Here is a 144,179-nt window from a genome sequence, read left to right on the forward strand (position 1 = left end):
TATAAGCAAGCATTTTTACTGAATGAAACTGATTCATTCAGTAGTTTTTGTGGTGATCAGCTGTGATTGGCCATAGCTGATCACATGCTACAGATGGGCTGTGATTGGCGCAGTCTGTACATGTGGTCTCTGTGATCAATCACAGCTCGCATCACAGTTGTAAGCAAGGAATGGAATGAAAGGAAACCATCATCTTCATAGACACTGATATTGGCATAAATCAAAAGAAAAATGAATAGATAGCAAAATGTGTTGATCAAAGATGCAAAAAAAAATTTTAAATGTAATGCCTGTGAAATGATAGCATCTATGATGGATTTTCTTTTTAAAAAAGTGCTCCTGTTCCCCTATGATGTCCTTCTTGAGATGAAACACTGCGAACTGGACCTAATTGGTGACATCTGTACTCCCACCGAATGTGAAAAGTGAGGTTATACATGCTGTTTTCTCATTTTACATTGTATGTAGCTGCTTTTTTAGCCTCTTTGCACTGAGAGTATGGAAATATGTGGCTTCTCGGCAGGTGGACCTTGCCGCAGAGAGGCTGCATATTTGCGCATCCAAATACAGTGAAGGAAATAAGTATTTGATCCCCTATCATTCAGCAGGATTTCTAGCTACCATGTGTCTTTCAACAAGGTAACAAGCTGAGATTAGAAGATGTCCCTTAAAGGGAGTGCTGCTAATCTCATTTTGTTACCTGTATAAAAGACACCTGTCCACAGGAGCAATCAATCAGACTCCAAACTCTCCACCATGGCAAAGACCAAAGAGCTGTCCAAGGATGTCAGGGACAAGATTGTAGACCTACACAAGGCTGGACTGGGCTACTAAACTATCGCCAAGCAGCTTGGTGAGAAGGTGACAACAGTTGGTGCAATAATTTTGAAATGTAAGAAACACAAAACAACTGTCATTCTCCCTAGGTCTGGTGCACCATGCAAGATCTCACCTCGTGGAGTGTCAATGATCATGAGAACAGTGAGGAATCATCCTAGAACTACACGTGAGGATCTTGTCAATGATCTGCAGGTAGCTTGGAACACAGTCACCAAGAAAACAATTGGTAACACACTATACCGACAAGGATTGAAATCCTGCAGTGCCCGCAAGACCCCTCTGCTCAAGAAAGCACATGTCCAGGCCCATCTGAAGATTGCCATTCAACATTTGAATGATGCAGAGGAGGACTGGTTGAAAGTGTTGTGGTCAGATGACACCAAAATCGAGCTCTTTGACATCAACTCAACTCGCCGTGTTTGGAGGAGGAGGAATGCTGCCTATGACTCCAAAAACACCATTCCAACTGTCATACATGGTGTTGGAAACATTCTGCTTTGGGGGTGTTTTTCTGCTAAGGGGACAGGACAACTGCACTGCATCAAAGGGACGATGGATGGGGCAATGTACCATCAAATCTTGGGTGAGAATCTTTTTCCCTCAGGCAGGGCATTGCAAATGGGTGGTGGATGGGTGTTCCAGCATGACAATGACCCAAAACACACGGCCATGGCAACAAAGGAGTGGCTCAAGAAGTGGCCTAACCAGTCTCCAGACCTTAATCCGATTGAAAATCTGTGGCGGGAGCTGAAAGTTGTAGTTGTCAAATGTCAGCCACAAAACCTTAATGACTTGGAGTGGGCCAAAATCCCTCCTGAGATGTGTGTAAACCTGGTGGCCAACTACAAGAAACGTCTGACCTCTGTGATTGTCAACAAGAGATTTGTCACCAAGTACTAAGTCATGTTTTGTGAAGGGGATCAAATACTTATTTCTCTCATGAACATGAAAATCAGTGCAAAATTGGTTAGACATGCATTTCTTTTGAATTTTTTGTTGCTATTCTGTCTCTCAGCGTGGAAAAACATTGAAAATCAGCAGGTGACCAAATACTTATTTCCTTCACTGTATAAATAAACCTGTGTCGAGTTACCCATGCCTAACGAAAAACTCCCAATCATGTGATCGCTGTGACAGCCAATCATGGCAGTCATATGATCATAAACCCTGCCCCGCCTCCCACAATCAGAAACCTATTACTCTATGTGATATGTCTTTGATCTTTCATGTGATCCCTGAGAATCATTGGAGGTGGACTAAAGTGTGATGACTGGCTTTCACATTCTGCTGGTCTGGTGCTGACACAATTGGTATTGGTGTTCTATGTGATCCGGGTAAATGCTGAATTAGCTGGAACAGCAGCCTGCCTATTTATCCATTACACAAGCTTCATGCAAAAATTCTCTCAATTTTACCTCTAATGGGGAATTTGAAGGCAACCAAACAACTGCTTTATTAAATATTCATAAAATCTTTTTCATTTAAAAGTTTTTACAGATACATTTCACAACACAAACATAACACAAAAGGAAGAGCATAAAATTAAAAAATAGATCCAATGATGTTGGCATAACCAATAAAGATTGGTACAGTAACTCATTTTAAACCGCACAACCATATGTATATCTTGATTGCCAGCTTTATCCATGCACTGGGACATCCAATGCATTTCAAATTTTTCAACTTTTTAATTCTTTCTACAGTATGGCACCACTCTGAAAGTACTCATATCTTTGCAAACTCTTTTCTAGTCTTTCTAGTATTACATTTTCAATCAATTAATATGCCTTAAAAAAAACAATCCTTAGCATTACACTTACAGTAAACATCATAAGACCAGGCATGCTTACATATCAAAATGAGCAGATGGCTATCCCTGGGGATGGAAGCACTAACAAACAAGGACCTGAAATTTCTTACTGCCACCTTATAAAAAAACTAAAAAATAATAATATAGGATTGAGCCAAAATATTATACAGTCTACAATAACATCCGTAAGTCGAACTGGAGCTTTATCAGACCCTCTCTTTAGAGATAATCATGTGCCTCATGTCTATAAAATATGTGGCATAGTTTGAAATATAAATCACTTTAGAAGGAAAAAAAAACTCCCTTACCCAAAAGTATGTAAGTTAAGGCTATCAAAAAGATCAAAGCCCCTCTTATTTCAAGGTTATTCCCTTTCAATATCCAATTTCTAACGCATAGATACAATTCACCCAATTTGACAAGATGGGGAAAAAAGGGAGGGCAACAAAAAAACAGATTCATACTCACAGTTTGTTTTTCCAACAAGTAAGAGAAAAAAAATGGAGACCTCAATCAAAAATCATCTCTACTATAGCCAGAACCTATCTTCCTTGGTTTGAACTGGTACATACTTTGCACCCCCCACTAGCGGGGACTATTTGCCCCATGTACCACAAAGTGCCTAAAATAGTTTGAATGGGCAGTTTGAAATATTCCTCCCTCCCCCTTTGGGGGGAGGAAGATGGTGCCCATCCACATCCTAAGGGGATTTTGCATGTGTGCCAAGATGTCGTATGCCACCACGTCACTTCCAGTCCTGGTTGACATCACTTCCAGGACCAGGGTGATGCCACTTTCGGGGCTGCTGTCAACACAGAAACACACATCCCCTACATCCTTCCACAAAGGGTGAAGGAGGAGTTCACTTTAAAGCAACAGGACCATACAGTTCTACCACAGTGGCACCCCTATGATGCGGACACAAAAATCCCCCCACCCTGCCAAACAGGATGGGGGGATTTCCATGCCAGGCATGTCACATGTGAAATTCCACTTGCCCCATCAAACCCCAGACATGCTAATATGCTTGTGACCCAAAAAAACATATAAGGTGCCTTTCAGGTAGGGTGAAGTGCAAACTAGACTGCTGTGAGTGCTGGCAGAAATAGGGAGCTCGTCTTCACTCCAAGCTGCAGCAAAGTCAGAAGGAAAGATCCATAAACCACACATAAGCGTGTGCAGACCCATGTGCAGATGAGATAAATGGCAGCTTCAGCCCAGACTCCAGCCAGGCCATGTTTGATGTTATTATTATTATATAGGATTTATATAGCGCCAACGGTTTGCTCCGTGCTTTACATTATAGTGGGAGACAATACAGTAACAATGCAGTTCAATACAAGAGGGAATTGAGGGCCCTGCTCCTTGGAGCTTACAATCTAGGAGGGAAGGGTGAGTGGTACAATAGGTAAAACTGTGGGGCATGGAGTGGTTGGAAGAGTAGAGGATCCCAGTATTAGCAGAGGGCGGGATAGGCTTCCCTGAAGAGATAGGTTTTCAATGATCGCCTAAAGGTAAGTAGAGTAGGTGATAGTCGCATAGATTGGGGTAGGGAGTCTTGCGAGGAGCGGAATGTACGGTTTGGGTGATATTTAGAGATAAGATTGGATATGTAAATTGGGGCAGTGTTGTGGATGGCTTTGTATGTCATAGTTAGTGTTTTGAATTTTATCCGTTGGGCAACTGGGAGCCAGTGGAGGGATTGGCAGATAGGGGTGGCAGATACAGAGCAGTTAGTGAGGTGGATGAGTCTGGCAGCAGCGTTCATGATAGACTGAAGGGGGTATAGCCTGCGATGAGGTAGGCCAATGAGGAGGGAGTTACAGTAGTCGAGGCATGATATGACAAGGGAGTGAATAAGTTGTGGGGCTTATGGATCTATGCAAAGACGCCTGTTTACAAAAATAAAACTTCAAAGATTAAGCAAACAATAACAAAAAAAACAAACATATCCAAACCAGCATTACATGCTAATTTGTATAAAAAATATACAGAACCCTAGATGACGGAAACATAGAAAAGGGTGGTATGGATCTCTGATCTCATCTACTGAAATGTTAAACATAACTTGGTAAAGCTGTTAAATATGTTAGGTAGATGTTATTAAAGTGTTACTAAACCCACAACAGTAAAATCAGTCTGTATTTGCAGTAAAGCATGCTTCTTATACTCACCATGGAACCTAAGGAGCTAACCCTCTGCATTGTGTAAAACGACTGTTTGATCCTGTCTTCTCTGATCCTCCCCTGCTTCTACTGTCCCCAATTCATCTGCTGATAGTACAGAGCCCTAGGAGTCTCTCTGCACATGCTCAGTTTAGTGTGTATTGCTAGAGAGGTTTTCTTTAGGGGGGGGTGCCTGTGATCAGCACAGGGCCAATCAGCACTATCGAGAAAGAGGGTCAGGGGTTATTCAGCCTCATAGGACAGTCAGAGGTAAATTAAAACTCCTCCTACAAGATTAACCAGTGCTCAGCTGGACACTGATAGAAGACTGCTATATACTGCTGATGAGAAAAGGTATTTAGCAGTTTATATTTACTACAGTAATTGCAATTCCATGTAGTGTGCACTGTGGGAGACCAGATATAGTGATTGCAGGGATCATGGATTTAATAGTACTTTAAAGAATTTTGATGCACACAAACATAATATAATACCCACATGTTTGGTAAAATTGAAAATAGGGTGTTGCACCGAGTAAATAGATATGAAACATATCACGCTTTAAAACTGCGCACGCTTATGGAATGGTGCCAAACTACGGTATTTAAAAATCTCCATAGGCGACACTTTATAAGCCTCTACAGGTTACCAGGTTAGAGTAACAGAGGGGGTCTGGTGCTAGAGTTATTGCTCTCATTCTGACGTTCGCGGCGATACCTCACGTGTGCGGTGTGATTGCTGTATACGTATGCATATGAGACCAATGCGTGCGTTTGCCTTTGCACGTTGACAATGGGGGACAGGGGTACTTTAAGTTTTTTTTAATATTATTTATTTGTTTTTATGTACTGGTACACTGTGACAGATGTTTTCCTGCACTGTACACTGTGACAGATGTTTTCCTGCACTGTACACTGTGACAGATGTTTTCCTGCACTGTACACTGTGACAGATGTTGACAGATATTAGTGGGACACCGACAGGTGTTGACATGTGGACAGGGACAAATGGGGCTTGGTGCACTGGTGTGGGATGGCTGCAGATCTGTGTTACTGATGAATAAAATCATCAGCTACACAGATCAACTGTCACAGTTTGCATCAGCTTCGCCCCCCCCCCCCCCCCACACACACCTCTCACTGAGCTCTCACAGAGCTCAGGGAGGGAAAACACTACAGAGACATGTGTCTCTGTTGTCTGTTGACATTCTGAGACAGCTGTGATTGGACACAACCATCACGTTGTGGGGGTTTATGTAATAATTTATTCTAAATACGTAGGGCGGTGTCCAATCCCTTAAGCAATATTTTGCAGTGCCTCCAGCCGTTAAAATACGGCAAATATTTAATAAACCAATCATTTGAACACCTTAATAATTTGATCACCACTTAATAATATTCCTTGAGTTCTTTTCACCAATGTGATTTCGTTACCATATACACAAAATTTGCCTTTTTGATAAATAAATAAATGTATTTATGTACAAATATTTATATATATATTAATACAAACGCAAATTACTGGTGATGAATATATTCATACACACAATCAAAGATATATTACGCTAATTTCTATGGTATAACACAATGTATGTTTATCAAATGATGGAAAACAATTTTTTTGAGGGGTTAGTTGTGACTTAGAGTGCGTCAGATATTATTTCCAATTACCGTAGGGAAATAAGAAAGTATCTCTGACAATTAGCACCACAAAAACACTACCAATCAGTTAGTATACAGTATATGATCTCCGTATCAATACTCAAACAATTACATTAATATTTATTCAGATAACATTAGTACACTCCTAACCACACAATAAAATGTTATAAATCTTAATAAGTTTTAAATATAAAAGAAAATTACAGTATCTTGGCACAGTCTCACCACTCCCAGAATTTCAATTTTTGTGGTCTCCTAGTGGGATGCAATTGGGAAAAGAAAATGTCTCTGGTCAGTCAGGCACCAGAATTTAAATCAGCAGCAGAGTCTCTGGCGAAAGTCTTTTCCTTCAAAATGGCCTTCAAAATAAAATGGCAGCTGAACGTTTTCAGCAAAATGGCCACAGGTAGCAGGAAGCAGCGAGTATAGTCAAATGAAAAATATAGTATATAGTATGAAGTAGTTAAGAAGTTCAGTAGTATAGTCAAGTAGCTCAGAAGTAGAGTGATGAAGTTTAGTTTAGTAGTAGTTCAGAAGTTGTTTAAGAAGTAGTCCTTAATTTGGGATGTGTGGCATTTTTATACCATACAAGTCCTTTGTTCCGCAGGACCTTCCAACGGGCTTGTTGATTGGACGGTTAAGAAATTTGTGTGACTTAGAAGTTCCTTACCTGTCCACCGGGGACAGTCATGTATCACAATTGAACTGGTGGTCTTAATGATGATGCTCCCTTTCATATAAACAGTATATCTTCATGAATAAAATATATGGGTCCTATTCAAGTATAATTGACTTCCCCACTAACTCTTGAATAAGGACCATAGAAATATGTGAATATATTTGGTGTCTCATCTTCCTGATATGAGCTGTATTGGGATTGCTGATTTTTGTCATGAAATGGTGCATCTCTGTATAATGATGTCATAATTTGTTCTGGTAATCTTGTGTGCTTAATTCCCGTTCATCAGATGATTTATACTATCTCTCTCTCTCTGTTTTGATATAGACGCATGTATTGTTATAACTTTCTTTGGAGATATGTAATTTACCCAACTCACAAACCATCTTATATTTTATGACTTCATGATCTTCAGTTGAGCGATATGCAGTACCCAACTTTGTTAAATAGATCTTGGTGTGTGGGTATATACCTTTGATAATATTTCAGTTCAGATATATGCCACACTTTTTTTTTGTAATATCTTAAATGAACCAAGTTTTTTCTTATGAGCTGAGTGCAAAGTTCAAGGAGAGATGGCATCTAGTTACTAGCACTATTGTGTGATAATTAGAGTACACATCCAGTTGGAGTTTAGTGAGATGTTTGACTCACTATAATTGAGTTTCCTTGAGATCTGCAATTGAGGTATCTCCTGGCTTTCCATAGACAATGGTGCTTGTTTAGATAACACACATCTGCAAGGTCTTGGGAGAACCAGAGTCAATAAGGTTTTAGTCCCACCATTGTCAAATTATGGAACTTTGTTTGAGCATCTGCAAACCTCAAATAGTGTATTTGGTCTCCATTGTATGTCAAACAGGTCTCTTCCACTCATTGTTTATGGTAGCTTCCTGGAAGGTCACTTGCAGTTGATCAACTATTTTACCCCATGACAGTTTGCTTATAATTTCTTTTGGGTAATATCATTTTCCTTAATAAATAGTCCAAAATTATCTACAATGTGATCAGGAGAGCAAAGCAGAGAGCCCATATCCTGATCTGAGATGGACTGTGTCTGAGGGACACAGCCATCACAGAATCGTGCTGCTTCGCGGCCTCAGGACCACACGCAGGCACGTGTTCTAAGGGACGTACAGGAACGTCCACCCAGAACAGGGAAGCTCCCACCTGTCCGTTTATGTACTTTGGCCAGATGGGAGGGGGTTACAGTGTCCTTTCCACACTGTTTGCTTCCACTTTACAGTATTCATAGACTTTAGATTATTTTAATCTGTTTTATCAGAGCTGAAGTCTTCCAAGAGGGATCTGTAGCCTAGTCTCATTTAGGCCTGGGGATGTAGCTGCATTTAAATGCCTAATCCAGCACAATTCCCATTGGAGTAGGACTGTATTCCAATCCTCCCCTCCAAGGTAGATGATTATCTTTAATGAGGGGGTAAGATAAAAGCTCTAATGTAACTCATGCACGTTTTTGCAGAGTGTATAATCTTTTGTCTCTATCCTTTATTATTTTTTTTATTGTTCAATTGTGTGTGTGTGTGTGTATATATATATATATATATATATATATATTATAAAATATGTGTATATACACATACATACAGTACATTCTTGGACAGGCCAGAGACAAATCCATTTTACACATCAAAATGGCAGGATAATGACTCCTATTTATGTTAATTTTAAGCAAGAGGCAAATGCCCCACCTTGGCACTTGGGAGCCAACCTGTCTGTGAATGGCTATGTAATTAAACATTTCAGAGGAGGTTATCTACAAGGGGTTGTAAAATGCAGATTGGCTACTTAGATATTTAAGGGGATAAAGAATGTGATTTGGTCATAAGCAAAACAAGAAGTATCTAATGACCGTAATAAGGCTTGAGGGATCTTCATGGGAAATGGCATTCAAAGGGTAACTTATTTACCTGGTAAACACTATAGTGACCTTAATTGTAATTTCCAGTAAACTACAAGTGAAGTATTTTTATAGTAAGAGTGTTTGGTCAGCCAATCAGAAAACCCTTCAACTTTAGTTACTGGCAGCAATCTGTATATGAAGGAAAGTTTGAGCTTATAAAATTATGATTATGGAAGCACAGGTCTGGATTATACCACACATTATTGCATGCATGAAAGATACCTAGGTACATAATATAGATGGATATATATGCTGAATGGGTGGAATGCCTCTATGCTTGATAGAAATGGACTAAGTAAATTGAATTGGACTTTGAAGGTTGCTGTTCATTATAGTATTTACATGCACTCTGTGGATTCTGCCACCTGTTTTGGAATCCAACAAATGCTAATCTCTCTGGTAAGGAGCTTTGTTGCTGCATATATATATATATATATATATATATATATATATATATATATATATATATAAATGTTTTTGGGGTTTTTTTTTTTTACAACAGCAGAAAGAAATGGGGATCCTTGTATGTCAGTGGTCCTGACCCTGGGGATAGCCATGTGCCTATTTTGTTACGTATGGATGCCTGGTCTTATTATGTCTACAGTGTGATGCTAAGGATTGTTTTTTTTAATGTTTATTAATTGATTGAAAATGTAACACTAGAAAGATATCTCATTGGAGATGAGTTCTCAAAGATATTTGTACTCAGAGTGGTACTACATCCCTGGGGTAGATATCAAAAGTTGAGAAATTAGTAATGCATTGGATGTCCTGGTCCATGAATAAAGCTGTCAGTCAAGGTATACAGTATATGGTTGTGTGGTTTAAAACTGGCTATTGATTATGCCAACATCATTGGATCTGTCTTTTTATTTTCTGTCTATGCGCTTTCTTTTGTGTTATGTTTGTGTTGGAAAACATCTCTGTAAACACTTCTAAATGAAACAGATTTTATGAATATTTAATAAAGCAGTTTTTTTATAAATATACTTTTGGTTGCCTTCAAAATCCCCATTAGAGGTACAATAGAAATGTTTTGTGTAGGTAGTAGGGATCGTGGCAACGACATGCATAGCCACAATGAGTAATAAGTTACAATGAGTAGTAAGTTACATAAGTAATATTTGATCTATGTAGGTATAGAGATCATGGAGTTCTGGTAAGAGGCTTCAATGCTTGGTATGTAGAGCAAGGGAAGAAATCCCCTATCTGCATCTGGGTTTGGTCACAGTGAAAGAGAGCACTTCACAGACTTTCACATATTAAGCTTTCACATTCTTGACATGTGCACTGCTAATTTTCTTTATGTGTGTTTATTTTGGGTGCTATTCTCATTTATTTGTTGGCACTATTGAGTTATATATGTATGGTTTTGGACGTGCACCTAGTTTTGCTAATTTTTAATTTTTATCTTGTATTCAAGTAGTATGTGTTGCAAAATCCACAGTTATTATTTGTATTCACTAAGCACAAAATTATTTTCCATCTTTTAGATACATTGTGTGGTGGCGATATCATACAGTATCTAAATCCAATATTTTTAAACTTTTGTAATAAATAGTGATTTTATTCTATATGTAGTTATGACCTCTATTTGGTCCCATTGTTTTTAGTATCCTCTTTCCACCCTTATTTCTGGTGGTTAGAGGGGAGTTGCTATACTAGTGCTGTCACACATAAACGTTCCTATCATAAGATGGCATTGGGCAACCAGCAGTGCAACAGAATCTCTGCCCCAGGGAACCTCCTGTCTCTAAGGTATACCAGCTGAAGCACTGCATGACACCATTTTGCATTTTGAGCGATTGCATGGCCTCTGAAATGCTGTTGGGGGACTGTTGGTTCAGAAGATGACTCACCAAAAGAGGGAATTGAGAAAGAGGAGATGGAAACACCTGTGCTGTCACCAACATCAGCTGTAAGAACATGGGGTGCTCCATCTTGCATTTAACCCAGCTGCCATTGGAGTTACCTAGTGGGCCATGAAAGATGTATAATGCTCATATTTCCTGGACCATGTGACTGTGGTCATGTGGACCATGCCCCATGGTTCAGTGACATGGAAAGACTGTTCACCCAAAAAATATAACCCTAAGACAGGGCTCACTCCAATCCCCAGAAAATGTTTCTACTGCAGAGAACAAAACAGACTTGACATCATCTTTGCACATAAAATAGATCTGTCAGCATAAAAGATAGTGTTGTGAGTCTACTTTCTTAGACCTTAGATTTTTTATTATAACATTGGTTTACAGCCCTCCACACTGAGCAACCCCAGTCCATTCTGAAAGTCTGCTTAGTCTTTATATGCAGGTAAAGCCAAGCTCATGTTGCCATTAAACTATTTGTGAGTCAGTTCATAAAGATAACAGTTTAGCACTCCTTAAAAACCACTAACTCCTGCTTGGTGAAAATTTCAAGGATGCTAAAATACTGCATGCAAATAACAAAAGGTAATATTTTTTTGTAAATTAGCTGTTGTGATATTTTTGCCCTGTTCTTAACTATATCCCATGGTAAAACAAATAACAGAAGTATTGTGAACTGACCCCGATCTCCAAGGGCAGACAATCAGCCTATGTGCTAGAGGACTGTACATTTTGTGCTATTCATAAAGAATAACCACACATTCATGTGATATTCTCTGACCATACCCCCCCCCCCCTTACACACACACACACACACATTCTGTAAACATTTAATGCACTTTCACAATTTTCATGACATCATATACACCAAATTATATCTATGGTGAATCTTTTCAATAAGCCTGTGTTGAATGTACAGTGAATGCTAGTGCATCCTTATGATGAATTTGATTGGATCACCCTAGGCATGGTGCAAATGAAAGTACCACAAGCTGGTTGTGTACCTCAAACTTGCCACCTCCTTAGAAGTGTATTCCCCCAAGGAATACCTAGGTGGATTTGCTTACAAACATGCTGACTGATTAGAGGTGACTTGTGAAAAATTACTATCTAAGGAAAATTGGACAAAAGTCTCCCTCTGATTGGATGAACATGGGATTAAAGCTTCCTAGACTTATTGTCACACAGTCAAGCAAAAGAGGACTGCTTTGAGTGTCAGAGATTATAACAGGTGGGAAGAGATCTTCAGGCATCTGAAGGTGATGAACCAATGCTACTAGAGACTAAAAATTTAAGTATCTGCTAGAGGAGGTCCAAGGCTGTGTGTTCTCCTGTCTTCAGTGAAGGGGGTGGATATAATAATTTACTATGCCACAAATATGAATACTAATTTTAACTTTAACCACTTAAGCTCCTGAGGATTTACCCCCCTTAATGACCAGGCCTCTTTTTGCTACTCGTCACTGCACTAATTCAACTGATAATTGCGCTGTCATGCAATGCTGCACCTAAACTAAATTTACGTCCTTTTTTTCACACAAATAGAGCTTTCTTTCGGTGGTATTTGATCACCTGCGCGCTTTTTCACGCTATAAACAAAAAAAGACCAAATATTTTGAAGAAAAACTATATTTTTTACTTTCAGCTGTAAAAAATATATAGTAAACTCAAAGTTAGTTATAAATTTAGGCCAAATGTATTCTGCTACATGTTTTTGGTAAAAAAAAATCCCAATAAGTGTATATTGATTGCTTTGTGTGAAAGTTATAGCGTCTACAAACCATGGTATAGATACTGCAATTTACGCCATTTTTTTGCTATACAGCGCTGCGCTAGTTTAACGGACAATTGCGCGGTCATGCAATACGATACATAAATGAAATTTATGTCCTTTTTTAACAGAAATAGAGCATTCTTTTGGTGATATTTGATCATCTGTGCACTTTTTATTTTTGGCGCTATAACCAGAAAAAGTTTTGAAGGAAAAAAAATGTTTTGAAAAAAACAATATTTTCTCATTTTGGTCATAAAAAATATCTAAAAAAACTAAAATTTCATCATAAATTTAGACCAAAATGTATTCTGCTACATGTTTTTGGTTAACAAAATCCTAATAAGTATATATTGATTGCTTTTTGTGAAAGTTATAGCATCTACAAACTATGGTATAGATCAGCAATGGGCAAACTGCGGCCCGCGGGCCGTATACGGCCCGGCGGACCTTTTAATCCGGCCCGCGGAGCTAGGCTCCTCTCACAGTCCGCCCTGAAGACCGGTGTAGCATGAAAATCTGTCTCCTATGAGGATCTGTCCCCCTCGACGTATCTGCGCATGTGCCGGAGATCGCCGATCGGCTGTTAATGCCTGAAACTGGCACATGCGCAGATACGTCGAGGGGGACAGATCCTCATAGGAGACAGATTTTCATGCTACACCGGAACGGCGCGGGAACACGGCGAGAGGAACGCGCGGAGCAAAGGTAAGTGAATTGATACAGGGGGGACTTGGGGACTTAATATGGGGGGTGAATTAATATGGGGAATGAATTACTATATGGGGGATGAATTACTATATGGGGGATGAATTACTATGGGGGATGAATTACTATGGGGGATGAATTACTATATGGGGGATGTATTACTATATGGGGGATTAATTACTATATGGGGGATGAATTACTATATGGGGGATGAATTACTATGGGGGATGAATTACTATATGGGGGATGAATTACTATGGGGGATGAATTACTATATGGGGGATGAATTACTATATGGGGGATGAATTACTATATGGGGGATGAATTACTATGGGGGATTAATTACTATAGGGGGGGTGAATTACTATATGGGGGTGAATTAATATGGGGAATGAATTACTATATGGGGGATGAATTACTATGGGGGATGAATTACTATAGGGGGGATGAATTACTATGGGGGATGAATTACTATAGGGGGGATGAATTACTATAGGGGGGATGAATTACTATGGGGGATGAATTACTATATGGGGGATGAATTACTATATGGGGGATGAATTACTATGGGGGATGAATTACTATATGGGGGATGAATTACTATGGGGGATGAATTACTATATGGGGGATGAATTACTATATGGGGGATGAATTACTATGGGGGATGAATTACTATGTGGGATGAATTACTATATGGGGGATGAATTACTATAGGGGGGGATGAATTACTATGGGGGATGAATTACTATATGGGGGATGAATTACTATGGGGGATGAATTACTATATGGGGGATGAATTACTATGGGGGGGATGAATTACTATGGGGGATGAATTACTATAGGGGGGATGAATTACTATATGGGGGATGAATTACTATGGGGGATGAATTACTATGGGGGATGAATTACTATATGGGGGATGAATTACTATATGGGGGATTAATTACTATGGGGGATGAATTACTATATGGGGGATGAATTACTATGGGGGATGAATTACTATAGGGGGGATGAATTACTATATGGGGGATGAATTACTATAGGGGGGATGAATTACTATATGGGGGATGAATTACTATGGGGGATGAATTACTATATGGGGGATGAATTACTATATGGGGGATTAATTACTATGCTTACTATGGGGGAATATTACTATACTTACTATGGATGACACATACACATCATTCATCTACTCTTGGTCTGGCCCCCGGGTCCAATATATGAACCCATTGCGGCCCTCAAGTCAAAAAGTTTGCCACCCCTGGTATAGATAATGGAATTTACACAGCTTTTACTTTCTGACTGCCCATCACATTTCTTGAGGTGCTAAAATACCAGGATAGTACAAACACCCTCAAATTACCCCTTTTCAGAAATTAGACACTCTAAGTTACCTGCTGAGAGGCATATTGAGTCCATGGAAGATTTATTTTTTTCCACAAGTTTCTGGAAAATGACAAAAACTTTTTTTTTTTTACACGAAGTTGTCATTTAAATGATTTATTTCTCGCACAAGCCATGGGTATATGTGGAATTACACCCCAAAATACATTCTGCTGCTTCTACTGAGTATGAGGATACCACATGTGTGAGACTTTTTGGGAGCCTAGCCACATACAGGAGCCTGAAATCCAATGACCACTTTGAAAGCCTGAAGGTGCGTAACTTCCTCATTACACTTCCTCACTACCTATCACAGTTTCGAAGGCCCTGACATGCCAGGATAGCCCCAAACCCCCCCCCCCCCGATGACCCCTTTCTGGAAAGTAGACACCCCAAGGAATTTAAAAAGAGGCATGGTGAGTATTTTGCAGATCTCATTTTTTCTCACAAGGTTTTGAAATATAAAAAAAAATGTTTTTGTTTTTTTTCTTAATTTTCCAAAAACTTGTGGCAACAAATTAGATCTGCAAAATACTTACTGTGCTTTTTATCAAATTCCTTGGGGCGTCTACTTTCCAAAAAGGGGTAATTTGGGGTGGTTAGGTGCTATCCTGGCATTTCAGGGCCTCCGAAACTGTGATAGGTAGTCTGGAAGTGTAATGAGGAAATAAAGCCCTTTAAAAGCCTGAAGGTGCTTATTGGATTTTGGGGTCCTGTACTTGGCTAGACTGCCAAAAAGTCTCTCACATGTAGTACCCCCATACTCGGCAGAAGTAGAAAAATTTATTTTGGGGAGTAATTCCACATATACCCATGGCATGTGTGAGCAGTAAATCATTTAAGTGACAATTTTGTGTAAAAAAATTTTTTTGTCATTTTCCAAAAACGTGTGGTAAAAAAATAAATTCTTCTAGTGATTCAACATTCCTCTCAGCAAATAGTTTGGGGTGACTACTTTCCAAAAAGGGGTCGTTTTGGGGGGTGGGGGCGTTTTATGCCCAGCATTAGAAGTTTATGTTACACATCATTCACTCTTCTAACCACCTGAAGACCAAGCCTTTTTGTTCACATGAAAAAATCAGTATTTTTTGCTAGGAAATTAATTTAAACCCCCAAACATTATATATTTTTTTAAAGCAGACACCCTAGTAAATAAAATGGTGGGTACTACAAATTTGTATGGCACATAGTACTCGCGCAGTGATTTTTCAAAAGCAAATGTTTTTTTAAAAATACACTTTTTTTACTTTTAATGCACAAAAACACAATATATTGGCCAATTGTTTGGTAAAATATAAAAGATAATGATATGCCGAGTAAATAGATACCAAACATGACATGCTTTAAAACTGCACATGCCCCGTGCAATGGCGACAAACTGCAAACATTTTTAATATCCATAGGCAGCGCTTTAAAAGCCTTTAAAAGCTACCATTTTAGATTTACAGAGGAGGTCTAGTGTTAGAATTACTGCCCTTGATCTGACATTCACAGCAATACCTCACATGCATGGTGCAACCGCTGTTTACATAACGGCACAGGGTCAAGGCTTGTGCACACAGGTGTGCATGCATGGGAGGGGCAATTTTTTTTTTTAGTTATTTTGATTTTTTTTTTATTATTTTTACATTGTACCTTTCATTTTTTTTTTTATCACTTTTAATGTTATAACAGGGAATGCAAATAACCCCTATAACTTCAATGGGCATTGTCATATATTCTTTTTTGAGAAATCTGTGGTCTATCAAACTCTAGATATCTCCTCTGCCCTTACACTATCTAATCAAACCAAAATCGGTGTGATCAGATGCTTTCCCAATTTACAAATGGCGCTGTTTATATCCTGCGAAACTGAAGTGATGAAATGCTTGTAGCTTCCGAATTCTTAGGCTATAGAGATGATTGGCACCATTCTGGTCTCCAATCAGCTCTATGGTCAGCTGGCAGAAACACTGGCTGCATTCTCAGGTTCCCCTGATGGCACGGGACTGCCCAAGAAGGCCGTGGAAGGCAGTGGGGGAGGGGGGACATCATCTCCCACTGCTTGTAAAAGCAATCTTGCAGCTAATTAGCCACTAGGATTGCTTTTAAATGAAAGCCGATCGTCAGCTGAAAAAAATGATACCAAGATGATGCCTGCAGCTGTAGGCATCATCCTGGTATAACCATTCAAATCCAGTGATGTACCAGTACATCGCTGGTCCTTGTTGGTTATATACTGTATGCTATGTTCTTTTTTTTTTGTATGCAGCCTGTGGAATGAATGAAAAAATGAGAAGAAATCTCTGCCAGAAAAAGTGTGTGGTATGCCCACCATTAGAATATACAGCCCTGCATCCACCCACTTCTAATGGTGGGCACACATTAGGTCACACTTTGCCACAAGTGCCAGTTCCAAAATTGAGTAAATGTCTAAATAGTGGCACGCTTGAATAAAAAATGTCCACGTATAAGTGGTACCCCATATGGAGAAATGATGACACCAAGTTCCAAACTATCTTGTCACTGCTCCCCATGTAGTCTGGGCATCCGGGGGGCTCCACGTGACTATCTTTTCCCTCGTAAATCCAAAACTGATAAGTATAGTCTGTTGTCCTCTCACAGGTCTTCTACATCTTGACCCCATATCTGGCACGCTTGCAGGGGAGAAATTGTTTGAATGCAAGGCGGCCAGAAAAATTAATGAGGGACTCATCAACGCAGATGTTTTGCTGAAGAGTATAGACATCTGCAAATTTTAGGTTAAGGTGATTTGCAAGGGGCTGAATTTTGTGGAGCCAGTCAAATTCATTGTTACCCCAAGGATGACAGTGTATTGTCGCTGAAATGCATAAAACACATTATATCTCATATCTATGCCTGGCCATGGCAGCAGAGAACACGGCATATGATGAATCGGGTCTGCGGACCAACACAACTGCAATTCATTTCTTTTAGTAATGCCCATGTTGAGGGTTAGGCCCCAAAAAAATGTAAATTTGAAAACCGTAATGAGTTTCCATGCAAATGGTCTGGCAAGGTTTGAATTTGGGTTGGTTTGAAATTGTTGTGCATATAAATTGCTTTGAACCACAATCAACGCATACAGATATTCCGTGAAAAACAGCTCCAAAAATCAAGGAAGTATGTGAAAGACCAGGATGTACTAGACCGCTGGTACTCGCCAGTTCACCAAAAGGTAGAGCAGCACTAGTACTGGCACTCTGCTGCATATGAGAGTCATCAAAATTTACCGGCAAATGCTAACAGAGATCAGGCCTGATCCTGCGAACACTGCGGTTTTGTGTGCAATGTATCAAGTGACAGTGACCTACTGACACTGCACTTGCTGGGGGAGAAGGGGGGGAGTAAGCGTAGGGGCTAAACGCAGGTGCTGGCAGGTGCCGGGGCTGATCCCGCTAACGCTGCATTTTTGGGGACGCTATATTAATGTGAACACTGGTATAATGCTGACCTGATCAAAGATATTGACCAGTTCAGACGCTATACTAGCAATGGAGGATCATTGTACATGAGCGTGTTCCTGGAAATCAAGGGGTTAAATGTGATGACTGGTGTACTGACGGGCAATCTGACACTATCTGGGAGGGGTGTGAAAACCATGGGAGCGCGAATCACGTATATATATATATATATATATATATATATATATGTGTGATTTTGTGTACCTTTGCCGCCCTGTAGCAGTATTTCTGCTGTAGGGTGGTCAGGAAGCGGTTACAGAAGAGGTTTGTGTTACGGCGCTGCGTTACTTTAACTGACAATTGCGCGGTCATGCAACACTGCACCCAAATTAAATTTACATCCTTTTTTTCCCACAAATTGAGCTTTCTTTCGGTGGTATTTGATCGCCTGTGCATTTTAAATTTTTTGCGCTATAAAAAAAAAAGGCTGACAATTTTGAAAAAAAAAACAATATTTTGGACTTTTTGCTATAAAACATGTCCAGTAAAAAAATTAAAAAATCTAATTTTGTCACAAATTTCATCCAAAATGCATGTATTTACTAAAAGAAATCCCAATACGTGTAAATTAATTGGTTTACATGAAAGTTATAGCATTTACAAATGGCGGGAAAGATACTGGGATTTTTAATTTTTTTTTTATACTAATAATGGCGGCGATCAGCGACATATGGCAGTGATCAGCGACTTATGGCAGGACTGCAGGACTGCGGGACTGTGGCAGACATTTTGACACTGGGGGGGAACTGACTTGGGGTCACTGACATCCCGAGGGACACCAATACAGTGATCAGTGAAAAAAAAAACACTGACACTGTACTAATGGCACTGGGGAGGAAGGAGTTAACATTCACTGAAAGGGTTAACTGTGTGAGGGGAGTGTTTTACTAGGGGGCGGGAGTGTGTGCTGGACGGGGACAGGCAGATCCGGAGAGATAAACTCTTCTCTCAGGTTCAGCTTGTCAGGAGCTGACAGGCAACTGACAGAGAGCAGGGCTGTGTGTAAACAATGCAGCCCTGCTCTCTGTCAGCGATTGCCGCTAATCGCCGGAAAACGCCCAGTAATGACCTGCTGAGACCCGCTGCTGACACCCGCGGGACAGGTAGGGCGGGCCCCCTACCTGTTTTGCAAAACCACGTTTTAAAATGTGGTTTTGTGCAGCCGTGCCGCCCTGCAAACGTTTTAATGCAGTGGCTGGGGCTCAAGTGGTTAATGTTCTCCTTTAACTTCATGGATTTTCTGCTTAAAACCAGTAGTGAACCTGCTGCTGATTAAAGAACACTACATTTTATCTTATCTATCTTACTTACTTAGGTACATATCTTATTGTATAAGGAAAACAAGAAAAGGAAAAGAGCCTCTAAGTGTAGACTGTAATCTTACTTTAATGAAACCAAGAAAATGGCCACTCACATATATACATAAAAGTCTTATCTGTGAGAGCCGAGTTATATAGCCTGACCACCATGGGACTACAAAGCCCAGTGGTGAACCAAAGATGAATAAATAGTATGAAAGATAAACTATTCATCATCAAACCTTACTAAATAAAAAACAATGACTAAAAAAATTAATCACAATGATACATACAATAATGTTACATAAAACATAAAATAGTGAAGCAAAAATATATATGGTAATATGTTAATTAAAATTAAAAGAGCACATATAGTATATGAATCAGTTCACCCAATAAATACAAAAATCATGAGGATAATCCTAATAATGATATTAGTAATAGTTCTACCTACATTTATTTAATATATTGTATATTGTGCACTTATTATGGATGTGCTAGTGATGTCAACCTGCAATTATTTAGCTTAAAGAGACGTGCCTGCAAGTAATTTTATAAAACATTTTAATCATAGATTCAGTACAGTAATAAAAGTATAGGATATTTATGATGAATCTACTTGTATATATGATAGCATAAATTAGAGGGTATATATATCTCCCATAGATAAAACAGGATGTGACCAATAAAGCTCTCTCTAAACAGTAGAACAGAATGGTGGCAACCTCCAACTCTTCGAACCACCCAAGGAGAGGGTATCAAGGTTGTAAACCCAGAAGGTCTCCTGTTGGCAGAGCCTATAAAAAACGCTCCACCTCAAGGAGACTTCAGGACATACCTTCAATTACGCAGACTCTCAACCCAAGAGTGGATTTGTTGTGGAATTCCAGGAAATGGCCAGGCACACTATGTTTGTCCTTACCCTCTTCAATAAAATGATGAAGCTCACCAAACCTTTTTCTTAAACATCTTATTGTGTGACCCACATATACTGTAACAGCGTACACAGACAACTGAGGCAACAGTGAGGAGAAGTTCTGGTACATTTTGCTGGCTAGAAGCTAAAAAGAGTGGGAAATTTGAGTGGAGAGTGAAACACAGTTTTGCTTTTGACTGCTGGTGCTTGTAGTTGTTTTATTTTCTTCTTTGGGGTCTTCCTAGCAGCTTTTACTTTTTTAAATCACCTTTTCTGTCACTTTTTAAACATCATTTTTTCCCCTACCCTTCTTTCAGTCTGCTAATTAAGTGAAGGGGTTAATTGGTCACAGGTGCTACAGGTACTATATAACTTTCTGTAGAGCTCACATTCAGCTTGCTCATTCTTGATCTTGCCTGTATTTTGCTTGCTCGATTTTTGATCAAGTGGACACTTGATTAAGTTAAGTTAAAAAATCGGAGATGAAAACAGGAGTCTTCTAAACTGTAAGGGACTACTGATATTTTCTGTTAGTAATAATAATATTGTAACTGGGATAGTGAGTGCTAGCAGGGTTGAAGGTTTTGTGCAGTGCACAGTGTGCCACATGTATGCAACAATGGAGCAACAGCTCCAGGATGGATACCACTGTGACAGATGTGATCAGGTTGCCCTTCTGGAAGCTTGCGTTAGAGATCTGGAGGAGCCTTTTGCAACACTGGGCAGAACCGACAACCTTGAAAGGGGTCTTCTGCTCTCTGAGGAGGTAGCTAATGGGATTGATGTGGAAAGTAGAGGGGGTAATCAGGATTATCAGGTAGGAAGATGGGTTACTGTAGTGACAGGGAGTGGTAGGGGCTCACAGAAAAGGAAGGCCATCCCTGGGTTTGAGCACCCAAACAGATTTGACAAATTGGGTGACGATGTAGTGGTGGCAAGCTCAGCGGTGGCAGCCCTGGATGTCACTGCTATCCCTAACAGCCAGGAGGGCAGACCCTCTGGGAGGGGTGGTGAGGGTAGTGCAGAAAGGCCTAGACAGTTGTTGTTAATAGGGGATTCTATAATCAGAAGGACTGATAGAATAATTTGTCGTCAGGATCACTTCAACTGAATGGTTTGCTGTCTCCCTGGTGCCTGGGTTTGATAAATTACTAGGAGGGGCTGGGCATGACTCAGCTGTCTTGGTCCATGTTGGAACCAATGACAGAATACATGGAAGGTGGAGGCTCCTTAAAAATCAATTTAAAGAACTAGGCTGCAAGTTGAAGGGAAGGACCTCAAAGGTGATATTTTCTGAAATATTACCTGTGCCATTCACAACACAGGAAATACTGGGGGAGAATAGAGAAATGAATACATGGCTAAAGGCCTGGTGTAAGAGGGAAGGATTTGGTTTTCTAGAGCACTGGGCTGACTTTTCATTGGGGTGTAACCTATATGCTAGAGATGGTTTGCACCTAAATGGAAGGGGGTCTGCTGTGCTGGGGGAGAGGTTTCTGGGATGGCTGGAAGAGTATTTAAACTAGGATTGAGGGGGGAGAGAGAAGTAGATTATAATGGGGCAGACAGATCAGACAGAAGTCAGTCCTTATTGATGGGTGGAATGGGGAAAGATGGGGGGAGGGCTATGGTAGGTGACAAGAAGGTTCCATGTTGCAAAGAACCATTAGAATTGGTACCATTTGTATGAAAATAATGCATTAAAGTGTCTGCAAAGCAAAATAGGTGAGTTGGAAGTGTTGTTGCATGAGGAGAACTATGATTTAATTGGTATTGCTGAATCTTGGCTTCATTCTTCACATGACTGGGCGATTAATATTCCTGGCTACGTTCTCTTTTGGAGAAATAGGGTTAAAGGAAAGGTGGTGGTGTGTGAGAAGTGATCTCAAAGCGAGTGTGAGAGATAACCTAGTTGATGGAGAGCGTGTGTCAGGAATGGACTTGCCAATAGTGGTGGGACTCACCTGCCTTGTGGGCTGAAGTACCAGGGCTGGCCAGCGGGTGCTCTCAACAACCAGAGGTTCACTTCGGCAATTAGCCATCACCTGGGGCTGATTGCAGGTGGTGTATTTAAGGGATGGCCAAACCTGCAGTCTGTGCCTTGGTGTGTGTTTTTCCATGGGCCCCTGTACCTTGTAACCTGTGTTCCTGTTCCTGTTCCTGCCTGACTTGTTGCTGACCCTGCCTGATCCTGACCTCTGCTGACTTATCCTGTTTGATCCCTGGCTTGTGACCCTGAGCATTCTCTCCGCCTGCTCCTCCTGTACCTACCTGCCCGATAGTTATCGACCCGGCCTGCCTGACTACGTTGTGCTCTATATGTGTATGTACCTGTGTATCTTTATCAGTTTAGGTTTGGGTTTGTTTCACCTTGTTGTATGTATTTGTGTTAGCTTGGGGTTTGGTGCACTGCGTTTATGTTTGTATTGTTAGTCTTAATAAATTGTCTTATTTATACCATATCTGAAGCTTGCGTTTCCCTGTGTCAGTCCACACACTTCTGGTCACACCCGCATCCCTGACAGTGTGATGAGGCTGAAGCATTATGGGTAGAACTGCACATGGGAGTGCGTACTACAAAGGCAATCAATGGAGTTTGTTATAGGCCATCCAGTGTTAATGAGGAGATGGAGACTCAGCTCCTTGCACAGTTCAAAAGGGCTGCAAGGGCTGGGACAGTGATAATAATGGGTGATTTTAACTACCCTGAAATTGACTGGAGTAATGGCACTGCAAGAACAGTTAAAGAGCAACAATGTATAAACCTACTAAAGGACCATTTTATGGTACAGTTCATAGAGGCCCCAACTAGGAATGATGCTCTTCTGGACCTGGTAATCTCAAACAATGCAGATCTTATTACTAGAGATGAGCGAATTATTCAAAAATTCGGTTCGGCTGATTCGCCGCATTCGCGGAATAAATTCGCTGCGAATTTAACTTATAAAAAGGGTGTTTCTAGGCTTCAGAGAGCCTTTATATTAGTGCAGAACACTGTACCTTTAATTTAAATGCCCTTGGAGTCTGCTGGGGAAGAGAAATAATACTGTCAGTCAGTATGACATGCAGATGAGTGCCGTCGATCTTAGAATCACCGCACACTTCACTCATTTGGGCAGTCACGGGGCCAAAACCAGAGTGTGGAGCCACAGTGTGGCGGTGGAGGCAGCAGCAATGGGAGGCCATACAGCACCCTATGACAAAATGGAACCCACCAGCAGTGTGAGGAGACATTGTGGGCCATTTGTGCCAAGGAATGCGAGGGACTCCCTGCCTCCATCTCCACAGCATACTGCCACGGTGCATCTGGGTCCTCTGTCTCCTCCTCCTCCTCTACCAGATGCTCCTGCTCCTCCACTCCTGTCCGCTGAGTGGAAAAACCACCCATTTCACTCAATAATTCCTGAGCACCAATGTCCTCCTCTACCTCCTCCTCTTCTTCCTGTCCTGCCCCCACAGGGGTCATGTGGCGTTGAGATCTGTGCGCCACGTCTACCGCACCCTGACCAGCCATTGTTAACAGCATTTGTTCCAGGACATGCAACAGAGGAATGACGTCGTTCATCCCATAGTCCTGCCGACTCACGAATAGCGTGGCCTCCTCAAAGGGCCTGAGCAAGCGGCAGGTGTCACGCATGAGCTGCCAATGGCTGACATCTAAGTTACACAGGGGAGTACCTTTATCCGCTTGTAACATCAGGAAATCGGTGATGGCCTTTCGCTGCTCGTAAAGGCGGTCTAACATATGTAGGGTTGAATTCCACCTTGTTGCAACGTCGCAGATCAGGCGATGCTGTGGAATTCCGTTCTGCCGCTGCAGCTCAAGGAGGGTGTGCTTTGCGGTGTAGGAATGGCTGAAATGCATGCAAAGTTTACGTGACATTTTAAGGATGTCTTGCAGTGGGATGGTGGATTTTAGGAACCGCTTGACAACCAGATTGAACACGTGAGCCATGCATGGCGCATGGCACAACCTTCCTTGATGCAGAGCAGACACCATGTTCTTTCCGTTGTCGGTCAACATGGTTCCGATTTTCAGTTTGCGTGGAGACAGCCATCTGTCGATTTCTCTGTTCATTACACTCAGAAGTTCCTCCCCTGTGTGACTACGTTCGCCAAGGCATACCAGGTGCAGCACAGCGTGACACCGTTGCGCCCTGCACATGTGACATGCCGGTCGGGTAATGGGACTTGGCACGGGGGTGGCGGCTGAGGACACGGCGGAAGAAGAGGTGGTAGAGGCGGACATCTTTGCTGGACCAAGGACGTGCAAACGTGGAGGCAAAAGCGGCGTGACCTGTCCAAGTTGCTGGTGCGGCTGTGCCGGCACCACGTTCACCCAGTGGGCCGTAAATGACATGTACTGTCCCTGACCGTAGTTACAGCTCCACACGTCGGCGCTGCCGTGCACTTTGGCAGAGACCGACATGCTCAAAGACTGGCCCACCATCTCTTCTACATGTGAATGCAGGGCTGGCACTGCCTTTTTGGCAAAGAAATGACGGCTTGGCACTCTCCACCGCGGCTCGGCACAAGCCATCATTTCTCGGAAAGGTGCTGAGTCCACCACTTGGAAAGGGAGGGACTGCAGCACCAGCAACTTGGACAGGAGGACGTTCAGCTTCTGCAACGTCGGGTGCGTGCTCGCAAACTGTTGTCTCTTGTAAACGGATTCCAAGAAAGACTGCTGACGGAATCCGTGAAGAGGAGTAGCAGGAGAAGGAGCATCCGAACGAGCGGAAGATGCCAACGAGCGACAACTCCCCTCAGCAGAGGTGTTGGAGCCTTGACTGGCTGATAGAGGGCGATTGACGTCGGGTGACGGAGCAAGTAACGGAGCGGGTGATGGAGCGGGGGCTGGGGCAGGCAGAACCGCTGTATCTTTATCACAGTTTTCCCAGGCCACCGAATGGCGACGCTGCATATGCTGACGCAACGCTGTAGTCCCAACATTGGCCCCCTGGCCACGCTTGACTTTCTGGCCACATAGTCGACATACGGCTACGTTTACTTCCTCGGGCGGCTTGACGAAAAATTGCCACACCGCCGAGTAGGAAACTTTGCCCCCGCTACTCCTCACTGGCTGACTGCTACTTCCTCCGTGCACACCGGCACCACTACTGGCCATGGTGGTAGGCTGCAGTGGAGCTGGTGCCTGATGACGACAATAGCCTGATGACGACGAGGCTGCCAAGTGCGATCAGCCTCATCATCATCAATTAGAGTCTCCGCGTCACTACTAGCCCCCTCGGCTGCGTGTGGGTCAGGAGACAGACCTGTCTCTAGACCGGCTACCGAGCCACTCTCCTCGCCAGTACTTCTTCGCCTGGCTGCTGAAGAGGCGGATGTCTCCCCCGGTTCCTGACCGCCCTCTGTTAGCTCTTCCTCACTGTACAGTGGGGCTGAGCCCACAGCATGCGATACTTCGCTTGGTGAGGGAACACCAAAGGACAGGGGCAGGTCGAGGACACGTGATTTCAGTGGGCTTGCTCCCGGGCCATGCCAACTAACGGTTGTGTCTGACGTACCCACCGATCGTTGGCTGTAGGTGTCAGAGGTGACCTGGGAAGAGGAAGACGACCGAGTCAACCAATCGATGACGGCAGGGTTGTCGGTGGAGACACGACCGCTGGATGACACCGGGAGCACTGGCCTCTGGCTGCGACTAGTGCTGCCTCGACCCCTTCCTCTGCTGCCACGTCTGCTCGCTCCTGAAACATTGCCTCCTCTGCCACTCCTCTGCGTGTTGTCTGACATACTCTTTAATTCAATAAGCACCCCAAAAATAAAACCGGATTTAACTCTTTGAACGTACAATAGTGGTTGTGAAGCAGAAAGTCAGTTTATTTAGCACAATCGGTCAATTGCAGCTTGCCGTTGGCTGGAAACTGTACGTTTAGGTCACTGGAATGCACTAATCACCCAAAAAATATTACCGCCAGCCGGCGTGTACATGGTTTTAACTCTTTGAACGTACAATAGTGGTTGTGAAGCAGAAAGTCAGTTTATTGTACACAATCGGTCAATTGCAGCTTGCCGTTGGCTGGAAACTGTACGTTTCTGTCACTGGAATGCACTAATCACCCAAAAAATATTACCGTCAGCCGGCGTGTAAATGGATTTAACTCTTTGAACGTACAATAGTGGTTGTGAAGCAGAAAGTCAGTTTATTTAGCACAATCGGTCAATTGAAGCTTGCCGTTGGCTGGAAACTGTACGTTTATGTCACTGGAATGCACTAATCACCCAAAAAATATTACCGCCACCCGGCGTGTAAATGGATCTAACTCTTTGAACGTACAATAGTGGTTGTGAAGCAGAAAGTCAGTTTATTTAGCACAATCGGTCAATTGCAGCTTGCCGTTGGCTGGAAACTGTACGTTTATGTCACTGGAATGCACTAATCACCCAAAAAATATTACCGCCACCCGGCGTGTATATGGATTTAACTCTTTGAACGTACAATAGTGGTTGTGAAGCAGAAAGTCAGTTTATTTAGCACAATCGGTCAATTGCAGCTTGCCGTTGGCTGGAAACTGTACGTTTATGTCACTGGAATGCACTAATCACCCAAAAAATATTACCGCCACCCGGCGTGTAAATGGATCTAACTCTTTGAACGTACAATAGTGGTTGTGAAGCAGAAATCAGTTTATTTAGCACAATCGGTCAATTGCAGCTTGCCGTTGGCTGGAAACTGTACGTTTCTGTCACTGGAATGCACTAATCACCCAAAAAATATTACCGCCAGCCGGCGTGTAAATGGATTTAACTCTTTGAACGTACAATAGTGGTTGTGATGCAGAAAGTTAGTTTATTTAGCACAATCGGTCAATTGCAGCTTGCCGTTGGCTGGAAACTGTACGTTTATGTCACTGGAATGCACTAATCACCCAAAAAATATTACCGCCACCCGGCGTGTAAATGGATCTAACTCTTTGAATGTACAATAGTGGTTGTGAAGCAGAAAGTCAGTTTATTGTACACAATCGGTCAATTGCAGCTTGCCGTTGGCTGGAAACTGTACGTTTCTGTCACTGGAATGCACTAATCACCCAAAAAATATTACCGCCAGCCGGCGTGTAAATGGATTTAACTCTTTGAACGTACAATAGTGGTTGTGAAGCAGAAAGTCAGTTTATTTTGCACAATCGGCAAACTGCAGCACCAACTGTGCACGACAGCCACCAAAAAAAAAAAGGGTGTATGTCACTTTAAATTTTCGATTCTTTGATAGCTGTGGCCCTAAGTAACGATTCTGTGTCCCTGAGTAACGATTCTGTGTCCCTGAGTAACGATTCTGTGGCCCTAAAGTCTCTGTGGCCCTAACTCTGTCCCTTAATACACACAGGTCTGTCTCTCTTGAATGACCGGAGGCCAATGGAGAATTCTAAGATGGCCGCGATTTATAGCTCCACCATTACACAGTGCTGGCTGGCTGCTGATTGGCTAATGCGATCACATGTGATGAATGCATTATGGGTCAGCGCGCCTTGTCTGCGCGCCTTCCCAGAGATCCCCGCCCCATCTTCTCTGTCCATTTTCTCCGTCGCCACACATGTCGCCGCCATTTTTGGGAAAATTCGATTCGTGCATCCGAAGTTTGCTAATCTTCGGATTCGTCGCGAATAGAATTTTTCCAAATCTTCGGAACGAATTCCACTTCGTCATGTTCGATTCGCTCATCTCTACTTATTACTAATGTCCATATAAAAGAACATCTGGGTACCATAACATGATTTCATTTATTGTTAGCTGTAAACAACAAGCACATATGGGAAAAATAAAAACACTCAACTTAAAGAGAGCTAATTTTCAAAGGCTGAGAGTTGCTCTCCAAGAATTAGACTGGGAGGGAATATAGACATCAATGAACACCACACAGAAATGTGAGTTTTTCAAAAAGACTGTATGTGAACACACTGCAAAATATATGTCTATGAGCAACAAGTTTAAAAGGTTAAAAATCAAACCTATGTGGCTTACAGCCAAAGTTAAAAAAGCTATAAACAATAAGAAAAAAAGCTTTTATAAGCTATAAAAATGAAGGAACGCTATCATCGTTTAAACATTGCAAGGAATATAACAGAATATGTAAAAAGGAAATCAAATGAACAACAGATTGCAAAAGATAGCAGGACAAACCCCCACAAATTCTTCAAATATATTAATAGTAAAAAGGTCAGGTCCGAGCATGTAGGCCCTTTACAAATCTAGAGTGGGTGACAGGGGATAAAGAGAAGGCAAATTTATTAAATACCTTCTTCAACTCTGTGTATAAAAAGGAGCATGGGGAGCTCTTGCCCATATTGGGCATGGTATTGACACAGCCCCAGATGATACACATTGGCTCACAGTTGATATGATCTAGAAATATTTAGACAGAATTAAGGTGAAAAAAACTCTTAGACTGGATGGCATACACCCACAGGTCCTTAATGAATTGAAATGTGTCATTTCAAAGCCATTGTTTCTAATTTTTAGGGACTCTTTAATGACTGGCATAGTACCACTGGATTGGCATAAGGCAAATGTAGTGTCTGTATTTAAAAAGGGATTAATATCTTTACCAAGTAATTATAGACCTGTTCGTTTAACTTCTATAGTTGGGAAGATACTGGATACTAAGCAACAGACAGCATGGATTCATAAAAGACAGAAGTTGTCAAACAAATATGATTTCTTCTTATGAGGAGGTGAGCATAACCTTGGACAGAGGGGTGGCGGCGGATATGGTATACTTGGATTTTGCAAATGTGTTTGGCACAGATCCCCACACATGGGTAATGTGCAAGGTAAAGTCTACAGGTTTGTAAAATTCAGTATGTAAATGGATTGAAAACTGGCTAAAAGATCACATTCAGAGATTAGTGGTTAATGATTCATACTCTGAATGGTCTAGGGTTGTTAGTGGTGTACCCCAAGCTTCAGTGTTGGGACCCTTACTTTCTAATATATTTATAAACGATATAGGGTCTGGGATTAAAAGTACCATTTCAGTCTTTGTAGATGACACCAAGCTTTGCAGTGGAATAACATCCTTGCAGGATGTCTCCAACTTACAAGCCGACCTCAATGCACTGTTTAATTGGGCAACTAGGTGGCAAATTAGGTTTAATGTTGATAAATGTAAAGTTATGCACTAAGGAACTAAGAATATGCATGCATCATACACACTAGGGGGAGTACAACTGGGGGAATCAATGGTGGAGAAGGATCCGGGAGTTCTGGTAGATCATAAGCTTAATAATGGCATGCAATACCAAGCTGCAGATTCTAAAGCAAGCAAAATCCTCTCTTGTATTAAAAGAGGTATAGACTTCAAGAGAGGGATATCATTTTACCCTTGTACAAGTCATTAGTAACACCTCATCTGGAATATGCAGTTCAGTTTTGGGCACCAATTCACAAAAGCAATATTGGGGAACTGGAGAAAATGCAGAGAAGGGCAACCAAACTGGTAAGAGGTATGGAAGGGCTCAGCTATGAGGAAAGATTAAAGAAATTTAATTTATTCTCTCCTGAGAAGAGGAGATTAAGCGGGGATATGATCAACATGTATAAATACATTAGTGGTTCGTATCGTGACCTCGGTGTAGAGTTATTCACCCTGAGGTCATCATAGAGGACAAGGGGGTATTCTTTACGTCTGGAGGAAAAGAGATTTAATCTCCAAATAGTTTCTTCACTGTAAGAGCTTTGAAAATGTGGAATAGACTCCCTCAAGAGTTGTTTCTGGCTAGCTCAGTGGATTGCTTTAAAAAAAGACTTGGATTCTTTCCTAGATACACATAATATAACTGGATACTAATATTTATAGGTAAAGTTGTTCCAGGGAGTATTGCCGATTGCCTCACAGGAAATCAGGATGGAACTTTTTCCCCTGCAGGAGCAAATTGGATTATCCTTTGCTGTTTTTTTTTTGCCTGTGGATATAGGATTTTAACCTTTTTTTTAATGGTTGCACTAGATGAACTTTTTGTCTTTTTTCAGCCAGACTATCTATGTAACTATGTAACAGACTACAAATTCTACAAATTCTGATGATCAAATGTAAAAATTGTCAATTGTATGTTTTCCCCCAATGGCTATTTAATTCGGCTCTTCCCTGTCGCTCCCTGAGTTTGATGAAGAAACGTGCATGCCTGAATTCAGCATAACTCATGCTCGGAAATGCGTCTCTCTCCACCCTGCATTGATGTCACTCCACAGATGATGCCGTCAATGCTGTGATCCAACACCATCTTGGAAGATCATAGCTGGCTTCCTCTTTACCCAGTGACATCTTCTGCATCTTGGCATGTCACAGATGAGCCTATCTTTTATGTATATATGTGAGTGGCTATTTTCTTGGTTTCATTAAAGTATAATTACAGTTTACATTTAAAGGCGTTTTTCCTTTTCTCATTTTCCTTGTATACAGAGTCAGCTTGTGCTCCCTGCATCAGCCAATCCTAGTGAATGGACTTTATATAAATACGAGCTTAATTTAATAACATATTACGAGGTGATTAACCTGTTTGCACCTACAGTTGCAAGAAAAAGTATGTGAACCCCTTGGGATTACGTGGAGTTTTGCATGAATTGGGCATAAAATGTGCTCTGAACGTCATCTAAGTCACAACAATAGAAGAACACAGTCTGCTAAACATAATACTACACAAACATTAGATGTTGCCATGGTTTAATTGCACATAACATGTAAACATTCACAGTGCAGGGAGGAAAAAGTATGTGAGGTCCTAGCTTAATGACTTCTCCCAGAACTAATTGGAGCCAGGAGTGAGCCAAACTTGACTCCAATCAGTGTGATGATATTGGATGTGTTGCTGACAGCTGTCCTGACCTTAAAAACACACACCTGTTTTGGGTTTACTGGTTTCAAGAAGCACTGTCTGATGTGAACCATGCCTCGCAGAAAAGAGCTCTCAGAAGACCTACGATCAAGAATTGTTGACTTGCATGAAGCTGGAAAGGGTTACAAAAGTATCTCCAAAAGCCTTGATGTTCATGTGTCCACGGTAAGACAGACTGTCTACAAATGGAGAAAGTTTAGCACTGTTGCTACTCACCCTAGGCGTGGTCATCCTGTAAAACTGACTGCAAGAGCACAGCGCAGAATGCTGCATGAGGTAAAGAAGAATCCCAGAGTGTCAGCTAAAGACCTACAGAAATCTCTGGCACATGCTAACATTTTTGTTGACACATCTACAATAAGGAAAACATTAAACAAGAATGGAGTACATGGGTGGACACCACGGAGGAAGCCATTGCTGTCCAAAAAGAATATTGCAGCACGTTTGAAGTTTGCAAAAGAGCACCTGGATGTTCCACAGCACTACTGGCAAAATATACTGTGGACAGATGAAGCCAAGATTGAGTTGTTTGGGAAGAACACACAACACTATGTGTGGAGAAAAAAAGGCACAGCACACCAACATCAAAACCTCATCCCACTGTAAAACATGGCGGAGGGAGCATCATGGTTTGAGGCTGCTTTGCTGCCTCAGGACCTGGACGGATTGTTGTCATTGATGGGAAAATGAATTCCAGAGTTTATCAAGACATTTTGCAGGAAAACGTACGACCATCTGTCCGCCAACTGAAGCTCAGCAGAGGATGGGTGATGCAACAGGACAATGACCCAAAGCATACAAGTAATTCAACAAAACAATGGCTGCAACAGCACAGAATACGCCTTGCGGAGGGGCCCAGTCAGAGTCCTGCCCTCAACCTGATTGAAATGCTGTGGCATGACCTTAAGAGAGCGATTCACACCAGACATCCCAAGAATATTGCTACACTGAAACAGTTTTGTGAAGAGGAGTGGTCCAAAATTACTCCAGATCGTTGTGCAGGTCTGATCTGCAACTACAGGAAACGTTTGGTTGACGTTATTGCTGCCAAAGGAGGGTCAACCAGTTATTAAGTCCAAAGGTTCACATACTTTTTCCTCCCTGCACTGTGAATGTTTACATGTTATGTGCAATTAAACCATGGCAACATCTAATGTTTGTGTAGTATTATGTTCAGCACACTGTGTTCTTCTATTGTTGTGACTTAGATGACGTTCAGAGCACATTTTATGCCCAATTCATGCAAAACTCCATGTAATCCCAAGGGGTTCACATACTTTTTCTTGCAACTGTATGCCAAGGTTGCCAACCATCAGCAAATTTATGGACAGTTTGTAAAAATCAGTGATTTTACAACTGTCTGTAACTATCAGGGGCTGATAATTTGTCATGCTGTGTTGATTTTTGTAAGTATAAACCAGTTAAATTACTTTTTATGGGTATTGTCATTGTTTCCACATTGTGTTTATAGTGTTTAAAAATTTATTGTCTTTAATTTTGTTAGTTTTTAATATCATTTTTCAGGTTGCCAGTAAAAAATGGGCTCCATCAATAAATGTTCTATGTTTTGGCAGTAAAAATGCTGCGGGAGGTTGGTAACACTGGCCTATGCCCCCTCTCCTTCTCTTATTGTACACCTTTCATTGAATGAATAGTGGCTGTAGCTCTACACTCACCAGCCACTTTATTAAGTACACCTGTTCAATTGCTGAGTAACACAAATTGTTAGTCAGCCAATCACATGGCAGCCACTTAATGCATTTACGCTTTTGAGTATTTAAAAAACTGCTAATCTACTTGGATTTTCAGGCACAACCATCTCTAGGGTTTACAGAGAGAGGTCCAAAAAAGAGAAAACATCCAGTAAGTGGTGGCCGGTGAGTGTATATTGACCAGAAGTAATTGTCAGCTCACACGTAGCCTGTTGTGTGCTCCAACTGAATATGTTCCAGTTGAATTGATTTATTGAATGTTTCCTAATTGTGCCATAGATGTAAATGCATCACACTTGAAAGTGATTCTTCAATCAAATGCCACACTTAGCTGTACACTATTATACTAATTAAAATAGAATTTGAATCAGTTAAATTTTGGAGCGATACAAATACCCTTTATTAGCCCGGGGTAAAATGAATCATGCTTCTAATTCACTCTCTAGAGCGGAGGTGTTCCGGGACCATCCAATATTGATGCTGACCACTATGCCAGGGATTAGTGTAGAATCATGCTGTGTTAACCTCTTATGATGTGGAGGCTAACCCTTTCGTAAATGCTCTCTGTTGGCAGTGGTGATCTCTCACTTAGAGGTGTAATCCTTAATAAGTTATCAGGGCAGCAGTGGGAAGACAATGGACAGACTCTTTGTCACATATTGTTTGTATGTGTGTATTTATGGACACTTATGAGCTTTGTACACCTTCTGTATACTGTAATGTATATCATTGTATACTCTTAATAATGTTAAAAGTAAAAATGGTGCCGCACCCTTATATTATACCCATGAATAAATAAGTAAAATCAATTTTTAAAATATTAATTCAGTAATTAAATAATAAATAATTGCCCTTAATGTATCAAAATATAAAATGTGCAACTCATTATTATAGAGATATATAATTAGAGATGAGCGAATCGAAGTATCCGAAGTGGAATTCGAGTCGAATATCGGAAAAATTTCGATTCGTGCCGAATCCGAAAAATAGCCTAATTCGGACGCGCGAATCGAAATTTTTCAGAAAATGGCGGCTGACATGTGCGGCGACGGAGCGGGGATGTCTGGGAAGGCGCGCAGACAAGGCGCGCTGACCCATAATGCATTCCTCAACTACATGTGATCGCATCAGCCTATCAGCAGCCAGCCAGCCAGCACTGTGTAATGGTCGAGCTATAAATAGCGGCCATTTTGGAATTCTTCATTTGCCTGCAGTTATTGAACAGAGGCAGACCGCTCTGTACTAGGGACAGGGACAGAGTTAGGGCCACAGAAACGATAATTGGGGACAGAGAAAAGTTACTTAGGGACAGAGAACCATTACTCAGGGACACAGACTTGTTAATGAGGGCCACAGAATCGTTATTTAGGGACAAAGAAACGCTAGTTAGGGCCACAGAATTCATAATCAGGGACAGACAGAATTGTTACTCAGTGCCAGAGAATTGTTACTTAGGGCCACAGAAACGTTATTAGGGCCACAGAATTGTTACTCAGGGACAGACAGAATTGTTACTGAGTGCCAGAGAATTGTTACTCAGGGACAGACAGAATTGTTACTGAGTGCCAGAGAATTGTTACTTAGGGCCACAGAAACTTTAATTAGGGCCACAGAATTTTTACTCAGGGACAGACAGAATTGTTACTCAGTGCCAGAGAATTGTTACTCAGGGACAGACAGAATTGTTACTGAGTGCCAGAGAATTGTTACTTAGGGCCACAGAAACTTTACTTAGGGCCACAGAATTTTTACTCAGGGACAGACAGAATTGTTACTGAGTGCCAGAGAATTGTTACTCAGGGACAGACAGAATTGTTACTGAGTGCCAGAGAATTGTTACTTAGGGCCACAGAAACTTTACTTAGGGCCACAGAATTGTTACTCGCACAGACACAGAATTGTTACTCGCACAGACACAGAATTGTTACTGAAGGCCACAGAACTGTTACTTAGGGCCACAGAATTGTTACTCGCACAGACACAGAATTGTTACTCGCACAGACACAGAACTGTTACTGAGGGCCACAGAACTGTTACTTAGGGCCACAGAATTGTTACTCGCACAGACACAGAATTGTTACTCAGGGCCACAGAACTGTTACTTAGGGACAAAGAAACGCTAGTTAGGGCCACAGAATTCATACTCAGGGACAGACAGAATTGTTACGGAGTGCCAGAGAATTGTTACTCTGGGCCACAGAAACTTTACTTAGGGCCACAGAATTTTTACTCAGGGACAGACAGAATTGTTACTGAGTGCCAGAGAATTGTTACTCAGGGACAGACAGAATTGTTACGGAGTGCCAGAGAATTGTTACTCAGGGCCACAGAAACTTTACTTAGGGCCACAGAATTTTTACTCAGGGACAGACAGAATTGTTACTGAGTGCCAGAGAATTGTTACTCAGGGACAGACAGAATTGTTACTGAGTGCCAGAGAATTGTTACTTAGGGCCACAGAAACTTTACTTAGGGCCACAGAATTGTTACTCGCACAGACACAGAATTGTTACTCGCACAGACACAGAATTGTTACTGAAGGCCACAGAACTGTTACTTAGGGCCACAGAATTGTTACTCGCACAGACACAGAATTGTTACTCGCACAGACACAGAACTGTTACTGAGGGCCACAGAACTGTTACTTAGGGCCACAGAATTGTTACTCGCACAGACACAGAATTGTTACTCAGGGCCACAGAACTGTTACTTAGGGACAAAGAAACGCTAGTTAGGGCCACAGAATTCATACTCAGGGACAGACAGAATTGTTACGGAGTGCTAGAGAATTGTTACTCTGGGCCACAGAAACTTTACTTAGGGCCACAGAATTTTTACTCAGGGACAGACAGAATTGTTACTGAGTGCCAGAGAATTGTTACTCAGGGACAGACAGAATTGTTACGGAGTGCCAGAGAATTGTTACTCAGGGCCACAGAAACTTTACTTAGGGCCACAGAATTTTTACTCAGGGACAGACAGAATTGTTACTGAGTGCCAGAGAATTGTTACTCAGGGACAGACAGAATTGTTACGGAGTGCCAGAGAATTGTTACTTAGGGCCACAGAAACTTTACTTAGGGCCACAGAATTGTTACTCGCACAGACACAGAATTGTTACTCGCACAGACACAGAACTGTTACTGAGGGCCACAGAAACTTTACTTAGGGACAAAGAAACGCTAGTTAGGGCCACGGAATTCATACTCAGGGACAGACAGAATTGTTACGGAGTGCCAGAGAATTGTTACTCAGGGACAGACAGAATTGTTACGGAGTGCCAGAGAATTGTTACTCAGGGACAGACAGAATTGTTACTGAGTGCCAGAGAATTGTTACTTAGGGCCACAGAAACTTTAATTAGGGCCACAGAATTTTTACTCAGGGACAGACAGAATTGTTACTGAGTGCCAGAGAATTGTTACTCAGGGACAGACAGAATTGTTACGGAGTGCCAGAGAATTGTTACTCAGGGACAGACAGAATTGTTACTGAGTGCCAGAGAATTGTTACTTAGGGCCACAGAAACTTTAATTAGGGCCACAGAATTTTTACTCAGGGACAGACAGAATTGTTACTGAGTGCCAGAGAATTGTTACTCAGGGACAGACAGAATTGTTACGGAGTGCCAGAGAATTGTTACTCAGGGCCACAGAAACTTTACTTAGGGCCACAGAATTTTTACTCAGGGACAGACAGAATTGTTACTGAGTGCCAGAGAATTGTTACTCAGGGACAGACAGAATTGTTACTGAGTGCCAGAGAATTGTTACTTAGGGCCACAGAAACTTTACTTAGGGCCACAGAATTGTTACTCGCACAGACACAGAATTGTTACTCGCACAGACACAGAATTGTTACTGAAGGCCACAGAACTGTTACTTAGGGCCACAGAATTGTTACTCGCACAGACACAGAATTGTTACTCGCACAGACACAGAACTGTTACTGAGGGCCACAGAACTGTTACTTAGGGCCACAGAATTGTTACTCGCACAGACACAGAATTGTTACTCAGGGCCACAGAACTGTTACTTAGGGACAAAGAAACGCTAGTTAGGGCCACAGAATTCATACTCAGGGACAGACAGAATTGTTACGGAGTGCTAGAGAATTGTTACTCTGGGCCACAGAAACTTTACTTAGGGCCACAGAATTTTTACTCAGGGACAGACAGAATTGTTACTGAGTGCCAGAGAATTGTTACTCAGGGACAGACAGAATTGTTACGGAGTGCCAGAGAATTGTTACTCAGGGACAGACAGAATTGTTACTGAGTGCCAGAGAATTGTTACTTAGGGCCACAGAAACTTTAATTAGGGCCACAGAATTTTTACTCAGGGACAGACAGAATTGTTACTGAGTGCCAGAGAATTGTTACTCAGGGACAGACAGAATTGTTACCGAGTGCCAGAGAATTGTTACTCAGGGACAGACAGAATTGTTACTGAGTGCCAGAGAATTGTTACTTAGGGCCACAGAAACTTTAATTAGGGCCACAGAATTTTTACTCAGGGACAGACAGAATTGTTACTGAGTGCCAGAGAATTGTTACTCAGGGACAGACAGAATTGTTACGGAGTGCCAGAGAATTGTTACTCAGGGCCACAGAAACTTTACTTAGGGCCAGAGAATTTTTACTCAGGGACAGACAGAATTGTTACTGAGTGCCAGAGAATTGTTACTCAGGGACAGACAGAATTGTTACTGAGTGCCAGATAATTGTTACTCAGGGCCCCAGAAACTTTACTTAGGGCCACAGAATTTTTACTCAGGGACAGACAGAATTGTTACTGAGTGCCAGAGAATTGTTACTCAGGGACAGACAGAATTGTTACTGAGTGCCAGAGAATTGTTACTTAGGGCCACAGAAACTTTACTTAGGGCCACAGAATTGTTACTCGCACAGACACAGAATTGTTACTCGCACAGACACAGAATTGTTACTGAGGGCCACAGAACTGTTACTTGGGGCCACAGAAACGTTAATCAGGGACACAGAATTGTTACTGAGGGCCACAGAACTGTTACTTAGGGCCACAGAATTGTTACTCGCACAGACACAGAATTGTTACTCAGGGACACAGAATTGTTACTCAGGGACACATAATCGTTTAATTAAAGAGTATGTCAGACAACATGCAGAGGAGTGGCAGAGGAGGCAATGTTTTAGGAGCGAGCAGACGTGGCAGCAGAGGAAGGGGTCGAGGCAGCACTATTCGCAGCCAGAGGCCAGTGCTCCCGGTGTCATCCAGCGGTCGTGTCTCCACCGACAACCCTGCCGTCGTCGATTGGTTGGCTCGGTCGTCTTCCTCTTCCCAGGTCACCTCTGACACCTACAGCCAACGGTCGGTGGGTACGTCAGACACAACCGTTAGTTGGCATGGCCCGGGACCAAGCCCACTGAAATCACGTGTCCTCTACCTGCCCCTGTCCTTTGGTGTTCCCTCACCAAGCGAAGTATCGCATGCTGTGGGCTCAGCCCCACTGTACAGTGAGGAAGAGCTAACAGAGGGCGGTCAGGAACGGGGGGAGACATCCGCCTTTTCAGCTGCCAGGCGAAGAAGTAGTGGCGAGGAGAGTGGCTCGGTAGCCGGTCTAGAGACAGGTCTGTCTCCTGACCCAGACGCAGCCGAGGGGGCTAGTAGTGAGGCGGAGACCCTACTTGATGATGAGGAGGTTGATCGCACTTGGCAGCCTCGTCGTCATCAGGCAATTTCTTCCGCATCATCAGGAGAAGAGGGTGGCAGCTTGGCAGCGAGCAAAACAGTCGGTGGGTTGCCCAGGAGACAGCAGCAGGGTCGCAGCAGTGTCAGTGGAGCCAAACGTCCACGGAGTAGAGCACCAGCTCCACTGCAGCCTACCACCACGGCCAGTAGCGGTGCCGGTGTGCACGGAGGAAGCAGCAGTCAGCCAGTGAGGAGTATCGGGGGCAAAGTTTCCTACTCGGCGGTGTGGCAATTTTTCGTCAAGCCGCCCGAGGAAGTAAACGTAGCCGTATGTCGACTATGTGGCCAGAAAGTCAAGCGTGGCCAGGGGGCCCATGTTGGGACTACAGCGTTGCGGCAGCATATGCAGCGTCGCCATTTGGTGGCCTGGGAAAACCGTGATAAAGATACGGCGGTTCTGCCCGCCCCAGCCCCCGCTCCATCACCCGCTCCGTTACTTGCTCCGTCACCCGACGTCAATCGCCCTCCATCAGCCAGTCAAGGCTCCAACACCTCTGCTGAGGGGAGTTGTCGCTCGTTGGCATCTTCCGCTCGTTCAGATGCTCCTTCTCCTGCTACTCCTCTTCACGGATTCCGTCAGCAGTCTTTCTTGGAATCCGTTTCCAAGAGACAACAGTTTGCGAGCACGCACCCGACGGTGCAAAAGCTGAACGTCCTCCTGTCCAAGTTGCTGGTGCTGCAGTCCCTCCCTTTCCAAGTGGTGGACTCAGCACCTTTCAGAGAAATGATGGCTTGTGCCGCGCCGCGGTGGAGAGTGCCAAGCCGTCATTTCTTCGCCAAAAAGGCAGTGCCAGCCCTGCATTCACATGTAGAAGACATGGTGGGCCAGTCTTTGAGCATGTCGGTCTCTGCCAAAGTGCACGGCAGCGCCGACGTGTGGAGCTGTAACTATGGTCAGGGACAGTACATGTCATTTACGGCCCACTGGGTGAACGTGGTGCCGTCACAGCCGCACCAGCAACTTGGACAGGTCACGCCGCTTTTGCCTCCACGTTTGCACGTCCTTGGTCCGGCAAAGATGTCCGCCTCTACCACCTCTTCTTCCGCCGTGTCCTCAGCCGCCACCCCCGTGCCAAGTCCCATTACCCGACCGGCATATCACATGTGCAGGGCGCAACGGTGTCACGCTGTTCTGCACCTGGTATGCCTTGGCGAACGTAGTCACACAGGGGAGAAACTTCTGAGTGTAATGAACAGAGAAATCGACAGATGGCTGTCTCCGCGCAAACTGAAAATCGGAACCATGTTGACCGACAACGGAAAGAACATGGTGTCTGCTCTGCGTCAAGGAAGGTTGTGCCATGCGCCATGCATGGCTCACGTGTTCAATCTGGTTGTCAAGCGGTTCTTAAAATCCACCATCCCACTGCAAGACATCCTTAAAATGTCACGTAAACTTTGCATGCATTTCAGCCATTCCTACACCGCAAAGCACACCCTCCTTGAGCTGCAGCGGCAGAACGGAATTCCACAGCATCGCCTGATCTGCGACGTTGCAACAAGGTGGAATTCAACCCTACACATGTTAGACCGCCTTTACGAACAGCGAAAGGCCATCACCGATTTCCTGATGTTACAAGCGGATAAAGGTACTCCCCTGTGTAACTTCGATGTCAGCCATTGGCAGCTCATGCGTGACACCTGCCGCTTGCTCAGGCCCTTTGAGGAGGCCACGCTATTCGTGAGTCGGCAGGACTATGGGATGAACGACGTCATTCCTCTGTTGCACGTCCTTGAACAAATGCTGTTAACAATGGCTGGTCAGGGTGCGGTAGACGTGGCGCACAGATCTCAACGCCACATGACCCCTGTGGGGGCAGGACAGGAAGAAGAGGAGGAGGTAGAGGAGGACATTTGTGCTCAGGAATTATTGAGTGAAATGGGTGGTTTTTCCACTCAGCGGACAGGAGTGGAGGAGCAGGAGCATCTGGTAGAGGAGGAGGAGGAGGAGACAGAGGACCCAGACGCACCGTGGCAGTATGCTGTGGAGATGGAGGCAGGGAGTCCCTCGCATTCCTTGGCACAAATGGCCCATAGCATGCTCGGTTGCTTGCGTAGCGACAGCCGAATAATAACCATCAGACAGAGGGATGACTTTTGGCTGTCCACCTTGTTGGACCCTCGCTACCGTTCCAAAATGGTGGCCTTTTTCACACCTGCTGAGAGGGAGGCCAAAATAACGTACTATAAAAACCACCTATGTAGTCAGTTGGTCTCTGCCTTTGTGCGCCAACGTCCATCCTCAGACACTGTGGGCCCTGTGCGCTCGCGTTCCGCTGCCATGGCAGCAGGGGAGGGGTGGGGTGGTAGGAGCAGTGGCAGCTCCACCAGCAGCAGCTGCCTCAGTCTGCAGTCGATGATGAGTAGCTTTCTTCACCAGCGCAGTGAGGAAACTACTAACCAGCCGCAGCAGCAGCAGCAGCATCAGGTGGACCTGGAGCAGGACCTCAAACAACAGGCTTGGGCCTACTTGGACAGCACCCTGCCAACCGAGGTAGACAATCCCCTTGACTACTGGGCAACGAAACTTGACCTTTGGCCCCAACTAGCTGAATTTGCCCTTGAAAGGCTGTCATGCCTGGCCAGTAGCGTGGCATCGGAGCGCGTGTTTAGTGCGGCAGGAGGTATTGTAACTCCGCGGAGGACACGACTGTCCACCCAAAGTGTGGAGAGACTCACGTTTGTGAAAATGAATCAGGCGTGGATTAGTCTGGATTTCAAACCACCAGTTCCTGACACAACTGACTAAATCCGCCATGAATCATGCCTCAAACATGTGCCACTTTGAGGTCTCCTCACACACTGCTGGTGTGTAGAATTTTTTGACATAGGGTGCTGGCAGATTATGGGCCTCCCATAGCTGCTGCCAGGCCCCTAATCTGCCATAGGCCCCTATATACCGCTTCCTCATGCTGCTGCCAGGTCCAGAGTCTCTCATGGGTCCCTGTACGGCCTCCCATTGCTGCTGTCTCCATCGCCACACTCTGCCATGTGCCACTTTCAGGTCTCCTCACACACTGCTGGTGTGTAGAATTTTTTGACATAGGGTGCTGGCAGATTATGGGCCTCCCATAGCTGCTGCCAGGCCCCTAATCTGCCATAGGCCCCTATATACCGCCTCCTCATGCTGCTGCCAGGTCCAGAGTCTGTCATGGGTCCCTGTACGGCCTCCCATTGCTGCTGTCTCCATCGCCACACTCTGCCATGTGCCACTTTCAGGTCTCCTCACACACTGCTGGTGTGTAGAATTTTTTGACATAGGGTGCTGGCAGATTATGGGCCTCCCATTGCTGCTGCCAGGCCCCTAATCTGCCATAGGCCCCTATATACCGCTTCCTCATGCTGCTGCCAGGTCCAGAGTCTGTCATGGGTCCCTGTACGGCCTCCCATTGCTGCTGTCTCCATCGCCACACTCTGCCATGTGCCACTTTCAGGTCTCCTCACACACTGCTGGTGTGTAGAATTTTTTGACATAGGGTGCTGGCAGATTATGGGCCTCCTATAGCTGCTGCCAGGCCCCTAATCTGCCATAGGCCCCTATATACCGCTTCCTCATGCTGCTGCCAGGTCCAGAGTCTCTCATGGGTCCCTGTACGGCCTCCCATTGCTGCTGTCTCCATCGCCACACTCTGCCATGTGCCACTTTCAGGTCTCCTCACACACTGCTGGTGTGTAGAATTTTTTGACATAGGGTGCTGGCAGATTATGGGCCTCCCATTGCTGCTGCCAGGCCCCTAATCTGCCATAGGCCCCTATATACCGCTTCCTCATGCTGCTGCCAGGTCCAGAGTCTCTCATGGGTCCCTGTACGGCCTCCCATTGCTGCTGTCTCCATCGCCACACTCTGCCATGTGCCACTTTCAGGTCTCCTCACACACTGCTGGTGTGTAGAATTTTTTGACATAGGGTGCTGGCAGATTAAGGGCCTCCCATAGCTGCTGCCAGGCCCCTAATCTGCCATAGGCCCCTATATACCACCTCCTCATGCTGCTGCCAGGTCCAGAGTCTCTCATGCCATGTGCCACTTTCAGGTCTCCTCACACTGCTGGTGTGTTGAATTTTTTGACATAGGGTGCTGGCAGATTATGGGCCTCCCATAGCTGCTGCCAGGCCCCTAATCTGCCATAGGCCCCTATATACCGCCTCCTCATGCTGCTGCCAGGTCCAGAGTCTGTCATGGGTCCCTGTACGGCCTCCCATTGCTGCTGTCTCCATCGCCACACTCTGCCATGTGCCACTTTCAGGTCTCCTCACACACTGCTGGTGTGTAGAATTTTTTGACATAGGGTGCTGGCAGATTATGGGCCTCCTATAGCTGCTGCCAGGCCCCTAATCTGCCATAGGCCCCTATATACCGCTTCCTCATGCTGCTGCCAGGTCCAGAGTCTGTCATGGGTCCCTGTACGGCCTCCCATTGCTGCTGTCTCCATCGCCACACTCTGCCATGTGCCACTTTCAGGTCTCCTCACACACTGCTGGTGTGTAGAATTTTTTGACATAGGGTGCTGGCAGATTATGGGCCTCCTATAGCTGCTGCCAGGCCCCTAATCTGCCATAGGCCCCTATATACCGCTTCCTCATGCTGCTGCCAGGTCCAGAGTCTCTCATGCCATGTGCCACTTTCAGGTCTCCTCACACTGCTGGTGTGTTGAATTTTTTGACATAGGGTGCTGGCAGATTATGGGCCTCCCATAGCTGCTGCCAGGCCCCTAATCTGCCATAGGCCCCTATATACCGCCTCCTCATGCTGCTGCCAGGTCCAGAGTCTGTCATGGGTCCCTGTACGGCCTCCCATTGCTGCTGTCTCCATCGCCACACTCTGCCATGTGCCACTTTCAGGTCTCCTCACACACTGCTGGTGTGTAGAATTTTTTGACATAGGGTGCTGGCAGATTATGGGCCTCCCATAGCTGCTGCCAGGCCCCTAATCTGCCATAGGCCCCTATATACCGCCTCCTCATGCTGCTGCCAGGTCCAGAGTCTCTCATGGGTCCCTGTACGGCCTCCCATTGCTGCTGTCTCCATCGCCACACTCTGCCATGTGCCACTTTCAGGTCTCCTCACACTGCTGGTGTGTAGAATTTTTTGACATAGGGTGCTGGCAGATTAAGGGCCTCCCATAGCTGCTGCCAGGCCCCTAATCTGCCATAGGCCCCTATATACCGCCTCCTCATGCTGCTGCCAGGTCCAGAGTATCTCATGCCATGTGCCACTTTCAGGTCTCCTCACACTGCTGGTGTGTTGAATTTTTTGACATAGGGTGCTGGCAGATTATGGGCCTCCTATAGCTGCTGCCAGGCCCCTAATCTGCCATAGGCCCCTATATACCGCTTCCTCATGCTGCTGCCAGGTCCAGAGTCTCTCATGGGTCCCTGTACGGCCTCCCATTGCTGCTGTCTCCATCGCCACACTCTGCCATGTGCCACTTTCAGGTCTCCTCACACACTGCTGGTGTGTAGAATTTTTTGACATAGGGTGCTGGCAGATTATGGGCCTCCTATAGCTGCTGCCAGGCCCCTAATCTGCCATAGGCCCCTATATACCGCCTCCTCATGCTGCTGCCAGGTCCAGAGTCTGTCATGGGTCCCTGTACGGCCTCCCATTGCTGCTGTCTCCATCGCCACACTCTGCCATGTGCCACTTTCAGGTCTCCTCACACACTGCTGGTGTGTAGAATTTTTTGACATAGGGTGCTGGCAGATTATGGGCCTCCCATAGCTGCTGCCAGGCCCCTAATCTGCCATAGGCCCCTATATACCGCTTCCTCATGCTGCTGCCAGGTCCAGAGTCTGTCATGGGTCCCTGTACGGCCTCCCATTGCTGCTGTCTCCATCGCCACACTCTGCCATGTGCCACTTTCAGGTCTCCTCACACACTGCTGGTGTGTAGAATTTTTTGACATAGGGTGCTGGCAGATTATGGGCCTCCCATTGCTGCTGCCAGGCCCCTAATCTGCCATAGGCCCCTATATACCGCTTCCTCATGCTGCTGCCAGGTCCAGAGTCTGTCATGGGTCCCTGTACGGCCTCCCATTGCTGCTGTCTCCATCGCCACACTCTGCCATGAGCCACTTTCAGGTCTCCTCACACACTGCTGGTGTGTAGAATTTTTTGACATAGGGTGCTGGCAGATTATGGGCCTCCTATAGCTGCTGCCAGGCCCCTAATCTGCCATAGGCCCCTATATACCGCTTCCTCATGCTGCTGCCAGGTCCAGAGTCTCTCATGGGTCCCTGTACGGCCTCCCATTGCTGCTGTCTCCATCGCCACACTCTGCCATGTGCCACTTTCAGGTCTCCTCACACACTGCTGGTGTGTAGAATTTTTTGACATAGGGTGCTGGCAGATTACGGGCCTCCCATAGCTGCTGCCAGGCCCCTAATCTGCCATAGGCCCCTATATACCGCCTCCTCATGCTGCTGCCAGGTCCAGAGTCTCTCATGGGTCCCTGTACGGCCTCCCATTGCTGCTGTCTCCATCGCCACACTCTGCCATGTGCCACTTTCAGGTCTCCTCACACTGCTGGTGTGTAGAATTTTTTGACATAGGGTGCTGGCAGATTAAGGGCCTCCCATAGCTGCTGCCAGGCCCCTAATCTGCCATAGGCCCCTATATACCGCCTCTTCATGCTGCTGCCAGGTCCAGAGTCTGTCATGGGTCCCTGTACGGCCTCCCATTGCTGCTGTCTCCATCGCCACACTCTGCCATGTGCCACTTTCAGGTCTCCTCACACACTGCTGGTGTGTAGAATTTTTTGACATAGGGTGCTGGCAGATTACGGGCCTCCCATAGCTGCTGCCAGGCCCCTAATCTGCCATGGGCCCCTATACCGACTCCTCATGCTGTGACGTTGCAACAAGGTGGAATTCAACCCTACATATGTTAGACCGCCTTTACGAACAGCAAAAGGCCATCACAGATTTCCTGATGTTAAAAGCGGATAAAGGTATTCCCTGTGTAACTTAGATGTCAGCCATTGGCAGCTCATGCGTGACACCTGCGCTTGCTCAGGCCCTTTGAGGAGGCCACGCTATTCGTGAGTCGGCAGGACTATGGGATGAACGACGTCATTCCTCTGTTGCACGTCCTGGAACAAATGCTGTTAACAATGGCTGGTCAGGGTGCGGTAGACGTGGCGCACAGATCTCAACGCCACATGACCCCTGTGGGGGCAGGACAGGAAGAAGAGGAGGAGGTAGAGGAGGACATTGGTGCTCAGGAATTATTGAGTGAAATGGGTGGTTTTTCCACTCAGCGGACAGGAGTGGAGGAGCAGGAGCATCTGGTAGAGGAGGAGGAGGAGGAGGAGACAGAGGACCCAGACGCACCGTGGCAGTATGCTGTGGAGATGGAGGCAGGGAGTCCCTCGCATTCCTTGGCACAAATGGCCCATAGCATGCTCGCTTGCTTGCGTAGCGACAGCCGAATAATAACCATCAGACAGAGGGATGACTTTTGGCTGTCCACCTTGTTGGACCCTCGCTACCGTTCAAAAATGGTGGCCTTTTTCACACCTGCTGAGAGGGAGGCCAAAATAACGTACTATAAAAACCACCTATGTAGTCAGCTGGTCTCTGCCTGTCTGCGCCAACGTCCATCCTCAGACACTGTGGGCCCTGTGCGCTCGCGTTCCGCTGCCATGGCAGCAGGGGAGGGGTGGGGTGGTAGGAGCAGTGGCAGCTCCACCAGCAGCGGCTGCCTCAGTCTGCAGTCGATGATGAGTAGCTTTCTTCACCAGCGCAGTGAGGAAACTACTAACCAGCCACAGCAGCAGCAGCAGCAGCAGCAGCAGCAGCAGCATCAGGTGGACCTGGAGCAGGACCTCAAACAACAGGCTTAGGCCTACTTGGACAGCACCCTGCCAACCGAGGTAGACAATCCCCTTGACTACTGGGCAACGAAACTTGACCTTTGGCCCCAACTAGCTGAATTTGCCCTTGAAAGGCTGTCATGCCCGGCCAGTAGCGTGGCATCGGAGCGCGTGTTTAGTGCGGCAGGAGGTATTGCAACTCCGCGGAGGACACGACTGTCCACCCAAAGTGTGGAGAGACTGACGTTTGTGAAAATGAATCAGGCGTGGATTAGTCTGATTTCAAACCACCAGTTCCTGACACAACTGACTAAATCCGCCGCCATGAATCATGCCCCAAACATGTGCCACTTTCAGGTCTCCTCACACTGCTGGTGTGTTCCATTTTTTGTCATAGGGTGCTGGCAGATTACGGGCCTCCCATAGCTGCTGCCAGGCCCCTAATCTGCCATGGGCCCCTATACCGCCTCCTCATGCTGCTGCCAAGTCCAGAGTCTCTCATGGGTCCCTGTACGGCCTCCCATTGCTGCTGTCTCCATCGCCACACTCTGCCATGTGCCACTTTCAGGTCTCACACACTGCTGGTGTGTAGAATTTTTTGACATAGGGTGCTGGCAGATTACGGGCCTCCCATAGCTGCTGCCAGGCCCCTAATCTGCCATAGGCCCCTATATACCGCCTCCTCATGCTGCTGCCAGGTCCAGAGTGTGTCATGGGTCCCTGTACGGCCTCCCATTGCTGCTGTCTCCATCGCCACACTCTGCCATGTGCCACTTTCAGGTCTCCTCACACTGCTGGTGGGTTCCATTTTTTGTCATAGGGTGCTGGCAGATTACGGGCCTCCCATAGCTGCTGCCAGGCCCCTAATCTGCCATGGGCCCCTGTTGTCGCTTGTTGGCATATTCCGCTCGTTCAGATGCTCCTTCTCCTGCTACTCCTCTTCACGGATTCCGTCAGCAGTCTTTCTTGGAATCCGTTTCCAAGAGACAACAGTTTGCGAGCACGCACCAGACGGTGCAGAAACTGAACGTCCTCCTGTCCAAGTTGCTGCTGCCAGGCTCGTAATCTGTCATGCGCCCCTGTACCGCCTCCTCATGCTGCTGCCAGGTCCAGAGTGTGTCATGGGCCCCCGTACCGACTCCAAATGCTGCTGCCAGGCCCGTAATCTGTCATGGGCCCCTGTACCGCCTCCCCATGCTGCTGCCACGTCCAGATTGTGTCATGGGTCCCTGTACGGCCTCCCATTGCTGCTGCCAGGCCTGTAATCTGCCATGGGCCCCCGTACCGACTCCTCATGCTGCTGCCAGGCCCGTAATCTGCCATGGGCCCCTGTACCGCCTCCTCATGCTGCTGCCAGGTCCAGAGTGTGTCATGGGTCCCTGTACGGCCTCCCATTGCTGCTGTCTCTATCGCCACACTCTGCCATGTGCCACTTTCAGGTCTCCTCACACTGCTGGTGGTTTCCATTTTTGTCATAGGGTGCTGTATGGCCTCCCATTGCTGCTGCCTCCACCGCCACACTGTGGCTCCACACTCTGGTTTTGGCCCCGTGACTGCCCAAATGAGTGAAGTGTGCGGTGATTCTAAGATCGACGGCACTCATCTGCATGTCATACTGCCTGACAGTATTATTTCTCTTCCCCAGCAGACTCCAAGGGCATTTAAATTAAAGGTACAGTGTTCAGCACTAATATTAAGTCTCTCTGAAGCCTAGAAACACCCTTTTTTAAGTTAAATTCACAGCGAATATATTCGACTCGAATCGAAATTTTTCTACGAATTCGCCGAATCAGTCGAATCGAATTTTTGAATACTTCGCTCATCTCTATATATAATACATCAATTGTGGAGAAAAAAAACAAAAAACAAAACAAATTATATGAATAAAATAATCGAAAATGTATATAATTAAAATTGATTAATAAAAATATATATACTTAAAATTAATAATTCATAAATGTCAAATATAGTTGAAGATCCAATCATAAGTTAGATCCCATCAGAGTGGGACTATTCACTGCAAATTAACTGTTCAAATAATTCCGGATAAAAATGCTGAAAATAAAATAAGTTACTTGGTATGTTCTTCTATAAGTAGCAAACTGAATGGTTCTCCTCTTTGCTCCTACTATTCTGCTGTAAATGGATCCTGGGTAAGGTCTTCCCTCCAACAGTTGTTATATGCTTTCTCCCTGAAATTGATGCTAAAACAGCTTTTTGTCCTTGAATGGACTGATGAGATCTTTTCCAGTGGTAGATATCCTTCCACAATTACTGAGTTGTAAATTGTAATATTTCTATTTTTCCACCTGGGGTCTCTCAGGTTAGCTGATCCCTATGCTGGATTAGGATGGATGGATTTCTCCCTCTCTCCACCAGGGGTCTAATACTTCCTTTTCCTCAACTCTTCAATTCTTTTCCCAGAGGTTGTGCTGCTCCATGTGCTGACATCCATCTTTTTTTTTTTCTTTCTCCACAATTGATGTATTATACATCTCTATAATAATGAGTTGCACATTTTATATTTTGATAAATTAAGGGCAATTATTTATTATTTAATTACTGAATTAATATTTTAAAAATTGATTTTACTTATTTATTCACGGGTATAATATAAGGGCGCGGCATCATTTTTACTTTTAATTTGTCATTGTCAGTATATTTAATGAGAATATAGCTAGGAGCTCGCGGACTTACCCTAGACTAAATATTTATAGTGGCTCACAGGATATTTCCATCATATTTTCCTTAATAATGTTATATCAAGGGATTCATATAAGAGCACTTCTTTGATACTAATAGCACTTTATTGATGGATTAATTTTTATACAATAAGTGCCTTTATGATTTCATGGTTTCATTAATTTATTATTAATTGTCAGTTGGTTTAGATAATTTAAGCACATTTAGCACTTTATTTTATTATTTAAAGAGACAGCACACTATTTTTGTTTTTTCAGTTTGTACATATCTTGTATTAATTGTGATAGCTGCAGTGTTGCTCATTGTTGGACACTAAGTGTGTTATTTTGGTTTGTTTTGTAGTATATTTTTCTTGATTATTTAGTATGTATTTTTTGTGTAGCATTTAAGTAGATTTTCATTTAAATTGTTTTTTAAAAAACTTTTTGTAAATATATCTTGGAATCGTAAGCTACATCTTTTATAGTTTAATGTCTTTCTAAGCATTTTTTGTGAAACAAGTGTCATGAGTAGAGATGAGCGAATCGAACCAGGCGAACCGGAATTCGAGTCGAATTTCAGGAAATATTCGATTCACGTCGAATCCGAAATTTTGCCTACTTCGGGTGCGCGAATCGAACATTTCCCGATCAGCCGGCAAAAGTGTCCCTGCAGTGAGCTCCGCTATTTCTGACAGTTCTCTGACAGAAGGAACACATGTTTAGCAGTTGAAACATTGTATCTATTAGTTTCCATTTAGGATACAGATGTTTCAACCGCTGTACATGTGAAGAAGCTGTCAGAGAACTGTCAGAAATAGAGGAACTCTGCACATACACTTTTTGCCGGCTTGGAATTATTCTTCTTTTCATCCTACTTCTTCTTCTTCTTCTTCATCCTCATCCTCATCCTCTTCTTCTGAGGATGAGGATGAGGATGAAGAAGAAGAAGAAGAAGTAGGATGAAAAGAAGAATAATTCCAAGCCGGCAAAAAGGGTATGTGCAGAGTTCCTCTATTCTGCAGATACACTTAGAGGAGCTCTGCAGATACACTTAGAGGAGCTCTGCACATACACTTTTTGCCGGCTTGGAATTAATCTTATTTTCATCCTACTTCTTCTTCTTCTTCTTCATCCTCATCCTCATCCTCAGAAGAAGAAGAAGAGGATGAGGATGAAGAAGTAGGATGAAAATAAGAATAATTCCAAGCCGGCAAAAAGTGTATGTGCAGAGTTCCTCTATTCTGCAGATACACTTAGAGGAGCTCTGCACATACACTTAGAGGAGCTCTGCACATACACTTTTTGCCGGCTTGGAATTAATCTTATTTTCATCCTACTTCTTCGTCTTCTTCTTCATCCTCATCCTCAGAAGAAGAAGAAGAGGATGAGGATGAAGAAGAAGAAGAAGAAGAAGAAGAAGAAGTAGGATGAAAATAAGAATAATTCCAAGCCGGCAAAAAGTGTATGTGCAGAGTTCCTCTATTCTGCAGATACACTTAGAGGAGCTCTGCAGATACACTTAGAGGAGCTCTGCACATACACTTTTTGCCGGCTTGGAATTAATCTTATTTTCATCCTACTTCTTCTTCTTCTTCATCCTCATCCTCATCCTCAGAAGAAGAAGAGGATGAGGATGAAGAAGAAGAAGAAGTAGGATGAAAATAAGAATAATTCCAAGCCGGCAAAAAGTGTATGTGCAGAGCTCCTCTAAGTGTATCTGCAGAGCTCCTCTAAGTGTATCTGCAGAATAGAGGAACTCTGCACATACACTTTTTGCCGGAAACCGCTGTATGGAGGGAATGTCCCATAACTGTCAGAAATAGACTATTTCTGACAGTTCTGGGACATTCACTCCATACAGCGGTTTCAACCGCTGTATGGAGGGAATGTCATAGAACTGTCAGAAATAGACTATTTATGACAGTTCTGGGACATTAGCTAAGTGCAGCAGTCCATCCAAAGAATCTTCTTTATGGATCGTGTGTTGCCACACTAAGACACCCCTCAGCTGTCCCCTAAGAGACTCTGCAAGTAATGGACTCAGCAGGGTCCCAAGAAAAAAGCCAGGATGGTGTGATACCGTTTAAAATGAAAATTTATTGGTCCAAAAGAAAGACAAGGACTGCATAGATAAACTGACCATAGAAATGCATAAAGATGTCCCCCGCTCCATGCGGTGGCGTAATGTCTGGGATATGCTGCTCTTACCCTGACGCGTTTCGTGCCATGTGCACATATTCATAGGGAGTGTGTCAGCTAACCAGACATCTACTCCAAACCCTGTATAAATAATGTCTGGCAATCGTGTAAGCGCGTCCGCCATTTTCCCGGCGTCCCCGCGCATGCGCAGAGCAGACATCGCTATGATGTCCGCATCTCGGTCCAGCGCCATTTTGTTGTGGTCTTGATTACCAACAACTACGATGCCAGATACAAGCACAGCTGTGCAGTGAATATATTATCAGCAGTGAACGGCTGTTTGCCAAATACAATACATACAGGGCTGGAAACAACACACAAAAAATATATAATGAGGACACCTAACAGAATAATATAAACGCATGTATATAGATGAGTCAACATCGATATACCATAATTGTTAAAGCATAAAAGCTAATAAAATAATTCTAAGGTGTCTCCAGTATAAATATACAATAAATGCAGTTACACAAATTACAAAAGATATACAAATATGTTAAAAATAGATATACATGTAAATAAACAATGTCCATATAAACAAGATTGTATACTCGAGCATATATTCACAACGACCAAGAACCACATAATTGCATAATTGAACAATAATGTATAAAAAATTAATATATAAAAAACCAGGTAAATACAAGGTTGCATTGTATCTATGGTTAATATTAAAATATGATAATAAAATACTTGATAAAAATGTAAAGGTATCAAGCGTTAATTGTGTAAAATCACACAGATAACAATGCAAAATAATGAGCCCATCAAATGATAATAAGAAAATGTGTAAGAATATATAAAAGTGTAAATTAATAGCACATGCAAATAATCAACCAAAATCAGCTATTATCAATAAAACTGTTGATATCAAACTCAACATTATGTCCTTTGGGATAAAAAGTGTCCAATTCATAAATCCACTTTGATTCTTTTTGTGAGACTGTTCTCTTTCTATTAGTTCCCCTCCAATGAGTTTTAACTATATCAATACCAGCAAAAGTCAATAAAGTGGGGTCATTATTATGGAATAAACGAAAATGTTTTGACAAGGAATGTTCCTTGTTCCCCTTCTTAACATTACTGACATGCTCTCTCAAATGGTCCTTTAATTTCCTCGTAGTTCTCCCAATATATTGTTTTCTACACGGGCACTGCAATAAGTAGACCACAAATCTACTATTGCATGTAATGAAGCCATCAATATTATAGCTTCTTCCTGTAACTGCTGAATCGAAAGTGTCAATACTCCTCTTTCTAATTCCATTACATCTACAAATGATACATTTGTTACATGGAAAAAATCCTTTAAGCCCTGAGAAAAAGGAAATACTAGTGGGGGGATTAACCACATTAGGGGCTAACTTGTCTCGCAATGTTGGTGCCTTTCTGAATGTTATTTCAGGCTTATCAGGCAAAAAATCTGTTAAAACAGGGTCGGCTTTTAATATTTTCCAGTTTGCCTTAATTATTTTAGAAACAGCCTTATGTTGGATAGAAAAGCCAGTTATAAATGGGCATACTTTCTGTTGTCTCTGCTTATTAGCCCCATATAAAATAGAGTCTCTCTCTAAATGGGTAACCTCCTTAATAGTGTTATCCAGTTTGTTCCCATTATAACCCTTTTCTAAAAAACGTTCCTTGAGGATGGAAGCTTGATGAAGAAAGGTATTTTGATCAGTACAATTTCTCCTGATCCTCAGGAACTGGCTTTTGGGTATATTGCTCAACCACATTGGATGGTGGCAACTATCAAGGGGGATGTAGCTATTTCTGTCAGTAACCTTAAAAAAGGTTTCAGTGACAATCCTCCCTTCATAATTAAACAAGGTTAAGTCCAAAAAATGGATGCTTGTTGTGCTATACTCAAACGTGAGCTTAATGTTAAGTGTGTTAAAATTCAAAGTGTCAAAAAAATTCAGTAACGCTTGTTCCTCACCGTTCCAAATTAAAAATATATCGTCGATATATCGTCTATAAAACAAAAGCTCTGGCCAATCTCTTCCATATATCATGCCTTCCTCCCACCTAGACATGAAGAGATTGGCCAGGCTGGGAGCAAACTTCGCTCCCATTGCAACCCCCTTAGTCTGTAAATAAAACTGGTTATTAAACCAAAAGTAGTTCTTGGTCATCGTGAATTGCAACAACTCAAGAACAAAATCTTTCTGTAAGCTCGGCATCCCATTAAAATCCTCAAGGTAAAACTTCACTGCTTCCATACCATCTAAGTGGTCAATATTAGTGTACAACGATGTGACATCAGCAGTCACTAAAAAAGTACCACATTTGATGCTGATGTTATTAATGTCCTGTAAGACCTGTTTTGTATCGCGTAAATATGAGGGGGTGCCAGTGACTAGAGGTTGCAAAAAATGATCGATGTATGTACCTTGTTTAATTATGAAGGGAGGATTGTCACTGAAACCTTTTTTAAGGTTACTGACAGAAATAGCTACATCCCCCTTGATAGTTGCCACCATCCAATGTGGTTGAGCAATATACCTAAAAGCCAGTTCCTGAGGATCAGGAGAAATTGTACTGATCAAAATACCTTTCTTCATCAAGCTTCCATCCTCAAGGAACGTTTTTTAGAAAAGGGTTATAATGGGAACAAACTGGATAACACTATTAAGGAGGTTACCCATTTAGAGAGAGACTCTATTTTATATGGGGCTAATAAGCAGAGACAACAGAAAGTATGCCCATTTATAACTGGCTTTTCTATCCAACATAAGGCTGTTTCTAAAATAATTAAGGCAAACTGGAAAATATTAAAAGCCGACCCTGTTTTAACAGATTTTTTGCCTGATAAGCCTGAAATAACATTCAGAAAGGCACCAACATTGCGAGACAAGTTAGCCCCTAATGTGGTTAATCCCCCCACTAGTATTTCCTTTTTCTCAGGGCTTAAAGGATTTTTTCCATGTAACAAATGTATCATTTGTAGATGTAATGGAATTAGAAAGAGGAGTATTGACACTTTCGATTCAGCAGTTACAGGAAGAAGCTATAATATTGATGGCTTCATTACATGCAATAGTAGATTTGTGGTCTACTTATTGCAGTGCCCGTGTAGAAAACAATATATTGGGAGAACTACGAGGAAATTAAAGGACCATTTGAGAGAGCATGTCAGTAATGTTAAGAAGGGGAACAAGGAACATTCCTTGTCAAAACATTTTCGTTTATTCCATAATAATGACCCCACTTTATTGACTTTTGCTGGTATTGATATAGTTAAAACTCATTGGAGGGGAACTAATAGAAAGAGAACAGTCTCACAAAAAGAATCAAAGTGGATTTATGAATTGGACACTTTTTATCCCAAAGGACATAATGTTGAGTTTGATATCAACAGTTTTATTGATAATAGCTGATTTTGGTTGATTATTTGCATGTGCTATTAATTTACACTTTTATATATTCTTACACATTTTCTTATTATCATTTGATGGGCTCATTATTTTGCATTGTTATCTGTGTGATTTTACACAATTAACGCTTGATACCTTTACATTTTTATCAAGTATTTTATTATCATATTTTAATATTAACCGTAGATACAATGCAACCTTGTATTTACCTGGTTTTTTATATATTAATTTTTTATACATTATTGTTCAATTATGCAATTATGTGGTTCTTGGTCGTTGTGAATATATGCTCGAGTATACAATCTTGTTTATATGGACATTGTTTATTTACATGTATATCTATTTTTAACATATTTGTATATCTTTTGTAATTTGTGTAACTGCATTTATTGTATATTTATACTGGAGACACCTTAGAATTATTTTATTAGCTTTTATGCTTTAACAATTATGGTATATCGATGTTGACTCATCTATATACATGCGTTTATATTATTCTGTTAGGTGTCCTCATTATATATTTTTTGTGTGTTGTTTCCAGCCCTGTATGTATTGTATTTGGCAAACAGCCGTTCACTGCTGATAATATATTCACTGCACAGCTGTGCTTGTATCTGGCATCGTAGTTGTTGGTAATCAAGACCACAACAAAATGGCGCTGGACCGAGATGCGGACATCATAGCGATGTCTGCTCTGCGCATGCGCGGGGACGCCGGGAAAATGGCGGACGCGCTTACACGATTGCCAGACATTATTTATACAGGGTTTGGAGTAGATGTCTGGTTAGCTGACACACTCCCTATGAATATGTGCACATGGCACGAAACGCGTCAGGGTAAGAGCAGCATATCCCAGACATTACGCCACCGCATGGAGCGGGGGACATCTTTATGCATTTCTATGGTCAGTTTATCTATGCAGTCCTTGTCTTTCTTTTGGACCAATAAATTTTCATTTTAAACGGTATCACACCATCCTGGCTTTTTTCTTGGGACCCTGCTGAGTCCATTACTTGCAGAGTCTCTTAGGGGACAGCTGAGGGGTGTCTTAGTGTGGCAACACACGATCCATAAAGAAGATTCTTTGGATGGACTGCTGCACTTAGATGATGACCTGATCCGTTCATGAGACTACTGCGTATGGATATCGGGATACCATCTATATGCATATTTGAATTATGCATCTGGTGAGTGCATGATTCAATCATTCTGATCACCGGAAGACGCACGTTTTTTCAGTCACCGTTTGATGTTTAAGGACTATCATTGCTTTTATGCACAGATTCTAGCACTTTGTCACCACTTCATATATATATGGTTTATTATTATATTGTATTCTAGCGCTGCGCCCTTCTCTTTTGTATGTCTTTTTAAGTTTTTTGGTACTTATTGGCGCATAGCAGCTTTTCCATCTAGCGCTCACTTTTATCTTTATTTCCTGATTTGTTTTATTACCTATTAAGTTGTAGCAGCTGGATTTATATTTTACTTTGCCTTATTAATTCAATTTAATATAATAATGGCAGATATCTTTGATATTAGATCAATGAGGTCCATCATATCAGATGATGTATTTTCCACACCCATTGAACAATTTGATTTGAAAGGTTTATTCGTTCACCTAAAAAATCTTACCTCTGCTGAAATTAGAACGTTATGGGATATATCATTCTTGGACAGGTATGTCAAAGAAAAAATGGTCCCGAGATCCCTGCGTTGGGACGTACCTCCGGAACATGAGGACATTAATAGTTCAGCCGAATGGTTTCAATTTTTCAACAATTCTGGTATTGAATTATTGAAATTTCTTATATCCAGAAAGAAAAAGAAACTTTCCTACCTGGATATAGAGATCAATAAACTTAAAGAACAACTTACATCACATAAAGATAAAGACGAATATAAGTCAGAGTCAGATCGATTAAAAACATATATGGAACATTTAGAAAATGAACAAAGAGTTAAAAAACGAAAGAAGTATGCTAGGGATGTAAAAGATTATCAGGATGATTATGTTTTTAGATGGCAAAAGGATGAGGTTAATACACCTGTTCCACCTACACCTCTTATTACTCCTTCAAACAAACCTTCTAAACTTCCTCGCAACAATAGAGGTTATCCATCTAAACATAATAAAAGTAATAACAATTACTATGAAACACCTGTGAAACAGCGCATTGAATTCAATGTACCTACATCAAATAGGTACGATACTTTGAACCCTATGGCTGATTATAACATAGGCTCACGAAGCAATAATTGGCACCCTAATTGGCAACAGCACAGGGATAATTATTATCCAAGGCCACATTATTATAATGGTGATAACTATTACCAACACCATTACAAACCTTACATCCCAGGGAATAAAAGAAAAAATGGTCGTAATTTTAAAAAACCTGGTTTTAAAAAACCTGGCTTTAGACCTTACTATGAGCAATCTAGAACCCCACAAACTGGCCCCTCTCATTCCGGCAATCAGAATAACGAGGGCAAACAGACACAGCAGCCTTTTTTAGGCCCAGGACGGGCACAAAAAAGGAGCGCCCACGGAGAGGAAAAAGAGGAGGCCAGAGGGTCAATAAACTCCAAAAAAAGAAAGATGTAAATGAATTAGGCATTTTTAATCTTAGTAACACAGAATTATCACCAGATGAACTTAACCTTCTTGGTAAAGGCCTCAAATATGCACCCACAGCTCCTTTGAGTAAATTTCAAACTTACATTGATATTAGGAAATATGTCAGAAAATTAACTCTTAAAAAGTATTTTTTGACCAATCCTATTGTACGTAATGACCCTCCAAACACTAGCATTCATTCTCATTTGAGAAATGCTTCGTTGTTTAATCCTCCCGTGCAATCATTGACTTATATCAATGCCTTCCGTGATACAGTCTGAAAGGACCTTAGCACACTGGAAGTAAAGAAAGCGAGAACCAATGTAGCCTGTAAGAAAGCTATGGATACCTTGTTGGAAAATAAAGATTTGGTGATTAGACCAGCAGACAAGGGGGGAGGTGTCGTGGTCTTATCTAAAATTGATTATATTAACGAGGTTAATAATATCTTAAGTGATAATGACACCTATTCTCTTTTGTCAAAAAATCCACTTCACTCATATAAAAAATTATTGAAAACTATTTTAAATAAAGGTTATGATAATAAGATCATAAATAAAAAAGAGAAAGATTTTTTATGCCCCTCTGCACCGAAATTACCCATACTCTACATTTTACCTAAAATACATAAGAGCATGACCAATCCTCCGGGAAGACCGATCATCAGTGGCATTGGTTCACTAGGTTCTAGAGCAGGTGAATACATCGATCATTTTTTGCAACCTCTAGTCACTGGCACCCCCTCATATTTACGCGATACAAAACAGGTCTTACAGGACATTAATAACATCAGCATCAAATGTGGTACTTTTTTAGTGACTGCTGATGTCACATCGTTGTACACTAATATTGACCACTTAGATGGTATGGAAGCAGTGAAGTTTTACCTTGAGGATTTTAATGGGATGCCGAGCTTACAGAACGATTTTGTTCTTGAGTTGTTGCAATTCACGATGACCAAGAACTACTTTTGGTTTAATAACCAGTTTTATTTACAGACTAAGGGGGTTGCAATGGGAGCGAAGTTTGCTCCCAGCCTGGCCAATCTCTTCATGTCTAGGTGGGAGGAAGACATGATATATGGAAGAGATTGGCCAGAGCTTTTGTTTTATAGACGATATATCGACGATATATTTTTAATTTGGAACGGTGAGGAACAAGCGTTACTGAATTTTTTTGACACTTTGAATTTTAACACACTTAATATTAAGCTCACGTTTGAGTATAGCACAACAAGCATCCATTTTTTGGACTTAACCTTGTTTAATTATGAAGGGAGGATTGTCACTGAAACCTTTTTTAAGGTTACTGACAGAAATAGCTACATCCCCCTTGATAGTTGCCACCATCCAATGTGGTTGAGCAATATACCTAAAAGCCAGTTCCTGAGGATCAGGAGAAATTGTACTGATCAAAATACCTTTCTTCATCAAGCTTCCATCCTCAAGGAACGTTTTTTAGAAAAGGGTTATAATGGGAACAAACTGGATAACACTATTAAGGAGGTTACCCATTTAGAGAGAGACTCTATTTTATATGGGGCTAATAAGCAGAGACAACAGAAAGTATGCCCATTTATAACTGGCTTTTCTATCCAACATAAGGCTGTTTCTAAAATAATTAAGGCAAACTGGAAAATATTAAAAGCCGACCCTGTTTTAACAGATTTTTTGCCTGATAAGCCTGAAATAACATTCAGAAAGGCACCAACATTGCGAGACAAGTTAGCCCCTAATGTGGTTAATCCCCCCACTAGTATTTCCTTTTTCTCAGGGCTTAAAGGATTTTTTCCATGTAACAAATGTATCATTTGTAGATGTAATGGAATTAGAAAGAGGAGTATTGACACTTTCGATTCAGCAGTTACAGGAAGAAGCTATAATATTGATGGCTTCATTACATGCAATAGTAGATTTGTGGTCTACTTATTGCAGTGCCCGTGTAGAAAACAATATATTGGGAGAACTACGAGGAAATTAAAGGACCATTTGAGAGAGCATGTCAGTAATGTTAAGAAGGGGAACAAGGAACATTCCTTGTCAAAACATTTTCGTTTATTCCATAATAATGACCCCACTTTATTGACTTTTGCTGGTATTGATATAGTTAAAACTCATTGGAGGGGAACTAATAGAAAGAGAACAGTCTCACAAAAAGAATCAAAGTGGATTTATGAATTGGACACTTTTTATCCCAAAGGACATAATGTTGAGTTTGATATCAACAGTTTTATTGATAATAGCTGATTTTGGTTGATTATTTGCATGTGCTATTAATTTACACTTTTATATATTCTTACACATTTTCTTATTATCATTTGATGGGCTCATTATTTTGCATTGTTATCTGTGTGATTTTACACAATTAACGCTTGATACCTTTACATTTTTATCAAGTATTTTATTATCATATTTTAATATTAACCGTAGATACAATGCAACCTTGTATTTACCTGGTTTTTTATATATTAATTTTTTATACATTATTGTTCAATTATGCAATTATGTGGTTCTTGGTCGTTGTGAATATATGCTCGAGTATACAATCTTGTTTATATGGACATTGTTTATTTACATGTATATCTATTTTTAACATATTTGTATATCTTTTGTAATTTGTGTAACTGCATTTATTGTATATTTATACTGGAGACACCTTAGAATTATTTTATTAGCTTTTATGCTTTAACAATTATGGTATATCGATGTTGACTCATCTATATACCTGCGTTTATATTATTCTGTTAGGTGTCCTCATTATATATTTTTTGTGTGTTGTTTCCAGCCCTGTATGTATTGTATTTGGCAAACAGCCGTTCACTGCTGATAATATATTCACTGCACAGCTGTGCTTGTATCTGGCATCGTAGTTGTTGGTAATCAAGACCACAACAAAATGGCGCTGGACCGAGATGCGGACATCATAGCGATGTCTGCTCTGCGCATGCGCGGGGACGCCGGGAAAATGGCGGACGCGCTTACACGATTGCCAGACATTATTTATACAGGGTTTGGAGTAGATGTCTGGTTAGCTGACACACTCCCTATGAATATGTGCACATGGCACGAAACGCGTCAGGGTAAGAGCAGCATATCCCAGACATTACGCCACCGCATGGAGCGGGGGACATCTTTATGCATTTCTATGGTCAGTTTATCTATGCAGTCCTTGTCTTTCTTTTGGACCAATAAATTTTCATTTTAAACGGTATCACACCATCCTGGCTTTTTTCTTGGGACCCTGCTGAGTCCATTACTTGCAGAGTCTCTTAGGGGACAGCTGAGGGGTGTCTTAGTGTGGCAACACACGATCCATAAAGAAGATTCTTTGGATGGACTGCTGCACTTAGATGATGACCTGATCCGTTCATGAGACTACTGCGTATGGATATCGGGATACCATCTATATGCATATTTGAATTATGCATCTGGTGAGTGCATGATTCAATCATTCTGATCACCGGAAGACGCACGTTTTTTCAGTCACCGTTTGATGTTTAAGGACTATCATTGCTTTTATGCACAGATTCTAGCACTTTGTCACCACTTCATATATATATGGTTTATTATTATATTGTATTCTAGCGCTGCGCCCTTCTCTTTTGTATGTCTTTTTAAGTTTTTTGGTACTTATTGGCGCATAGCAGCTTTTCCATCTAGCGCTCACTTTTATCTTTATTTCCTGATTTGTTTTATTACCTATTAAGTTGTAGCAGCTGGATTTATATTTTACTTTGCCTTATTAATTCAATTTAATATAATAATGGCAGATATCTTTGATATTAGATCAATGAGGTCCATCATATCAGATGATGTATTTTCCACACCCATTGAACAATTTGATTTGAAAGGTTTATTCGTTCACCTAAAAAATCTTACCTCTGCTGAAATTAGAACGTTATGGGATATATCATTCTTGGACAGGTATGTCAAAGAAAAAATGGTCCCGAGATCCCTGCGTTGGGACGTACCTCCGGAACATGAGGACATTAATAGTTCAGCCGAATGGTTTCAATTTTTCAACAATTCTGGTATTGAATTATTGAAATTTCTTATATCCAGAAAGAAAAAGAAACTTTCCTACCTGGATATAGAGATCAATAAACTTAAAGAACAACTTACATCACATAAAGATAAAGACGAATATAAGTCAGAGTCAGATCGATTAAAAACATATATGGAACATTTAGAAAATGAACAAAGAGTTAAAAAACGAAAGAAGTATGCTAGGGATGTAAAAGATTATCAGGATGATTATGTTTTTAGATGGCAAAAGGATGAGGTTAATACACCTGTTCCACCTACACCTCTTATTACTCCTTCAAACAAACCTTCTAAACTTCCTCGCAACAATAGAGGTTATCCATCTAAACATAATAAAAGTAATAACAATTACTATGAAACACCTGTGAAACAGCGCATTGAATTCAATGTACCTACATCAAATAGGTACGATACTTTGAACCCTATGGCTGATTATAACATAGGCTCACGAAGCAATAATTGGCACCCTAATTGGCAACAGCACAGGGATAATTATTATCCAAGGCCACATTATTATAATGGTGATAACTATTACCAACACCATTACAAACCTTACATCCCAGGGAATAAAAGAAAAAATGGTCGTAATTTTAAAAAACCTGGTTTTAAAAAACCTGGCTTTAGACCTTACTATGAGCAATCTAGAACCCCACAAACTGGCCCCTCTCATTCCGGCAATCAGAATAACGAGGGCAAACAGACACAGCAGCCTTTTTTAGGCCCAGGACGGGCACAAAAAAGGAGCGCCCACGGAGAGGAAAAAGAGGAGGCCAGAGGGTCAATAAACTCCAAAAAAAGAAAGATGTAAATGAATTAGGCATTTTTAATCTTAGTAACACAGAATTATCACCAGATGAACTTAACCTTCTTGGTAAAGGCCTCAAATATGCACCCACAGCTCCTTTGAGTAAATTTCAAACTTACATTGATATTAGGAAATATGTCAGAAAATTAACTCTTAAAAAGTATTTTTTGACCAATCCTATTGTACGTAATGACCCTCCAAACACTAGCATTCATTCTCATTTGAGAAATGCTTCGTTGTTTAATCCTCCCGTGCAATCATTGACTTATATCAATGCCTTCCGTGATACAGTCTGAAAGGACCTTAGCACACTGGAAGTAAAGAAAGCGAGAACCAATGTAGCCTGTAAGAAAGCTATGGATACCTTGTTGGAAAATAAAGATTTGGTGATTAGACCAGCAGACAAGGGGGGAGGTGTCGTGGTCTTATCTAAAATTGATTATATTAACGAGGTTAATAATATCTTAAGTGATAATGACACCTATTCTCTTTTGTCAAAAAATCCACTTCACTCATATAAAAAATTATTGAAAACTATTTTAAATAAAGGTTATGATAATAAGATCATAAATAAAAAAGAGAAAGATTTTTTATGCCCCTCTGCACCGAAATTACCCATACTCTACATTTTACCTAAAATACATAAGAGCATGACCAATCCTCCGGGAAGACCGATCATCAGTGGCATTGGTTCACTAGGTTCTAGAGCAGGTGAATACATCGATCATTTTTTGCAACCTCTAGTCACTGGCACCCCCTCATATTTACGCGATACAAAACAGGTCTTACAGGACATTAATAACATCAGCATCAAATGTGGTACTTTTTTAGTGACTGCTGATGTCACATCGTTGTACACTAATATTGACCACTTAGATGGTATGGAAGCAGTGAAGTTTTACCTTGAGGATTTTAATGGGATGCCGAGCTTACAGAACGATTTTGTTCTTGAGTTGTTGCAATTCACGATGACCAAGAACTACTTTTGGTTTAATAACCAGTTTTATTTACAGACTAAGGGGGTTGCAATGGGAGCGAAGTTTGCTCCCAGCCTGGCCAATCTCTTCATGTCTAGGTGGGAGGAAGACATGATATATGGAAGAGATTGGCCAGAGCTTTTGTTTTATAGACGATATATCGACGATATATTTTTAATTTGGAACGGTGAGGAACAAGCGTTACTGAATTTTTTTGACACTTTGAATTTTAACACACTTAATATTAAGCTCACGTTTGAGTATAGCACAACAAGCATCCATTTTTTGGACTTAACCTTGTTTAATTATGAAGGGAGGATTGTCACTGAAACCTTTTTTAAGGTTACTGACAGAAATAGCTACATCCCCCTTGATAGTTGCCACCATCCAATGTGGTTGAGCAATATACCTAAAAGCCAGTTCCTGAGGATCAGGAGAAATTGTACTGATCAAAATACCTTTCTTCATCAAGCTTCCATCCTCAAGGAACGTTTTTTAGAAAAGGGTTATAATGGGAACAAACTGGATAACACTATTAAGGAGGTTACCCATTTAGAGAGAGACTCTATTTTATATGGGGCTAATAAGCAGAGACAACAGAAAGTATGCCCATTTATAACTGGCTTTTCTATCCAACATAAGGCTGTTTCTAAAATAATTAAGGCAAACTGGAAAATATTAAAAGCCGACCCTGTTTTAACAGATTTTTTGCCTGATAAGCCTGAAATAACATTCAGAAAGGCACCAACATTGCGAGACAAGTTAGCCCCTAATGTGGTTAATCCCCCCACTAGTATTTCCTTTTTCTCAGGGCTTAAAGGATTTTTTCCATGTAACAAATGTATCATTTGTAGATGTAATGGAATTAGAAAGAGGAGTATTGACACTTTCGATTCAGCAGTTACAGGAAGAAGCTATAATATTGATGGCTTCATTACATGCAATAGTAGATTTGTGGTCTACTTATTGCAGTGCCCGTGTAGAAAACAATATATTGGGAGAACTACGAGGAAATTAAAGGACCATTTGAGAGAGCATGTCAGTAATGTTAAGAAGGGGAACAAGGAACATTCCTTGTCAAAACATTTTCGTTTATTCCATAATAATGACCCCACTTTATTGACTTTTGCTGGTATTGATATAGTTAAAACTCATTGGAGGGGAACTAATAGAAAGAGAACAGTCTCACAAAAAGAATCAAAGTGGATTTATGAATTGGACACTTTTTATCCCAAAGGACATAATGTTGAGTTTGATATCAACAGTTTTATTGATAATAGCTGATTTTGGTTGATTATTTGCATGTGCTATTAATTTACACTTTTATATATTCTTACACATTTTCTTATTATCATTTGATGGGCTCATTATTTTGCATTGTTATCTGTGTGATTTTACACAATTAACGCTTGATACCTTTACATTTTTATCAAGTATTTTATTATCATATTTTAATATTAACCGTAGATACAATGCAACCTTGTATTTACCTGGTTTTTTATATATTAATTTTTTATACATTATTGTTCAATTATGCAATTATGTGGTTCTTGGTCGTTGTGAATATATGCTCGAGTATACAATCTTGTTTATATGGACATTGTTTATTTACATGTATATCTATTTTTAACATATTTGTATATCTTTTGTAATTTGTGTAACTGCATTTATTGTATATTTATACTGGAGACACCTTAGAATTATTTTATTAGCTTTTATGCTTTAACAATTATGGTATATCGATGTTGACTCATCTATATACATGCGTTTATATTATTCTGTTAGGTGTCCTCATTATATATTTTTTGTGTGTTGTTTCCAGCCCTGTATGTATTGTATTTGGCAAACAGCCGTTCACTGCTGATAATATATTCACTGCACAGCTGTGCTTGTATCTGGCATCGTAGTTGTTGGTAATCAAGACCACAACAAAATGGCGCTGGACCGAGATGCGGACATCATAGCGATGTCTGCTCTGCGCATGCGCGGGGACGCCGGGAAAATGGCGGACGCGCTTACACGATTGCCAGACATTATTTATACAGGGTTTGGAGTAGATGTCTGGTTAGCTGACACACTCCCTATGAATATGTGCACATGGCACGAAACGCGTCAGGGTAAGAGCAGCATATCCCAGACATTACGCCACCGCATGGAGCGGGGGACATCTTTATGCATTTCTATGGTCAGTTTATCTATGCAGTCCTTGTCTTTCTTTTGGACCAATAAATTTTCATTTTAAACGGTATCACACCATCCTGGCTTTTTTCTTGGGACCCTGCTGAGTCCATTACTTGCAGAGTCTCTTAGGGGACAGCTGAGGGGTGTCTTAGTGTGGCAACACACGATCCATAAAGAAGATTCTTTGGATGGACTGCTGCACTTAGATGATGACCTGATCCGTTCATGAGACTACTGCGTATGGATATCGGGATACCATCTATATGCATATTTGAATTATGCATCTGGTGAGTGCATGATTCAATCATTCTGATCACCGGAAGACGCACGTTTTTTCAGTCACCGTTTGATGTTTAAGGACTATCATTGCTTTTATGCACAGATTCTAGCACTTTGTCACCACTTCATATATATATGGTTTATTATTATATTGTATTCTAGCGCTGCGCCCTTCTCTTTTGTATGTCTTTTTAAGTTTTTTGGTACTTATTGGCGCATAGCAGCTTTTCCATCTAGCGCTCACTTTTATCTTTATTTCCTGATTTGTTTTATTACCTATTAAGTTGTAGCAGCTGGATTTATATTTTACTTTGCCTTATTAATTCAATTTAATATAATAATGGCAGATATCTTTGATATTAGATCAATGAGGTCCATCATATCAGATGATGTATTTTCCACACCCATTGAACAATTTGATTTGAAAGGTTTATTCGTTCACCTAAAAAATCTTACCTCTGCTGAAATTAGAACGTTATGGGATATATCATTCTTGGACAGGTATGTCAAAGAAAAAATGGTCCCGAGATCCCTGCGTTGGGACGTACCTCCGGAACATGAGGACATTAATAGTTCAGCCGAATGGCTTCAATTTTTCAACAATTCTGGTATTGAATTATTGAAATTTCTTATATCCAGAAAGAAAAAGAAACTTTCCTACCTGGATATAGAGATCAATAAACTTAAAGAACAACTTACATCACATAAAGATAAAGACGAATATAAGTCAGAGTGAGATCGATTAAAAACATATATGGAACATTTAGAAAATGAACAAAGAGTTAAAAAACGAAAGAAGTATGCTAGGGATGTAAAAGATTATCAGGATGATTATGTTTTTAGATGGCAAAAGGATGAGGTTAATACACCTGTTCCACCTACACCTCTTATTACTCCTTCAAACAAACCTTCTAAACTTCCTCGCAACAATAGAGGTTATCCATCTAAACATAATAAAAGTAATAACAATTACTATGAAACACCTGTGAAACAGCGCATTGAATTCAATGTACCTACATCAAATAGGTACGATACTTTGAACCCTATGGCTGATTATAACATAGGCTCACGAAGCAATAATTGGCACCCTAATTGGCAACAGCACAGGGATAATTATTATCCAAGGCCACATTATTATAATGGTGATAACTATTACCAACACCATTACAAACCTTACATCCCAGGGAATAAAAGAAAAAATGGTCGTAATTTTAAAAAACCTGGTTTTAAAAAACCTGGCTTTAGACCTTACTATGAGCAATCTAGAACCCCACAAACTGGCCCCTCTCATTCCGGCAATCAGAATAACGAGGGCAAACAGACACAGCAGCCTTTTTTAGGCCCAGGACGGGCACAAAAAAGGAGCGCCCACGGAGAGGAAAAAGAGGAGGCCAGAGGGTCAATAAACTCCAAAAAAAGAAAGATGTAAATGAATTAGGCATTTTTAATCTTAGTAACACAGAATTATCACCAGATGAACTTAACCTTCTTGGTAAAGGCCTCAAATATGCACCCACAGCTCCTTTGAGTAAATTTCAAACTTACATTGATATTAGGAAATATGTCAGAAAATTAACTCTTAAAAAGTATTTTTTGACCAATCCTATTGTACGTAATGACCCTCCAAACACTAGCATTCATTCTCATTTGAGAAATGCTTCGTTGTTTAATCCTCCCGTGCAATCATTGACTTATATCAATGCCTTCCGTGATACAGTCTGAAAGGACCTTAGCACACTGGAAGTAAAGAAAGCGAGAACCAATGTAGCCTGTAAGAAAGCTATGGATACCTTGTTGGAAAATAAAGATTTGGTGATTAGACCAGCAGACAAGGGGGGAGGTGTCGTGGTCTTATCTAAAATTGATTATATTAACGAGGTTAATAATATCTTAAGTGATAATGACACCTATTCTCTTTTGTCAAAAAATCCACTTCACTCATATAAAAAATTATTGAAAACTATTTTAAATAAAGGTTATGATAATAAGATCATAAATAAAAAAGAGAAAGATTTTTTATGCCCCTCTGCACCGAAATTACCCATACTCTACATTTTACCTAAAATACATAAGAGCATGACCAATCCTCCGGGAAGACCGATCATCAGTGGCATTGGTTCACTAGGTTCTAGAGCAGGTGAATACATCGATCATTTTTTGCAACCTCTAGTCACTGGCACCCCCTCATATTTACGCGATACAAAACAGGTCTTACAGGACATTAATAACATCAGCATCAAATGTGGTACTTTTTTAGTGACTGCTGATGTCACATCGTTGTACACTAATATTGACCACTTAGATGGTATGGAAGCAGTGAAGTTTTACCTTGAGGATTTTAATGGGATGCCGAGCTTACAGAACGATTTTGTTCTTGAGTTGTTGCAATTCACGATGACCAAGAACTACTTTTGGTTTAATAACCAGTTTTATTTACAGACTAAGGGGGTTGCAATGGGAGCGAAGTTTGCTCCCAGCCTGGCCAATCTCTTCATGTCTAGGTGGGAGGAAGACATGATATATGGAAGAGATTGGCCAGAGCTTTTGTTTTATAGACGATATATCGACGATATATTTTTAATTTGGAACGGTGAGGAACAAGCGTTACTGAATTTTTTTGACACTTTGAATTTTAACACACTTAATATTAAGCTCACGTTTGAGTATAGCACAACAAGCATCCATTTTTTGGACTTAACCTTGTTTAATTATGAAGGGAGGATTGTCACTGAAACCTTTTTTAAGGTTACTGACAGAAATAGCTACATCCCCCTTGATAGTTGCCACCATCCAATGTGGTTGAGCAATATACCTAAAAGCCAGTTCCTGAGGATCAGGAGAAATTGTACTGATCAAAATACCTTTCTTCATCAAGCTTCCATCCTCAAGGAACGTTTTTTAGAAAAGGGTTATAATGGGAACAAACTGGATAACACTATTAAGGAGGTTACCCATTTAGAGAGAGACTCTATTTTATATGGGGCTAATAAGCAGAGACAACAGAAAGTATGCCCATTTATAACTGGCTTTTCTATCCAACATAAGGCTGTTTCTAAAATAATTAAGGCAAACTGGAAAATATTAAAAGCCGACCCTGTTTTAACAGATTTTTTGCCTGATAAGCCTGAAATAACATTCAGAAAGGCACCAACATTGCGAGACAAGTTAGCCCCTAATGTAGTTAATCCCCCCACTAGTATTTCCTTTTTCTCAGGGCTTAAAGGATTTTTTCCATGTAACAAATGTATCATTTGTAGATGTAATGGAATTAGAAAGAGGAGTATTGACACTTTCGATTCAGCAGTTACAGGAAGAAGCTATAATATTGATGGCTTCATTACATGCAATAGTAGATTTGTGGTCTACTTATTGCAGTGCCCGTGTAGAAAACAATATATTGGGAGAACTACGAGGAAATTAAAGGACCATTTGAGAGAGCATGTCAGTAATGTTAAGAAGGGGAACAAGGAACATTCCTTGTCAAAACATTTTCGTTTATTCCATAATAATGACCCCACTTTATTGACTTTTGCTGGTATTGATATAGTTAAAACTCATTGGAGGGGAACTAATAGAAAGAGAACAGTCTCACAAAAAGAATCAAAGTGGATTTATGAATTGGACACTTTTTATCCCAAAGGACATAATGTTGAGTTTGATATCAACAGTTTTATTGATAATAGCTGATTTTGGTTGATTATTTGCATGTGCTATTAATTTACACTTTTATATATTCTTACACATTTTCTTATTATCATTTGATGGGCTCATTATTTTGCATTGTTATCTGTGTGATTTTACACAATTAACGCTTGATACCTTTACATTTTTATCAAGTATTTTATTATCATATTTTAATATTAACCGTAGATACAATGCAACCTTGTATTTACCTGGTTTTTTATATATTAATTTTTTATACATTATTGTTCAATTATGCAATTATGTGGTTCTTGGTCGTTGTGAATATATGCTCGAGTATACAATCTTGTTTATATGGACATTGTTTATTTACATGTATATCTATTTTTAACATATTTGTATATCTTTTGTAATTTGTGTAACTGCATTTATTGTATATTTATACTGGAGACACCTTAGAATTATTTTATTAGCTTTTATGCTTTAACAATTATGGTATATCGATGTTGACTCATCTATATACATGCGTTTATATTATTCTGTTAGGTGTCCTCATTATATATTTTTTGTGTGTTGTTTCCAGCCCTGTATGTATTGTATTTGGCAAACAGCCGTTCACTGCTGATAATATATTCACTGCACAGCTGTGCTTGTATCTGGCATCGTAGTTGTTGGTAATCAAGACCACAACAAAATGGCGCTGGACCGAGATGCGGACATCATAGCGATGTCTGCTCTGCGCATGCGCGGGGACGCCGGGAAAATGGCGGACGCGCTTACACGATTGCCAGACATTATTTATACAGGGTTTGGAGTAGATGTCTGGTTAGCTGACACACTCCCTATGAATATGTGCACATGGCACGAAACGCGTCAGGGTAAGAGCAGCATATCCCAGACATTACGCCACCGCATGGAGCGGGGGACATCTTTATGCATTTCTATGGTCAGTTTATCTATGCAGTCCTTGTCTTTCTTTTGGACCAATAAATTTTCATTTTAAACGGTATCACACCATCCTGGCTTTTTTCTTGGGACCCTGCTGAGTCCATTACTTGCAGAGTCTCTTAGGGGACAGCTGAGGGGTGTCTTAGTGTGGCAACACACGATCCATAAAGAAGATTCTTTGGATGGACTGCTGCACTTAGATGATGACCTGATCCGTTCATGAGACTACTGCGTATGGATATCGGGATACCATCTATATGCATATTTGAATTATGCATCTGGTGAGTGCATGATTCAATCATTCTGATCACCGGAAGACGCACGTTTTTTCAGTCACCGTTTGATGTTTAAGGACTATCATTGCTTTTATGCACAGATTCTAGCACTTTGTCACCACTTCATATATACAGTTGTGTCCAAAATTATTCAACCCCCACTGAAATTGAGTGTTTTGGCCAGTTTGACATTGCTTTTGATCATTCAGTCATCTTGCTTACATTTACATTAAAGAGGCACTTGTAGGTCAGACAAATATAACATAACAGTTATAATGAAATAACCACAAATGTCTTTTCTGTGCTCACAGCATTATCAGTTTTATTCAACCCCCAAGTGACATTCAATCTTAGTACTTAGTACAGCATCCTTTTACAGTTATAACAGCTTTTAAACGTGAAGCATAGCTTGACACAAGTGTCTTGCAGCGATCTACGGGTATCTTCGCCCATTCTTCATGGGCAAAGGCCTCCAGTTCAGTCACATTCTTAGGCTTGCGCACTGCAACTGCTTTCTTTAAGTCCCACCAGAGGTTCTCAATCGGATTTAAGTCTGGTGACTGCGATGGCCACTCCAAAATGTTCCAGCCTTTCCTCTGCAACCATGCTCTAGTGGACTTGGAGGTATGCTTGGGATCATTGTCCTGTTGAAAGGTCCAACGTCTCCCAAGCCTCAGGTGTGTGACGGACTGCATCACGTTTCCATCCAATATCTCCTGGTACTGAAGAGAATTCATGGTACCTTGCACACGCTGAAGCTTCCCTGTACCTGCAGAAGCAAAACAGCCCCAAAGCATGATTGACCCTCCACCATGCTTCACAGTAGGCAAGGTGTTCTTTTCATCATAGGCCTTGTTCTTCCTCCTCCAAACATAGCGTTGATCCATGGGCCCAAACAGTTCTAATTTTGTTTCATCAGTCCACAGAACACTATCCCACAACTTTTGTGGTTTGTCCACATGGCTTTTGGCATACTGCAGTCGACTCTTCTTATTCTTTGGAGACAGCAAGGGGTACGCCTGGGAGTTCTGGCACGGAGGCCTTCATTACGCAGTGTGCGTCTTATTGTCTGGGCTGAAACTTCTGTACCCACATCTGACAAATCTTTTCTCAGTTCCTCAGCAGTCACACGGGGACTTCTCTCCACTCTACGCTTCAGGTAGCGCACAGCAGTCGAAGTCAGCATCTTCTTTCTGCCACGACCAGGTAGCGTTTCAACAGTGCCCTTTGCCTTGAATTTGCGAATGATGCTTCCTAAGGTGTCTCTTGGTATGTTTAACATCTTTGCAATCTTCTTATAGCCATTGCCCTTCCTGTGAAGAGAAATCACCTCTTCTCTTGTCTTCCTGGACCATTCTCTTGCCTTCACCATGTTTGTAACCACACCAGTAAATGTCTAGAAGGAGCTGAGTATCACAGTCATTTTAAAGCTGCCTAATTGGTGCTTATTATGCTTGATTGCTGCTCGGTGACATCCACAGGTGTTTTCAATACCTGATGGAAAGCACCTGTATGAACCTCTGTTCTTCAGAGTGGTAGTCTTTAAGGGGTTGAATAATTGTGGCAATGAAGAAACCACATAAGAACCATTTACTACTGTATTACATAAACAATTGATGTCATTTTAGTTGCATTTGGGTAGTTACAACGTCCTTGTAGGATTTGATTCTGAATACAATTCCAAATGTACACTATAGTCCCTAAACCCCTTTACAGCATTGGGGGTTGAATAATTTTGGACACAACTGTATATGGTTTATTATTATATTGTATTCTAGCGCTGCGCCCTTCTCTTTTGTATGTCTTTTTAAGTTTTTTGGTACTTATTGGCGCATAGCAGCTTTTCCATCTAGCGCTCACTTTTATCTTTATTTCCTGATTTGTTTTATTACCTATTAAGTTGTAGCAGCTGGATTTATATTTTACTTTGCCTTATTAATTCAATTTAATATAATAATGGCAGATATCTTTGATATTAGATCAATGAGGTCCATCATATCAGATGATGTATTTTCCACACCCATTGAACAATTTGATTTGAAAGGTTTATTCGTTCACCTAAAAAATCTTACCTCTGCTGAAATTAGAACGTTATGGGATATATCATTCTTGGACAGGTATGTCAAAGAAAAAATGGTCCCGAGATCCCTGCGTTGGGACGTACCTCCGGAACATGAGGACATTAATAGTTCAGCCGAATGGTTTCAATTTTTCAACAATTCTGGTATTGAATTATTGAAATTTCTTATATCCAGAAAGAAAAAGAAACTTTCCTACCTGGATATAGAGATCAATAAACTTAAAGAACAACTTACATCACATAAAGATAAAGACGAATATAAGTCAGAGTCAGATCGATTAAAAACATATATGGAACATTTAGAAAATGAACAAAGAGTTAAAAAACGAAAGAAGTATGCTAGGGATGTAAAAGATTATCAGGATGATTATGTTTTTAGATGGCAAAAGGATGAGGTTAATACACCTGTTCCACCTACACCTCTTATTACTCCTTCAAACAAACCTTCTAAACTTCCTCGCAACAATAGAGGTTATCCATCTAAACATAATAAAAGTAATAACAATTACTATGAAACACCTGTGAAACAGCGCATTGAATTCAATGTACCTACATCAAATAGGTACGATACTTTGAACCCTATGGCTGATTATAACATAGGCTCACGAAGCAATAATTGGCACCCTAATTGGCAACAGCACAGGGATAATTATTATCCAAGGCCACATTATTATAATGGTGATAACTATTACCAACACCATTACAAACCTTACATCCCAGGGAATAAAAGAAAAAATGGTCAACGTTGTTTCAACCGCTGTATGGAGTGAATGTCCCAGAACTGTCAGAAATAGACTATTTATGACAGTTCTGGGACATTCACTCCATACAGCGGTTTCAACCGCTGTATGGAGGGAATGTCATAGAACTGTCAGAAATAGACTATTAATGACAGTTCTGGGACTGTCCTTCCATACAGCGGTTGAAACATTGTATCTATTTGTTTCCATAAATGACATTCTGCAGATACACTTAGAGGAGCGCTGCAGATACACTTTTTGCCTACTTCTTCTTCTTCTTCATCCTCATCCTCTTCTTCTTCTTATAAGGATGAGGATGAAGAAGAAGAAGTAGGATGAAAATAAGATTAATTCCAAGCCGGCAAAATGTGTATCTGCAGCGCTCCTCTAAGTGTATTTGCAGAATGTCATTTATGGAAAAAAATAGATACAATGTTTCAACCGCTGTATGGAAGGAATGTCATAGAACTGTCAGAAATAGACTATTTCTAACAGTTCTGGGACATTCCTTCCATACAGCGGTTGAAACATTGTATCTATTTGTTTCCATAAATGGATCCATTTATGGAAACAAATAGATACAGTGTTTCAACCGCTGTATGGAAGGAATGTCCCATAACTGTCAGAAATAGACTATTTCTGACAGTTCTGGGACATTCACTCCATACAGCGGTTTCAACCGCTGTATGGAGGGAATGTCATAGAACTGTCAGAAATAGACTATTTATGACAGTTCTGGGACATTCACTCCATACAGCGGTTGAAACATTGTATCTATTTTTTTCCATAAATGACATTCTGCAAATACACTTAGAGGAGCGCTGCAGATACACTTTTTGCCGGCTTGGAATTAATCTTATTTTCATCCTACTTCTTCTTCTTCATCCTCATCCTCATAAGAAGAAGAAGAAGAAGTAGGATGAAAATAAGAATAATTCCAAGCCGGCAAAAAGTGTATCTGCAGCGCTCCTCTAAGTGTATATGCAGAATGTCATTTATGGAAAAAAATAGATACAATGTTTCAACCGCTGTATGGAGTGAATGTCCCAAAACTGTCAGAAATAGACTATTTATGACAGTTCTGGGACATTCACTCCATACAGCGGTTTCAACCGCTGTATGGAGGGAATGTCATAGAACTGTCAGAAATAGACTATTAATGACAGTTCTGGGACTGTCCTTCCATACAGCGGTTGAAACATTGTATCTATTTGTTTCCATAAATGGATCCATTTATGGAAACAAATAGATACAATGTTTCAACCGCTGTATGGAAGGAATGTCCCAGAACTGTTAGAAATAGTCTATTTCTGACAGTTCTATGACATTCCCTCCATACAGCGGTTGAAACCGCTGTATGGAGTGAATGTCCCAGAACTGTCAGAAATAGTCTATTTCTGACAGTTATGGGACATTCACTCCATACAGCGGTTGAAACATTGTATCTATTTTTTTCCATAAATGACATTCTGCAGATACACTTAGAGGAGCGCTGCAGATACACTTTTTGCCTACTTCTTCTTCTTCTTCATCCTCATCCTCTTCTTCTTCTTATAAGGATGAGGATGAAGAAGAAGAAGAAGAAGAAGAAGAAGAAGTAGGATGAAAATAAGATTAATTCCAAGCCGGCAAAATGTGTATCTGCAGCGCTCCTCTAAGTGTATTTGCAGAATGTCATTTATGGAAAAAAATAGATACAATGTTTCAACCGCTGTATGGAGTGAATGTCCCATAACTGTCAGAAATAGACTATTTCTGACAGTTCTGGGACATTCACTCCATACAGCGGTTGAAACCGCTGTATGGAGGGAATGTCATAGAACTGTCAGAAATAGACTATTTCTAACAGTTCTGTGACATTCCTTCCATACAGCGGTTGAAACATTGTATCTATTTGTTTCCATAAATGGATCCATTTATGGAAACAAATAGATACAATGTTTCAACCGCTGTATGGAAGGAATGTCCCATAACTGTCAGAAATAGACTATTTCTGACAGTTCTGGGACATTCACTCCATACAGCGGTTTCAACCGCTGTATGGAGGGAATGTCATAGAACTGTCAGAAATAGACTATTAATGACAGTTCTGGGACTGTCCTTCCATACAGCGTTTGAAACATTGTATCTATTTGTTTCCATAAATGACATTCTGCAGATACACTTAGAGGAGCGCTGCAGATACACTTTTTGCCTACTTCTTCTTCTTCTTCATCCTCATCCTCTTCTTCTTCTTATAAGGATGAGGATGAAGAAGAAGAAGTAGGATGAAAATAAGATTAATTCCAAGCCGGCAAAATGTGTATCTGCAGCGCTCCTCTAAGTGTATTTGCAGAATGTCATTTATGGAAAAAAATAGATACAATGTTTCAACCGCTGTATGGAAGGAATGTCATAGAACTGTCAGAAATAGACTATTTCTAACAGTTCTGGGACATTCCTTCCATACAGCGGTTGAAACATTGTATCTATTTGTTTCCATAAATGGATCCATTTATGGAAACAAATAGATACAGTGTTTCAACCGCTGTATGGAAGGAATGTCCCATAACTGTCAGAAATAGACTATTTCTGACAGTTCTGGGACATTCACTCCATACAGCGGTTTCAACCGCTGTATGGAGGGAATGTCATAGAACTGTCAGAAATAGACTATTTATGACAGTTCTGGGACATTCACTCCATACAGCGGTTGAAACATTGTATCTATTTTTTTCCATAAATGACATTCTGCAAATACACTTAGAGGAGCGCTGCAGATACACTTTTTGCCGGCTTGGAATTAATCTTATTTTCATCCTACTTCTTCTTCTTCATCCTCATCCTCATAAGAAGAAGAAGAAGAAGTAGGATGAAAATAAGAATAATTCCAAGCCGGCAAAAAGTGTATCTGCAGCGCTCCTCTAAGTGTATATGCAGAATGTCATTTATGGAAAAAAATAGATACAATGTTTCAACCGCTGTATGGAGTGAATGTCCCAGAACTGTCAGAAATAGACTATTTATGACAGTTCTGGGACATTCACTCCATACAGCGGTTTCAACCGCTGTATGGAGGGAATGTCATAGAACTGTCAGAAATAGACTATTAATGACAGTTCTGGGACTGTCCTTCCATACAGCGGTTGAAACATTGTATCTATTTGTTTCCATAAATGGATCCATTTATGGAAACAAATAGATACAATGTTTCAACCGCTGTATGGAAGGAATGTCCCAGAACTGTTAGAAATAGTCTATTTCTGACAGTTCTATGACATTCCCTCCATACAGCGGTTGAAACCGCTGTATGGAGTGAATGTCCCAGAACTGTCAGAAATAGTCTATTTCTGACAGTTATGGGACATTCACTCCATACAGCGGTTGAAACATTGTATCTATTTTTTTCCATAAATGACATTCTGCAGATACACTTAGAGGAGCGCTGCAGATACACTTTTTGCCTACTTCTTCTTCTTCTTCATCCTCATCCTCTTCTTCTTCTTATAAGGATGAGGATGAAGAAGAAGAAGTAGGATGAAAATAAGATTAATTCCAAGCCGGCAAAATGTGTATCTGCAGCGCTCCTCTAAGTGTATTTGCAGAATGTCATTTATGGAAAAAAATAGATACAATGTTTCAACCGCTGTATGGAGTGAATGTCCCATAACTGTCAGAAATAGATTATTTCTGACAGTTCTGGGACATTCACTCCATACAGCGGTTGAAACCGCTGTATGGAGGGAATGTCATAGAACTGTCAGAAATAGACTATTTCTAACAGTTCTGTGACATTCCTTCCAGCGGTTGAAACATTGTATCTATTTGTTTCCATAAATGGATCCATTTATGGAAACAAATAGATACAATGTTTCAACCGCTGTATGGAAGGAATGTCCCAGAACTGTTAGAAATAGTCTATTTCTGACAGTTCTATGACATTCCCTCCATACAGCGGTTGAAACCGCTGTATGGAGTGAATGTCCCAGAACTGTCAGAAATAGTCTATTTCTGACAGTTCTGGGACATTCCCTCCATACAGCGGTTGAAACCGCTGTATGGAGTGAATGTCCCAGAACTGTCAGAAATAGACAGAAACTGTCACAGAACTGTCCTTCTTCTCATCCTTCTCCTTCTTCTCATCCTTCTCCTTCTTCTCATCCTTCTCCTTCTTCTCATCCTTCTTCTCATCCTTCTTCTCCTTCTCATCCTTCTCCTTCTCCTTCTTCTCATCCTTCTCCTTCTTCTCATCCTTCTCCTTCTTCTCATCCTTCTCCTTCTCCTTCTTCTCATCCTTCTCCTTCTCCATCTTCTCATCCTTCTCCTTTTCCTTCTTCTCATCCTTCTCCTTCTGCTTCTCCTTCTCCTTCTTCTCATCCTTCTCCTTCTTCTCATCCTTCTCCTTCTTCTCATCCTTCTCCTTCTCTTTCTTCTCATCCTTCTCCTTCTTCTCATCCTTCTCCTTCTTCTCATCCTTCTCCTTCTCCTTCTTATCATCCTTCTCCTTCTTCTCATCCTTCTCCTTCTTCTCATCCTTCTCCTTCTCCTCATCCTTCTCCTTCTTCTCATCCTTCTCCTTCTTCTCATCCTTCTCCTTCTCCTTCTTCTCATCCTTCTCCTTCTCCTTCTTCTCATCCTTCTCCTTCTCCATCTTCTCATCCTTCTCCTTCTTCTCATCCTTCTCCTTCTGCTTCTCCTTCTCCTTCTTCTCATCCTTCTCCTTCTTCTCATCCTTCTCCTTCTCCTTCTTCTCATCCTTCTCCTTCTTCTCATCCTTCTCCTTCTCCTTCTTCTCATCCTTCTCCTTCTTCTCATCCTTCTCCTTCTCCTCATCCTTCTCCTTCTCCTTCTTCTCATCCTTCTCCTTCTTCTCATCCTTCTCCTTCTCCATCTTCTCATCCTTCTCCTTCTTCTCATCCTTCTCCTTCTTCTCATCCTTCTCCTTCTCCTCATCCTTCTCCTTCTCCTTCTTCTCATCCTTCTCCTTCTCCTTCTTCTCATCCTTCTCCTTCTTCTCATCCTTCTCCTTCTTCTCATCCTTCTCCTTCTCCTTCTTCTCATCCTTCTCCTTCTTCTCATCCTTCTCCTTCTCCTCATCCTTCTCCTTCTCCTTCTTCTCATCCTTCTCCTTCTCCTTCTTCTCATCCTTCTCCTTCTCCTTCTTCTCATCCTTCTCCTTCTTCTCATCCTTCTCCTTCTCCTTCTTCTCATCCTTCTCCTTCTCCTTCTTCTCATCCTTCTCCTTCTCCTTCTCCTTCTCCTTCTCCTTCCTGATCTCCAAGGGCATTTAAATTAAAGGTACAGTGTTCTGCACTAATTTAAAGGCTCTCTGAAGCCTAGAAACCCTTTTTATAAGCCATCTTCGTAGCGAAGAAATTCGCATCGAATCGAATTTCATACTGGAATTCGCCGAATCAGCCGAATCGAATTTTTCAATACTTCGCTCATCTCTAGTCATGAGCAAATGATAATATTTGATATACATTTTTTTGTATATTAGATGCAACTGATTAAAGCACACCATACATGGATCAAAATTCGGCCAGCTCAGCAGGGACCGGCCTAATTTCAATCCACATATAGGGACAGTAGTTGTACACTCAATCTACCAACTGTCTTCTATACAACCAGTATGTTTACCACTGCTCAAGGTAGAGAGACTCCAAATCTCCAAGCACAACTCCTCCTGTAGGTGCTAGCCCAGCTCCTGTGCTGCATAGATGAGAACAAAGGACGCCCAGTCGGCTGCACTCTATACAATCCACTTTATTGAACCAAGATAAAACCAATACAGACAGTAGGGGGACTGGCAGGTAAACGTGCTCACGCTAAAGACAGCGCCTATTCATTACCCACAATGGTAATGAATAAGCACTGTCTTTAGCATGAAAAGCGTTTATCTGCCAGTACCCCATTGTATTTCCACTGCCTGTGTTGGTTTTATCTTGGTTCAATAAAGTGGATTGTTTGGAGTGCAGCTGATGGGACATCCTTTGTTCTCTTATATACAAACAGCCTATTGGATAAATGCCATTCGATCAGTGCCACCAGCTATAGCTGGCAGTGATGATCAGTGTGTTCTGATGGTGGGAAAGTCTCCTGCTGTGAAAATGTGGTTTTAAGTCACAGTATTTTTTTATCTTTTCTTTCTTCTTCCCTTTTTCTTCACTTTTCACATTGCATTAAGTGCATGTTCCATTTTCTTACATGTTTATTCTATTTCAGATACACTTCACTATTTGTAACAAGGAGTATTTTCCTATTAAATGATCATATTAAAAATCAGATTTAGATCACAGCATTAGCAAAAAAGCAACAAAGCTTTAGTTCCAATTTTATTTAAAGTGTAGCAAAAAACAATTATTCATCCTCTAATTAAAAAGTGAAAAGGGCATGACTTGAAAGCATCATTTAACATTTGTTGATGATGCTGGTTTAAGCAATTTATTTAAATTATATAAATCAGCATGGGAACTTAAATAAGAGTACAAGGTCAATTTATTTTGAAGGGTTTATTAATACCAATAGTTTGTCTTTTTGAAGAAGCATCTGTAATATGATACTGTCAGTGCATAACCATATTTCTAAAATAATTCTTTAACTACACTATATCACTTCCATTAGAATATATTTTAACATTTCTCTTCAGTTTACACAGGTCTGAACTCCTAAATCACAAATATTTTACAGAAAATTATGAGATATTAACTAATAAAAATGAATTCATAATTACAACAATGCTTATGAAAACATATCACTGTAGCAATTTTTCTAACTTTTCAGTGATGAACTTTAGTCAGAAGTTTCCTTTACATTGGACAGCATATATTAACATATTGCTTTATCATTGTTTTTTCTGTGGTGAAGGGGTAAACTAAGAATCCTTTTTAGTAATAATGCATGCTCTCTGTTAATAAAATATAATAGGCTACTGTATTTAAAAGTATAAATATAACCTAATATTTAACATGAACTAATACACTGCTAATGCTGAAATGAATTAAGAGCAATCAATGCACACAGACACATATATTTATTCCAGGTACTTATATAGTGCTGTCAATTTACACAGCACTTTACATATATATTGTACATTCACATCAGTCCCTAACCCTCAAGGGGCGTACAATCTAAGGTAGTCACCAAAGATCTATTATCTCCTGCGCTCAAAGACTCAGATCAAACGGGCGTTAGTAACAAGCAGTGTGTTGTGTGTTCATCCGCTGGTGATCAGAGGTTGTGCAGCTCTATCATGAAGCTGGGGAAGCTTAATAAAACTGTAGAATAAGATGAAAGAAAGAGCGCACAAACCTTGCGCAATACCTCAATAAATAGTGACTAATTTTATTATTAAGGAAATATACTCACAAAGTGATGGTATAACAGGCATAAGTAACCATAATCCTAACAGGGTTACAGGTAAATCCAAAAGGGGGGGGGGATGAAGGCTAACTTGTTTCGAAGGGTGCTTCCTTCTTCATCAGAGCTGGGTTGAGCAGATAGAGACTTCAGTATGGCAGAGTTCCCATGGCAAGGAGATATTCAGCCACTGAGTGTCAGTATTACAGCAGTTCAGCCTGTTTGAATAGCTAGTAGGCAAATGATTGTCAAACAAGTAGCAATGGTGAGCTAGCCACTGCTCTGGGGGATAAATACAGATAAAAAAAAGTACAGTTCAGTGAGGAAAGGGTTACCTTATTTTGTAACCTAGAGAGTGACAATGGAAAAACACCAATCCATTTAACACTTTCGCTGCCAGAGCTGTTTTTGCATTTTTTATACACGTTTAAAAAAATCATTTTAGGCCTGAAGATTGCACAAAACCCCAAAACATTATATATTTTATGAAAGAAGACACCCTATAGAATAAAATAATGGTAGTTCCAATTTTTTATGTCACATGATATTATTGCAAAGATATAGGAAACGCAAAGTTTCAGTAAAAGTCACATTAAGTGAATTTTAGGGACCACGCACACAATACATTTTTGATAAAAATGTAAAAGATGAGGTTGTGCTGAGTAAAAATATACCCAACATGCTAAACCTTAAATTTGTGTGCGCCTATAAAATTACGTCAAACTTCAATACCCTATATTTTCTATAGACAACACTTCAAAAGCCCCTATAGGTCATCAGTTCAGTGTTACAGAGGAGGTCTGATGCTATAATTATTACTCTCACTCGGGCGTGCACAGCGATATGCAACATGTGTACCAAAATCTGCGTTTTCACATGTAGGTGCCCCTATGTGTGCGTTTACGTTCATACATGCGTATATGAGGGGGTGGGGGGGATGCAATTTGTTTGGGGGGTGTTATGTGCTTGGGTGTAACTTTATTTTTTTTACACAAAAAAAATGTTTCTACTTAACTTTGTAACTATGTGATGATTTTTTGGGTGACAGTTTCTCTTTAATGAGACATGCAGGGTCTAAAAGACCCTGCATGTCTCCTCTGCAACGTGGTTTGCATTGCAATACATCTGGTGGAGACCAGAGGAGACATGCAGGGTCTTTTAGACCCTGCATGTCTCAATAAAGAGAAACTGTCACCCAAAAAATTATCATATAGTTACAATGTTAAGTAGAAAAATTTTTTTGTTGTAAAAAAAAATAAAGTTACACCCAAGCACATAAAAAATCTGCATCCCCCCCACCCCCTCATATACGCATGTATGAACGTGGGAAAGTGACAGGAGTGACCTGGAAGTGACATAATGACAGTCACCTTCCAGGTCACACAAAGAAGGGGAGGAGAGTGAATGCTCATCCACTCTCCTCTCTCCCCTTCACCTGCCGACACGAGCCATGGCTCTCTCTGGACCAGCAGACGGGCAAGCAAAGACCAGTTACATGGCAGGAGGGTCTCTGTATGGGGGGGGGCACCATCGACTGGGCTTTGGAATCAATCGAAGGCAGCAGAGCCACCTGATTGCTTCCACCTGACAGGCAGGAGTCTGCCTATCAGTTTTGTACAAAATCCCGGTGGCTGCAGCCATTGAATTGTATATAAAACCCCCTCCTACTGTCAGGTCTGTACAGTTTATGGACCTGGCAGCTAAAGGATTAATTCCATGCTTGGGAGATGCCTTTGGGCTGTTTGTGGTGTTATGGAACAGTATGTTTCTCACAGACAGCCTCAGTGACACCGTGTGCCAGCATCACAGACTTTGCATGTGTAATACATTTGAACATTTTTACATTAATGTTTTGCTTTATTATAGCAGCAGTAACAATATAGCAGCAGTAACAGAGCCCCAATCTGATTCATTATTATACCTAGAATATAAATTACTTTTTTACATACAGTTACAAGAAAAAGTATGTGAACCCCTTGGGATTACGTGGAGTTTTGCATGAATTGGGCATAAAATGTGCTCTGAACGTCATCTAAGTCACAACAATAGAAGGACACAGTCTGCTAAACATAATACTACACAAACATTAGATGTTGCCATGGTTTAATTGCACATAACATGTAAACATTCACAGTGCAGGGAGGAAAAAGTATGTGAGGTCCTAGCTTAATGACTTCTCCCAGAACTAATTGGAGCCAGGAGTGAGCCAAACTTGACTCCAATCAGTGTGATGATATTGGATGTGTTGCTGACAGCTGTCCTGACCTTAAAAAACACACACCTGTTTTGGGTTTACTGGTTTCAAGAAGCACTGTCTGATGTGAACCATGCCTCGCAGAAAAGAGCTCTCAGAAGACCTACGATCAAGAATTGTTGACTTGCATGAAGCTGGAAAGGGTTACAAAAGTATCTCCAAAAGCCTTGATGTTCATGTGTCCACGGTAAGACAGACTGTCTACAAATGGAGAAAGTTTAGCACTGTTGCTACTCACCCTAGGCGTGGTCATCCTGTAAAACTGACTGCAAGAGCACAGTGCAGAATGCTGCATGAGGTAAAGAAGAATCCCAGAGTGTCAGCTAAAGACCTACAGAAATCTCTGGCACATGCTAACATTTTTGTTGACACATCTACAATAAGGAAAACATTAAACAAGAATGGAGTACATGGGTGGACACCACGGAGGAAGCCATTGCTGTCCAAAAAGAATATTGCAGCACGTTTGAAGTTTGCAAAAGAGCACCTAGATGTTCCACAGCACTACTGGCAAAATATACTGTGGACAGATGAAGCCAAGATTGAGTTGTTTGGGAAGAACACACAACACTATGTGTGGAGAAAAAAAGGCACAGCACACCAACATCAAAACCTCATCCCACTGTAAAACATAGCGGAGGGAGCATCATGGTTTGAGGCTGCTTTGCTGCCTCAGGGCCTGGACGGATTGTTGTCATTGATGGGAAAATGAATTCCAGAGTTTATCAAGACATTTTGCAGGAAAACGTACGACCATCTGTCCGCCAACTGAAGCTCAGCAGAGGATGGGTGATGCAACAGGACAATGACCCAAAGCATACAAGTAATTCAACAAAACAATGGCTGCAACAGCACAGAATACGCCTTGCGGAGGGGCCCAGTCAGAGTCCTGCCCTCAACCTGAATGAAATGCTGTGGCATGACCTTAAGAGAGCGATTCACACCAGACATCCCAAGAATATTGCTACACTGAAACAGTTTTGTGAAGAGGAGTGGTCCAAAATTACTCCAGATCGTTGTGCAGGTCTGATCTGCAACTACAGGAAACGTTTGGTTGACGTTATTGCTGCCAAAGGAGGGTCAACCAGTTATTAAGTCCAAAGGTTCACATACTTTTTCCTCCCTGCACTGTGAATGTTTACATGTTATGTGCAATTAAACCATGGCAACATCTAATGTTTGTGTAGTATTATGTTCAGCAGACTGTGTTCTTCTATTGTTGTGACTTAGATGACGTTCAGAGCACATTTTATGCCCAATTCATGCAAAACTCCATGTAATCCCAAGGGGTTCACATACTTTTTCTTGCAACTGTAGCTGTGGATGCAGTACCTGATTTGAGATGATCCTTGGGAGCAGCAGCTACAAAGCTAAAAGGCTGTACTTTTCCAAAAAATAATGCTTAACCCCTTGACGCCGACGTCACACAAATATGCGGCCTCACGGAACTGGGCTTTTTTCCGTGGGGCCATATATTTGCGTACCTGTCTTTGTGCTGAGAGTGCGCCGCACAACACGGTCCCAGAAAAAAGACTGCGGTGTCACTGAGAGCCCTGGGTCCCGTTCTAATGATCGGGACCTGGGACTCCCGATTCCAGGTCACATGATAGCTGTGATAGCCTCTGATTGGCTATCACAGTGAACAGTCACTGTGCAGCCCGGCCCCCTTGTTTTTTCTCTCTCTATGAATGGAGAAGAGAGATACATTGTATCTCTAACTCCTATCATAGAGAGAAAAAAAAATGTTTGTAAAAAAAAAAAGATAAATAAATATTAGAAAATAAAATAAAAAATAAAGAAAAAATACCTAGATCAAGGTTTGATCTAGTTCAGTGCCAGGGTTATTGTTTGGGTCAAGGTCAAAAGGTTAGGGTCAAAGGTCAGGATTTTAAAAAATTGGTGTCAGTTAGTGTCAATGTCAGTGTGTTTTAGGTAAAAAAACAAAAAAAACAAAAACAAAATGCGCACTATTGTTTCTGGGCTGTACTATGGGTACAAACAACAAATAACACACACATATATGGTATTGCTGCGATCATCAAGAGCTGGAGAATTTATTTTGGGTTTTTCTTTGGTGGTAGGTTATGGTAGTAACAAGAAACACACAGCTAAATAAAAAAAATGATTTTTTTTTTTTACTATTTTGGCCCAGTTTTCCTTTGATAATAAAAAAAAATCAGGAGATATCCATTACCATTTGACACCAAATGAAAGCCTAATTTGTCCTGAAAAAAACAAGGTATAATTTACCTGGATGTACAAAGTAGTTGTGATGATACAGTATGTAAGGTTGTACTAACACATGTCAAGCCTTAATTAAGAAATGAAAGGGCAATGGTCTCTGAAACAAGACAGACAGAGCACAAACCTGAATTTATTATTTTATATATTTATAATAAGTTACAGATATATGTTTTTTTATAAATTTAAGTTTTATTTTTCAAATTATTTTGCATTTCTTCCTTGTAAGGCAGTACACTCTCTGATCAAACACGAGCAGGCAAAGCATGGCTGTAACTAATATACAGTACTTACAGCACCATTGGCTTGAGATGGCTCAATATGCATTTGAGATACTAGCCTTCACTACTGCCTGTGTCATTTCAGAGAGGACTTTCATCTCAGCTGGGGGGGATTTGTTGGTTATGTTACCCAAAGTGAGGGTGTGAAGTGCCTTTGGTATTCAGTGTTTTGAAAAAAAGGCAGCTCTTGACCTACTATAAATACCAACTGCCTGATGTACTCTAATAACTCCAAGCTAAAAGGTCACTTTAACAAATGACCAGTAGCAGTACATTTATGAGGGAGAATAGAGATGCACTTTATGTTTTAACTTTTTGAGTGTTTGACAAATGGCCAAACTAAATAATGTGTCTGGTTGAACTGAAACTTCTGTTGCAGAGGGAAGTGAAACTACAGAATGACCTTATTACTACAGCAACCAAATGTGACATCTTCCTGCTTAGGCTGGTTGTTAGGTAGCTGATGGCCATACCAGAGCCTTCAAGTTTTTAAGCCCTTTTAAAAATGCAGAAAAACATACAGAAAAAAATTGTATGGGAGCCCCTTGCAAAAAACAAAAAAATAAACATGCGCCCCAAAATCCATACCAGACCCTCATTCAAGCTTGCAGTTTGGAACGCCAGGAAAGGGGGTTTAAGTGCAACCTCCCTCCTGAACCATACCAGGCCACATGCCATCAACATAGGGAGGACAGAGGAAGCACCTTATCCCCATGTTGAGGAGAGGCTATAGAGAACCTATCTCTCCCTCCACCCCCCTATTCTCCAAGATACACAATATTTTGTTACCTACAGGACATTTATGAGGTGTTTACATCTACTTTAGGAGACCAGTGCCTTCAAGACCTACACTAATCTGTCCTCCATATGCTTTCCCTATCACAGCTAAGTACATTGTCAATATGGCTACTGGGAACACAAACTTTTATAGTAAGGGGCTGGTTTAACCAAATGACTCCTTCTTGCCTTCATATCAGCCTTTTGTAATTCAGCTGACCTAAATTTAAAGGCCAGTGTGTCAGTTAATTTGTGCATTGTAGGTAATTGGTTGCTAAGGCATTACAATCCCGTGTTAGATCATCGGGTCTGCAAATGACCTGGGTTTGTCTTCCAACAACCCAAGTTGTTCCCAAGCCCGAATCTCCTCCCTATTAACTATGACTTCTTGTTTTGTTTTTATTTTTCCATTACAAACATGCATATTTGTGCTGACTGAAGAGTGTGCAGATTGTATTTAAGCAGAGGAAATACAGTGTGAGAAATACAACATATACTGTATATGTTGGCTTTATCACCAATGCAATTTATGTTTAGCAGGGAATTGAGCTTTGTTTCGCAAAGTTTTAAATATAAACTATATAAACAGTGACTTTCCATTAATCTAAAGTATAGATAACACTTTCAGTCGTTACTTGTAGTAATTATTTTTATTTTGTATGCTCCAAAAACTGCTGCTGTCAGCTAAACAAGTCATTGCAATAGTATTATTTTCCATGTTGTGTTTTCAGCATAAGAAAAAGACCTGTTTTCTTCACATGAGTGCAATGTTTGCATTTCTGTAGGCAGCCAAGTTGTACTAGCTTCATACTATGATAAATTCTACATGTGGTAACATTTTTACTAAATTATAAAAATATTAATAAGTATTTGCATAAAATAAAGATGATAGCAGATTTATCTTATAATAGTGACACCAAATGGGAAGGAGACAGTTATACAAAAACATTTTGGTATGAATACATTTATATTATAAGGCAATAACTAGATAAAACATCACTAAATATTTGTATGAGATTACAAATGCAGGAATTAGATTGTTAAAGTCTAGCATCAATAAAATATGTAGGCTGCTCTCACTGACAGTCTGGAAAATGCAAGGACTGTTATACTGAATCTCTGGTAGAGATAAGGTTCAGGTTCACTGCTACAATGAGATCATGGCCAATCCCTGAAATTTGCAAATTGCAAAACCTTTAGCTGAAAAATTTGCAGGTTCATGGCCAGAAATAAGCGACAACCTATAATGCAGTGCATTATCTTTGTTCCTGGTTAGCTGAGTCACAAGAGCCAACATTTGAAGAAATAGATAACTTAGTCGCCTTTCTATAAAAGAGTGAGCTCACAGCAGCCATATTGTCAGCATGAACTGGAGCTATTAGGAAGTATGAAGAGATACTTTTATATTTTTAGTTTATCTATTTTATTTTTACTTTGCCACTGATACATGCTTCCCATTGCAGTGCTCAACTTTCTATGACTTTTTTGACAGTAGTTTGCGAAATAGCCCTACAAAAGGGCTGAATACCAAGATTTACCCCCACTCCCTCTATAAATTTTAATAGTGTTTGCTACAAAGTTTGCACACTTAAAACTTAAAGCACAATTCACGAAGCTGTTCCTGAGCTGAACGCAGGCAAATTCTCTCATCATTGCTCTCTTCATCTTTGGTTTTTTATTTCTGTCTGCCTATTGGGATGTTTGCCTCTAATTTCCTGCCTCAGTATCAAAGTTATCACTGGGAGAGAAACTGATGGGGAAATCTTACTAGGAGAAAAAACAAAATGTAGAGATCACTGAACTCTCATATACTTTACCTTAATTAGTTCCCGACTGTGCTATAGCCAAAAGATGGCTACAGCGTGGTCGGCTAGTTCTGAGAGGGCATCCACGTGCCACCTGAGGCGCACACTGCACACAATCTGTGATTGCTGTGTCCTTCGGAAATGGGTCAATCATAGCAGCTTTTATCATGTGACCAGCTGTGTCCAATCACAGCTGATCTCTGGGTAAATAGCAGGTTATAGGCTGTCCTCTCCTCACGCTGATAGCGCTTGCTGTAGCACATGCTGTAGCAGGACTGACATTTTTTTTAATTACACACATATATATATATATATATATATATATATATATATATATATATAAAACAAAATAAAAAACAGTGTGGGGTCCTCCCCCCTATTCCATACAAGTCCCTTTAGGTCTGGTAAGAAAGTTAGGAGGGACCCCACAGTAAATTTTTTCTCTTTAAAGTGCATGTGGTTCCCCCTAACAGCCATACCAGACCCTCTAGGCCTGGCAGGACTTTTAAGGGGAACCCCACCTCCCAAAAATAGAGAAAAAAGAGCGTTGGGTCCCTCTAAATTCCTACTAGACCCTTGATCTAAGTACAGGCCTGGCAGGGCAGGAAAGGGGGGGTGAATGAGCTCCCCTCCCTATGGCTTATCAGGTCACGTGCCCTCATATTGGGACGATGTCTCCATGTCAATCAGGACAACGGCCTCTTCCCCACAACCCTGGCCTGATGGTTGTGGGGTTCTGCAGGAAGGGGAGCTCATTAGCATCAGGGTACCCTTTTAAATAAGGGGGCACCCTGATGCTGCCTTTTCATCATCCTGAACTCACAGCTTAGCAGAGAAAAGAACACTGTAGATGATCCTGTGGCTTCTTAAAGTGGCCTTCACAAACAATCTACACAGTTTCTGCTTTTCAACAGAATAAACGAGAAAAAAGAAGCTTGTTGTTCTGATAGTTGAGGTTGCCAGCAGCTCAGGCAGCCCAAAAGACTTCATCATGGTCACAACATTCGGGACCTGCAGAATTAAGGTGCGGGAAGGGCAACCCATGGGACTAGGCTTAGGTGTAATACAGTGCAGCCTTTCCACAGTAAAGTACGGTGAGAACTTGGCAGCAGGCAAAAGCAAGCGCAACAGTTCCTCCACAAACAGGGTCAGATTCTGATCTTCAGCCCCCTCTGGCAAGCCCACAGTGCAGAGATTATTTCTCCTATTCCAGTTCTCAGCATCTTCAGCTTTGTATTCCAAACCTTGGCTTGTGGGAGACTCTGCAGCAAGTGAGGAAAAATGGAGTCTCTCAGCCCTATGAAGCTTCCCGGAGGATATGTGAGGCATCCGGACGTAGGCCCACTATAGTGCATGGCAGTACAGGCATTGGAGAGGAAAAAGACAGGATCTTTACCATCAGAGCTCCAAGCTATGCACTTCCTCACTCCACCATATTGGCCAAGCCCCCTACTTCAGCTTGTTTAATTAGGCTTTGGCAATAAAACTTGGAAGCTGATTGGTTTCTATGCAGAGTTGTAAAAGATATTGCACTCTCCAGTTTTCATAAAAAAAACCCAACTGTGTACTATATGCCCTTGCCCCTAAATTCAACACATAAAAAATATACATATGTAGACATGGACATTTTTGAGGAGCATATAGAAGAGAAACAACACTGCATATTTAAAACCATTACGTTTATTTATACATATAGTACATATAGTAGAAAAAACACAGGCATTAAGAGGTGTCTAATTTGTGGTTTACACAGGTGCTGGCATCCAAAATAATCCACATGTAGGCTCAATGCATTCTGAATGATCTTCCTCAGGAGTATATGTGAATAGTATCTAAAATGCAGTGTATATATCATAAGGACATAACACATTAAACAAACAGATACACCATCATACAAAAGATTTTAAGAATTTTTTCACACCCATATGATAAAGCTCTTCATTTCTCTGATTAAATACAAAAATGAACAGATAAGCTGTGATCCACAAACTGTGAAGCATCTTTCTCCTCTGGGTGGAGGAAAAAAATAATTTTGGTTTTGTAGGTGGCACACATTAAATGTAAAACAAACTGCCTTATATTGTAGAAAACATCCATCACCTGCAATTAAAAAGATACTGTATATACACAATCATGCAGATATATATTGTGATACACTATATGATCAAAAGGTTCTTGTTAATGTTACAGCATACAAAGAAACATCAAACAACTGTACGCTTATGATGACAGTTTTAGGACGTGACTGTGCCCAAAAGTCAGGTCCAAAAGTATATGGTTTGATGAGCTTAGCGTGGAAGAACCTGAGTTGCCTTCACAGAGCCTTGACTTCAACCCTATCGAAAATCTTTGGGATATACTCAAAAGCCTATTGCGTGCCAGACCTTCTCATTCAACATCAGTGCTAGACCTCACAAATGCTCTTTTTACTAAATGGGACAAATTCCCATAGACATGCTTTCCAGCGGAACTGTTATAGCCCCAAACTGTTGTTCAGTTGTGTATCAATGCTCATGGTTCTGGAATGGCATATTTACCAAACTCGTATATCATAGATGTGATGGTCAGATGTCAACAAACTTTTGATTATATAGTGTATTTCTGCATAAGTCACATATACACTCACTGGCCACTTTGTTAGGTACACCTTGTTAGTACCAGGTTGGACCCCCTTTTTCCTTCAGAACTTCCTAATCCTTCGTGGCATAGATACAGCAAGGTGTTGGAAACATTCCTCAGAGATTTGTGTCCATATTGACATGAGTTACTGTTGCCTTTCTAACATCTCGATCCAGTCTGCCCATTCTCCTTTGACAAGTCATTTTCGTCCACACAACTGCCATTCACTGGATATTTTCTCTTTTTTGGACAATTCTCTGTAAACCCTAAAGATTGTTGTGCGTGAAAATTCCAGTAGATCAGCAGTTTTTTTAAATTCACAGACCAGCTTGTATGGCACCAACAACCATGCCACGTTCAAAGTCACTTAAATCCCCTTTCTTCCCCATTCTGATGCTCGGATTGAACTTCAGAAAGTTGTCTAGATGCCTAAATTCATTGAGTTGCTGCCATGTGATTGGCTGATTAGCAATTACCAAGCAATTGAACAGTTGTACCTAATAAAGAGACCAGTGACTGTACATATACAGTTGTGCTCAAAAGTTTGCATATCCTGGCAGAAATTGTGAAATGTTGGCATTGATATTGAAAATATGCCAAAAAACTGTCTATTTACCGATAGTGACCATATGAAGCCATTTATTATCACATAGTTGTATGACTCCTTTTTAAATCATAATGATTACAGAAATCACCTTGTGTGTCTGTACCAAGGCCAAACTTTTCAGGTTATGTACATTTTTGATCAGGGCCATTTGGGTGATTTCTGTTATCGTTATGAGCCAAACAACTCTGTGATAATAAATGGTTTCACATGATCACTATCCTTAAATAAATGACAGTTTTTCGGCATGATCTGTCATATTTTCAATATCAATGCCAAAATGTTACTATTTCTGCCAGGCTATGCAAACTTTTGAGCACAACTGTATATATGTATAATATATAATAGTTAACCTCAGTTAGGTGAAACAAACAACATAGAGGGGTGTCTCCACCATATGTATTTTGGAAGGTCATCTTGAAATACTAAACCCTACCCTTATTTATATTCCCAGGTCTTCCCATTCTACAGTAAACCATATGACCAAAACTATCCAATCATGGACTGCCATAAATCCCCTAAAAAATTAAAAAAGAGAGAGAAATCAAGCACAGTGGTTTCTCAATACAGCTGCGCTTGAGCTCTCTTTTTTCCCTTTTGGGAGCTCATGGCAGTCCATGATTGGTTAGTGTTGGTCATATGGTATAGATTGGGAGGACCTTGAGAGTTTAAATAGGGTAGGGTTTAGGCCCCAATTGGCTTACTGCTGGTGACTTAATGCTGGTGTTTTTTCTACTATGTGTTTTTATTTTAAGTATAAATTAATGTTATGGTTTTATATATGCATTGTTATTTCCTTTCTATATGCTCCTCAAAGAAGTTCATGGCTACATGTGTGTGTTGTTTATTTCTCACATCTCCGCATGTCACATTCACTGGACTGTGAGAATTTGTGGTGTTACCTAGAAAGGGATGACATACTGAAGCAGGTCCTCTCTGAGAAAAGGGTCATAGCAGATCCTAAAACTTTGGGGTAGAGAAACTCATTTGCCTCAGCCTGGACAAATCAGCATGGGGTTTTGTCCCCATGTTGATGAGAACCTCTTCCCCACAACCCTGGCCCACACTCTGTTTTGGCTCAACAAAAAAAATGAACGCAACAGTTTGCATCAAGCTTTTTAAGTTATGACAATGTCTGGTGAAATTAAGTTGAAGCAACAAACTACATTGCATTGAGGTAATTAGCTTTTCTGATAGAAATGAATGCATTTTTATTTACCGCCAACTTAATTACTGGCATTATAAACACATGTTTTTAAGTTGAGTACTTAAACATATTAAGTTAATTCAAATAGTTTTTCCAGTTTTTATAAGAAACCTTCAAGTCACGTGTACTTAATTGCTACAATTATGAGCAAGTTTTTTAAAGTTAAAAAGCAGTTAAAAATCAAGTTGATCCAAATTGATTTTCTGTATTAGTTTTTAGCTTTGTTTTTTTTATACTAGCTTTCAAAAATGAATTAATCAGTTTAGGCTTACACTAGAATGTGTTGCAGAAACCCCGCAATCTGTGTGCATTTTGCGCACCGCATTCAAATCGCACTACCCTTGCAGTCTGCAGTGGATGTCAGTGTTGCAAACACAGTGCATTTGCCGGCACCAGATTGCATGGTACAAAACAAAACATGCAATCTGGTTGCACTGTGGTTCAAAAATTGGTGCATGCATGTCTTTGGTGTGATGTGGTGTGATTTGAGCTCATTCACAATGAATGGGCTCAAATTGCATTACACTGAACCACATGTGAATTGCACAGGAATGTGTTGCAGTTCCTTTGTGATTCACATGCACTTCATTGTGTGAACCAAGGCCCAACAATCCAATTGTTAAACAACTGACATTTTTTGCACACCAAAATCAAATCCTTAAAGTTGTACTGATGAATGAGTAAGCACTTTGCATTAAGATTTTTTTAATATTGTCTGTCTGGTGCAGAAACTGTTTCTCTACAAGACCTTTGCTATATTGTGCAACAAATTGTGGCAATATAGTGAAGCTATTGGAGGATATTGAAAGTTGATATTTTGTGAGCTTTCTTACAATTTGCTATATTCTTTCCGCATTACCCTGCGACAACCATTTTGTGAACTGAAATAAAAGTGAAAAATGTCATCTGAGTATGACTGTGCTATGGAACACATACGTTCTTCAGAGAATACTGTACTTGAGACCCATTACTTTAGCACTGACTTTCAGTCCATCAAGTTCAAGGAACAGTTTTTGAAACAACTGAGACTTGATTTGTGTTAAGTGAATGGGGGTGGAGACTTGCAATGCAGCTCTCAATGCAGAGCAAAATTAAGTTACCAAGTCAAATTTATTAAGGTACCTTAACTTAAATTTCATTGTACAACAATGAATGCAGAAATGTAACTGTACATGACACACAATATTAAGTTGATGTAATTTCCAACATTATCATTTCAACACAACTCATGAAAGTAGGTTTTTAAATGAAAAAGTTTATTTAAACCAATAAATTAGGATTTTTATCTTGGAAATACACATTTAATTAAGTGGTGGTAACAGGTCACTTGAGTTATTTTTTAGAGTGCAGTGATTGTGGGGATCTACATGGGGGGACTTATTAGAAGCTGGAAGCCTAGTAATGAAGTTTGTGTTCATATTTGCCTGCCTATCAAAGTGACTAACAGCTACAGCCAAAAGCAGTTCATGTAGTGGCTGTATCATTACCTGCCACTGAATGACAACTTCTTGCTGTGAGGCATTAAGCATCTTTGGTTGGTAGAACAGCATTGATTGCTAAGACACCAGTGGTCATTGGTTGTTAGGGTGCACCATAAACACTGATGAGATAACCGTTTAAAAAAATGATGTGGGGTTCCCCCCAAAACTTATACCAAACATGTATCTTAGATATGGGTCTATTATGTATTTTAAGGGGGGGCAATGGCCTCTTCCCACAACCCTGGACCAATGGACCAATGGTTGTGGGGATCTGTAGGGAGAGCTTATCAAATTCTGGAAGCCTCCCTTAAAAAAGGGGAGCCCCAGATAATATCAACCCTTAATACATACCCATGTTATGAAAATATATAGTAGGTCTGAGAAAATAAACCACACATGCTTTGTAGAATTCATTGTTCTTAGAGTGTTCTTCATCCAGGGTGATAAATTTTATTTAATTATAAATAAAAACACAATGGAATTACTATACGTATAAATACCAGATATTATAATTGCTAAAAGTGGAACCCAGAAATATATGCATACACTCTTCTTTGAAATTCATTGTATTCTTGTTTTTTTTATGCATCCATTATATTCACAATTTTCTTTAAAATGAGGACACATGGTAAAGAATGGGAATCCTTAAAGTTCATTGCAAGTACAAGCTAAGGCAAAAGGGAAAGTGAATAGTTGCTGATGCCATTTAGAAAATCAAATTACAGAAAATTACATAGATTTAGTTTATGCTTTAGGCAAATAACAGTAGATTATAATAGTTGACAACCTTGCAGTATAAAGTTTTAAAGACTTCAAATAATGTACTTGCAACCTCTACAGCCAATGCATAAACAGCACTATTAAAGAAAAGATGACAGGATAAAAAAAGATAATATATACATATTGTGTGGTCTCAGGATAAAACACAGCTGCACTATGAATATTAAATGAGTAGCTTCATTTTTAATATTTATCATAAAAGAACAAGTACAAATGAAAGAGTCATTATAGCATGCTAAGCAGGTTTTGTTTGGTAAAAAGTAAGTCACCTCATCAATAATTGTTTGATCTTACTCAACAGGACTTTGAGTGTTTTAATTTGTGAAATGGATGGTCATGAAGAAAGGTAAAATGTATTATAAATGTGCAAACCCATAGAGCAGATTGAGACCAAAGCAAAACTATTTTAAAATACAAGTTTTTACAAACTTTTACAGGACCAAGTTGAAGTTGAAATTAGCACTAAAGAAACTTTCCTCTAGCAAGTCAATTTGTTTTAGAGTGATTATTTATTTTGAAGAGCAGTAAACAAGAAAACAATCTTTGTAAGTGTATAAGTTGTTTAAAAACCTTAGAACAATGCTTTAAAATGTTAATGGGGTTATACAATGTAGAAGGGGAATAATGAATTTGACGTGCCCCTTTCTGAATGTAATAGTTGGCTGCTGCATCTACAGTAGCTTATAGAACTTTCTGAGTCACTGTCCGAACCAAAGCCAGAACTTTGAACCTGAACATTGTGGATTACTGAAAGAATTGGTTTATTGGATCAGCATGGCAATCAAGAAATAAACCAGCTTGCAAAAGAGAGACCAAAAACTAAAGTTCTCATTTATCTTTTTGAACAGCTTTCCTTTAGGAAATACAGGTACCTTTTATCTAATTGAAACACTTTAAAACTCCCTGCTGCCTAACTTATTCTAACAGTTGAATTGATATATTTATTAAGTTAAGGCAAAATAGTAAATGCACAGCAGCTCATAAGGACAATTCTTAATCAGAAGAAAGTAAGGTTGATTTGCTAAAACTGGAGAGTGCAAAATCTGGTGCAGTTGTGCATGGTAACCAATCAGCTTCTAATCTCAGTTTGTTCAATTAAAGTGTTACTAAACCCAGGACCCTGCATTCGCTCTATCTGGTCTCCCACAGTACACACAACATGTAAGTTCAATTATTTTAGTAAATGTAAACTGCTAAATACCTTGGCAGCAGTTAGAACAATCTTCTGACTTCTATTAGTGTTCAGCAGAGCACTGGTTTGCAGCTTGTAGGAGGAGTTTTCATGCTCCTGTAGAAGGATGCAGGACCCCTGACCCTCTGCCTGGGCAGTACTGATTGGCCCTGTGCTGATCACATACACACTCCCAAGAAAAAAAAACTCTCGCAATACACACCAAACTGAGCATGTGCAGCTTCCTCTGATCCTCTGTTCTATCAGGAGATATTTAGTAGACACTGAAAGAAGGGAAGGATCAGAGAAGAGAGGATCAAACACCCTTTTTACATAATGTGGATGATTAACCCCTTAGGTTCCACAGTGTGTATAACAAGCATGCTTTATGGCATATAAAGACAGATTTTACTGTTGTAGGTATAGTAACACTTTAAGCTTTGACAATAAAACCTGGAAGCTAATTGGAGTTCATGCGCAGCTGCACCAGATTTTGCACTCTACAGTTTTCGTAAATAAACCCCAGTATTTCATTCAGCCACATGATGTTGCTATTTAGACTTGGATGTTTTTTTTTTCTGTGTTGTCTAAAAAAAAAAAAGATCTAAAAAAATACACAAAAAATAGTGAACAAAACACAAGGAAAAGGCTCACATACTATTGTTAAACATTTATTTCATCACCACATCTATGACCATGATCATACAAAATAAGGGGAATTTACTAAAACTGGAGAATCTGGAACAGCTGTGCATAGTAACCAATCAGCTTCTATCTTCAGCTTGTTCAGTTAACCTTTGAAAATAAAAGATAAAAGCTGATTGGTTTCCATGCAAAGATGTTTCAGATTCTGTTTGCTCCAATCTTAGTAAATTTTCCACAATTGTGATAAACAGAAATTAAAATAACAGAATAAATACCCCCCAAAAGTAGGAAATGTAAAAATGTTTTGTCATTTATATTTTTGTTTTGTGCTAATTTGTTGTTGTTTTACGTTTTTAGACAATATGTAAAAACAGTAAAAATAGTACCTTGTATTGCTCTTTCCTTAAAGTGTTACTCAACTCACAACAGTAAAATCAGTCTGTATATGCAGTAAATCATGCTTTTTATACTCACTGTGGAACCTAAGGGGTGTAAAAACACTGTTGGTCCTGTCTTCTCTGATCTTCCCCTACTTCTACTGTCCTGAATCCATCTGCTGATGGAGCACAGAGCTCTAGGAGTCATGCTCAGTTTAGTGTGTATTGATAGAAAGGTTTTTTCTCTTTGGGAGGGTGCTTGTGATCAGCACAGGGCTAATCAGCTCTGTCCAGACAGAGGGTCAGGGGTTATGCAGCCTTATAGGACAATCAGAGCAGAATGAAAACTCCTCCTGTAAGATTAACCAGTGTTCAGTTGGACACTGATAGAAGTCACAAGACTATAATGAGAAAAGGTATTTAGCAGTTTATATTTATCAAAATCATTTCTATGTTCTGTATACTGTGGGAGATCAGATATAGTGAATGCTGGGTCCTGAGTTTAGTAACACTTTAAATGTTTTAAGTTACAATAAGATCCCTCCAACACTGAATGTACATCTTTGGACACAGGATTCCAGTGTTTAAATTCAATTATTTATTGTAGGCTCTTCTAAACATGAGGGTTACTGATGCCAAATTTTTGAAAGCTTAATATGGTGGGATAAAATATAATTTTTAAACTGAATTATATAGGAGAGCAAGGGATTTAATTTAGTAAAAACTTAAAAGAAATGACTGTACTTTTTATAGTAATTTTATTCTTCAAGGAAATAGGGTCTTGTTCTGTCACTTTTCTGTAATTTCCTAAACAATATAATATCTATCAGTGTGTGACCAGCTGAACAGAGGTGAAGCATGGGGTAGCCATAGTATATTATATATAGCAAGGTTTGAAATTTCTACTCGCCTGCTCGCCAATGGCAAGTGGAAAATATGGTGGGGGTGAGTGTGTCCCCAGGGCCGTCTTGCTGAGCAGGCTCGTAGCTCAGGCCGAATCTGTCATTGGCACTGGGAGTCGTCAGACTGCTCAATAGCTGAGCGAAGTGAAAGCAAAGGAAGGAGTGTGTGCTGTGCTCTCTGCCTCCCCCTAGAGTGTAGTACCTGAACAACGAAGCACTGCAACTTTTTATAGGCGTGTGTGTGTGTGTGTGTGTACATGTGTGTGTGTTTGTGTGTGTCTGTGTATGCATGAAGATGTGTCTGTGTGTATGTACATGTATGTATTTGTACATGTGTCTGCATGTATGTACGTGTGTGTGTGTGTGTGTGTATACGTGTGTGTGTGTGTGTGTGTGTGTGTTTGTATGTACATGTGTCTGTGTATGTATGCACATGTGTCTGTGTATGTATGTACATGTGTCTGTGCATGTGTATTTCTGTGAATGTACATGTATCTGTGTGCATGCGTGCCTGTGCGTGTATACATGTGTCTGTATGTGCGTGTGTACATGTTTCTGTGTGTGTATGTGTGTGTGTATGTGCATGTCTGTGTTTGTGTACAGGTGTCTCTGTTTGTGTGTGTTTGTGTGTGTAAGTAACTCTTAAGGCCTGGCTAGTAGCTCAGGACTTGACATTTTAAGCCCTGACAGTATATATATATATATATATAATTTTTATAATTCTTTATTTATATTTAGGCAGATTAAGATGGCATCTGAGGGCAGACAGAGGGAGAGGGGGGATGGTGGAGGGGAGGTCCTTCCTACATCACTCCAATATTCTGTGAGCTTAGGGCAAGCTCAGAAGATGTGGAGAAGGGAACCTTTTCTTACCCACACCTTTAACATCAGTCTGGTACTGAAGGTGTTCCATGAATCCAGAGATTCTGTGCTATCACAAGAGGATCTTATAATTAAAGGATAAGTTCACCTTTGGAACATGTTACATGTTCCACCTCTTTTAGGGTGGAACATGTAACATGTTCCCATAGCTGTGCCCGCCCCCCCTCCCAACAGATAGTACAGAGGGAGAAGTTCCCCGTACTATCTGTCAGATTTGAAAACAGCATGGCCCTGCGGAGCTCTGCCCACACGTGTTCCGTGAATGAGTGCCTACAAGTCCTGGCAGCCTTAGCGGATGTGGGCTTGTAGTTTTCAATTAACTTCATTTTTGAAGCTTCCTGTCAGTATATCTGCTTGCTCATACATCCCATATGGCAAGCAGATATTCTGACAGGTCTGCAGGAGACCTGCATGGCACCAGAGATCTATTGATCGCTGGTGAAATGCTTTACAGGCTCCTTTGAACAAAAATAATAAATGCACATTTTTTTACCTGAAAAAAAATGTGCATTTATTATTTTTGTCCAAAAGATGAACTTATCCTTTAAGCTCTTGTATTCTAGTGCATATAGACATTTTCATTATTAGGAGGTACTGTATTTCTTTTGGAGTTGTTCTGTTGTGAAAGCAGTTGTCAAGTCCTGCTCTCAGACACTGAAAAGGGGAGGGCAGCCTTCAAGTTTCAGTGTTATTTGGGAAGAATAAAGAAGTGATAGGGAGTGTTTTAGTGGTCCCTTATTAGAGCATAGTCTTCCATTAATGGGAGGCTAAAGCTAGCTGGAGCTAATGTAGTTACGAAATGTTGCAAGGAAAGTGTATTTATATATTTTAACATTTGATTATTTGTACGTATGCACATAAGTAAGTAGGTGTATCTTACTAGTTTTTTGGTTTGAGAGAGTGCTACTCACTATATCGATTATATTTTGTCACTGATGTGGATAGGGAGCACATTTTAGAGCAGCTGCTGGGCAGGTATTGCACCACAGTATTCTATGTTGTTGAGGGCTGATCTTCTTTCCATGTCACATTGGAAGTTAAGGTCTGTTATCAGTGAAGTGAGGGAAGGGAGTTTAGCAGTATTCCACAATTTAGTAATGTTGATCTTAGCTGCAGATAGTGTGTGGATAACGATGGTACGGGAATCTTGGGGGAAATTGTCGATTCCGATGTGGAGGAGTGCAAGAGCAGGGTTTGGGGTTATTGGAGTATTAGATAGTGTTGAGAGCAATTGGAAGACGCTATTCCAGAAAGATCTGAGTGATTTGCATGTCCATAGTGTATGGAATGCTGAGCCTGTTTCTCCACATTTTCTCCAGCAGGAGGAGAAATGTTGTGGGTAGTACAGTGAGAGTTTAACAGGTGTTAGGTACCATTGATGTAGAATTTTTTAGGTACGATTCCCAATGGGAGCTACATCGAGAGGCTTTATGGGTAATGCTAAATGTTTTCCCAGGAGTGTAGTGTTATTGGTTGTGAGAGAATTTTCTCCCAGTTGGTTAGAGAGGTAGTTTGTAGGGTAATTTGTGAATTTATTGTGTGTGTGTAGAAGATGGATATACCGTTACCCGGGTATTTTGTTTTGCTAAGAAATTGGTATGCAGTGGTAGGAATTTTCGTGAAAATGTTTATCGTTCGTAAGCAGTGAGCTATTCTCAGGTAGGTGAAGTATTCAGTAGCGGGCAGGTTAAAATTCTTTTGAAGAATCTGGTAAGGTTTTATTTTGTGGTCTCTGTAGAGGTCTTTTATATTAGATAGGCCGCAGTTTTCCCATTTTAGTAGATTTAGGGAGGGATTAATGAGGTGTAGTATGTTAATTGGGGTGGGTATATGTTTGGTATCTGCAAATTTAGTGGTTAGGAGGTCGTACCAGGCTTGAAGGGAGGCTTGAATGCATTGGTGTTTAAGTAGGTATTTGGTTTGGGGTGTTTGTGGTATGAAGAGTATGTTTCGTGATGTGAGCGGGAGAAATGAGAGTGTTTCCATGGCGGACCATGATTTTTCTTTTGTTGGGTGCCACCAAAAATATATTTGGTCAAGAAGAGTGGCATTGTAGTAGGATTTTAGGTGTGGGAGACCTGCTCCTCCTCTAGATGTTGGCCGTATTAAGAGATTTGTGGTACATCTGGATTTTTTAGAATTCCAGAGGAAGTTAGAAAAGGTTGCTTGTAGTTTAGAGAAGAAGATATTGGGAATGGGGAGTTTGCGGAATATGTACAGGATTTTGGGCAGTATGTACATTTCCAGAGTCGCTACTCGTCCCAATTTGGGTAGTGTTGATGTGCGAAGAGCAGCAAGTTCTTTAGTAGTTTGTGATTTGAGGAATATAGTTGGTCTGTCGTTGCGGTGAGTTTGATTCCTAAATGAGAAATGTTGTGTTGCTCCCAAGAGAAGAGGAATTGTTTGGCTAGTAATGTTTGGGTTTGAGTAGGCGTGTGGAGATTTAGGATGGAAGATTTGGGTTCGTTAAGTTTGTAATACGAAACTTCTGAGTAATTTTTTAGATGTGAGCGAATTCTCTGAAGTGATTTGTGTGGGTTAGTTATTTTTAGTATAATGTCATCTGCGAATAAGCTGATTTTATGTTCTGTTTTAAGGTGAGTGATTCCTGTAAATGTTGGATCGTCTCTGAGTTTTGAGGCTAAAGGTTCAATGAGTAGAGTAAATATTATGGGGGATAGAGGGCAACCTTGTTTAGTGCCGTTTGAAATGTCGAAGGGATCTGATAATGTTCCATCTGTTAATACTCTGGCTGATGGGTTGGAGGGATAGGATTGCAGATAGCATCCAGTCTGTAATGCCGAATTTTCATAGGGTTAATTGCATAAACTTCCATTGTATTCGGTCGAATGCCTTTTCTGCGTCTAAGGATAGTAATAAGTAAGGTTATTTTGTGATTTCTAAGTTGTGGAGAAGGGATATGAGTCTTCTAGTTGCGTCAGGTGCTTGGCGACCAGGAATGAATCCTACTTGGTCTGGATGTAATAATGTAGGGAGATAGGGGAGGAGTCTTTAGGCTATTATTTTAGCATAGAGTTTTATGTCTGTGTTAAGTAGTGATATCGGTCTATAGTTCTAGACAATTGGAGAGTCTTTGCCGGGTTTTGGGATAGTTGTAATTATGGATTGCAACATTTCTTTTGGGAATGTGCCTGTAGAGGCGGCATGGTTGAAGAGCTTGGTCAGATGTGGTGAGACGTCAAAGGCAAATAGTTTGTAAAATTCGTTGGTGAAACCATTGTTTCCTGGCGATTTATTAAGAGGTAAAGTTTTGATGGTTTTTTCAATTTCTGTAGGAGAGATTGCAGTGGAAATAGAAGCAAGTTGGGATGGAGTGAGTTGGGGGAGTTTGGTAGTGCTTAGGAATTTTTGTATGGATGTGACTGTTGGTTGGGTTGTGTCAGGATCATTTTTAAGGTTATATAATTTTTGATAATAGGTCGCGAAGGTGTTAGCTATTTCTGTGGATTTGTGAGAGAGGTGTGGGTAGTTGGGTGCTGGATTGAAGAGATTTTGGATTTTAGGTGTCGTTGTTTGATTAATTTTGTTAGTAGTGAATTTGCCTTATTACCTATGGAATAGAATTTTGCTTTCGTTTTTTGTAGATTAAGGTCATATTTGTAAAGTTGAAGTTTCCAAAAGTTTATTTCTGTCTGAGGTGAGGGATGTAGATGTGGAGGGATTTGGATTTTTTTTGTTCATTTCTTGTTTTAGTTTTATGGATGTGAGGAGTTGGTCAATTTGTTGGGTTCTTTGTTTGGTGATGTGGGAATTTAATTATGAGGATACCTCTCATGTATGCTTTGTAAGTGGGCCATAATGTGGTTATAGAGATATCAGGTGTGTCATTAAGTTCAAAAAACATATTGTGTGCATCCTGCAAGCGTTTTTTGTCATCTGGGTTCTTTAGTATTGACAAATTTAATCTCCAGATTCGAGGGATCGAAGAATGTTGATTGTTGTCAAGGGTTATGTTGATTGGAATGTAATCTGACCATGTTTTGATGCCAATTTTGGAGGATGTTATTTGTTGTAGAGTCCATTTGTCTGTGACGAAGAAGTCAATTCTGTAGTAGGATAGGTGGGATGGGGAGTAATAGGTATAATCTTTTCCTGTGCTATGTTGGCATCGCCAAATGACGTAGAGGTCGTTGTGTAAAAATTGGTTGAAGTTATGCTTGGAAGATCATTTGTTAGAGGAGGAGTCCAGAGGTGGGTTGCCGATGATGTTGAAATCTCCGCCAATGATGAGTCTGCCTTGTTTTTTAGAGGAAACGGTTGATTGAAGTTTGTTGTAAAATTGTATTTGGTTGGTATTAGGGCCGTAGACGTTGACCAGAGTATAAGGAATTTTGTTGATTTTACAGATCAGGATGTGGTAGTGACCTTGAGGGTCTGCTGTTTCTAAGATGTGGTGGAATCGAATAGAGTCCTTTATAGCTGTAATGACACCATTTTTTTGGGGGGGGGGTTAGTTGCCATGTATACATGGGAGAAGCGTTGGAGATGGAATTAGGAATCTTGGTTGACGTGAAGTGTGTTTCCTGTAGGAAGAGTACGTCAGCGTGTAGGAAGCGAGTTTCTTTTAGGATCAGTGACCCTTTAAAGGGGGAGTTTAGGCCGTGAACATTGAGAGATGATATGTTAATAATATTTTACGTTGCTAACTGGATTAGATGGGTAGGAGAGTTGTTTCTTGACTCGTTGAGAAAGGTGGGTGGTCTGTGGTCATAGGTGGCAGTTTTCCATAGATAGGGTGGTGTGGTTTTGGTTCGATCGCTGAATCAAGTGATGTTTTCCTTGTTGTATTGGGGATTTTAGTTGAGTGGCGGATTTGATCGGTGGACTGGTGGTGCAGGAGGGGTAAGAGGTTAAAGAGGGTAAAAAAAACTTGCTAAAAATGTAAGTAACATGAGTAGCGTAGCTTGCTACTTCAAAACAGGGGGGTATGAACAAGCATAGACCGTAAGAGAGTTCATGCTAGAAGGTATCTTGTAACATGGAAATATTCGATAAAGGGCCCAGGATATTGCGTATGGTGGACATGGTGGATCAGGACCACTCTGCATCCATTTGTTGCGTATTGGTGGAGGTGGAGTGGTGAGATTCCGCAGGTATTATGTTCCAGGCTTTTAGGAGGTCGATGCCTGCTTCTAGATTTTTGATGGTGTAGATTTTACCGTGATGTTTGACAGTAAGTTTTGTGGGGAAGCCCCATTGGTAGACTATACCATGGTTCTGCAAAGCTTTGGTTATGGTGACAAGCTTTTTGCGGTTGAGGAGTGTGGCTTTGGACAGTTCACAAATAATTTGATATTTGCATGTGATGGCGGGAGTGAAGAGGGGTTTCTGGCTGCTGACATTATTTTTTCTTTTACGTGGTAAAAGTGAACGCGTGCCAGAACATCTCTGGGGATTGAGGCTGATAGAAATGATGGTTTGGGTATCCTGTGCGCTCGATCTATGGCGAGCTCCATATCCGTGAGTGATGGAATGAGGTGTTTCATATATTGTTGGATATCTGGTAAGGTATCGTAAGGTATCGTTAGTTATGGATTCAGGGATACCTCTGAATTTAATGTTGTTGTGCCTGGAATGGTCTACTAGGTCCGCTAATTTAAGGTTTATTTGTTCAATATCAGCTTCATGATCTGTGTGTGCGTCAATCAGGTGCTGTAAATATTTCTCCCATTTTGTTCTCAATATGGCATAAACTGTGTTCTTGTTTTTGTACCACATTTGAGATTTGGGAAAGTGATGCTGTCAGATCGTTATGGAGTGTTTGTCGCAGAGAAAGAAGCATGTTTTTCATGAATATTTCAGTGATAGGTTGGTCAGAAGCAGGGAACGATTCGATTAAAGATGGAGTAGTATTGTGAGGTAGCATTTGTGAGAAGGAAGGCTGACTGTCAGGAGGGGAGTCAGCATCCAGTCTGGGTCTGGATTTGGCTGGACTGCTTGTGGTGGGAGACAGGGGAGGAGAGGATTCACCCGGGTCTCCTTGGTATAGTGGTGCTCTGAGCCTGGGATCCGGATGCTGAGATGTGTTGTCCCCTTCATAGGAGCTGTGGCCGTTTGATATGCCGCCGGCGCCATCTTGGCTGCATATGGTGACAGCAGGGAAGAAATTAATGAGCTTCCCTGGCTGTCCCGGTGCTTTGCGGTGACGTGTCATGCTGCGTTGAGGGTTCCGTGACCCTTATCTCTTGTGCAGAGTGTTTAGTTAACCCTGGGGTCAGAGTGTGCCGTGTCAGTGCTGGCGGGTGGACGGAGCTTGTCTCACAGCGCGTCCATCCCGGAGCCGGCTGCGCATGCGCCCCCTCCATTTTCATTAACTTTAGATATCAGTCATGTACAAGAGTGTTCACAGGTATTATTTGTGTTGTTGGTGCATACTACAAGGGGTGGACTGACCATTTGGAAACTTGGGCACTGCCCGAGGGCCTGGGGTCAGTAGGGGGCCCCATGAGATGCCCCTGGTACCTTTTTTCATAGGCATTTTTGAGTTTGAGCAAGGACACAGGGGCTCCATGATCCCCTATTGCCCAGGGGCCCCATGAGTTGTCAGTCCGCCTCTGCATACTACTCGAACAAATATTTACTTGGACACATCTTGTGTGTTATTTATTATGCTTAAATGCATTTGAAACACTTTGCGGTAGAATGCTGCTTGATTACGTTGTATGTGGAAACTATTATCTCTTGTTAAAATAGCTTTAATAACATACAACAGAGTTACAACATTTCTGACATTAAAGCTGAATTCCAGCATTAAAAGAAAACCACCATTGCAATGCGGACCCCCCTGCTTGGCTTAAGAGCTCATTCATACTAAGGATAGAGGAATAAGCTTTTTCATTTTGACCAGCTTCTGCTACTCACTTCTTTCCTCTGATGCTCTGGGCTGTGGTCCATCCATCTTCAATCACGTCATGCAGCAATGCATATCTACAGTGTCAATCACAATCAATGATGCCTTCCAACTCTCCAAAAGAAATTACATCTCTCAGGCTACACGGCTTAATGTAAACAAAGGACTAGGGTGATTTAATTGACATGGCCCTGTACATATTTGGTCAATGTCATTGACCAGATATGGCCAGACTTGTTCATTGAGGTCAGCATTATCCACACCTCCACCTGCCAGGAGGGTGGGTGCTGGCTAGACATGTGTAGAAAGAAAAAAATTTGTTCTGTTATTTAAATAATTGTGTTTAGTTAAATCTATTAAATTTGTTTAATTTGTTTTTGGAATTCGTTTACTTTAGCTTATTAAGTTTCTAATTCAGTTACAACCAAAACAAAAAGTTTTGAATAGGTATTTGAATTTATTCTGTTCGAAATTTTAATTTTAGAAGATGGCTATATTCTTTCTATTCTATTCTATTGCATTATTCTATTCTATTTTTTTCTATTATATTCTTTTATTTTCTATTCTATTCTTTTCTATTCTAATCTATTCTATTTTATTTTCTATTCTAGTTTACTCTATTAATTTCTATTCTATGTTTTCTATTCTATTCTTTTCTGTTCTATTAATTTCTATTCTTTTTTATTTTCTATTCTATTTTATTCTATTCTGTTATTTTCTACTATATTCTATTTTTAAAATTTCAATTCTGTTCTATTTTATTTTATTCTTTTCTATTCTATTTTATTCTATTCTTTTATTTTCTATTATATTCTATTCTGTTTTATTCTATTCTATTATTTTCAAAATTTTAATTTCAGAAGACATCTACATAATATTGCCTGTCCTTACAAGCCCATGAACTTAACTGGCATCCCAGTCTTAGTCCACAGAGTTCAATATTAAGTTGGCCCATCCTTTGGAGCTGTAACAGCTTAAACTCTTTGGGAAGGCTGTCCACAAGGTTTAGGAGTATGTCTATGGGAATGTTTGACCATTCTTCCAGAAATGCATTTGTGAAGTCAGGCACTGATGTTGGACAAGAAAGCCTGGCTCCCAGTCTCCACTCTACTTTATCCCAAACGTGTTTTATCGGGTCGAGTTCAGGACTCTGTGTAGGTCAATCAAGTTTCTCCACCCCAAACTTCCTCATCTATGTCTTTATAGACCTTGCTTTGTGCACTGATGCGCAGTCATGTTGGAACAGGAAGGGGCCATCCCCAAACTGTTCCCACAAAGCTGGGAGCATGAAATTGTTCAACATGTCTTGGTATGCTGATGACTTAAGAGTTCCCTTCACTGGAGCTAAGAGGCCCAAGCCCAACACCTGAAAAACAACCCCACACCATAATCCCCCCTCCACCCAACTTTACACTGTGCACAATGAAGTCAGGCAAGTACCGTTCTCCTGGAAACCACCAAACCCAGACATGTCCATCAGGTTGCCAGACAGAGAAGCGTTATTTGTGACTCCAGAGAACACATCCCCACTGCTCTACAGTCCAGTGGTGGCATGCTTTACACCACTGCATCTTACGATTGGCTTTGCACTTGGTGATGTAAGGCTTGGATGCAGTTGCTCGGCCATGGAAACCCATTCCATGAAGTTTTCTACGCACTGTTGTTGTGCTAATCTGAAGGCCGCACAAAGTTTGGAGGTCTGTAGCTATTGACTCTGCAGACAGTTGGCATGCATTGACCCCACTCTGTTATTATATGTGGCCTACCACTTCATCGCCGAATTGCTGTTTTTCCCCGTTGCTTCCACTTTGTTATAATACCACCACAGTTGACCATGGAATATTTAGTAGCAAGGAAATTTCATAGATGGACTTATTGCACAAGTGGCAACCTATCACGGTACCATGTTTGAATTCACTGAGCTCCTGAGAGTGACCCGTTCTTTCACAAATGTTTGTAGAAGCAGTCTGCATGTCTAGGTGTGGCCATGGAGGTGATTGGAGCACCTGAATCCAATGATTTGGAGGGGTGTCCCAATACTTTTGGCAATCAGGAAATCAGCAATATTGAGAAATATGTATATTTTGCATTTGTTTTCAAATTTAATTTCATTTTTTAATTCAATTGGAATTCTATTCAAATTTGAATTTGGTCCAGAACTTAATTTCGTTGTTTTGGACTCTTTAAAATTTGTTACTATTGTAATTCAGAAATAATGGAAAAGCACACATGAGTAGGGGGAGGACCCGTAACATGGTGCCGTAGCAGCGTGGCCGCGAGCCTGGGATGCCAGCCTGTTATCCTGCCAGACTGATGAGATCCGGATGACTACACTTACCCCCCTGGATCCGAGGTGCAGTGCACTTGGGATCATGAGCCGAGAGAGTGAGAGATAGGCCTGTGGAGTGGGGATGCAGGAGCGGGTCGGATATCGGTCCGGCGGGTCCTGTGAGTTCTGTGCATAGTAAGAAGCTGGAGGGGTTGCTGGGAGGAGAGATGGAGAAGATCCTCAGAGGTGTGGAAGGATCCATATGTGCCCGGGAGAGCCTGACTGTGAAATGGTGGCTGTCCGCCTGAAGCTTTTTGTTGAAACTGCAGAGATCATTGTCAAAGTGTAATCAGTGATCAAACTCCGACCAAACCCCACTGACCCCCATTACCCCCTTTACCAGCATCAGTGATTCAAAAAAAAAATAAAAGAACTGGAAACCCAAGCACAGTATAATCTCAGCCCTGGGGGAGGGAGATTAAAGGAGGACACAAGACCTGAAGATAGAAACAATCAGAGCTCATCTGAATTCTGGAGGAACAGTAACACAAAAAGAAGCTGAAAAGAAAGGTGAGTTGCAGTAGGACTATGTATAAACATGCATATGAACTGATATTGCCCTGCAACTTAATATAAAATGAATGTGTTAACTGTTTGAAGAAAATAAAAGGAATATAGGAGAGAGAGATCTTGTGTTCTTAAGAAAGAGTGGGACTGTGCATTGCTTTATTAATATGTATGTATGTCCGCAAAACCAAACAGAGCAAGTCCATAGAGGATTATAAGAGCCTTTTTCTTTCAATTTTAGAAATGGGAAAGGTGAAGAGGATTAGAAGAGTGATACTATATTCATATTTAAATGAAAAGATAACTAAATGTGAGAGAAGGAGAAAGAAGAAGAGAAAGAGGAAAGGGAAAAGAAAAATGAGAAGTAGAGCGAATAAAGGGGGAGGCCCTAAAACCGCCCAACCCGCCAGGAACTCTTCTACTATAAAAAAATATATGCCCATTCAAGGAAAAAAAAAGTCCAGAGCTGCAAAATAATGAGAACCATCGTGAGAAGCCCATCAATGCAGAAGGAGATCAATATAGACTATCACTTGGTTTGACGGAAGAGAATCAAGATAAAGAAACTGAAGAAATTGAATTAATAGGAAATATAGGTGAACAAAGAAGCGTGGAACAAGAAGGGGGGTTGGATCACCCACTCTTAAAAACAGATCTGGTCGATTATATTCGCAAAAATGGAGACGGTTCTGAAAAAAGGAGATCGGGAATCTCCGAAGCGACCTGGTGCAAATATTAGTTCGAATGGAAGAGATTGAGAGAAAATTTGAGGAACAGAAAAAAAAATTAAGAACTTAGAGTGGCAAGCAGAAGAGAGGAGGTTAGAACAGAGAGACTTACTATTCAAAATGGAGGAACAAGAGAACCGCTATAGAAGGAACAACTTAAGGATTAAAAGGTTACCCAAAGAAATAGGGCAAGAAGAGGATCTTACGGGGAAAATTTAAAAAATGTGTAACCCAATAATAGGTAGAGCAGAGTCAGATAATCTGAAAATGGACAGTATCTATAGGGTTAGACCTCCAAAAGGAATCCCAGTAGATAGCTCCAGGGATGTGATCGTAAAGTTCCAGAAAATAGGAGATAGAGAACCGATATGGAAAGGGATGTGGGACTTCGCTGAAATAAAATATGAAGAAAAGGTTATTCAGATCTTTGCAGATATGGTCCCAGAGACACTGGCTAGCAGGAGATCTTTAAAGCCACTATTAATCCATATGAGAGAGAAAAAAGTCAGATATAACTGGGGCTTCCCTGCCTCCTTGATCGGATGGAAGGATGGAAGATCGGCGAGGTTGAGATACCCAGAAGAATATAATGACTTTTGTGATAAATTGGACTTGCAGAGAATACATATTGCAGGGAGGTCAGAGGGGGATGGGGAGAAGGGAGGACAGGGTCCAAGGGGGTGGCAACGGGCATCTGGGAAGAGAAATTAAGAGGAAGGGAAGTGGGGGGGGGGAGAGGAGGGGAGAGAGGCATATTGTGGTTTAAAAAAGTAATTTTTTTGTTGTTGCTGCCTCTCCCCCCATCTTTCCGCCTCCCCATATGTTTCTATCTAGGCTGGGACAGAGTACCTGTTCCCCTCAACGATCCGTATTCCCAAAGGGATAGTACGGTAAGAGAAGGGGAGGACAGGGCAGGTTGGTGTCAAGGGAGGCATATTAACTAACTAGCTGCTTAAAAGAAACCAGGAATGTCATCTTTCCAGGGGAACAAGAGGTGGCCATGTTATGAGTTTAACCCCATATTAGGAATCGCCAATAGAGATACTCCTAGTCAGATTCCAAGGCTAAATGTTGGCTGGGGGGGGGGGAGGAGGTTTGAGGTGAGTGTGAGGAGGTGGGAGGGAGGGAGTGGGAGAGGGAAGAGGAGGAAGTGGATAGGTAGAAATTATCTGTATTTGATATCATATGTATGGAAGCCAACAGGTCAGAACAATTATGGAAGAAATGAACGGGATTAAATTTATGACCTATAATGTGAAAGGGCTTAATTCCCCCCAAAAAAGACATAAGATACTTTAGGAATCCAACAATACTCAATAGATATAATATTCCTTCAAGAAACCCACTTAAATAGAAATACAAATGTGAAATTATATTCGAAGTATCACCAAAAGTGGATATATGCGGTGTGGGGTTAGCTCAGGTGGGGGATCTCCTTCCCTGGGACAAAGGTAGACCGCACAGCAGGCTTTTGTCAAAATCTGACTGGTTGTCAGTTTTATTAAAAAGGTTTGCAAGAAATATCAAAATAAACAAAACATGAAAATAAACCCTTGCCATCCATGCACTAACTAAACAGAAGATGATTCCTCTCTCAGAGGTGAAGGGCTTCTCCCTGTCACCAAAACAAAATAACAGCAAACCTTTTCTTGTAGGTATAGTCCATACACACAGCTCTCTCAGAATACCTCTCTGAGTCCCAGGCCACGAGCGACTCCTTGCTCCAGCCCTGCCCTTTTTGTATCACCTGTTGGTGGTCATTAGTGGAGTCCAAACTCTGGTTCGGAACCACCTCTGCCATTGTGGCCCCGAAAACCCGGAGTGGACTCCACCGTACACCTCACAGTATGACCTCATGCGAGGTGACACATATCTTCCATCCATTACTTTGCCGTTCATACTGTCACATATCCCCCCCCCCCCCTGCTCAAGCCCCTGCGGCTGAGCAACTGTCCCAACCAGGCAATGGACCCGGGAAAGGGCATCTACATTACTTTGCAGTTTCCCCGCTCTGTGTTCCACTGTGAATTTGAACACTTGTAGCGCGAGAAACCACCTTGTCACTCGACTGTTTTTCTCCTTATTATCACACATCCATTTGAACGTGGCATGATCAGTAACCAACTTGAACGGTCTTCCTAACAGGTAATATTTCAGGGCCTCCAAGGCCCATTTGATGGCCAAACATTCCTTCTCCACAATGGCATAGTTTCTCTCATGTTTGTTGAGTTTTCTACTTAGGTAGACCACAGGGTGCTCCTCCCCATCTCTGATTTGGGACAGTACCGCACCTAGTCCCACGTCAGAGGCATCAGTCTGTATCACAAACTCTGTTGTGAAATCTGGAGTCACAAGCACAGGTTGGGCACAGAGAGCTTGTTTCAGCCTTTGAAATGCGGTCTCCGCCTCGGGATTTCACTTAATCATGACCGACCCCCTACCTTTCGTCAGATCTGTCAGTGGGGCTGCAATGGTGGCAAAATTGGGGATAAACCGCCTGTAGTATCCTGTGATCCCGAGAAATGCCCGGACTTGCTTTTTATTTACAGGTTGGGGCCACTTTTGAATCGCCTCAATTTTATTGATTTGAGGCCTAATGAGACCTCGACCAATGATGTAGCCAAGATATTTGGCCTCCTCTAAGCCTATGGCACACTTTCTGGGGTTGGCGGTAAGACCTGCTTCCCTCAGCGAATCTACTACCGCTTGCAGGCAGGACAAATGAGACTCCCAGTCTGGACTGTGGATGACGACATCGTCCAAATAGGCAGCTGCATATTGGCGATGTGGTCTTAACGTTTTGTCCATCATTCGTTGGAATGATGCCGGAGCACCAGGTAGACCAAACGGCATCCGCTTATACTGAAAGGACCCCTTGGGGGTAGAGAATGCCGTCTTTTCTTTTGCAGCTTCCGTTAAAGGAATCTGCCAATAGCCTTTGGTTAAATCTAAGGTGGTTATGTACCGAGCCGTTCCCAACCTGTCAATGAGCTCATCCACCCGAGGCATCGGGTACGCATCAAATTTAGACACACTGTTCAGTTTTCTGAAATCATTACAGAAACGAATAGTTCCATCGGGTTTTGGGACCAACACTATGGGACTCGACCACTCACTGTGAGATTCCTCAATCACTCCCAACTCTAACATGTCCTTTATTTCCTTTGCCACCGCTTCCCGCCTGGCCTCGGGTATTCTATAAGGCTTGACATTTACGCGGACCCCGGGCTGGGTAACTATGTCATGCTGTATGACCGTCGTCAGTCCAGGTAGGTGGGAGAAGAAATCTCCATTTTTCCTCACAAACTCCTTAACATCATTTTGTTGGGCTACTGATAAGGTTTCCGTTATAGGTACCTGAGGGGCCGCGGGAACCACGTCCTTTTGGGGGCTTGGTACTGCCAACAAACTTTCCCTGTCTTTCCAAGGTTTTAAGAGATTAACATGATAGACTTGTTCGGGTTTCCTTTTTCCTGGCTGGTAAACTTTATAATTTACTTCCCCCACTTTCTCCCTAATTTCAAAGGGACCTTGCCACTTTGCGAGGAATTTACTTTCCACGGTGGGGACTAGCACCAGCACTCTATCGCCAGGGTTGAAGGTACGGATCCTGGCACCCCGGTTATAAACCCTTCTCTGGACCTCCTGGGCTTGCTCCATGTGTTCCCGAACAAGTGGCATGACAGCTGCGATTCTATCCTGCATCTGTGAGATATGCTCGATGACACTTCTATAGGGCGTGGACTCTGTCTCCCAGGTTTCTTTTGCAACATCTAGCAATCCCCTGGGATGTCTACCATACAGTAATTCAAAAGGTGAATATCCTGTAGATGCCTGAGGTACTTCCCGTATAGCAAACATGAGATATGGTAGCAAAAAATCCCAATTTCTCCCATCTTTGTCCACCACCTTTTTTAACATATTCTTAAGGGTCTTGTTAAACCTTTCCACAAGCCCATCGGTTTGGGGGTGGTAGACCGAGGTACGGAGATGGGAGATTTTGAACAATTTGCATAACTCTTTCATAACTCTAGACATAAATGGCGTGCCCTGATCCGTTAATATCTCCTTTGGAATACCTACACGACTAAACACCCGGACAAGCTCTTTGGCGATATTTTTAGCAGAGGTATTACGCAAGGGGATGGCTTCAGGATACCGGGTGGCATAGTCAAGTATAACCAGTATGTGCTGATGGCCCCGGGCAGACTTTACTACTGGACCCACTAGGTCCATGCCCACTCTTTCAAACGGTACTTCAATTATGGGTAGAGGTACTAGCGGACTGCGAAAATGGGGTGAGGGCGCAGAATATTGATATTCCGGGCATGACTCACAATGCGCTTTGACGTCTCCATGTAAGCCTGGCCAGAAGAATCTCTGGGTTATTCTCTCCTTTGTTTTCTCTACACCCAGGTGTCCACCCATTATATGCCCATGGGCTAAATCCAGTACCATCCGGCGAAAGGGTTTGGGGACCACTAACTGTTCTACCACCTCCTCCCCTTGCTTTACCACTTGATAGAGCAAGTTATTGTTAAGAGCCATGTAGGGAAAAGACACCGCTACATCATTTTCCACTGGTTCCCCATCAATCATTTTAATGTTTTCACGGGCTCTATTAAGTGTGGAATCTTTCAGTTGTTCCGTACAAAAATCCTCTTTTCTGACCTCTAGGTCAGGCACCACATTCTGTCCACTCTCACTAGAGCCAGCAATCATCTCTTGTTCTATATCCTCAATGTCTGGGGTTGGATCCAACTCCTCCTGCTCCCCAGCCATTAGAGAAAGGGAAAAGATTTACGCCTTCCTCGGACACACCCACAGTTTCCACTTCCACTTGGCAGTCAAAGGGGTCAGGAGTGAGTTCAGGAGTTTCCGGCGTTTCCCCAGCAGGGGGAGCTCGGTCTTCCTGACTCCCCTCCTTATCCCATAACTTCCAGAAATGGGGAAAATCTCTCCCCACTATGGCTTCATGAAGCAGAGAGGGCACCACCCCCACAGAATGGGTCACAGGGCCCCAGGGAGTACCAATCTCCACCAGACCAGTCCGGTAATTACGTGTATCACCATGAATACAAATAACCCCAATAGTGCTAGGGTGTAGGCTGGCAGTGTATACCAAATCACTTTTAACTAAGGTCACAACACTACCCGAGTCTAGCAGAGCAGTTACTGGCTTTTCATCAATGGCAATCACACACATTTGCTTTTCCATGCGTTTCTGACATACTGCAGTACATACCACCTGTGCAAAAAGAGACATGCGTTTTCCTAAATAAACATTTTCACATTGCATAGGTTCATCATTTAAAGGACAGTTTGCAGCAATATGACCCAACGCATGACACCGATAACATTTGATATGTTCAGTACCTAAACCTCTAAATGGCTTTGGGGACCTTCCTGACCTATTTGGCCAGTCTCTAGGTCCTAAGCCTACAGTCTCATTATCTGACACAATAGTCTTATCGTTTTTTTCTGAGCCTTTGGCCCATGGAACAGTCTTACCGGATCTTCCGGATAGTTTTCCACCCCTAGTGACATTGGGGTACGGCCCAGGTGAATGAAAAAAGTCCTCAGCGGCTGCATATCTCTCCACCAGGTCCACCAGTCTCCACGGCCGACCCACTTCCTCAAAGTGGCAGGGAGTGCACGCAAATATTGGTCCATGACCACACGCTCCACAATCTGAGGGCCTGATAATACCTCTGGCTGGAGCCACTTTTTGGAGAGATGTATCAAATTGAACATCTGAGATCTGGGTGGTTTGTCAGCCCTGTAATGCCACTGATGCACCCGCTGAGCCCGGACTGCAATGGTGACCCCCAGGCGTGCAAGGACCTCAGCCTTCAGTTTCTCATAGTCCTGGGCATCCCCTGGTTCCAGGTCATAATAGGCTTTTTGGGATTCACCTGTCAAAAATGGTGCAAGCAGTCCTGGCCATTGTTCCTTTTTCCATCGTTCCCGAACAGCAACCCTTTCAAAAGTTGTGAGGTAGGCCTCCACATCATCCGCAGGTGTCATCTTCTGTAAAACATAGCTGGCCCGCGCCATTTTCTGCTCCACTGGCAGCGGATCTGCAGATTCCTTCTTTAATTCTAATAGGTGTTGGGCCACCTGCTTAAGGAGCTCTCGGTCTGCTTCTTGGGCCTCCGCAAACTGGCGATTTGTCTCCCGTTGTGCTGCATTGGCCTGCAGCAAGGCGCTTATTATTTCCTCCATCTTCCCACTTGCTCAGGAAGTGCCAGCCAAATCCACCATATGTGGGGTTAGCTCAGGTGGGGGATCTCCTTCCCTGGGACAAAGGTAGACCGCACAGCAGGCTTTCGTCAAAATCTGACTGGTTGTCAGTTTTATTAAAAAGGTTTGCAAGAAATATCAAAATAAACAAAACATCAAAATAAACCCTTGCCATCCAGGCACTAACTAAACAGAAGATGATTCCTCTCTCAGAGGTGAAGGGATTCTCCCTGTCACCAAAACAAAATAACAGCAAACCTTTTCTTGTAGGTATAGTCCATACACACAGCTCTCTCAGAATACCTCTCTGAGTCCCAGGCCACGAGCGACTCCTTGCTCCAGCCCTGCCCTTTTTGTATCACCTGTTGGTGGTCATTAGTGGAGTCCAAACTCTGGTTCGGAACCACCTCTGCCATTGTGGCCCCGAAAACCCGGAGTGGACTCCACCTTACACCTCACAGTATGACCTCATGCGAGGTGACACATATCTTCCATCCATCACTTTGCCGTTCATACTGTCACAGCGGATTCACCTGTGAGGGGGTCAAAAGGAGTCGCAATAGGGTTCTCGGCTAAAGTTAACTTTGCTCTGGAGGACAGAATGGAAGACCCGGAGGGTCGGTTTCTGTTCATCGGGGGAAAGTCACAAGGAAGGGAATATACATTGGCTAACATATATTGTCCGAATAAAAATCCAGCTGGATTCCTAAAGGGTATACTAAGGAAACTTGCGAAATTTAAAAAGGGACACCTGGTCGTGGCAAGAGACTTTAATCTATGTTTGGATCCTCGGTGGGATGCGTCACCCGGAACGAGGAGAGAGGGAGATAGGATCCTTAAATCACTGAAAAAGTCATTGTATAAGTATAAATTGGTAGATGTATAGAGAATAAATCACTCAATGGAAAAAGATTATACTTTTTTCTTGCAGGTTCACGGGTCATACTCCAGACTGGACTATATAAAGATTGAGCATAGACAGTTGGAGATACTGAAGGGATCAAACATAGAGGTCATGTCACTCTCAGACCACTCTCCTGTCACGGTGAGGTTACAAACAGGCAGAGGTAAAGATATAATATTTTCTTGGAAACTTAACAAAATGCTTCTACAAGACCCTGAAGTAGAGAAGAGGTTAAAACAGGAAATTGAACAATTCTTTAAAATAAATGAGACCGAGGGGATATCTGAGTCTACAGTTTGGGAGACACATGAAGCTTACATTAGAGAAATATTGATCTCCATAGGAACATAAAACAAGAAAGAAAGAAGGGAAAAAAATAAAGCTGATAATAGAAGAACTATATCAATTGGAACAAACACATAAAACTAAGAACGAAACGGATGTATATCAGATGATAGTACTGAAAAGAGATGAGTTGAAAGATCTGATGGAACAGGAGACTAGGAGGATATTTAATAAAGCAGCAAAGGAAAGATATCAATGGGGGAACAGACCCGGAAAACATTTAATGAGAAGAATTAGGAACAAGAAATCCAGGAATTACATAGACAAAATTAGAGATGAGAAGGGAGAGATCGTATACAAGACATCAGACATTGCTAGGAGGTTTCATAAATTCTACAGTAAATTGTATGACGTGGAGGGGGGCACCAAATGGTAAAAGAGGAGAAGAAGAAGAAAAGTAGACAGAAATATTTAAATGAGATGGATTTGCCACGATTATCTCAGGAAAAATTGGAGAGTCTCGAGAGCCCCATCACCCCAGAAGAAATTAACCTAGCCCTCAAAAACATGACTGTAGGCAAAAGTCTAGGACCAGATGGGTACACAGTAAGGTACTTGAAAAATTTAAAGAACTTCTTGTACCTAAAATATGTAAATATATGAACACGATCAGAGAGGGATCAGAGATGCGGGAGGAATCTCTGCAAGCTCATATCATGCTCATTTTGAAGGAAGGGAAGGATAGCTCGCAATGTGCGAGCTATAGGCCGATATCATTAATAAATACGGATATCAAACTTTATACAAAGGTCCTGATTGAAGGACCTGATGACTGAATGGGTACGCCTAGATCAGCTAGGCTTTATCCCGGGAAGAGAGGGGAGGGAAAATAGCTTGAGGTCCTTGTTATTGATACAAAGAGCAAAAAAAGAGATAACACCGGTAATATTATTATCGATTGATGCAAAAAGGGCCTTTGATAGGGTTAATTGTGGATTTATTTTCGATACGCTGGAAAAATTGGGAATAGGATCCAAAATGATGAACTGGATAAAAGGACTATGGAAGGGCCTATCAGCGTCGGTAAAGGTAAATGGATCTTTCTCTCAGTTACTTAAAATGTATAATGGAACTAGACAGGGGTGTCCCCTATCCCCCTTATTGTTTGTGCTGACATTGGAACCACTATTGGAGAGGGTTAGGAATGTACTGATATAAGGGGGATAAAATTAGGAGATATAGAACATAACGTCACGGCTTTTGCAGACGATATGTAGTTCTATATTGAAAACCCTAGAATAATATTACCCAACTTAATGAAAGTATTTAAACAAATATATCAAATGTGAAGATAAATCCCGTAAAATTGGAAATTTTAAATGTCAATCTCTCAGTGATAGAGAAGAAAAATCTACAAAAAGAGTTCCCTTTTTCCTGGTGAAAAAATGGATTAGGATATCTTGGAATAAAGTTGTCTTCCTTAGTAAAAGGTTTAAACCAACTAAATTATATCCCCTTGATAAATGAAATAAAAGAGGAGTTAAGAAGATTAACAAAAGGTGGTGCCTCTTGGATTGGACAAATAAATTTGGTTAAGGTGGTGATACTTCCAAAAATTTTGTATAAATTCCATATGCTCATAATTTCAATTCCAGGAATATTCTTTACGATAATTAAAAAGATGATTATTAAATGTATATGGGCAAATAAGAGACCAAGAATAGGCCATGGAGTGTTGTGCAGCGCAAAGGGGAATGGTGGACTGGGATTACCAAATATGAAGAACTTTTACATAGCTGCAATTTTATCAAGAGTAGTAGCTTGGTCATTTAATGCACAAGGGAAAAGTTGGGTAAAGATGGAAGGGGCAATTAGTAATTCACAGTTAGAGAAGATGATTTGGATACCCCATAGGTTTTTCACATTGGATGCTGATACAAGCACATTGACTAGGATAGTATTGGGCACATGGGATAGATTACACAGTAAGAATACATGGAAATTTAATTCAGTGATGATACCACTGGTAGGAACAGATTTTTTTCCACCTGGTAATGATAAAATAGGGAGGGGTTGGATAAAAGATAAGAATGCACGCTTGAAAGATATCACAAAGGGGGAGGGGAATATGCACAATTCAAAATTTAAAAAATAATGAAGATTTATTTGTTAGGATGGATGAATGGAGGTATAACCAATTACATCAGTTTGTTTTGAGTCTTGCTCAGCCGGCGAGGATATTGGAGAACATGAACCCATTTAAAAAATTAATGAATGGAGACGTGACCCCAAAGCATATCACTTCAAGGATATATAAGATACTTATGGATTCTGATGGAATGGACCCACCTGGGTATGTAGGAAAATGGGAGAAGGAATTAGTTTTAAAAACAATCCCACAGCAAAGGAAATCTGTCTTTAATTTAATACATAAAGCGACAAATATGCGTACGGTAGAAATTAACTACAAATGCATAGCTAGGTGGTATTTAACTCCAAGTGTGGCCCACAAGCAGCGAGTAGAAGTTTCCCCTTTATGCTGGAGAGGGTGTGGGGAAAGGGGTACAATGGCGCATATATGGTGGAATTGCCCGAATATACAGAATTATTGGAAGGAAATTGCTCAACGTATTCAGAAAATAAGTGAGGTAGACATTCGGGGAGATCCATGGAAATGTTTATTCTATTATTGGGACCCAACCCCGGAACTATATAAAAATAAAGCACTGTACTATCTGATAAGTGCGGCTAAGGGTTTGATCCCTAAATTTTGGCAGGTGATAGAGGTACCAGAAATCAGAGACTGGATAGAGAGAGTGGAGAGCATCTATAGAATAGAGGAGCTGTGTCATATGGAGGAAGATAAAATGGAAAAGTTTAAGAAAATATGGAGTAGTTGGAAGAAATTTAAACTTTCGGAAACATACGTAGAATTGAGGAGAATAAGGGGGGAAGTATAGAGGTTATAAAGAAGTTTCCTTTTTTCTGGGGCTATAAAATAAAGAGAACCTAATACAGATAGAGTAAGAATTGGATTGTAGGGGGGAGGGGGGGGAGCGAGGGGAGGGGGGGTGGGGGTTAAAAGGGTTGTAATGGTTTGTATAGGAATAGTATATTATTATTGATGATGTAATGTAATTTAGTCTTTTGTTTTTGTATAATATTAAAATAAAAATTTAAATATAAAAAAAGAAATAACGGAAAATTCAATCAAATTTAAACTCGGAATGAAACAAACTACACTGTCTAGTGCTGGCATCTGCAGCATTGACAGGAAGAAAGCTATCATATATAGTAGCAGTAATGGCTTTAAAAGCATTTCAATAGACACAGTTACCAAAAAGTAAGATATGACAACACTCTTAAGAACTAATAACAGAAATGTCAGCTAAAAAGAAAAGTGAAGATGAATGTTTTGCCCTCAGCAATCAGTGTATATTTAAAATCCAGTACTGAGTGGATAAAAGGAAACATGTCTGGTTAGTAACTCAAATTTTTCTTTTTGTCTAATTATTTTAGACTAATTGACTGTGCTTGTACAACTTTTTAGCCATTTAGCTAGGAACAGTGTGATGAGCTGGTATTACCACCCATTAACACTACTTGCTCTCAGTTTAACATTTCCTCAGTGACTTGGAATGTGGAGGGCTTGAATGACAAAGCTTTGCTTGCTAAGGAACATAATGAAATGCCTGTGGAAATATCCTGATAAGTCATGGGTAAGTCTTATCATGCCTCTGCCTTTGGGAGTCATGCTTGTAACTGTCAGCTTTGCAATGGCTCATGGGATTTGTTGTTCCTCAACACCTGGAGGGCCACAGGTTGAGCATTCATGTGCTAAGTAGCATAAAATGTGAAGCCAGACACATAACTTTGCATCTAGTTAGATAGTTTGGTCTCTCACTGCTGCCTGCATGTCTCACTAGGCTGTGTATATATGTATATATAGGTTGTTGGATGTTAATGCTTTGTGTCATATATGTCTGCATCTTTTCCAGAAACAGCCTTAATACACTCTAGCTGTACTCTGTATTCTTTTGTGTAAGCCTCACCAAGTCTTTGCCATCTTAATGACTATTACACAATGGCCGTAGAGACTAAAACAAACTCTGTGTAGCTTTAAACCCTCCTAAAGCTAGTAAAGCGTGAATTTTGGCCTCCATTTTTATGTCACAAAGTAGTCACATTCATGATGTCTCCTAATCCTTGCCATTTCTTGGCATCACTCAAGAACACAGTGTTCAGAACATGCTAGACCTAAATAATGCAGGTGTTTAAAATATTTTTTATGTCACTTTCTCTTATGTAGCTTTTACGGTTATACACATGGATATTAATGATAATTTTATTCTGATTTCAGCTTTAAAAACACAGTCCTAGGAAAAAATGTAAGCATGAAACCTATAGATTGTTTGGAGATTGTAACAACAAAATCAATACAAAATAAGAAAGACTTTAAAGTATAAGTGGCTTGATTTATTTTATATTATAAGATCAAAATTTGGATTCTTTGAACCCCCAAGCTGTCCACACATGGATTCTATGGGAGAAAAGCTGTGGTAACGTTTTAATTTAACATACTTTTTCTGTCATTCCCCTTTGTACTTCTGTCTTTGTATGAGGAATTAAAAACCTTAATTGTCTAGAATTATGGTCCGTTGAGAAAACATGCCTTTCAGCTGGGGAATCTATATTGCTTTTAATGATGGTATATTTATGTTCATTATACAACATTTGAAATCTCCTTGTACATTGTCCTATATAGCATATTCCTCAAGGACATTTTGAAGCACTGACTGCATGATCTGTTTCAGAAAGTAACAATTGTATACATGAAGAGTTAAAGCAATATTAAATTGTTCAAAAAGTGGCAACCTATGCAAAGAGACAGACATACGCAGAAAGAGTTAAAGTAAAAAGTGATGAGAAAATGTAGAGTTGCATACTAAATACAAAGTTAATATATCACCATATCACATTGAAAAAATAGTGAGTATGTCTTCCATTGCAATATCATTAATTAAATGTTGAGTGAATGACTGAAACCAGTTAAATGAAAACTTCAACCTATAACACATTCTAGTTCTATTAGTCACCAAAATATGCTTTCTGATTTCTTTAATTGGAGTTCAGTGTTCTGTGTTTTTGTTAAAGTTTCATTTTTCCCTCATGTTTCTTTTAATCCAGAGCAGTGATGGAAAAAAATCATGTAAACTCTCTTCAACTAGAATTGTGTGCAAATCATTTCATAAAAGGTTTTATGAGATTAATTTTAACAGTGCCCTCTACTGCTTGAGGACCTTTACACCTCCCTATTAAAGGTTGAACAACAATGAATAAAGAGTAAAACAAGGTGCTGGATAATGGGATATCTTGTACACAACCTTAAATCTGCTATCATTCTAGTTGTATTTCTAATAAAGGATCCATTCATGAAGCTTTGCATGTGCTCCACTCCACCAAGATGGTAGCTAAACCTCTGTTTATGTCCCAGCATTGCTAGCATGCCTGAATTAATTCTGTTTTAAATTCATCAAGCAACAGCCATAAGGGACTTAGCCTCTAAAAATTTTCAGCAGAGGAGTCACTGATTACAGGTTTAATTAATGAGTGGTGTACTGGGGAATACATTCTGTATCATCTACAGTATATTATGGAGAAGTGATTTTGTAAGTGCATAGTCATTAGCCTAGCAGGAGTAGTCTTTTTGGCTGGGGCATTTCCATATATCTGTTAATAAAAAGGCAGTACACCACAATGCTAAAAGATTATGACTTAAAAGGTAATGGCCCAAGTCTTTCCATTTCTGGTTTGGGTTCAGGTGCCCAACACAAAGAAAAAAAAACAAAAATTAGGGTATTCTATATCCATATCAGACCTCTTCCACACAATCCTGTGAATGTGGGGTCTGCATGTGAACCTTTAAAATAGGAGGACTCCAAGATATCCTTACACTCCCCCTCATGAAAGGCCGCCCCAGTGGGCTATCCTGTTCTTTAATGATTTTTAATATCTATTACTTTTTTATCATCTTTATATAATATAGTATATGTATTGTTTTATGCTTTTTATGTTGATACTGTATACTAAAAAACTTGCTTTTTATGATTAAGACATTTCTATAGTTTGCATGGAGTTTTATAGATCTACTTATATAATGTATTTTATTATTTTACCAATGTTCTTACATATTGAACATGGTCTGTTGGACTGTTCCAATATATATACTGTATGTGGCCTCTGCTGTGAGCAACCCAGTCCCTTCATCAATACCAAAAACACAGAAAAAATAAATATAGAGAACATGAAGTAAAAAAAGGTTGAAAATGAAATGTTGAAATGAAATTGAGAAACCATCCTCCCTCCCATACTCCCTCCTATACTAAATACTAGACCTTTCAGATCTATTTACAAAACCTATGGCAATACAGGTGATTTGGTGTGTACTGCTTTACCACAAAGTATGCATATCACAGTATGCAGTGACATGCTGCAAAGGACCGCTTTGCTTATTTCAGCAACCACTTCCAAGTGTCCACTGCCAATGTCCCATTGTAGAAGAGTGAGTAACCTATGGCCATAGGCTTTCCCAGTGCAGCTGTGAATTCAGTGCAGGAGATCCTTGCATCATGAGGAACTAAAGAAGTTGAACTTATATTGCGACAACTTGGGATCCCTCTGGGATGTAAAATTGGATCTCTCATAATTTTCCCTTGTATTCAATAAGAGTGAACCATCCCTCTTGAATACTCCCTCAAATTTTCTCTTCCTCATTAGCCCAACCCTTCTCCTCACCACCAGAAATCCAACCCTCCTTCTCCCTGCCCCAGTGCCCCAACCCTCCTCCTCTTATCCTGCTTCCTAGCTGAGCTATTCTGTCAAAAGTAATAACAACTGGTTTATGTTCTTCTGTGAAAAATAATGGTTCCTGGATGCCTGATGTTGTAGCCACAAAAAAACATAAACAGGGTGTTTGGCAAAGCTATCATGGAGGTGTTGGACATGGGGTGATTTGGGAAAGTTGCTGGAGATAGCAGCAAAAAATTCTACTGTCTCCTCATGGCCAGTTGGTGGGGATATGGTGAGATTAGCTGAAGAGAACGAGGTGGAGAAGGGCACAACAACACCACTGTAAAAAAAAAAAATGTGGCTTCTCTGTATTCTTAAGGATGAGAAAGAGGAGCAAAAGGAACTAAAAAATGTTAATGGTTTAAAACCAGAGCAGAAGTACAGTATGGCGGTATAGGAAGTTGTAGGGGAGGAGGAAAAAGGGCACATTAGCAGGCCAAAACAATATGGCTGCTTTGAGCCCTTAAAGTAGAGGAGAAGGAAGAAGATATGGAGGCAGAAAAAAAGATTGGATTAATAGTCCATAAAAATGATTGAGAGGAGGATGAGGAAAAGGGTGCATTGTAAGGACTCTTCAAACAAGTGGCTGACATTTGCCTTTGGGGAGGAGTGCAAGCTTATTTCTTCCAGCAAATCTGACTGAGGTGCTGCTCGCAGCAAGTTCTGTGGTGCAGATTCATCTTTTTCTTTATGCATGTGGTACCCATATGGCTGATTCTGTTACTATAGCTGATACACTACAGACAGAGCTTGCAGAAGACAATTGTGCTGTTGGCAGCAGATACATTAAAAAGGGCCACATTACAGAGCTCTTTTTATTTGCTCCTTATTCAAGTGCTTGTGAACTGTACTGAAGCTAGCCAGTTTCTACCAGACTCTGTATTTTAAATATTTCGGAATAATTGGGAAACAGGTATGGGGAGATGCTTGGAGAATGTGGGATTGTGGATTTACCATGTTTTTTGTGTAGTGTGTTTTGACATTATATTAAATGTTTAAGACAATGCAATATGGTACTGCATAAAATAGGCTCAAAAATTCTTCCAATAAACTATTTTGCCACTGATACAAAGTTGAAGGCTTTAATTTGATTTTTTAAGTAAAGTTTCCCAAAGCTTTTAGATCTGTTGAGGCTGCTGCTTCCACTGTTTAATTCAGGCCTTTCACCACTAGATGAAAAAAAGTAGGTGTCACAGCCTTTTTTTTAAGTTGTAATAAATCAGACTCAGGTGCTGCTGGCATACTTAGGCAAAGCAGCAAGGTAGCAATAAAAAAATAAGATTATTAGATGAAATTAGATATGCAACATATGTAATGCCAAAATATGGTGTATCTAATGCTGTCCATGAGACTCATGCTGTTCTGTGATGCCACACAAAGCTTTAAGGAATATCTTAAGCAAGCAATTTAAATAATTATTTTTTTACTATGTCTTCCTCAAAATAACTCTCGCCTCATTGTACAGTATATTTTACATATTTTTTATTTACATTTTCATTTTATTAGTACTTGTTCCCCCTAGCAAACCATGCCCTTTTTTGAAAATCCCTTTGTGATGGTCAGCCTAATGCTTTGATCAGGATCTCAGCATATCTTATTTCTTATAGTTCTTAGTACACAGTGCTCTGGTTCCTCTCCAGATTGCACCTGGACTGAACATAAGAAACAGAAAGGGCACCAGTGGTCTTTCAGCTGGTCTGGCAAGTGCTAAGATGTTACAGGAGAGCGTAAGTACAGAAGTCCAGAAAGTGATAAACTGGAGAGGCAGTAGCTAGTAGCATTATCCAGAAACAGTCCAAAGTCAGGGCAGAAAGCTTAGTCCAGTAAACAGTTCAAAGGTCAGGGCAGATGGCACATAAATGTAATCCAGTAAACAGGCTAAGGTCAAGGTAGGTGGCAATCCAAAAGCAAGGTCAAAAGCACAAGCAAGGTTGTCAGCAATGTAGAATCCCAAGTCAGGTATATCAGATTTGGGTCAAGCTGGGAAACAGTCCAGTCAAAAAGCAGCAACACTATTACAAGCCCAGAGAATGAGCTTGTGGTGTTCAAATAAAGCACCACAGTGGTGCAACCAATGAGGAGGAGACAGGTTGACCTGAGATGACCACTGCCTAGCAACTAGGAAGCATGCCAAGGGAGGAGCACCTCCACCAGCCTATCAGAGCAGGAGGCGTGCTAGGAAGGGAAAAGAGAGTGGCCACTGGCTGCAAAGAAGCATCAGTTGCAGGACACCTCACACACCCAAAAATTAGCATATACTTTTCAAAAATGGCCATAATAGATTTTCAAGATTCATCCACTCATAGACTTCAGTGGGGTTTGGTGTTAAGTTCACAATTGTCAGACTCCCTGATGCTCCAGATGCTGCAGGAACCAAACCCAGACACATTTGCTCATCCCTAAAGATAACACAGGACGTATGAACAGGATGCAGGAGAGTTCAGCATTTATCACATGATTATTATTATACAGGATTTATATAGCGCCAACAGTTTGCTCAGCGCTTTACGATATAACGGGAGACAATACAGCAACAATACAGTTCAATACAAGAGGGATTTGAGGGCCCTGCTCCTTGGAGCTTACAATCTAGGAGAGAGGGGCTAGTGGTACAAAACGTAGTAACTGTGGGGGATGGACTGGTTGGAAGAGTAGAAGATTCCAGTATTAGCTGAGGGCAGGATAGGCTTCCCTGAAGAGATAGGTTTTCAGAGATTGCCTAAAAGTGAGCAGAGTAGGCGATAGTCTGATAAATTGGGGTAGAGAGTTCCAGAGGATGGGGGAAGCTCTGGAGAAGTCCTGGAGATGAGCATGAGAGGAGGAGACAAGGGAGTTAGAGAGTAGGAGTGGATAGTACAGTTTGGGTGATATTTAGAGACAAGATCGGTGATATAATTTGGGGCAGAGTTATAAATGGCTTTATACGTTATCGTTAGTGTTTTGAATTTAATCCATTGGGCAATAGGAAGCCAGTGGAGGGATTGGCAGAGAGGGGTGGCAGATACAGAATGGTTAGTAAGGTGGATATGTCTGGCAGCAGCATTCATGATAGACTGAAGATGGGATAGCCTGCGATGAGGTAGGCCAATGAGAAGAGAGTTACAATAGTCAAGGCAAGATATATCAAGGGAGTGGATAAGTTGCTTAGTGGTTTCAGAGGTTAGGAACGGGCATATCTTGGAGATGTTGCGGAGGTAAAGTCTACAAGATTTGGACAGTGATTGGATTTGGGGCTGAAAGGACAGATGGGAGTCTAGGATTACACCTAGTACCCTGGCACCCTGGCATGAGGGGAGGGAATGATGATCGTGTTATTGATCTTGATGGAGGAGTCAGGGGAGGGGGCACGGGCTGGGGGGAATACTAAGAGCTCAGTTTTGGAAAGATTGATTTTGAGGAAGTGGAGTGACATCCATGCCGATATGTCACTTAGAAGGTTAGTGATCCAAGAGGAGACTGAAGGGGTGATGTGAGGGGTAGAAAGATAGATTTGTGTGTCATCAGCATAGAGATGGTACTTAAAGCCATGGGAGTTTATCAAGTGACCAAGGGAGGAGGTGTAGATGGAGAAGAGAAGGGGTCCAAGGACAGAACCTTGAGAGACCCCTACAGAAAGAGGGAGTGAAGAGGAGAAGGCAGTGTTATAGGTAACACTGAAGGAGCGTTGCAATAGGTAGGAGAACCAGGAGAGAGAACCAGGAGAGAGTCTCTGAGTCCAAGAGAGTGGAGTTTTTTGAGGAGGAGTGGGTGGTCAACCGTATCAAAAGCCACAGAGAAGTCAAGTAGTAAGAGTACGGAGTAGTGGCAATTGGTTTTAGCAGTTAGTAGATCATTAGTGAGTTTTAGTAGGGCAGTTTCAGTGGAGTGAGCGAAAGCCAGACTGTAGAGGGTCAAGAAGGTTGTTGCCGGTGAGGTGGGACCTCAGGCAATTGTAGACTAAGTGTTCTAGGAGTTTAGAGGTAAATGGCAGCAGGAAGATGGGTCTTAAATTGTTCAGGTTGGTGGGGTCCAGGGAGGGCTTTTTAAGTATGGGAGTGATGTGCACATGCTTTAGAGGGGAAGGCACCAGTAGAGAGGGAGAGATTGAAGATGTGAGTGAGGGAGCATAGGACGGAAGAAGAGGGTGACTGTAGTAGTTGTGAGGTGACAGGATCCAGGGGGCAGGTAGTGAGTCGGGCTTCTAAGAAAACCTTAGTGACCTCTTCGGTAGTAACAAGGTCAAAAGAAGAAAGTGTTGAGAGAGGTTTAGTATAAGGTATGCTAAGTGGGATGGATGTCTGTGCAGTGGTGATGCCCCTACGAATTGCGTCAATCTTGTTTTTGAAATTATTTGCAATCTCGCGAGCAGTGAGTGAGGTACTGGGTGGGGGTGGAGGTGGAGAAAGTAGAGTTAAAAGTAGAGAAGAGACAATGAGGACTGGATGACAAGGTATTAATAAGAGTGACAAAGTAGGCTTGTTTGGCAGCATGAAGGGAGGACTTGTATGTTAAGAGAGCAGATTTATATAGGGTGAATGCTTGTTGAGATTTGGTTTTACGCCACAATCGCTCCAGCGCACGACTATGTAGTTTAAGATTTCTGGTGTGGTCAATCTGCCAAGGTTGTAACAGTCGGGGCCTGATGCTTTGTTTTGTTAGGGGAGCAAGTGAGTCTAATGTGGATGAAAGCTAACTGTTATAGACAGCAGTGGCCAGGTGAGGGCAGGACAGGGGAGAGATTCTGTCATAGAGTTGGTCAGTTGCAGAGTGGAAAGGAGCAGGGTTCAAGTTGTGAAGGTTTCTGCGGGTAATTGTTTTCCGCTTGGAGGGATAGGTGTTTGAAGACAAGGACACTCTGAAGGTGATGAGATTGTGATCAGAGAGAGGAAAGGGGGTGTTTGTGAGGTTGTAGGGAGTGCAAAGACAGGAGAAAACAAGGTCTAATGTATTCCTATCAGAGTGAGTGGAGGACTGTATACACTGTGCTAATCCAAAAGATGAGGGTAGGTTGAAGAGCTGGGATGTAGCCGGGTTGTTGACATTAATAGGGATGTTAAAATCTCCGAGAATGATAATGGGTAGTTCAGAGAAGAGAAAGTAGGGTAGCCAGGCGGAGAAATCATCAAGAAAGCGGGACACCGGTCCAGGAGGCCGATGGTTCACAGCAATCCTCAGAGAAATGGGAGAAAACAGCAGGATGCAGTGAGTCTCGAAAGAAGAGAAGAATAGAGAGGGAGGGTTAGGGAGAACTTGAAAGGTGCTCAGTGGGGATAGAAGCAAACCAACCCCGCCACCTTTGCAACCACTGGGTCTGGGTGAGGGGGTCCAGATGAGGCCTCCATAGGAAAGTGCTGCGGGAGAAGCAGAATCTGCTGCTTGAAGCCAGGTTTCTGTAATTGCAGTCATGATCATTAGTGTTGCACTTACCAAATAGATATAACAACAGAAATTCATTTTTAGGGTTTACATACCTTATGCCAGTGTTTATCAACCTTTTTTCAGTCAAGGCACCCTTTAAAATCCTGCACAATCTTGAGGCACCCTTTAACATTCAGCACAATCTCGAAGCACTCTTTAAAATTCTACACAATCTTGAGGCACCCATTACAAAATGTAAAAAACTAAATGGATAGTTTTACAGAATGCAGCAACATCTGTATATGTGGGACACCCAATGTTAGAGGTGATTTTTTTCTTCCAAAGCAAATAAGCCTTTTGCACACTGGTACTGACTAGTATTCAATTGTGTCTCTTCTCCCTCAGTTTCTCTTTCACACTCGACTCACTGGTTATGTCACCGGCAGATAGAAAGTTGTAATGGTGCACAATGAAAACCTGTGGCTTTGTGTAACTAAAAGACATACTAAATCCATCTGCTGGCTTTTATATATATATTTTTTTGCAATTTTTAGGCATTTTGCCAAGGTACCCCTGAAGAAACCTGAAGGCTCATCAGGGTGCCTGGGCACCCTGGTTGAAAAAGGCTGCCATATGCTTTGAATCAAGTTGCAGAGATGTATTTTATTTTTAACATTAAATAGTATCTTTCCAATATATTTTTAGATTTGCTATATTTACCAAAAGAACAGAAGGTACTTACGAGGGATAAGCAGAACTGCCCTTGGTTCAGTTTTTTCAGAAGTTCAGATGCTGAACCGGAAACCTCATTGAAATCAGTGAGAGCCAAATCTGACAAATTAAAAGTTGCAATTTTCTTTGATAATAAGCAAGGAGTATAAAAATAACATGGGAGGGTGGGCACTGCCCTGGGGAAGATGTCCTAATGCAAGAACAAAAAAATGCCATTAATCCAGGAGCAGTAATTTTTTAAATGCTTAAAGTGAATACTTAAAGATGCACACTTCCTTTAAGTAACAATTCTGCCTGTGAAGGGGCATATTTCTGTGATATACACAGAAATAGCTCCAAAGACCAATTCAGGGGTTTGCTTTTTGTAAATGTCACGTTTTTTGTAGCACATCCTGCACCAAAAATGGAAAAAAAGTTGCCCCCCCCAAAAAAAAATATACTGTATTCCAGACCCTTTGACTTTTTGAGTCTGGTATGTATTTTACAGAGGTACCTCATGCAAAAAAATAAATAAATAATTCAGGAGGCCCCCCTTAGGACCTGACACTGAGTTTAAAGGAGCTTTCCACCCAAAAAAGTGAGAGCCCCTCTAAAAATTCATAACAGATGTATGGACCAGAAATACGCAGCCTGGCTGGTCAGGAAATAAAGGGATGAGTATGCATCCCCCCATCCTAAACCATACCAGGCCCACATCATTAGAAGGTACCTTGCCAGGGGAACCCCCCCTGGCAAAACACCTTATGCCCTTGTTAATAAGAAAAAAGGGACAAAGACCTGGCTGGTGCTTTTGGTGGCTTGAGGGTGGAGGGACTTATTGGAATCTGGGAGCCCTTTTAATATCGCCCTCCCCCTACTCATTCACACAAAAAAAAGATGTAACTTACAAATAAAGACAACCAACCATTTTACAAGTCCTTTATTAAAAAATGTTAATCCCCATAAAGCCCCTTGTTGTATATCCATTATCAATCATAATGCTGGTAGCTCAGCAATTTCAGGGCCAAGGAATCCTGGCTATGCAAAGAAATGTGCTTTGGTGTCAGCTGTTCCTAAGGATGCGGCAGGTGCAAGCACCTGTTGCTTTCTTTGGAACCAGTGAAGACAGGTAGCTGTCATATATACTGTATAGAAGTGGTAGAAATACCACTATTATATTTGATGCTGGACTCACATTGAATAGGGATCCAGACAGGCCAAAGTTTGGGTCTTTGTTTGAACACCCAAACAGATGGGTGATGAAGCTCTGTTCACTTTGAATACTCAGTCATGTCTGTGGGATTTAAAACAGACTTTATTTAATAACATTCATACAGAAACATAGAAGAGTGACGGCAAAAAAAAAGACTAAGTGGTCCACCGTGTCTGTCTCTTTTTTTTTTTTTTTTTTAACTTTTTGTCTGAGTACAGATCTATGTTTTTCATAAAGATGTTTGAATTTACTAACCATTGACTGACTCACCACTTCTGTTCGATTTTCGATGTCTAGTCCAAGCATCAACTACTGTTTCGGTAAAATAATACTTTCTAGGATTTCATACTGAACATTCACTATGCTATTTGAACAACCTCCTGTACTTTAGCAATCAACCCCCTTGTACTTGAACAGTGAATGAAAAATACAGTATGAATAGGAAGCAGAGACAGACAGCAGTGACAGATACAATGTACTTACAAGCAGTGTATGGTGCATATGTAGACAGCAACAGACAGAAAACAGTGAGATGGACTTTATGCTGTTGAGCAGTGAATAGTACACATACAGTGTGTTGGAAATGTTGGTGTGTAGCAGTAACAAGGCCATGGACTTCTGATATTTGTAGGGAGTGGTGACAGATACATGGAAAGAACTGGAAGGCAAAGGTTGCCTAACTCACTCACCTTTTCAGACATCTGTATCACTGACACACGTGTACTGAAATCAGCTGGTCAGGATTGACCAGAGAGGCCTGAGCTATGCAATATGTATTGAACTCTTACAGAAAACAGCTTGTAGCTTTCCATGATATTAAAATTCTGTATTAATTTCTCTATTTTATTTTATACAGAATTTCACTACACTATACATGTTTGCACTTAGCATATACTATATATACACTTTAAATATGTTCTCATCATTTTAGCATTTCATCCAGATAGGTAACATCATAGAACAGAATTTGACAGTAACTTCCTAAAGTTCTTTCAATTTACATATTTTTGTGTTCATATACCATCTCCAGTGAAGACTCAAACAGGTATTAAATAATAATTAAATAACAATTGTTAATAGTAATTGCTATTTTGATGAAAACTGGTGAAGTATTTCTTTTTCTACTTGGAAAAGATCATGCTCTCCCCATATGTTTATGACAGCCTCATACTTTACTGTCAGCTGAAAAATAATTAGTCTTTGTTAGCTTTCCATACCTTAAAGGAAGAAGACACTAGGTTAGTGAAAAAGACAAGGAAAAGTATAAATTGTTATTTCTAGATATAAATGTTGTTCTCTTGCCAATCTATCACAAGGCAATGGAAAAGTTGATTGAGCACTGCCGGTAATGAAATAATATTGATGGTAGATAATTGTTGTACAACATTGTGCTCTGAAATAATGAGAAACCTTATAATTAATGAAACTAGGCATCTGATCAATCTAATCAGCCTACAATAAGTCAAGCCAATACTCTTTTCCCTCAACCATTTACCAACTCAGAGCATTGTTCATGGCCACTGAAATGCTCTAACTGGACAATATGACAGGACAAGATGCAGTATATCTCAAAAGTGGCTGTAAAGGCTCAAGGATTTTTACCTTCATGCATTCTATGCATGTAAGTAAAAACCTTTCTGTGCAGCATCCCCCCCAGCCACCCCTAACACTCACCTCAGCCCCCTCTCGATCCAGGAATGTGCACTGGAATCTCAGCTATCCCAGGACTGTCAATCACAGCCAGTCAGCCAATGAAGAGAGAGGGGGTGGGGCCGAGCCACAGCTCCGTATGTAAAAGGACACACAGAGCAGAAGCTGGGGAATGTGCATGCTTGGGTGCCCCCATAGCAAGCTGCTTTCTGTGGGGGTACCTGACAGGTGGGAAGGGCCAGGAGAACAAGAAGGGACCTGAGAAGCGGAGGATCCAGGCTGCTCTGTGCAAAACCACTGCACACAGCAGGTAAGTATAGACATGTTTGTTATTTACAAAAAAAAGCCTTTAGAATCACTTTAAAACTCTTCGATATGAAATGTATAGAAGGGTTCTCATCGATACAATTAATATAGTACTACAGATAAATAGATTACACTATTTAGGAACATTCATATACAAGCTATAAGAACATGTAATAAGCTCAGCAGCCATGTATAGCAATGACTATACCTTCTCATCACCTGTTTCATCATGCATGTTTCTATCTCGGTCTTGGAGCTGCTGAATCTTCCACTATACTAATTTCATGTTTTTCTACAACACATTGAGCTGTATTTACAACTATTCTCTACCTCTCCCTTTCCATCCTTCATATATCTCTGCTCAAATAGCTACAGACCACATTATGTGCATGGACCTGGGCAACAGATAGGTGAACAAGGCAGCAACATTGGGTGCAGCATACTATGGACGAGGGAACAATAACAAATGGCGATGCCTGCAGCAGAATTATGTACCTATCAGAAATAGGTACATACATTCATTAGAGGTATGGTGGGGGTAACACTTACTGCAGAAAGTTCTGTAATGAGTCCATGTTCAGCCCCAGTAGAACAGCATCACTGGTTTTTAAGATGCTATTGGCTGTGTCCCATTCCAGGTAGGAGACTCCTGTCATTACCAAAATATGACCATAACAAAAAATGTTTAATAAGAAATAAAGTAAAGAAATAAAGTCATATGTGATGAAACTTAAGCATGTGTGTCAATTCAGTGCACCAAGGATGGATGTACATATGCAAAACTATATACGGGGACAAAGGAAATAGGTCACTAGTATAAACATAAATGTTAATATAAATGTTAATATAAAATGTTACAAAAAACGTCTTAATTAGAAAGCTGCCCTCAGTGACCTTTCTACCACGTGGACTTCATTTTTGGCCATCAGGCCACTTGCACTTTTACATGTGAGTTACATTCTTGTTAATACTTTGCACCTATTAAAACAGTGTTGCACTAAGATACTCCTTTTGTGCTTGGGCTCATTTCTTTTTGAGCCTGTCCTCTCTAAGGGAATTGTCAGATGCATTTCAAGGCGCAGTCTTCCTCTGGTGGTCCTTTCTGAGCATACTACACTCTTTTGGATACCTGGTTTAAAGAAGGTTTGATGACATCCTGGTTGTTGGCTCCCTCTGGTGGTCTTCGATCAGAATTCGGTCATTCAGAAGCCTGGCTGACATGCTGTGATTCCTGTCGCTGCCCGTCAGAAAACCCGGGTCCAGATGTCCATATCCAGATGATTTTATCATTCACATGCGCATAATATTGCGCTATCTGGTTAGTGCAACTCACTCCCACACACACCACCAGTGTCACGATTATTGTCTTTCATCAGACACAGACTGTCACCGTTTATCACCAATTGATCTATGAAGCATTGAATTAATGAACTACTCATTTCTAAGATCTTATATACTTTATTTATTGCATTCTCATGTATTCAGGTATATTATTTTCATCTTAGCGCTGCATGTTATTTTTCAAACTTCCTAATATGGTTTACAAAGTTTAAATAAAACGTGCTTAAGTTTCATCACATATTATATACTAGAATAATAGTACACACCCTATAGGCTGCATTTCAATGATTTAATAAGTGTCACTGCTGGGTTCCAGATCTACTCTCTTCATTAAATCCATGTCCCATGGTTGTCTATGTCAAGCAGAGCACTAGGCAGCATCGTAGTGTTGTTCATTCATCCATCCATCCATTTAGTTAAATGCGAGCAGTGCAGTGCATCACCAGGGTAGGATTCTTAATATATATATGTGTGTAATTTTTTACTTATTTATTTTTTATTTTCATACTTCTTATGGTTCTTATGATTTTATGATTGTCACTAGTTTCAATGATTTTATTTATACATATATATTTATATATTTTTATAGATCTTTTGTGTTTACTTATACTATGTCAATTTCCCTTGTGACCCCTCCACCTGCATATGGGAGTGTCCAGGACAGCCCATGTGACCTTTGGTTCAACTAGTAGTGAGCATATAAAAGAGGGAGCAGACATTTGGTCAGTTGGCGCTGAGGAAGAGGCAAGTCCTTGAAACGCGTCAGCCTATTGGATGTCTACACTCCCTATTGCGGTTCTTAAAGTGGTGGACATAAGAACTATCTGAATATGGAATATGTGCCGGATCTTCTAACAAAACTACTGTAAGGCTTTTCTTAGTTAGGAACATGCCATTTTAAAAGAACCATACAGTCAGAAAATTGATGTAACTGATTTATTGAATTCCCCCAGCTATGTTTTCCACAGATTTTGAAGACATCACAAGGTGTTTTTACAGGGATATCTACCATTTTGTGTCAGCAAATCTTTAGTTCTGGCTGGGCTTCTGTATCCCTTTGTGTTATTTTTTGGGAGAAAGCTTTTTTATTGCATTATATAATATTTATTTTTCTTGCAGTTAGATATAAAAAAAGGTGTGGCATTTAGTGTTTCTTGAAAGTGCTTGAACTCGCTAAAATATTTGGGAGACTTTTTTCAGTGAAATAAATACACTATAATGTTGCAAGAGGGGGTGAGAGACACCACACACCACTACCACCACTACAACTACTGACTACCGGACCTTAGTCACAGAGGTGAAGAAGTGTTGAAAGACAATTCTATTTAATTGAATCTTTAATAGAATTGTTTTGCTCCACTCCTTTACCTCTGTGACAACGCTCCGGTGGTAAGGGCAAAATGCAACAGAGGGGAGTGGCTTAGGAGGAGTTCAAGGCTGAGGCCATTCACATTCCTCTACACCTGTTGAGCTAGTGGTGTGAATTTCTCTCATCCCTCCACGCTTCACAGCTTTCTGGATCAAGCACAAGACAGCCTGCACCCCTACATTGTTGTAGAAGAAATAAGATATACCTCTGCTTAAATCCCAATAGCTTGTAAATCTATAATCCATCAGGTGTTAAATGGGTGGGACCACATGTTACGCTGCAATACATGTTTAAGCTGGTCAGCTGCATCAAAGTATACCCTCTATGGTCAGTCCCTAACCTGCTCCACAAAATGCAAATGCTACACTGGATATAGTACCAATATGGTGCAATGGGGCAAGAAATGTGTTAATTGTATGCATTTGTGAGAGATATGTTCACAAACATATTGTAACTTCAGTTTATGTGAATTTATTGAAGTTTTACAGAACTATGCACAGCAGTAAATTCAGAAGCCAACTTATTTAGGCAAAAAGCAAAGCTAGAAGCTAGAAAATTAAGGACGATAATGGAGATCTGGCGTATTTGACCACTGATATTGCTAGGGTATTTAACAAATACCATAGCAAACTATATGACATAAATCAGAAACAGTTAAAAGTGGGGGAAGAGGAGAGAACAAGACAGAGGCAAAGGTATTTAAAGGAGGTGAATTTACCAATTTTAGGAGAAGAACGATGAAAACATTTAGAAACTCAGATAACGCAATCCAAAGGCCATTGAAGGAGACAGTTGCTAGGAAAAGTCCAGCTCCGGATGGGTACACAGTGAGATACTACAAAAATTTCAAGAACTAGTCCCCAAACTGAGGGTATATATTAATGCAATAGGAGAAGGAATGGAGATGAGGGATGAGTCACTGCAAGCATATATTACGCCTATACTAAAAGAGGGGAAAGATGAGACCCAATGTGTTTGTTAGCATCCTATCTCACTGTTAAATACAGATACTAAATTGTTCGCAAAGGTACTAGAAACTAGATTGAAAGACCTAATGCCAGAGAGGATTCATTTGGATCAAGTGGAATTTGTCCTCGGGAGGGAGGGAAGAGACAATGGGTTAAGGTCATTACTTCCCATACAGAAAAGCAAGAGAGAAAAAAACCCTGTACTGGTCTTGTCAGTTGATGCAGAGAAGGCTTTTGATAGGGTAGATTGGGGCTTTATGTTAGACACGTTGGAGATCCTGGGAATTGGTCCCAAGATGAGAGAGTGGATAGGAAAGCTTTATAGTCAACCTTCAGCTGCAGTAAAGGTCAATGGTTCACTATTAGAGATTTTTAGGATGTATAATGGGACAAGACAAGGGTGTCCGCTTCCACCTCTGTTGTTTGTTCTATCCCTAGAACCCCACCTAGCAACAGTAAGATACAGTATAGATATAAAAGGGGTCTGGATAGGGGAGACAGAACACAAAGTGGCAGCATATGCAGATGATATGCTGTTCTATGTGGCTAACCCTAGGTTGACATGACCTAATTTGATGAAAATAATGAAATACTACGGAGAGATGTCAAACCTGTCAAACCTGAAAAGTAACCCGGTAAAGTCAGAGATATTACCACTTCCCGTCTGGCCATTATATATAAACGGCCAGACTGTGGCAGTGCAGGGATGGGTGGCCTTTTATAAACGGCCTCCCCACCTCCTGCTTGTGCGAGCTCCCAGGGAGCGCGCAGCACCGCAATCCGGTGCCCGCTGTGTCCTCCGGACACAGTGGAACACCGGTCGTCGTATGGGACCGCTGTGCGAGGTCCCGATCATGTGATCACTGATTGGCCAATCAGTGATCACATGAAGAGTAGTAAGCAAGATGTCACTTCTGACATCATTGCTTACTACATGTGAAATCTGTGAATGATCACAGAGGTCACATGGTACAAGGCTATTCACAACAGCCTTGTACCGTGTGACAAGCTGTGACCAATCACAGCTCACACAGTATTTCTCAAGGGCTGCAAGAATGCAGCCAGAGAGAAGGAGAAATTATTGCTTTTACAGGCTTTATGGGTGTAAAAGCAATCAGTGTTAAAAAAAAAAATCTTCATCACCCCCCACAAGTAGTACAGTGTCACCATGGTGACACTGTACTGCTAGGGTGACAGTATGTAAATAAATAAATAAATAAATAAAAAATAATATTAAAAAAAATATAAAAAAATAAAATAACAATGTAAAAAATTAAAAAAAAAACTATAATTTTTGGTTATAAACTAATTTGGGTTATTTTTTTTTTCACTAAAAAGATAACTGAATAAATGTTGGCCAAGATTTATGATGATATATTATTTATTTGCAAAATTTTATAAGGAAAACACTTTTTTGTCCAAAATATTTTTGGACATTTTCATTTATATAGCAAAAAAATAAAAATCCCAGTGGGGAGTAAATACCACAAAAATAAAGCTTTTTCTGTCTCAAAAAAATGCTAAAAAATTCATATGGGTACAGTGTTGCATGACCGCGCAATTGTCATTCAAAATGCGATGGCTCCAAAAATGATAATCATCCCAAAAATCCTATATAAATTCCACATGTTGCCTATACAGCTCCAGGGAGCCTATTTTAAAATAATTTAAAAAATGATATTGAGATATATTTGGGGAAATAAAAACAAAGAATAAGCTATGCAGTGTTATGTAGGGACAAGGATAAGGGGGGTCTACTAAATTTACTAGAACTACTTTTTAATACAAATAAAACATGGAAACATGGTACTTCCCGGATTTATAAAATTCTTAAGAAAATGGTGGGGGCTGCCCCGCCTTTGTATATGGAGAAATGGGAAAGGGAACTTGGAATAACATTTGATGAGCAACAGAAAAATAAAATATTTAGATTAGTACAAAGAGCGGTAGATATGAGGGTGGTGGAAATGAATTACAAATGTTTGGCTAGGTGGTATATTACACCAAGTGTGGCACATAACCAACAAATAGATAAATCACATTTATGCTAGAGAGGATAAAGGCACAATGGCACATACTGTATATGGCACATATATGGTGGGATTGCTCTAAGAACTCGCTGGCATTTCATCTGATAATGCGGCAAAGGGGTTGATACCTAAATTTTGGCAAGAGCAGGAAATACCAAAAAAAAAAGACTGGATAAGTAGGGTTGACTAAGTACATAAGATCTAGGAACTCTACCATCAGGAAGAAGATAGAATGGAGAGATTCAGAGAAAGGTGGAAGAAAGGGGATAAGTTCAAAGATCAAATTAAAGAAAGATAGAGAGGAGATAAGAAAGGGAGAAAGAGAAAGGTGCCTCGAGAGGGAAGAGAAAGGAGGAGGAGCGAGGAGATAAGAGAGAAAAATATTAGGGAGCGGAAGGGGGAAAAGGGGGTGGGAGGGCGAGGTTTTTTCTTTAGACTGAAGAGGTATAAGGAAATTGTGTACTGTTGAATATTTTGACATTTTAATGGTGTAATGTGATATACTGAAAATCAAGAAAATATATATTTAAAAAAAAAATTATATATATATATATATATATATATATATATATATAATGCAGAGAGCATACCTTGGCACTGCATCCAGGTCCAGCCCCTTGGTCAACAGAGACTCCTGTAACCAACAAAGAGTAAGGAGGGGGAGGAGATGAAAATGGCAAACCCAAATACTTCTGAGCATGGGAATGGACTCAACATAGGCTATAACCACATCTCGAATGTCCTGGAAAGTGCACGCCTTGCTGCCCTTAAAGGACCGGAGAAGTCCAAATACACTGGATACAAATAAAACACACCGAAGGCGCACTGGCCTAGTGCATTACCTTAAAAAACATTTATTGATAGAAATAATAGGTTTTGTACTCACAAATGACAATAATGTCAAAGGCACATCATGAAAGAACAGCACTGTCCAATCCACAGTACGTGACTGTCCACAATGGGAAGCCTTGACTTCTAACAGACTAACGCGTTTCGAGGACTTGCCTCTTCCTCAGAGTAGAGAGCAATCTTTTGGGTGTTCATTGCAACTTCACCTGGTTTAATTATTCCTTTCAACGAGAACAGGAAGTGTTTCATGGTTCGAGTCCTGTTAAAAATGGTGCCTTGTACAACTGACTAAACTGTGGATATGTTGGCACATTCTACTGTTTAGTTCCTAATTTTAAAATTACTGGAGGGGGTCCTGTTTAAAATGGGGCCTAGTACAAGTGATTAAATACTATGCATAAAGGCAACACAGTATTTGGTGGCTTTTGTGTGGCATAGTTACACTCTAATGTTGATTTCCATATTTTAAAATGGCTGGTGAGGGTTCTATTCAAAATCAGGCCAAGTACAAGTGATTCAGTGCAGCGTACCTAGGCAAAAAAATATTTTTGAGACATTTTTCAGCAAATAATATTTATTTATTGATTTTAACATGTCTGGTGGGGGTCCTGTTCAAAATGGGGCTTAGTACAAATGATTCAGTACTGTACCTATATGTACTGCAATGTTTAGTTTTTTTCAGTGAAAAAATTTTATTTTATTCTTGATTTCTAGCTTTTAAAATGCCTGGTGGGGGTCTTGCTCAGAAAAGGGGCTTAATACAAGTGATTCAATACCGTGCACATACAGTAAGAACAACTATTTTTGGTAGGCTTTTTAAGGAAATAAATGACACATTAAATTTGTTTTTCTTTTAAATAGCTGGAGGAGATCTTGTTCTAAATTGCGTCTAGAACAAGGGATGCAACATCTCACACAAAGGCACAACCATATTTGTGAGTATTTTTCTCTAAATACATTACTCACATTTTTTTTTTACTGATTTTAAAATGGTTAGTGTGGACCTTGTCCAAATTGGGCCTTGTATAAGTTATTCAATACTGCACATTTAGGTACAACAATATTTTGGGGGCTTTATTGGCAAATAGATTAATGTTGATTCTTATATTTTAAATTGGATGGTGGGGGTCCTGCTAAGTAAAGGGTCAATATTTTAGTAGCTTTTTAAGTGAATAAAACATAGTATAATTTTAAATTCAAGAATTTAAAATAACAGATGGGAGTCCCTTTCAAAGTGTGCCTATTTCAGTACATTCAGTACTGTGCATGTGTGCGCTACAATATTTTGTGGTGTTTTTAAGATAATAAATTACACTTTACAAAATTGATTTCCGGATTTCAAAATTGGTGGTGGTGGTGGGGGGGTCCTGTTCAAAATTGGACCAAATATTCAAAACTGTGCACATAAATAAATTACAATGTACACTGTAATGTTGAAAAGGGATGAGCTAAGTGGAAGGTTTGAATGGTTGATGGCTGGGGTAGAGTGAAGGTGTCAAGTTTCCCCTCCCCCCTTTTTTATTTCCTTTTTCTTTTTTACTCTCTCCAGCATAGTTTTACCCTTGCTCCCTCTTTTTTCCTGTTTCTCTTGCCCGTTCATGCAGAAACCAAAATATCAGTTTCTACTCTCCTTTTTCCCCTTTTGGGTGTTGAATCCCAGAGTTTTATCTTCTTCTAATTTCCTATTTTTGTAAAAATTTGCTGGCTTAATGAGATTGTTCCAGTTTACATACTGCAGCCTTTCATTGATTCCCACTGTGAAATACTGCATGGCACTTGAATTTGTGCTTTCATCGTGCCCGATAGCATATCACGACATTTGTACACTTGCTGAGTATCTAAGCTGGCTGAGTGTTTCTGATCTATCAGTTAATTATATTGTTACTTATACTGTGAGAACTACAGTATATGATATTTCTCTGTAATTTTGCTCAAGTCAAGAAATAAAGAAATGTAAAATGTTACAGGCCACACACTATATAACGCGCTTTGTCAGTGTGTTGGAGTTAAGTGTGAAGGAGATATGACAGTATTGCAGTTAATAAGAGTTTGCAGTGTAGTGTGCTACTACAGCTATGCAATGCTATATACAACACTAAATGTAGTGGTGTATATTTCTAGTGATACTGTGCAGTAAATTGTTGTTTGTTTGGCTAGGAAAAGTGGAGTGTAAGCTAATCTGCATTCATTGTGCTTTCCTAAGAATCAGACTATTTTTTTATGTACAGTATGTCAGCAACTACTTTTTTTTACTGTGCTGCTGCTGTTTCCCCTTTTTTTATTAGTTCTTTTTTAATGTAGCATTAACATTATATGTAGCTGTACAGCCTGAGAAATGCCTGGGAATGTAGGGGATGTAGCCCCCAGAGACAGTTTTCTATTAAGCCATGGACCAGATTAACTACAAACCCCAGGAGACAGAAGAGCTGCAACAGAAAAAAGGGGGAGAGAAGGAAGTCTGGGCTTGAGGCAGTTGATTGGACATTGAGAGATGATTATTAAAGTGGGCTGCTGTGAGAAAAGATGCCTTCTGCAGAGTTTACCACATTGTCGGAGATACAGAGAGACTCTGCTGCCACAGAGGTCACAGCAGTAATAAATCACCAGAATGAGGTTCTGTGTCACTGCTGTTATCACCTGTTCTGTTGGAGGTCGTCAATGCTGAGTCCTGAGTCATAGCCAATGTCTATTTTTAGGACACAGATTGGGCACTTACATTTGGCATTGGAGGAGTCTCCAATGCTGTAACTGTGGGTCCCAACAATTACCAGCACACTGGCAAATAGCTAGAGTTTGGAGAGATTAACAGATCTTTAGTTCCCAATACTACCTCTTATTTAGAGCATCCCTGGTTTTAGGGTATAGGGGTAGAGATGTTGATTCCTCAAACAGTTTAGGTAGCACTTCACAATTTAAAGGGAGACAGTACAGTATCAGAGGCGGACTGACCATTTGGAAACTCGGGCACTGCCCGAGGACCTGGGGTCAGTAGGGGGCCCCATGAGATGCCGCTGGTACCTTTTTCAGTTTGGGCAAGGACACAGGGGCCCCATGATCCCCTATTTCCCGGGGGCCCCATGAGTTGTCAGTCCGCCCCTAGTACAGTTACAATACAATAAAATACAAGAGGGTTAAAAGGGCCCTGCTTATAAGAGCTTACAATCTAATAGAGTGCGGCAAGTGGTACAAAAGCTTATAACTGTGGGGGAAGAGCTGATGGAAGAGTTAAAAGTTCAGTTGTTAGTTGGTGGTATGATAGGCTTTCCTAAAGAGATGAGTTTTCAGGGATCACCTAAAGGTTTCCAAAGTAGGAGATAGCCGGTCAGATAATGACTTCCAGAGGATGGGAAAAGCAGATGAACATTGAAGGAGGAGACACGATAGCTTGACAGCAGAAGGTCTTAAGAGGAGTGAAGAGTATGGTTTGGGTGTTATTTGGAGATAAGATTGGTGATGTAGTTTGGGGCAGAGGTGTGAATGGCTTTGTAGGTTGATTTTGAATTTTTTTTTCTGGACAGTCAGAAGCCAGTGGAGGGATTGGCAGAAAGGGGTGGCAGACACTGAGTGGTTGGTAAGGTAGATGAATGATAGAAAGGAGTTGAACCAGGAAAGACATCTTCTGAAGAAGAAGAATACTTCTTCTGAAAGACAGAATCTTGGGGGCCAAGGGAGTAGAGTTTATTGAGAAGGAGTGAATGGTAAACAGTATACGAGAGGCTTAGTAGTAAGAGTATGGAGTAGTGATTGTTGGTTTTGACAGTTAGTACATCCTTGGTGAGTTTTTGTAGGGCAGTTTGTGTGGAGTGCTGCAAGCAAAAGCCAGATTGCAAGGGGTCATGAAGATTGTTTCCAGTGAGGTAGGAGCTCATACATTTGTAGGCTAAGCATTCTAAAAGTTTAGGGGTGAATGGAAGTAACAAGATAGGGTTTAGGTTGGTGGGGTCCAGTGAGGACTTTTTAAGTTTGGGCGTGAACTGTGAATGCTTTAGAGGGGAGAAGAAGGTGCCAGTAGATAGGGAGAGATTGAAGACGTGAGTAAGATAGAAGAGGGTGGCCATAGTAGTTTCGAAGGATCAGGGGTTTAGTAACCTCTTCAATAGATGCCAATTCAGATAAGGAAAGTGTTGAATGTGCTAATAGGCAGGGTATGCTGAGAGAGCAATAAATATTCCATCTTCTTTTTTCTTATTTATAATTTATTTTCATTGTTAATTTTCCAAATGGTACAATGCCAAAATGCTAAAAAAAAGCAAAAAAATATAGCAAATGAAATTCTGACTACATTATGACACAACCATTTTATACATACATATATATATATATATATATATATATATATATATATATATTGCATAAACTATAATTATCATATCAAATATTACACTTCCAACAAAAGACAAACTAATAAATATAGCAACAAACTGCTGTCCACACCAGAGAGCCATCAGAGATATTATTTAAATGAATAATCTTCATTATACGCTTTTACTATGACTTAAGTTTAAGATTACCCAGCCTATTAGTAGCATCAACTTTGATGTACCATTCTGTATATTTAAATGTTAACATTAATTGTTGTATCTCCTCCAAATCTAAGTTGTTTCCACCTCTTAAAAAAAGTGTTTAACTTGAAAATAATTTGAAAGCTCCACACATATTTTGCTCAATACACAGCAGTTTTTTCATATCTGTTATTAACTCAGTGACATATTCACATATTTCTGCATTTATAGAATAGGAATTTCTAATGAAAGGAATATATGCTCCATATATAAAATTAAACTGAGTTTCTCTCCACCACTCATTTATAATAATTTTCCAAACTTTATTATATCCCTCCAATACTTCTTTTTCTCCAATATTTTCATTGGAAAAATAAGCA

The sequence above is a fragment of the Staurois parvus genome, unplaced genomic scaffold (genome assembly GCF_062004578.1).
Source record: "Staurois parvus isolate SC_StPar_1 unplaced genomic scaffold, SC_StPar_1.0 ptg000022l, whole genome shotgun sequence".
Lineage (NCBI taxonomy): Eukaryota > Metazoa > Chordata > Amphibia > Anura > Ranidae > Staurois > Staurois parvus.